This window comes from Buteo buteo, chromosome Z (assembly GCF_964188355.1).
Source record: "Buteo buteo chromosome Z, bButBut1.hap1.1, whole genome shotgun sequence".
Lineage (NCBI taxonomy): Eukaryota > Metazoa > Chordata > Aves > Accipitriformes > Accipitridae > Buteo > Buteo buteo.
In genome coordinates, this window is record NC_134204.1 from 76,774,959 (window position 1) to 76,890,840 (window position 115,882).

At 43.8% G+C, this 115,882-nt stretch overlaps 3 protein-coding genes across 9 annotated transcripts; 2 read left to right on the plus strand and 1 right to left on the minus strand.

Moving 5' to 3' along the window:
* The first annotated feature begins 2,415 nt into the window (after positions 1-2,415).
* On the plus strand, positions 2,416-79,129 carry KIAA1958 (KIAA1958 ortholog). 4 transcript variants are annotated; one of them, XR_012649151.1, is made up of 4 exons: positions 2,416-2,476; positions 34,642-35,909; positions 56,418-57,980; positions 78,809-79,129. XR_012649151.1 is itself a non-coding variant. In XM_075021715.1 (3 exons), the coding sequence occupies exons 2-3, from the start codon at positions 34,754-34,756 to the stop codon at positions 57,461-57,463; spliced, it is 2,202 nt and encodes a 733-aa protein (XP_074877816.1). In that variant the 5' UTR covers positions 2,416-2,476; positions 34,642-34,753; the 3' UTR covers positions 57,464-70,536. The 4 variants fall into 4 exon arrangements, 1 of the variants encoding a protein (XP_074877816.1); XR_012649150.1 differs by lacking the exon at positions 78,809-79,129 and adding an exon at positions 77,563-77,725; XR_012649149.1 differs by lacking the exon at positions 78,809-79,129 and adding an exon at positions 60,334-70,536.
* Positions 74,834-80,330, plus strand: LOC142027151 (uncharacterized protein KIAA1958-like). The gene is given in 4 exon segments (XM_075020837.1): positions 74,834-74,865; positions 77,618-77,735; positions 78,635-79,004; positions 79,007-80,330. Coding segments are annotated over 4 exon segments (1,128 nt in total). The 3' UTR covers positions 79,615-80,330.
* Positions 80,331-98,043: 17,713 nt separating this feature from the next.
* INIP (INTS3 and NABP interacting protein) lies at positions 98,044-112,575 on the minus strand. 4 transcript variants are annotated; one of them, XM_075020150.1, is made up of 6 exons: positions 112,478-112,575; positions 111,754-111,861; positions 111,158-111,244; positions 102,867-102,969; positions 100,218-100,308; positions 98,044-98,441 (listed from the first exon to the last, which is right to left on the minus strand). In XM_075020150.1, exons 3-6 carry the CDS (start codon positions 111,180-111,182, stop codon positions 98,346-98,348), a joined length of 315 nt encoding a protein of 104 aa, XP_074876251.1. In that variant the 5' UTR covers positions 111,183-111,244; positions 111,754-111,861; positions 112,478-112,575; the 3' UTR covers positions 98,044-98,345. The 4 variants fall into 4 exon arrangements, with proteins under 4 accessions (XP_074876251.1, XP_074876249.1, XP_074876252.1 ...); XM_075020148.1 differs by having other exon boundaries at positions 111,742-111,861; XM_075020151.1 differs by having other exon boundaries at positions 111,754-111,956.
* Between the last annotated feature and the right edge of the window lie 3,307 nt (positions 112,576-115,882).

Here is a 115,882-nt window from a genome sequence, read left to right on the forward strand (position 1 = left end):
TGAGAAGTGTTTTCAAACCCTCTTTTAAGTTAATGAGTGCAGACACAGCACTGACCTGGGGCTGCTCCTAACAATGAAGAAGTGAAGGAGTAGAAGGAGGCGGGGGGAGAAGGTGGGAGGAGGGCAGGTTTGTAGGCTACTTTGTCCTGTTGCCACGGAAGAGCGTGAAAGAAAAAGAGAAAGGCAAAGAAAAAATGCAAAGGAGTCGGCAGAAAGGAAGGAGGAGTCAGAAATGAGAATGAAGAAGCCATGTAAGTTAAGGCAGGTAGTGGCTTTCAAACTGTGTCTTGCGGACCGCTTCCAAGTGCTCTGCAAAGTCAACTGCAAAAAGCAAGTTCATGTGCAATTCACCAGTTTACACAGAAGTTTTGGACAGCAGAGTGAGCTCCTCCGCCGCAGAAAGGACACAATCAACAAGACTGAAGGCTGTCAGTGAAGAGCAAGCCCTTTACGTTGCCTGACTGCACATGACGTGCCTGGTTTTAAGGCCTCCAGAAATGCAGAGTATTCGTTAAAAGTCAGTTCTCCTCTTCAGAAATTCCTTATTGACATCATTTGTGAAAATGAACTATTTGGTCTCGAGAAGAGAGCTCAGCAGCTCCACTTTGGAGGCAAAGAGAGCACTGGTTTGAACCGTACAACCCATGCAGCCTCTGCCCAGGATGTGTCTTTGGTGGCCCAAGGAGTGCTGCGGGGGCATATGCTTGAAAAGCAGCCCAACCCAGCCCCCGGGAGGCTGTGGACACAGCAGAGTCTGGGGAAGTGGTGGTCTTGTCCTCAGTGTTGCCAGTGCTTTGACTCCAGGTCCCCGAACTAAAAGTGAGAAGATGTGGGAGCAGGGTGCCATGTGTTTGATCATCACGGATGGAGGCAGACTCTCCCTTTGCTCCCTGCAGTAATTACGTCTTCCATTTAGGGTTCTCCGTCTTTAGGAGTCTAACACTGAACCCTTAATTTTAAAGTATTAAAGACCTCTGCTGAGTTGCAGTGACATGACAGTGACGACTTACCGAAAATAACAAGAGCAGAAGGGATGGCAATCTTCCCCAGGCAAGGCTAACGCTGCTACCAAATTCCCCTGCTGCATCACAGGCAAACCCGGAAAGAGCATTGCTTTTGGCACAAATACACTTCCAGATTGCCTCCATTATACTCTTGCGTAAGCATTGTTGCCATCATAGCTAGCAGCATGTGTTAGCCCATTCAAGTTTTGCAAATGTTGGCATAAGGAAGATGAGGAAAGGAAACCTCTGGGGCATGAAGCAGCCGGCGCGGAAGGCTGATACTCTCCCAGCAGCAGCAGCCAGGCCTGTCTCCTTCTGGAGTGATGCAACAAGGCAGGGAAAAACGCCCAACTGAGGAGGTGAGCAGAGTTTGCTTTGGCATGTGCCTTGCTTATTGTGGGAGAACCAACCAACACCCAGAGAAAAAGCTGCAGGCACACGGTGAGCCCTCCCCTGATTAACCGCAAAAAAATCCTGTACGAGTAATGTTGCTGTTGAGGTCTGTAGCTGCAGAAAAAACGAGAAAGTTGCAGTTTTTACAACAGGTAAATTGCAATTTTTATTGCCATATACACCGACCTATGAGGGGTGCACACATATGCGTGCGAACGTATATACCCCACACGAAATGAACGCAGGGTGCTGTACCTACGATCTCACGCAAAAAAGTGAAATTGACGGTAGACTGTGCCCCTCTGCATCCGCCCGGAGCAACCGAGGAGCAGTGGTTTGGACGCGGCCACTCCGAGTCACTCGGCCGGTGTCACCCCGGCAGATCTCCGTGGGAATAACTCGAGTCACATTCTTTTCTGTCAGCCGAGCGTGCGCTCCTCGGTATCAGCGAGACAGCCCCGGTCTCAGGTGCGTTTCTCTCCTCCTCCTTCCAGGCAAACCCTCCCGCCCGTGGCAAGGCGGACAGGCCGACCCTATTCGCCCGGACCCACGCAGAGGTGCGCGCCGATCACGCCCCCCCCCCCCCCCGGTTTTTTTTTTCCTGCCTTGTCCCGTCCCGCGTGTCCCCCCCCCGGCCCGTCCAGCCTGCAGCCGCACTCCCCTCCCCGGCGGCCCGCCCCGGCGGCAGCGGCGGGGGGGGGTGGTGGTGGTGGTGTGGGGGGGGGGCCGGTGTGCGGGGCGGCGTGCGCGGGTGTGCCATTGCACACTTCCTGCGGTGAGTGTGACCAGGCGCCGGTTTCCGGTAGCTGACAGGAGCCGGAGGCCGTCGCTGCCTTCTCCGGCGCGGAGTGCCAGCGCGCAGGGCAGCGCACACGCACACACACACACACACAGACACGGGGGGGGGGGGAGCGGGGGGGCGGAGGAGGAGGAGGAGGAAGAGGGCGGAGGGACCAGAGCAGCACCCCCTCCCCAGCCCCCGAGCAATATCACAGTAATCCCCCCCCCCCCCCCCCATGCAATACAGGCGATATTGCACAGCCTCCCCGCCCCACGCTCCCGCGGACAGGCACCTGCAGGTACGTGACCCGCCCGGCTGCACCGTGTGTGTGTGTGTGCACGCGTGTGCGCGCGTGTGCGCGTGCCTGCGTGTGCGTGTGTGTGCGTGTGTGTGCGTGTGCGCGCATCCAGCGCTGCCCGCCGGGGGGGGCGGGCGATACTCCCCGTCCCTCTCTTTGTGCGCAGCGGAGGGCTCTCCGGGAAGGCTCGCCGGGCCGATACACAGCCCCCCCCCGACCCCCCACCCCACCTTTCCGCGGGGCAGTGTGCAGGGGAGGGGGTAGGTGTGCACCCCCGTGCAACGGGGAGGGGGAAGGGGGGGCGGGAGTGCCGAGGGGGTCGGGGTTTGGCACAACATAGAGCCCGGGGTGGCCCCCCCACCCCCCGTTGCATCCTCTTGCCAAAAGAAAAGCGACCCTTCCTGTACCGAGTGTACCCCCCTCCCCCCCGCAATGGGCTGAAATAGAGCTGGGAGGGGGCAGCCGGGGAGGGCTGTGTTTTGGGGACCCGGGGGTCTGGCAGCTGCACCGAGCGGGGGCCAGAGGGGCAGTGCCTGGCGGTGTGCTTTGCCCCCCCCTCCCGCCCGCCCTGAGGGGTTCAGCCCCCCGCCCCCTCCCGCAGGAGGGCAGGGGAAGGCCGGGGGTCCCTGTCGCCCCCAGCCCGAGCAGGCAGGGGGTGCGTGCTGGGAAAGGCAGCCCCTCGCAAACTTGGCTTGTCACGGAGACGAGGCAGGAGCAATAAGGGAAGCCAGAAAACTGTGAAACAAGCTTGGAAAAGATGGTTAAGTGCAAAGGACAAGAGTGAAAACGGTGGAGAGATATATTGAGCCTTCCGCAATTTAATTCCGGCTGTCAGAAAGAGAGCCGCTTTCCAGCCAAAGGAATAACTATGACACATACGTTAAAACTCACCTTCCATCTACAGTGTTAATGGTTATAAATATCCCCTGAACGCAGCTGGTTATTCAGTAGTACTAGATCTAGAGTAAAGCTGTTTCCATTCGAGTGAATGAAGATCTGTTATAGAAACAAAACAATACACCGGGTAAAAATGAGGTCCTCGCATATGCCTGGCTTTCAACATTTGAATTGTTAATCCGTGAAGTTTGCTTTTGCCTGCCTTCTCCGCCATTCCCCCGCTATCCTTCTCAGAAATACAACCTCTGCAAGTAGTGCTGCAACGCTAAAACTGCAATAGGTGCTAAAGCTTGACTGTGAACTGCCGGGGACGGTAATGTTTTTCCTTTTTTCTGTTGATTTGAAGAGAAATGGGACCAAGCTCTTAGCGTGCTTGTTAGCAGCAGTGACAATTTGCATAAATCCAATGATTACATCCCTTTGCTGCATTCTGGATGACAACTTTTCAGGTCAGGGACTCGGTTTGTTTTTCTTAACTTTTTTCTTCTTTAAACAGAGTAACCCCCAAAAGTCTTTTCAGGTGAGGAGTGGCCAGTTCCTGTTCCCCCCTCCACGGCTGCCTCTGTTCCCCTCCATGTAATTCAGAGCTCAGACCGACAGGACTGTACTCGTGTGGTACTGCAATTAACCTAATAACCCCAGCCTGCACCACGCTGGGGCTGCACACCTGCCCCACAGCACATGTGCATCGGTTCATACTGCTTCCAACTGACTGGCGTTACCAGGAGCTGAGTAAAATTGCCTTGGGGGCCTGATCTGCCAGTTGTCTCAGGCTGATTTTTCAAACGTCATTTCGGGCTTGGCTAAACCTATTTTTGCTGGCTTCTAAAGCCACATAAAAGTCAAAGTTGGAAGTCGTGCGGTTCATGCACTCACCTGCCGTCCTGTGCTGAGCCTGGCACAAGACCTGGCTAAGTGATACCTGCACCCCCTCTTCTCCCTCCGCCTCTGGCTTTCAGCAGAAAGCTATTTTTCAACATTCTGCTCAAGTTCATCAGCTCTTTGAAGTGCTTTATAGGTAAACTAACAAGCCAACCTGATAGTTGAAAAACCTTGCACGCAAATGAATAATAAAGAGGTAAGAACTGGCAAAAAGATACTGTGTGAACTAAGTATTAACAGGAGGTGTTCAGGGGATAATAGGTGATCTTACATGCAGTGTAAAGCTTGTTGTGAGAGAGATATGCAGAGGAGTTACTCTTTCTGGTGTTGCCAGTAACTCATCTCAAGAGTGTAACACAGGTCTTCTTTGTGTTCCACTAAAATAGCTAGGTTTCCAGGGGCTAACCCAAAACTTGTGGAAGAACTGTAACAGCTCAAGTACTTCTCTAGCCATTGTGAGCAAGCTGGTGTTTTGTTTTGTTTTGTTTTGTTTTTTAAGCAAATATATATTGATGTTCCTTCTGTACTGATACACCTGTGCACTGGTAGTCTCTGTATTACACCAGAAAGTTTCCTACAGCTGAACTTACTGAAAGTTTCAAAAGCACAGCACAATTCTGTTTCATACATGCAATGATAACGGGTTTATAGTCACTGAGTTCCCAGAGCGGTAGCAGTTCGCTTCGTCGGCAGTTCACACCTGGCAGTCACCAGGTCCACCTTCGTTACGTGGCCACCGAACCTCGCCTTGGTGCCCATTCGACCGGGCTGTCGCGTGTCCACCCACTCCAGCTCAGCGGAGGCTCTCGGAGTTTCAGCAGTGCCGTCTTTCAGTATTTCCAGTCTCCCAACCTTGTGCGTCTCTGCCTCCCTTCCCTGTTAGTTATAAAATGCAGACAGAAGAGGTCTGAAGGTCTTAAGTGTGGGCAGCCCTGTAATCCCACCCAGCCTTGGCACTCATTTCCACAGTGCCACTGTTGTTCCACGTCTGGGAGTGATAACCCATTCATGCAGAGCTCACAGAGGTGGTGTGAAAATTAACTACTGTTTGTAAGGCACTTCACAGAAACGTATATGGCAATTAGTCCTCTCAAGGATTGTTATGCATCTGGTAATTGAAGTGTGGCTAGCTGAACATAAGGCTCTGCTTTCAAAGGTTATTGCTGCACACCTTTCTGCAAAGTAAAATGGGGTGAGAGGAAGGTTAGTGACTTAAAGTAGTGCAAATTTTTATCAGCTTTTCTGGTTCCTTTTCTGTGAAAAGTACTCAAAAAGGAGTGTTAGTTTGAGTCAAATGTTCCTGTGATGGATCTGCATAACAGCTCAAAGGAACTTAAAAAGACTTATACCTTACTACTATTAACAACGAAGAAAGACCCGTGGAGCACGACTGCTTCATCTTCAGCTACTTGACCTTGGCTCAGATCTGTTGATTTATGAACTTTATTTACTGGCAGTGTTGGTGAATTCTCTTGCAAGACAGAAATTACAGCATGCCAGCCCTCTCGTTTCCGTGGTAACGAGTACAGCACACAGATTCCCTAATGAGACCTTTGGCTGGCCACTGATTGTCTGTGTTTTTCTGGTTTGGTAATTCTGGGCCCTGAAGTAAATAAAAGGTCTTGTTCATATGACTGTCTGAACTCAAGCAGTCAAAATGGAAACAGAAATAAAAGAACAGATGCCTTCAGCAGAGTGAGAATGTATTGTAATTTAGCCTCAGTCATACATACATGGATGGGATATAAGCAGATAACTTTCAGTATTGTGTTTTCTTCTGAGAAGGGTATGGTGAAAAGGACCCATCACAGGTCTTGGTTTAGTTTGAGCTTTGTGTACCTCTTCTGTGGCTGACTGATACATGTGCAAAGAAGTAAGTTATTTTGCATCATCTGGGGGCTATTCTCAATTAGAGGTGTTTTCCGCATTTTCTGGTCTGCCAGTTTTTATCACAGTCCTTGTATTGCTGGAGAGTTCCTTTATATTGCTCCATTCCCTTTTCTTACTTACTCTTTAGCAACAGGAAGGGTCTGAAAACTTTTGCTCACTTGACTGATGTTAGCTCAGAGACATCACATGAGTCCTGTTGGACCCAGGCATCCTAGGGTTTTAGTCCTGCGAAAAGTTACAGGAACAAAAGTTTTCCTGTAAGTGCAAAATCACAGGATTAGTTTAATGGTGTTCACAGAGTGAGCACTGTGACCTTCTGCAATTTCTTATTTCCACTGCAAGTGTTCACAGTAATTATTTTCTAAAACCAGTCATTGTACCTGAAATATTTTACTTAAATGGTTTTTAAATAATACCTAAGATAACTGGAAGAGGTAAGGGGAAGGAAGAGATGCCTCTCCCTTCTTCTCTCCAGCTTTGTTTATTTCATTAATTTTCCCACCCTTTTTTGTGCGGTCTGCCCTACTACTTTCCTTTGTGATCTTCAGTAAAGGGAGTGTCTTTGGTGAGTGTGGACAATCGGGCAAAACCCCCCTCCAAAATGTTTTTTAAAAATATATAGCAGTGGGCAAACATCCAGACGCCCATGTTGCTTAGCTTTGGCAACTGGACTAGATGAGAAGTAGTTTTCTTTTCTTGAATCACCAACACTATAGTTTGAAAGCTTTATTGATTAGTCCCTTCACCTATGAACGGCTGCATCTTGATGAAAGAGATAGACCAGAAAGGTATCCATGATATAATTATCCTCTGTAGCATTTTTATTCAAAGTATGTGTAAAGCTGGCAACAACTGAATTTAGTAATTTCAAATTTCAGTGGCTATCCTGTCATGGGTTAAGGCTGGAGGAAAGAAGAACCACTGATGGTCTCGTAGTTTGCACTGAAATTCTTTTTTGCCCTGCCAGAAGCAGCCTCTAAATGACCTGTGGTACTTCGCTGCCTATTAACCCATCCTGCCTTGGAGATTGCTGATTGGTGTGGCAAACAGAATAAAACTAACTAGAACAAGTGGCGGGTTGGAAATCTGTCTTCACGGGAAAGTTCCAGTGGAAAGCTGTGAAATGGCTAACAGCCAGACACCACGCTGTGTTTGGGCTCCTGATCGCTGATCGTCATCTCTAGTTTTCGAGTAGCAGCATTTTAAAGCAGTGTTTTCCCCTGTGTGGAGGTGTGCTGGCCTGCGAACAAGGGAGCTGCAGTTGTTAAAAGCTGTTGTTGGGTTCTGCTGTTTTGGCTGCCAGTGTCAAATGCCGTCCCCTGCCCCTGCACATACCCCCCAACAAAAAAGCAGAGTTTCTAATATGCCTCTGCTGAACCCAGCCATTTATTTTGTGGGCGTAAATTTCCACACTGTCAAGGGCTGTGGTTTACAAGCTGTTTTTGGTAATCACTTAACAGTTTGCCCAGTAGTGACCCAAAATAACTGCTTTTATAATTATGTGAAGGTGTATCATATATAAATATGAATAATGTGCAAAGATACAGTTACACTTATTTATAAATATATATGTAATGTACTTATATAATATTTGTACTACATATAGATAATAGAACTTATGTTGATATTGTGTTATTATGCATTCTATATTATTTAATATATTATAAGGTAATATATTAATATGGTATATATGTTGTTTATTATTACACATTATTATTATTATTATACATATTCTAGTCTATTCTGCAGTCAGATGAGAGAGAAAAGATAGGTCTCACAGAGAAGGTACCTGACTTACGGGGTGAGGGAGCTGTGGTTCTGCTGGGATCCGTCCTGCTCCCGCTCCTGTCCAGTGCTTTCCCAAATGATACAGTGGAAGGAATAATGCACTTGCCTCCGTATTGCACCTGCGCGGAGCACGGGGCCGGAAGGAGCCACAAAGACGTGGGAGCACAGAATCAGATTTCAAAATCATCTCAACAGGTTGGAGATCTGGGCTGGAGACGACAGGGTGTGAGGTGTAACACAGGGTTCTGCTCTGTGGTAGGATTAGGGAAATGCTGAAATTACAAGCTGGGTAGCAATTTAATGGCCAAATTATTTTTTTTTAGCAAAAAAAAAAATGCTCTGCAAAGGGGAAGGGAGTAACTTTGCTCTGTGGCAAAGGTAGGTAGGACAAGAAACAATAATTTTTGGTAGGAGGGAAAGTCAGGGCTAGGCATCAGAATGTGCTGTCTAAGAAGGCTCATGAAGCTCTGGGATAACCTGTGAGGATGCTGCCGTGGGAAGTCCTCACAACCAGGTTAAATGAGTGTCTGTCAGCAGGGAGAGAGGAACTGTGAGTCTGCTGAGGAGGAGCCCCAATTTGTAGTGATTTTTCTTTCATGATTAAACCCCTTGCCTGTAGGAAGTTTTTCTCTAGAACAAGAGTATAATGGTCATTTCCCAACAGGGCTGAAGAAAGACAACCAGAAACTCAATTTTTTTAATAGGAAAGGGGTGGTGGTGGTAGAGGAAGGGTGCCTATCTGAAGTGGTAAGTGACTGCAAAGCACAACCTCATAACGTAGAGCATCGTGACCTGGTGTGAAGTGTGAACAGGTGCACGGAGGGATGTCAGTGGCATGAAGAGGAGAACGCTGTGGGGAGATGGAAACGCATTTCAATTGGCGTATCTTCAGCTTTGTTCTTGTCACAGTACCGATATCTCCCTAGAAGTAGTCCTGGTGCAGGAAAGCGCTTGAACAGTTAGAAACCTCCTCCCTTTTTTGAACAGCATGCTAGTACAGTGTTTACACCTGAGCGGGGCTACAGTCAGGTGCTTCCGTGCGGTTGTGCACAGCGAGTTTCCAGAATGACAGCTGACATTAGGGAAAAATGAGCTTTTGGTATGCACTTGGCATTGCTGTGTTTTCTTAACTTCTCTGTTTGTCTCCTCTCCTTCAACCTGAAGCTGCGGACCGTAATTTCTATAATTCTTGTGTCTCTGCAGTCTCAGTAAAGAAGGGAGAGGATTTATTTATGTTCTTTGCTAAGTGTTTTCCTGAAGCTGTAGAGAAAACCCTTGTCGCCCCGTGATAGTTTGCAAAATCCACTGCAACACACCATAAGGAGCCAGCATATTTTAGCTGGTAGCAATCCAAATGTCATAGCTTAGAATTTGCAAAAGCTTGCAGGATGGAACAAAATTAATGAACTATTCTCAAAATGTAGAAGCTGACACTTTTTTTTAATCTGTGAGATTTTGATCCTTACCATTGAGCAAGTTTTGCACAGAAGATGTCGATGTACTCATTCAGTGAACATTTTCTGTTCTCCATCCTGTGCGTTGTCCCCCTACAGCAGTCCATAGTCATGCCAGGTCATGCTATGCTACACTGTGAGGTTAAATATCTACTCAGATTTTATTGTAACTGGAAGCTTTTTATAGTCTTCTTTTTTTGTGTTTAACTAGGAAAATGAGTATTTCATGTCTGAAATTTAGATTTCATACTGGGTTTTTTTTTAAGCTCTGTTAGGGGAAAAATCATGTCTGGCTTTTTTTTTTTTTTTTCTTTCTTTTTTAGTTAAAGTATATTTTAACCTTAGTATCTGTAACTAAAAAATCAAGGGTGCCTTTTAAAAAACTGAGCTCTCACAGGCTCAGCATTAAATTTTTTGCACCCAAGAGGCAAATGTTTATTGTGCAACCAGTAAACTGCAATTGAAACTGTTCTGTAAAGTGCTTGGCATGGTCTGTGCCAGATGTATGAATCCTAGTAATTTTAGCAGACTTGATGAGTGTTGATGACTTAATTTTAAACCATTCAGGTTTAACATTTCCATCTCTGATTTTCAAAAACACAGATAACTGTTGAGGAACTAAACCAGTTAAAAGGAAGTGTTGTCTTTATATGGAATGAATATTAAATACCTACCAGCAGGTTGATAATTTCCAAATTTTCTAGATTTCAAGTTACATTTCAATGTAGATTCTCCTTACAGTTTTAAAACTTGTGCCCCCAAGTCAAGACATGCAAAAAACCCTCATGCAAATAACTTTTGTCAAAAACCTCTTTCAGTTAAATCCTGTTTTCTCTACACAGCTTCACTTCATAGCAGGATATAGCTAAGAACCCTGTAATGGCTCATTTCACTGATCTGAATATTCTGAATTAAACAAGCAATGCAGGACTCCACCCACTTTGTCTGACCTGGTGCCTGGCATCAGCCTAAAAATTGGGCACAGTGCTGTTTGCTGAATAGGCAGTGTGATTTGATTGAAATACTGGTGACTGATAAAGAATTTTTGTCTGAGGAGAGCTGGGTCAGACATTTAGATTTTACAAATCTGTCTTGATTAGAGGGAGAGAAGATAGCTATTGTGGGGGTGAGTGAAGAAAGCCAGAAAATTATATATGCAATATATATAAATCCACAGTATGTAGATTTTTTTTTCCCTTGTCTTACCCTGGTCACGGTTACTTGCTTACCGTAAATACCCTAAGGTCTCAGTCTTATAACATATTAGACATTATGGTGCAATCCAGCAAAACACAGGTGAGTGATCCTCCCAGAAACAGAAGCACTAGTCAGTTAATGCTTGCAAATTTTAGTAGATCATTAAGTTCCATGTATTTTTTTTTCCTGTATTTTTGCCCAAATTGTCTGTGAATATGTTTTTCTTTCAGCTAGCTTTTTTGGCTGGTTAGATAATCTATTCTGAAATAATGAGACTGATTTCAGTATGGAAATGTACAGCAGCCCTTCTTAGTAATGCATTCACATGCATGAAAAAAACAGGCCGTCTGGCAGAGAGAAAAAATTAAACATTTGTAAATTTGGATTTACAATTTCTTTTGGATTGCAAGAGAATACATTATACTGAGCATCATAAATAAGTTGTGTTTTGGAACAGCTCTGCAAGATAGAGGAGCATTACTGGAATAAAGCATCAGGCAATTTATATGGAGGGTGGTTATCCACCCAGCCCTTTATTTGCAAGAAACATTCCACACTTTAATTGAGCTCTCTTCAATATGCTGCATCTGCTTTAATGCACTGTGTTTGCTGTATGCATTTGAACAGTCTCATAAGGATGGTTAAAATTTGCTTTGGTCTAGCCAGGAGTCAAGGAGAAATAGCGGCTTGGAGCCATATAGCAAAGATATGCACTATTAACCATTGCAATTTAATTTTTTGCATGTGTGTGTTAACATTCAATACTTTCCCGTTGGATAGTTAACGCTGTAAAGCTAAGTGACCTCTTTCCAGTCAGGCATCTCTAAAACTGTCTTCACCTCTGCTGACCTCCTAGATACTGATTAAACTGTTCAGCTGTGTTTGATTAGCTTAGTTTACAGACCATTTAACCGGTGCAAAAGTATTTACATCGGATAATACTGTGAAGATTAAGATGGGGGAAGTAAAAACCTGGAACCACTTCAGCAGGTTTTATGAAACAACGAGGTATGAATCCAGCATGTGTATGTGTACTTTAAAATCTCAGGGCTTGCCCTTTGGGCTCAGTGATTTATTTTTCTTGTGGAGGAGAAGTCACTCTTTCTCCTTCAGTGGAAGATGATGATTTTCCTCATTGCAGCAGTTGCTCTTGTGGCCCTACCCTGATGTTGGGGCCCTGCCCATGGCTGAGAGATTCACACTGGGCATGAGGAATATGCTTTTTAACAGGATGAGAGCAGAGCAGATTGCTCTGTGTTCTACTTCAATAGTACTGATGCACTACCACTGCCCTAGCACAATTAAAAAGCGCAAAGCCTGAGTGAACATATCTAGACCCAGCTGTTTGGTGTCTTTCCTTGGCTGCCTCCACCTGGCAAATTCCACTACTTGCCTACGCTGTACAGTGTTGGGAGACAGGTTTTCTTGTCCCCACTGGCACAGCTGGGGTAAATTTGTAATACATAATCTCCATTCTTTTCATCAAATGCCCCTTTTTCCGCTGCTGATGGCCACTGGGCAGTGATCTTCATTCACATGTTCCAAGGGAGTTGACAGTCTCTTTTCCTCTCTTGGATTTTTTTGGCAGACTGTAGCTTTTCAGAAGAAACTGGGATGGCCAGTGCATATTCCCTTTCCTGCTCCAGGTCATTCATCAGGAGGGACTTCATAGTGCCTCTCGGTGAGGAGATGGAGGAGCATCTGCGTGTGGCTTTTGAGACTCCCCTGTGGAGGAGGGACCTGGAGTCTTTGCTCAAGTGCAGTTTTGCCCTGACCCCCACAGATGTCATTGTCAGGGTCTTGGGACTGGGTTGGCAAGTCAGTAGGAAGGCTTGAAGGACACACCTGGTTGCCTTGTCGGTGCTGTACAAATCTTCCTGTCAAATTAAGGCAGCCTTTGGTAGCCTTGGGGAGGGCAATAAGTGGGGACATCCTCGCTGCTCAGAGGGACCAGGGCTTTTGTGTGGATGAACCTACTATTCCTCTGGGTTTTGTGGGGGGTGTCCATCTTGCAGAGTGCGCAGTTTGGAGGTGTGGTGAGTTTTCTGCAGTCTTGCATGGGCTTTTTGTCCAGGGCTGATATCCCAGGAAATATGCTTCTGGGGCTGGGTTAAGCAGAGGTCTGCAGCGCTGCCTGGTGTAAAAGCCTCCTCCCAGCCAGCCGGCGACTGGGACAGTTGGACCCAGGCCCCCATCACTTAATGCCAGAGCCCTCTGCCAGCGAGGTCCTTCTCATGCAGTGGGAAAGTCTGCTGTTGCCATTTCATACCGCTTTTACATGAATTAATACCTGCTCTCTAAGGCATGAGGTATCTTGTTGAAGCTTTATTGAAGGTCAAGTAAATTAAGTTGTATAGGTCATTTTCATCTGCTTCATTCACCTTTCCTCTCTATTTAATGACTGCTTTGAAAGACACTCACAGCCGTCAGGGGTCTAGCAGTTTTCCCTCATGACTGTTTTACAAGAGCGATCCTATCTGGTAGCATTTAAGTGCTGCACTACTTTTAATCATGCTCTGCCTGTGCAAGATACTTTCTCAAAAATAATAGAAGTGTATCACTTCTGCTGTATTTGTAATTATACTGTAAGAAAATCAGAAGGATATAGAAGTAAAACTTCTGCTGATATGACATGCTATTTGAGAAACAATGGCTTGGTTTTGTTGTGTGGGGGGTTTTTTTGCTGGTTTCAGGGGGCTGCCAGAAGAAGACAGCATTACAATTTTTCACATGGTTTGACCCATTAGATTGTTTGGTAGAAGGTATTTGAGTAGGCAGCAAATTGAATTGCTTTTACATTTTCAAGACACTTAAGATAGAAAATAGAAAAGACAGCACTAGATAAACATGCTGCATATATAATAATATTACTGCCAAGGAAATTTAATTCAGTCTTCAGTGATGGGTTTGGGCAGATGTGTTGCATTCAGCTAGAGATAAGGTAATGCATGCAGTGCAGTCTCAAGTAAGTAGGAACAGAATGAAACTGATATTTTGCATTAGTTGTGTATTATTTATTGTATCTGATAGAAGTGTACAGCAGACACCTGATACTACCACCATCTGCCTGGTATCAGATACCATGTCTGCATGTGGAAGGCGTAAGCTGGTGCTGTCTGGACTTTCTGTACAAGAGTTGCCTCAGAAAAGCTTTTATTTTATGAACAACTACTTTGCTAGTGCTTTTCTGGGTAATTTGCTTCCTTTGCTAAGGCTGTAGTTCGGTCATTAAAAAATCAAGATTTGCATTAGTAGTTGCCTGTTAGTGTGCAGTGGTCCCAGTGTTTTAACTCAAGACAGTGAAAAGCAGCAGTTGTGATCAACTGTTGTAAGAAACCGATATTCCTGTGCTCTGAGGGTAGGAGACTGCAGGCAGACAGTTTGGGGATGGTTCAGTATCAGAATATACTGTGAAGGGGAAGAAAGTCTCAAGTTTTGAGAAGGCACTTTGCCTGAGTGCTCTGAAGAGACAGATGTCAGTAATATCCTTAGATGGGGAATGAGAGAAGGAAGAAAACAACACAAGAAATGCAGGGAGATCTCCAGCTGTTGAAGTAGGAAATAAACTGATGAAAGAAACTACCTGGTGCACCAGATAACCTGATGGTTACATTCCTCGGTGCTGTTCAGGTGGGACATGAGGTAGGACTCTCACCTTGAGTTTGCCTCAAAAGCCACATAACTGAGAACAGCTGCTTCCAGAAAGAACTTACCGTATTTTGGCATAAATATCTCAAGGGAAAACCAAGTTTTGAATCAGATTCACTAGGTAGGAGACTACAGTTCCCTCTGAAATGGTGCAGTCAGCAATAGTCTGCCTTCATCCTGTCTGCTCTCAATCCAGCTGCTCCTGAAGACCTCAAGGAGGGCCACTTGGGCTGTCCACAGCATGCTACCCTTTCCACTAGAGAAATGTGCCTCCCATTTTACAGAAGGAGAAACTGAGTCAGGGAGACCTGGGCTAAAGGGTATTTTGTTGCTAAAGTGCATCATGTGCAGTCAGAGACCACTGAGCTCCTGACTGTGCTCCAGGACGAGAAACACCTCTGGGGCGATGAGCCAGGGTTGACTTGCTCTTCCCAAGGGTGCTGACAGCTGCAGTGATTTTCCTTCCTGCCTGCGAAGGGATGAGCTCGAGGATGAAAGAAGGACGTCGCAGTGTTGGGCTCAAGCTGTGCAATCCTGCTGCGTGGCCCGGAGTTTGGAAAGGTTTCTGTTTGAACAGACCACCTTCCCCAAGGCTGGATGCAAGAACAAGACCTCCGTTTCTTAGGGTTTTTTCCTAATCATATGGCTGGATTTTCAGCTAGCACAGCAGTGTCAGGTTTATAATTAAAGCAAACCAGCCTGTTCGCTGCTGCCACCCCATCGCTCCAAAATCAGAGTTGTTTCCAGAGCGCAAAACCAGTGATCCTATCCCTGAGGAAGGGGGACTGCGGGTCAGGTGGTCTAACAGGTCAGAGGGGCACAAAATGGGGAGAATAACCTCTACCCTCTCACCTGCACCACCGAGAACAGTTAGGTCCTTCCCCAAAGTCATGTGAAAATTACTTCTTTTGAGGGGTAAGTGTGTGCAAGAGGCTCAGTCAGCTACAGAGGTGGGCAACAATAATGAGCAATGTGTTTTGGTAAATGCATGGCTCCCCTGAGGGGTGTCATGTGCTGCAGCCCTGATGACACCTGCACATCTCCAGGTGGAGGGGAAAAGCGCTCAAGAAAAAAGGTTCAGGAATGGTTTGTGATCTTAACGAGCGCCTGAGCCACCATGGTTGGCTGCCAGGTGATGCCCAAGGTCAGGAGCAGGATGAGCTCCACTGGGTTGATGCTGCTGAGCTGTGTTGTGGAGGACACACATGCAATAACAAGGGATAAAGGAGGGAAGACATGAATGAACAGTTGCAAACCAACCTGCACCTGGACAGCTCCATGAGCTGTCCTGGCAGTTTAGCAGTAACCTGCTCCTGTTGCTTTCTTGGCTCTCACATCAGCAAGGGCTGGGAGTGTGGTAGAAGCGAGACACAAAATACCTTTCCCCACAGACAGGGTCAAAACAATAGGTTTTTCTGGTAAGGAGGGAACAATATTCAACAGTGTCTTTTGGGGATGATACCTTAGCCAGTGATACCTTGAGGGGAAAGGGACTACAGCTACGCAGCAAAAAGACAAAACATGGGGAATGGAAGAGCTTTCTGGTGCTGCCTGATGCTCATCAGGAAATGCAGCTTGCTGTGTGTGGTGCATGTGCACCTCGTGCGCTCCACTGCACCTGCAGCAGGCAAGCCACCAGGCTTGCCTGTGCAAAGCAATATGCCTGCATTTTGCTGACAGAAAGGGAAAGTTTTGTTGCTCTTCCTTATGGGATGCATTTGCTTGTTATGCTAGGGGAGCACAGAGTAACCTGGGCAGACAGACAGAATGACTGTGCATACCCTGGGGCAAGACACAGTGTTTGTTCTGACAAAATCCTGTTTTATTCTGGCTTGTTTTGTGTTCATAAAGGCCTCTGCAGTGCATGCTGGAGATTGAGTGGGCTGGGAGTGGGAAGTTGCAGTCTGCTGGGGAGAGCAGTTTTTCAGGAACTTTTGCTGCTGTAAATGAAACCTGTGGCCTGTCTTGTTGCCAGCTTCTTCTAAACCATTAATAGAGAACGTTGTCTAGAAACTGCCATAAAGGGCAATCCTTGATTTTCTGTGGTAAGGGTGGTTTGAGAAGATTTACAAGCATTGTGAATTTAAATTTACAGGCGTCTGTGCATGCACTGCTCACCAAGAGCGTTCCCAACTGCTCCGTCTCTGCTGCTTGGCACAGAGGGCAGACGCTGCTCCACCCTGACCAAAATCTGCCCCCCTCACCCCATTTCAAGACTCTGCAGAATATCGCACTAGTGAGATACATCTTGCAACCTTAGTGATAAAGGAGTTTAGTGTGGCGTGAAGGGAGGAGGTGCAAGGAAAATGAAGTGACTGCCCCTACTGTGTGCATAGCTCAGGATCTGGCATATGACTGGCAACTGGGAATCCCACTTGGCTGTGACATGCATGGCAGCAGCGTGTGCTGTGAAGGTGCAGGGGCTGCATGGAGCTGATGAAGTTGAGCCAGGCATGAAACCTTCACCTTACCTTCCACCAGTCCCTCTGCACAGGCCTAGACATCTCACATATTTCTCTGTGGCTTTATGCCTAATGGTAGATCTACGAGCATTGTTGGGGCAGTCAGATGCTATGAGGAGGGATTAAGAAAGCTACACGCATATGTAAGCCTTGCTGAAACTGGCAGTGAGTATTGAGTTAGTTGGGTAAAGAGTGATTTTCTCAATAGTAACTGTTAAAGTTGGTCTTTAACATTCTGTGGAAGCAGTTCTTAAAGCAGAGGCAGGTGACAGTGTTGCTCTGTTTCACTGAACAGTTTAGTCCAGTGATGACATTACCACTTGTGTTCTTCATGGATGTTCGTTTAAAATATATGCATGTTTTGGTTTGGGGGGGCTTTTTGCTGACATTCATTTCTAAAGTCAGTCTTTTCCTAATGTTAACTGCTGGTGCCAAAGACATTGTACATTACTGGAATTAAAAATATTCCATAGGTAGCAGAAGTGAGCTGGTTGTTTTTAAAGCATGAAACTAATAAATACAGAACGACACCAAAACAGGGAGCCCTGAAGGATTCCACTCTAGCTGAGCCCAACTTGGATGTTGCGCAGCTGTTGCTGTGGTTCAGATCTGCACCGTGTTCCAGTGATGAACACCCCAAGTTTGCAGCTGCCCAGGTGAGCAGGTCAGTCTCACCGAGCACTGCCTGCTTAGTGGTGAGGTAGTCCCTGGTGCTGTCTCCCTCTCTCACCCCTTGCCACTGGCCTGAATGGTCTCCACGCGTTGGAGGGCAACGGGAGAGAGCATTTCTTCTGCATGTGTTGTGTCTTCACAGGGTTGGCTCAAGTGTCCCTTCTAGTTGCTGGCACAGAACCAATACTGCCTGCCAAATGATGTATTTGTCCCGGATCCTGCTCCCCTTCCCCCTGCCCCACCCCACCCTTCTTGCTCTATCCATTGGATTGGACTCCAAATGTGAGCAACCAGAAGCCTTACCTTTAAATAACTTTTTTTTAATGGCTAGTTACCAAACACAGTGCTCTTAGCTATGAAATGTTTAACTTGCACAGCTGTGCTGCAGAGAGTGAAATCTTTTGACTGCCCTTTCCCTATCTGTCATCTTTCAAAAGTGTACAGCCAAGAGATTTTAATTTCTTGCCTTTTTGTCTTTGGCAGATTTATTCTCATGCTGCACAGCTGTTCTAAACACAAGCCTTTTAAAATGCTCTGCAAGGCTTTATTTTTTTTTCGTAAGTTTTAGAAGTATTCCTAGGTCCATTTGTTCTAATCTGGCAGACAGTAAGTACGTTAAATTTCCCCTGACATCCCTCAGTGTTTTGCTTGCTTTAGCAACCGTAGGGTTAGACTGCACTGTAGTGTGATGTTGGTGCAGCTTGAAATGAAACCTGATTTTAACAAAGGTGGCTGCTCCTCTGAGGGCCAAACTGAAGACCATACTTATGTTTTTAACTGATCTAAGAGTAGTGACACAAAAGATGTTTAAAGGGAGAACAGAGCTGTTCAGTTTTATCTCCTGCTGCTGCTGGGCTTTATGAAGCTGGTAATATGGAGCTTGCCCTTTGCAAATATAATTTGGGATGCTCAAACTTCTGAGGTGTCCTCTGTGTTTTGTAAAGCCTTTGAGTGCTTTGTTTCAGTGCCGTTGTTTTCATGGAGGTTGGCTGTTGTAATCTGTTTACAAACAGGCATGGTTACAGAAGTGCTGGTGTTTGTGCTCCATCTGAAGCAGCATTTCAGCACTTCCGTTTCCACTCCAGTGAAATGGAGTTAAATTTCAAAATGTGATTGCAGAGAGATCAGCTTGTTGTATTGTAGATGACATAAGGAAAAGCATGTATGTCTGTCCTGCAAGGCTACCTGTGTTCATCTGTTGAGTGGCAGCATTACCTTTTCTATTGCTACAGGAAAGTGTGGGTCAGAAATTCCTTCCAACCTTCTGTCTAGCCAGGACAGGGGTGTGTTGTGCCCCTGCAGCAGTCAGTGAAATGTGCCCATCCATTTGGCACACCAGCAAAGTCCCCACGCAGGGTGCTGCTTTGCGAAGGGCTGGTTTGCAGCATTGTTGTTGGCTTTGTACATGTAATGGGACTCCAGCTGGAGGTGCCAGTTCGCTCTGACCCTTCAATGTAATCTCAGTAGACAAATGCTATTGAAACGTTAGACTGAACTGGCAGCATCTGTAGGGTTAGGAAGCTGAACATAGCAGGCCACTGTCACTTTTGCAGTGATTTCAGTGATAATACTCAATCTGTGCTCCCATCCTTCTCTTTGGTGCCAGCATGCATGTTTTTACTTGCAATTGGGCAACTGGAAGTGTGGGGGGTGGAAGACAGGGACTGCCCTTCAAATCTGGTGGATCTTGTTTTCTCCTGCCTTGACATGGCACAGTGGCTCTTGAGATGCATGGAGGTGAAGGTGAAATGCTGTCAGTGCAAAGCAGGGGTGAAAATCAGCTCAAGGCTTAGATCTGGTGTAAGGCAGGCAGGAATTGTCCCTCTGGCTTCTTTCTCAGGTTGCTGCAGCACTGAATATGGATATTGCAATTTGCAGCTGGGTGAAAGGACATCTTGCCTTGGCAAAGTCAGAATAAGTGTTATCCAGAGAGGGGTACCAACAACATCACTGCTGTGTTTGGTGGTAGTAGCTTTCAGTGCTCCCTCCACCAACTCTACCTCACTGGTAACGGTTTGTGATTGGAAGAAGCCAGTCATGTTTGCAGACACGTCAAAAATGGTTCAAGGCATTAATACAAGAATACACAATACAGACTTTTTTTTGCTGTTTTGGACTCACTGGAGTAGTAAATAATCAGCAGCTCTGACTGGAGCCACTTTTTCTGAGAGAAGAGGAGGTGAAGCTGTCCAAAGAAGTCCTTTTGGAAGAACATCAGCAGAAATTCAAGAAGGCTGGTCAGGGCAGTTCAATACACTTAGCCCCTGTATTAATGTCAGCATGTTCTTTCTCACCCTTTCTCCTTTTTGTTTGGTTTCTAATTTCTAAATAAGAGCCTGTGTCATTCCTCAGTATAATTCCAAAATAGCCCTTCTAGGTTCTGCTTTATTCCTCCATACAAGACATGTCCAGGTGTCTGCTGAATCTGCATAAACAATTATGTGTAAGAGACCTCACTGACTTCAAATGTAAATACACTCCATGACACAGTTGGATGAATAGGTATCTAATATGTGCATGTCCTTGCAGAAAATGTTTACAAAAATTAGATTAGTAATTACGTATGTTAGAAAGCTGTTTTACCAAGACTGTGATCTTCAGTTATTCCTGGCATGTTTTCCAGTGTTTGTCATTAATTGCTAATAGGTTATTCATATCTGGAGAGAGTTAGAAGAAATTAGATGTTGGTATCAATGTCCCTGGAATGACTATAGGGTATGACACTTCAGCTTATATTTATGGGATAAAGGTTTCTTTTTTTTTGAATGGGCAGTGGCTGTATATTTTCTACTAACTCTATTCAAAGGCTGGAATAAATGCAACCACAAGAAGGGATTTGTTGGAAACACTATCAAGTTGATATTGTAAAATATCTTCTGGTATCTCTGAAACCTACTGTGTTTTAGGAAATATTTTGGTTTATTGTCTGTCTTTTAATTGGCAAGAGAAGAGAAAGTCTGGAGTACCACAGATGGAAAGATTTATATTTTTAAAGTGTTTTTTCTGTTATCTTTGGAGAGGCTAAGAAGTTTATCTGGATGCATTTCTTGAAGGAGGTTAGTGGTGTGCTTTTGAATCATGTACCTTAAAATAAATTACTATCCTGCTTGTAATTACTTTTATTCAGCTGATTTTAACTAGCATGCATTTCGTCTAGGGCCATTTCTCACTCTAATAATGAAATGAACCAGTATGAGAGGAAATGGGTAATTTTGGAAGGAATTTCCTCATCTATTTCCTGCAATAGATCCAGTACTAATGAAGAATAGCAAGAACAGACTTTAATGCAACAATGTAACAATATATGTATCAATATTTTAATGGGTTTTCTTACATACCCCCTTCCCTTTAACTGGTTGCATGATATATCGTCTTACTTCCATTTGCTCTACCAAACATTCAGCAGTGTAAGTAGCATGTTGTTCTGAACTCCAGTTGTCCGAAGGCCACATTTCTGGTTTTGACTCTCCAAGAGCAAGTAAGTGAGGGTTCTTGAGGCTCTTGAGAGTCCTCCATGATAGATAGAGCTCTTCTTCCAAAGTCGTCTTGTGTGCCAGCCGCCAGTGCCTCTATATGTAAAACATGAATATTCTGGGTTTTCTCTCTGTTTCTTCGTCATGCTCCATCCCTAAATCTCCACGTTGTACATGCCAAATCTTGCACTGATGTTAGTAACAACTGTGCTTGCTTGAGAACACAAATTTAGCTGTTTTGGCCAAAGCTTTGGAACTTGCCTGGCTAAAGCTTTGTCAGGTTTTTAGACACTCAGGGTCAGATTTTACAGAGGTTTACTTGCCTACAGAGACTCTGAAAGTCCCACCCAGTGCTTGTCCATCCTTTTGATTACATAAATGCCTCTAAGAACTGGGGCCTGGGTTGACTGAGACAGCCGTGATCAAAGGGACCTTCTCCATGTACATATGTTTAAGCCTCTGTAGCTGCATTCCCACTGAACTCACACTGGCAGGCTTTGGAATGCCACGCAGCACAGCCTAGGTAGGCCCAGGTCGATCTTTGTCCCCGAGATCTCTGCGTCTCACTGTGGCTCCCTCCCCGCTTTCTCCATCAAGAGCAGCAGCGGGTCAGGCTGCTTGCCCTGTGGAGTTGCCACCAACTCCTCACCTGTATGTAGGTACAGCATCATGAGGCTTCGATCTCTTTGGGCACTTTCAGGGAACCCATCTCAGTAATCTTAAAATGTCATCTGTTTTAAACCTTGGTTTAAATTTTAGGATAATCCGAATTGATCAATTATAGTATGTTAGAGGCACACAGCTAGAAATGTTTCCAGGGATAATAGAAAAATTGGCACATAGTTGGGTGCAGCATTTCTAATTTTTTCTTCCACTGGCTGTTGACTACAGGATTTCTGACTGGCTTACATTTGAATAAAAATCCTTGCTTTTACTGGCTCATCTCTAGGGCAGCTTTCATATACCTGTTTTTTCTACATCATGTCAAAGTCTTGTCTAGGAACTTTATTAGGGACTCAGCTGCATGTGATCTGTTATGCATAGTTGGATACAAGCCTGTTCAAGGAATAATCTGCTGTCTTTATGTTTCTTGTATTTTTTCAAGTCTGTTCTTTCTTGCAACTCTTTTCTCCAAGTTTTGTTTTCTTTTTTTTTTTTTTTTTTTTTGTAGATTTTAAAAAGGAACTGCAGGGCAGGACCTCAGTCTGATACCAGTAGTTTAATGATAAGGATAATTGTTGATACTTCAAAAAGTGCATTGTAAAGACAGTTTCAGAATGTTTTTCTTGCTGAGAATTAAGCCCTTGGAAAATCATTTAACATCCCAAACCATCTCTGTGTTTAAAAAAAAAAAAGGGAAAGCCTAAACCCTTACATTCTACTGTAGAAAGTGGAATTTCATCCTCACGCAGAAATGCTGAGTTCCTGTGATTGTTCTGATTTTCTGCAGAAAACACCCCTCTTGATTTGTGTGGATGGTTAATAGTGTGGTTTCACTGGCACTGTTTAGCCAAATAATGAATGTTTTCAGTATTACCATAGCTACACTATTCCAATTTCCCTTTGCTTAGAAAAGTCCTGAAGTGAGAGAAATCCTACAAATAAAAAACACAAACCAAATCTGGCACAGTAAAGTCATCAACAGAAGCTGCTTGCATTTGCTTGTGAGGAATAGCACAGTATCATTACGTTGTCTGGGCTGGAACTGAAGGCATTGGTTTTCCACCAAGAATATGGGAGAGTTTGGTCTTCATAATTTATGTGCAAGTCAACTTTAATATTCCTGTTTTCTTTTTAGTAAATTACATGCAGACTTTCTCTTAATACAATTTCTAGGAAAATGAAAGGCCAGGGAAAACATCTTGCCTTCAGGCTGTGGTGTTTCATTCTCCTCATTGTAATTCTAAAATTAGAGAGGCTACACACTTCATTGTAAACTCAGGAAATCATGTATTTTAAAGATTTTTCCAAACATGTGGTGCAATTTCTCCATTACAGAATGATTGTGAACTGCAAGGTGAGGCAAATGCTAGCATCTTTGATAGAGTGCGGTTTTATATTCAGATCATCCTGAGAAATGATATGAAGAAAGATGCAATTTTTGGAACAAATTTTCATAAATAACACAAAATAACCAAGCCACGATACATAAGCTCCCTGGTAGCACTTTAAAATCTTATTGTTGATACACTTTTCACAAATGATTTACCAGAAAATGTGTTCAGTCTTTAAAAATGTCCTTCACTAGTAAAATATGAGAGATGGCCAAGATTGACTGGAGGCTACAGTTAAAACTCCCTGCCATGTTTTACTAATCCGAATGCACAGGCATCTTCTCAAGTACTCCTCTGAGCTGTCCCATTGGTTGCATGGTATAGTGGTGTACATTGATTTCACCATCATATTTACGCTGACGTTGCTGTCAACAGTTATATTGACCAGGCTCGTGGAGGTGCTGCGAATACTGGGTCTTTACCCTGGCACTGTTTCAGCAGAGCTGTTTAATTATTAAGGTGTTGGCTGAATGCAGAGTTCCCCGTCACTGTCATTTCTGCCTCCTCCCCAGAGCACCTTTTATCCCAGAGGCTCCACTTTGAGTACTAGAGGTACCTGAGAGTCCCTCCTTGGTTACTGCAAGACCCAGTTCTGGAAAGCAGTGTTGCTGTTGTCACCCCCCCCATAGCTTGCTCTGTGTGAGGATGCCAGCTCCTCTGTGAAGCATAGCTTGCAGTCGTTAAAAGTGGGGGTAAGAGTTTCTAGCACTTAAGGAGAGGCTGGATTGAGAGAAATGGAGCAAGAGGTCTTACTCTTGTTTCCTGGAGGCTTGATCCCCATACTACCCTTCAGCCCTACTCTCAGGGCTACGGGGTGGCTTTGGGCTCTCGTGAACAGTGGGAAATTCCTGGGTAAAATCTGAGCCTGGACTCAAAACCAAACAGCTCCAAAAAGGCTGTTTTCCAGAGCTGTAACACACCTTTACAGCTGTGTTTGAGCACAGCCTGTATATTTACACATGGCTTGAAAAGCTCTGGAAAGAGCTTTAGAAAAAAACCAATGAGCAGGCACTGATGTATGTGGGGTTACGCACTCATGCTGAATTCCTCAGCAAATGTTGTTGGAGCCAGAGTATGGTAAATCACTTGTCCTGCTGGTTTTTGTTTTGTTTTCATTTTTTATATTAAATTTTGGTAGGCAAGATGTGAACTCAAAGCAAAAGAATCTGTCTTGCTACAGGGATCAAAAGACTGGTGACTTGGCTAAAAAAATGCCATTTGTCAGTGTTAATGATACAAGAATTATAGGAGGGTAGAGGCATATTTGAATCAGTTCTGGCTCCCCAAAGAAGAGAGATCAAAATTCACCCATCCAGGGAAGTGTCTGCAGTGACATTATTCCTTGGGCAAGTCCAAACTCATAAATAGACATTTGGGCCTGCTTCAGTGACCACTGAGCTCAATGGAGTCTTCACCTCAGTGGGTATTAGATCAAGCTTTCCTAAGCAAATTTGATGGTGGATAGCTTGGCTGCATCACAACAGCCGTTTCTTTCTGTGCAGCAGTGGTCCTACCTGTATTCAAGGAATGATCAACAGTGCAGCGATAAAATGTCAGAGCTGGAATCCTTCATTTTGACTTTGCTGTAGAAAGACACTTTATGAAAAGGATAGATTGGGTTTGAAGGTGTGGAAAAGTTCAGTGTCAGACCCATTACAACCTCAAAGGAAGTAGAGCCAAATTGAAACAAGTGGTAGTTGCACAGCTTTCCATGGGTTTATATCCAGGATGGATTCTGCCCTGATCCTCATTCTTGCTACATCTTCTCCACTGTTGCTAGCAGAGAAAGCCATGAGTGCAACTGAAAATTTTTGTTCTCTCCTTGCTTTTGCTCTGGAGAACTTTCCACCATTGTAGGAACGAATGTGGGAGTGAACAGTTGAGTAAATCATTGTTTCTTGTAGGATGATGGAGCATTTATGTTTTTAAAAGCAGGATTTGAGCTGGTCCAGCTGGTGTATTTTTATTTTGAAACTTCTATTCTATATAGAAGCATTCCTAACACATATGTGTGTTAGATCTTGTATTTATTTGGCCACTGCAGCAGGCAGCATTCTGAAATGTAAGTGTAAGTTTGTTAGTAGCTCAAAGAGAGGTGAGGCAGGGCTAGATTCATCCTAGCTGCAGGAGGAGTCTGATGTTTTAGCAGTTCAGTAATGCAGGACTTGACGTGTGGCTTCAGTTCAAGGACATTTAAAACTGATTGTGTTTTCCCTCCATCAAAACTCTGCCATATTTAAAAGTGCATTGAAAATTGCTATATGGGGAACAACCTTCTGAAAACTGGTTGGTGACATGATGAAGACTTGAAAGTTTATTTCTACTCCTTTTCCCTCTCTGGAGTTGGAATTTAAGGTATAGCCAGAAATAAATCCACATATGTGCACTGAGCACACAGTTGTGTTCATTCAGTGGTACATATATATGCAAAAAAAACCCTCCAACAAGCCCCAAACCGTTTTGCAAGGGGGTGCTTGTTCATTGATTTCTGACATGGAGATGCAACTTGAACTGGAGTGCTTAGGCAGAGATAGTGACTGCACAGAGATGAGACAGGCGAGCTAGATTTCACCAGTGACGCAAGCAGCCACAAATGCTGCCCAGCATTGCATGTTGGTGATGTGAAACACTGAATCTGAATGCAGCTCACGGACTGTAAGTAGAGGGGGAAATTATTTCCATGTTAGGTCCCTGCAGTTACCTTCAGCCTGTGCTGCTAACCTGGGGACAGACAGTGGTCATCCGATAGTTCATCTAAAAGTCTGTAAGTCCGCAGAACTGCTAGTGCTAAAATTTGCTTTCATTTGTCAGCCTGAAGAAACACAGCTTTCAAGCCAGGGAGAGTCCATTTTGTCCCTCAGGTCTTCACTGCAGACCACAGTGAGAAGTGTCTGTGTTAACAGAATTAGTTATATTTCATTGAGGCTTTGAGAGAAAGTTTCAGGGGTGCAGTTGCTAAATGCTGAATTGAATAAGCAGGATTTCTCCGTCTTCCATGTTTATGCTATTCAAGCACTGTAACTATGTTTACACTATTCAGTGCTTTCAAAATCCTCAAATCTTGTCTGGGTTCAGCTCAGTTGTAAGCAATGTGGAGAGTTAATATTTTACAGGATTACCTTAGTGCTACAGAGCTTCTGGGAAGACCATGGCAGAACATGTCCTTTATGGGATATGAAAGGATGACGCAAGGTCAAAAAAATGAAGTGTAGCACTGCCAAGTGCTTTGACTTCTCTGGAGCTGGAGATGCTCAGCAACTTTGCAGATACATTCATGAACTGTGGAAAGCTCACTTTCCTTTCTGACACGTTCCTTGGAAGGAAGATCCTTCCTCAGCAAGAGGAAGCAGTCCCATGCATTTCTGTACCATTCTCTGATGATCCTACTTACTTCAAACGAAGACAAACAAATCAGGCCTATGTTCCTGAGGACTGAAGCTCAGGAGTAGGAAGCACCAGCACAGGGAGTGGCGTGGTGGAGGACTCATGATAAGGACTTAACATGTGTGAGCAGTTATCAGGAGAGTCACAGTGAGCTGGGAGGAATGGAGTGACAACAGGTCAGTCTCAGGAAGCTTAAACTGAGACATTGGTGTTTGGATGAGAAGAGTTTCTTAGGTGACGAGATCCTGCTTAGATCGCTGAGATTTGCTGCACCATCTATGTTGCTCCCTTTTCACCTGTTTCTCCTCTTGGTGCTCCTTTGGTCCCTTTATGAGCCTTCAGCCATGCTGTGCAAGAGCAATGTAGCTCTTGTTTAGTGGGCACTGAGGAAAAAAAACAAAATTGGAAGCAGTGGTGCTTGTAGCGTTACATTTGGATTAAGGATCGAGCCCCCAAACTGTTCCTCAGTCTGTTCTGCTGTCAATGGATGGATCATTTAATTTTGTGAATGAGGCAGGCTCTTGGGAGGCTCATAGTCCTGTGGCAGTCTTCCATGTGAAAAGGCAAGGAAACCCCCAAACACTGTCCCCGCCAAATCCTTTTCTTTCTCAGCCAGCTGAAGCAGTTGCATCAGCAAACAGGTTTTGCCGCTTTCCTCTGGCTTGCTGTGATGATGGCTGCAGTTGAAGGCATGCCACATTTGGCAGGGAGAGCGTCTTCCCTCAAGACTAACCATCAGCTGAGGAGGAGCTGCGGTCTTGTGCACCAAGTGTGACAGACAACCATGAGATTTTTCTGAATGGAGACCAGCACTACTTGCCTAGAGAGATGTGTGGTTATTTTTTCTTCCTACTTCCCCCTGCACCCCCATCTCAGGAAAGCATTCTTGGTGCTGCTCCTTGGTGATAGGAATGGTAATTGTGGTTCATTGTGGGTGAAACCCTGTCCTGCTTATTCAATAGCAGAGCTCCTACTGGCTTCAGAAAGCCCAAGATAGAAGCACAGAGGCTCTGAGACACACAAAAGCAAAGGTACTTGCTACACATAAATGATTGAATCGATACAAAATTTGGGATGAGCCTAGAATTGTGGAGGTGGAAAATTAGCATGAAGATTTGGGGTTGTTCCTACTGTACATCCCTATTTATTTCTAAATCAGTTCTCACAGAGCTAAAAACATGAACAAATAGTATAAGCTCACATAATTTGGAAATAGTGATATTGTTAAGGTGAGAGGTTGTTTGTCCCTTGAAGACACCACCTGGAGACTGTACAAAAGTGACAAGGAAACAGTGACAAATGAGCATAGCTGGAGGAATTATCCTCTAGTTTAAGGATACATTGCCGAACTATCTCACAGACTTGCAGAACTTGCCAGAATTTGTGAGTGTTTCCTCTGTAATTTATACCCTTTTGTTTCCTGGAGAGGCATTCAATTAAAAACATGTTTTTGTAACTGAAGGGAGCCATGTACCATTTGTGTCAGAGATGGAGGTCTGCCTCTTTCCCCCACAGTGAAGTGGAAGACCTAGTTGATTCATACCTTGCCTATAAGATGTCATTATTTTCTGCATGCTTTCTTTCTTTCCCTCTCTGCTTCTTCTTGTCTCATAGTCTTTCTTTCAAGCAGAAAATAAATTCAGTAGTATTTGAGTTGACATAGAAGTTTTGTACTTCTGAAGTAAAAAATCAGAGAAAATGCACTGACTTGTTCCCAGCCCTTCCAGTTTGCTGGCCTATTTTGAATGAGTGGTTGTCCATCTCAGTCCTTTGACAAGTTGATGACATCCTTAGCAGTATCATTGAAGAAATCAAAATACCAGGGCAAGGAGGCTGTGCTTTAACTCCACTGTTAGTAGCAGTCCCCCCATAGGAGATAGCAAGGAAGGTAATTAGCAGTGGCATGATTTTGGGTGCTCTGTTGCATGGCTGGTGCCTCTGGCATTTGGAGAGCATTATCTGGGGGAGACATTAGCTCCTGCTGAGTCTACTTCAGCCTCTTACTTTGGGAAGGAGAAATACTGCCTGCAATCCTGGATTGATAGCTAGTGGAGCCTGTGGGACTGCAGCAGGACCTTTTGGGGACCACAGTACTGCTCTGCCTTCTCTGATGAATGGACACTTGGATTTCTGCTGTTGTTGACTTCAGTCCTTTAGCAATGTTAAACCTTTGGCTTAAGAACTGCTAATAATAAAAGAAGCCCTAATACTGTCCATTGGCTAAAATCTTGAATGAGGTAGATACTTACGCTTACACACATAGATACTTACACATGGTGGCCAAACCTTTAATTCACAGTGCTCTCAATCTGTTAGCTAGTAATTGTGTTTCCTTACTTCTAAGTATGAAAAAGATCCTGAAAATGAAGCAGTGCTTCCCCTTCAGATGTTGATGTAGTAACAGCCCAGTATGTTTGGCCAGGACAGAGAGGCTGAAAACAAAGAGGATGTAAAACATTCTGAGCTTCTTTTGCTAGTATGAGAAAGCAGAGCCCAACACACAAGAGTTTCGGACCTCTGAGTGTAAAAGCTGATAAAACATTGCTTCTCCATAAAAGCACTTAGAAGTCATGTTTCAGCTGCTGTAAGAATGGTTTGAAATTCGTGCTATGTAAAATGACTAAATGCAGGGGTTTTTACACCTGTCTTTTAATGTTTTAGGATTCAGATTTTATTTTTTATACAGCTGTGAGATTAGAAAGATTACTTTTTATTATTAACAAAAGTAATTTTTGCATTGTAATCTTACTTGAGAATCTTGGGTTTTTAGAAAACTTACAGTAGCATCAGCCTTGGGTTCATGTCCCCAGAGTTGGTTAATGTAGCCATGGCTATACTGTTCCATTGATTTGATCAGCGTGGAAGTTCCTGAAATGCTAATAATTAGTCGTGGTAATAGAATTTCAAACATACATTTGTGTGATGCAAGTTATGCTGTGTCGACTTGTCTAACATTACCCTGGGAAGGAAATCCATTGCTGACTGCCTGTGAGTCTGTGAGAGGACAGGATCCCAAAAAGGTTTCTTGCCTTCTTTACAACAAAATGCACCCGTCACCCTCCCTGAGCTGTAGGTCCACCAAACGCACGTTCCGGTGTGCAGATGCTGCTGGAGGACACCCACTTCACACTGCACACCTCTGCTTCATCCCATTTTTTTGCATTCAGCTCCTTCACTGCATCCTCACCTCTGCTGCCTCCTTTCTGGGGGAGCCACATCACAGACTTCCCCGTTTGTCCTGAAGAACCTCCCACGAGGTCCTAAGCAAAACTCCACTGCGACAGTCTGATGCACAAGGAGGCAAAGAAGAAGAGGTAATTGAGGTAGCCAGGTCTTTGCTCCCCACTGGTGTTTGTTCATTCTCTGCATGGGATAAAGGGAGGAGTTCGTGGTGGCCACAGCTACCAACTGCTGTTGCTCCTGGGACTTGCCTGCTGTCAGTGCTTCTTCTCTGGTCATAACAAAGGGCCTGTTCCTACTGCTGTGTGCAAAATTAGGAAGAATTTTGTCTGCACGAAACTAGCTAAGCCAAGTCCCATCCTAGAACATGGAAGAGGGATGCTGTTCAGAGGTTGCTATTTTTCATTACCCTTTGGTCTCCAAGTAGGTCTCCTATGGCAAAGCCCTGGTTCTGGATAAGAAAATGTTCCCTTTCCCAAATCAAATGATGTTCCTGTTAATGCATTAACGATTCTCAAGGAATGGTTTTGCAACAATAAGGCTTTCTGGCATAGCATTCTGTACACATTAGTCACTACAGCGACATGTTGTAAATGAGGTCGTAAAAGCTAAACAAGCCATAAAATCAGATTCTTAGTTTAGGGTCCAGATAGCTGCAGTGAATTTCCAGCACCTAGACATGCTTCACTCTGAATTAGATACTGCTAAGCTCTGAACTGCAGAAAAGTGCTGTGGAAGGTTATAGCTTTACCATCTGTAATGCAGCTAAAATACCAGTGTTATTCACACTGAAGATGTAGCTTGTTTTTGCCAGCTACTGTATGATTTCAGAGTATACATATTAGCAGGTTATTAAGCATGAGTCATCTTATCAAATCTTGCCAGTCTGAATGAAGGGCTTATATAATCTTTAAAATTTGATTTAACAAACAAGAGCAGACTGGCAGCCAGGAGCATGCTGTCTGACTGAGCAGGCAAGGTCCCTCTTCAGGAAACCGGGTAGATTATGATGGATTTGCTGTACTTTCTACAGGCTGAGTCCCTCCCTGTCAAAGTGCCCTTGTCAACTTCTGCTGCAGTTGGAGAACCGAAGACGCATTGTTTCTGAATAACTGATGTCTTTGGACTTTCAGCCCTGCACAAACCATCTACACTGTGGCAGTTGACCTGATCTTATTTGCCTGAGGGGAAAATGGTTCTTCAGCCAAACTGGGCTTTCTGTCCTCCCAAGATACGTCCCTGGTCGTGCAGCAACTGAGCAGTTCCATGCTTTCCAACAGGTTTGCACTGATGTAGCTTCGGCCTATAGCCCTGACTATATCTCTCCCTCCTTTCCCCTGTTCACTTTCCAGATTGTGCTCCTTGCTGTATGTGAGTATGGTGTTACTCCTCCAATCACTTGGTGTTTCTTCTGTGGCGGGGTGCGTTGTGAGTCCGTTTCTCTGAATATACCAGTCAGCAGCAATGTGGGTGCCCTGGGGGTTTTGACCCCTGTCCAGGTTGACAGTATATCTTTAAAAGGTTTAAAACAAATCACAAAATATAGCAAACAACTTTAGGTGTTTAAAAGCTGTATGTTTGAAAAGGGGATTCTTCTCCAGTGCCTAAAAGGCTTGCAAGGAGAGCACCTACTGCATTTATTATACTGTACAGAGGCACTGGTCATGCAAGGAGCTTTGTGTTACGGGTGAGGCTGTGAGGTCTGTACCATTGCTGGGGTTTTGTGTGGGCAATAATAGAAGCTGGAATTTGAGTTATTGTAGCAGTTGTTCTCTGTGCATGCACCGTGGCTTGAGCCACTGCAAACCCAAGATTGTATCTTACACTATTTTATCTGTGTTTCCTAATGATGTGCTTCTTCCTGGTCATCCATTATCCAGAACTTCCCTCCATGTCATGTTTAATTTCAAAGATGTTGGACAAATACCTAGAAGTTTGCAAAATATCTAGAAATTCCCATGCTGGGTCCATTCTTGATGGCACCAGTGAGGCACAGTGCCTGGGTGGTGAGGAGAGACCCATGGCAAGCCTCATGGAGGGAATCGTAGGCAGTACTTGTCCATTCTGTTTCCAGTTTTGGTTTGCACAGGTAACCCTTTGCCTGGTGAATGAAAGTGGGTGGGCAGGGATATGCAGGCTGCAAAACCATTGAAACCCAGCCTCCTCGCTTCCCTTGGCACAGAGCAAACATGATTATCTGCAGCTAGCTGGCAGGCGACTTTGAAGAGCAACTGAGTAGGCAGGTAGTAATGTGTGCTGATTTTAGGGAAAGCATTCTCCCGGGCCAGTTAGCCACTGTTCAGCTGTCTTTTCGAGATACAATGCAGTTCATTTTGCATCTAAAAATGCTTGTGTAAAAGAGGACAGGGAACAAAAAAAGGTGTAACATTGGCATGAATGCTGCATTTCAGTTGGGAAAAATGTAAAGGGTTTTTCTGCCTGTATAAAAATATAAGTGAGATGGGAACAACTGGAGCTTCAAGTCTTGCAGGTCATGTTCACAAAGCACAGGAGGGAGAACGTTAGGGAGAGCCTCCAAACAGGCCTGCAGAAATGAGCAGAAGTTCCCAGTTACTTTTAGCTGTCTGAGAAGGTCACCAGAGGTGACTTCTCTGTTACCAGGTGTACACAAAGAGACATGCTCAGGCTTTGCTATCATCTGGCAGTGCTGCAGTTTCTCTGGTATCCCTTCATTATTTTAATAAAAAAAGTTCCACTTAGTTGATTAATAATTTAAAAAATATATTTACCAAATTGAAATTGTATTGAGATGTGATCCCTTGTTTGAAAAAGTGACCTCTAGCAGGTAACAGCTGGCAAGATAGGAACCATGGATATCGTTAGAGGAATATAAATGTACATTTAATCTTTATTAATTTAGCTGAGCGGTAACCTCAAAACATTCTTGGCCCAGCCTGTGCCCAGCAACCATGACATTTTGAGTTGTTTGAGCTCTTATGTTACTGATCTTCTCCAGCAACTCAAATAACCTTCATTTTTAAAAGTAAGACAATAGTGGAAAGAAAGAGAGACTGTCCAGTTCTGTATTAATAATAGTGAGGACCCTGTGTGAGGGCTATGTGTTGGGGTACATCTGTGAAGTGCTGACTTTCTTACAGACCCCTGGGGTCCGAGTTACCTGGACCTGTTGAAGTCAGCTAGAACTTCACATTTGACTTTGATCTATTTCAGCCACAGTCCTTCAGGATCTTTACAGTAGGGGGTAATAATTTCCCACCTCAGAAATGGACTACTGAGGGGTCCAGTGTACTAGCAGTGGGACTGTGTGAAAACTGGTTTGTGCCATCTTTCTCAATGTGATCATCGCTCTAAGATTGTGCAGACATTTGACTAACTATATCTCATCTGGTTGTGGTAAAAAAAGTAAATATCGTTATTGCAGTAGTTAAGTAATGAAATGCCTGGGTAACAGGTAAATGGGCATTGACTGCAGCTTAAATCTCTAAGTGTGTGAAATACAGAACATTATAAGCAAAATAAAAGTTAAAAAATAATTTTTAACAGCAAGTGTTCCTGTGAACAACCTCCTATAGTAAAAGATGATTTAGAACTGATACGAGAGGCCGACAGGCATATACATATGAGCATTCCCACTGCAACCTTAATTTTTTGTCAGGGCCCTGAGGGCACCCATGGGCCCTAATAGCACTGCCCAGCCTGCCCTGGGACCCCCACCCATCCCCTGCCCATGGCCCAGGAGCCCCATTTCAGCTGAGCCTGGGTATGTCAGTCTAGTGCCCAATGCCTGGGGCTGGGGCTGCCCCAGCTGTTTGGCCCCCAGCCCCAGCAGTGCCCTGATGTTCGTCAAGCAGTGACCAAGGCCCATGCCATTAATTCCAGACATACCTTATAGCCATGCTTACGTACCATCAGAAGCTGACTACTCAGATTGTTGAATTTTGACACAAAAAAAGAAAGCCTCAGTCCAAGAAGTTTAGTGTAAACAATTTCAGTATTTTTAGGTGAGTTATGTTACAATTCCTTGCTCTTCTTTGTTACTGAAAGAATGGTTACTCTTTAAATTTACTTTTTTTTTTCTTTGCTTCTTTTCCCTGCTATTCACTTGAATGAAGCATCTCCTGCATCATGTTTCATTGTCTTTTTTTATGGTGATAAAAGAAATGCAGATCTGAGAAACAACCACAAGGTCTCCTGGAAAGTCCTAGTGCGGAAGTCGTGAGAAGTTGAGGGCTTGCAGTCTTGTGTGAGATGAGACCTTGCCTGAAAAGTAGCTGTACAACATGGGCAGCAAGCAGTTTCTGGCAGAAAAAGATGAACATGATAGGTTTTGTATTTTTATGTTTGACCTGAAATATTGTAGGATGCATGGCTTTGGCCCCAGAGGTCCGTGCCTTGTGCTGCAAATTTCTAAACAGTTCTGATGAAAATGGCAAGTGTTTGTCATGAACAGAATCATGATTTAGATCTAGGAAAATAGACAATATGACAAAAAAGCAAAACTCTCAGCGTTTAAGGAAGGTTATGACTTAAACCTTGCAGGTCCCTTAAGCTTCTAAGCCTCTCTTAAGCCTTTGATCAACTGGTGACTGTCAGTATAGCACAGCAAAGGGGGAACTTCTTTGTTTTTTCCTTGTATTGAAAACTAAAGTTTCTGGCCTTCATTTTGATGCCTCTCAAATTCAGCTGAAAAGGAGATATTTGATAGATTTGAGAAACCTGCATAAATGATATAAAATGTTATGAAGTTTCATCAGGTGGAGAGGGCATGTCTGAGTTGGTGCTTGATTGCTGCCCTGCTGTTCAAGATGAATTTTGTGGTTTAAGATTTTATTTAATTTTAATTTCCCAGGTATGAAGGCACAATCACCATCTTTTGGGCTACATTTGCATTTTGTCAGAGATTCAAGCTTCAAATCCCATTGCCACTGATACTAAACTGGCTTGTTTAAAAAGCCATTTTAACTTGTTTTAGCAGTGTATTGCAGGGATACTCCTTCCCCTGGGTTTAAAGGCAGATTTTTTGCAGGCAGAACGAGGAATGAGGCAGCTCAAAAGCAGGCGCTTCTTTGAGAAACGCATTTTGGAGCGCGCGAGATGAGAGGGAGACAGGTTTAGCTGCGCTTACAGATGTTTCATTTGCCTGTGCAAACGCGGTCTTGCTTTGGGAGTGCTGAAGAGCGGGGTTTTGCTCTCTGTTTGCAGGCGAGCAGCAAGCATGAGCTTGGCAGCGCGCGACCGTGAGCGCCGGGCCCCCGTGATCTGAACGGCGTCTTCAGCTGACTTCCCGGCGGTGAGGCACGGTCGGTCCCCTACCATGGAGGACTGCCTTCACACCTCCTCCGAAAACCTCTCCAAGCTGGTCAGCTGGGCCCACAGCCATGGGACCATCTGCAGCCTCATCCCCAACCTCAAGCACCTGCTCTCCGAGGGGGCCCACGGCAACCTGACGGCCATGTGGGGCTGTAGCGCCGGCCATGCCTACCACTGGCCCCTGGCCGCCACTTGCCGGGCCGGCTCCCAGGAGCGCGTCTGCTTCCAGGACAGCCGCAGCTTCAACTCGGACAGCCCCAGCATGCTGGGGGTGCCCTCAGAGGCGCAGGCCAGCCCCCTGGAGCGCTACCCAGGCCGGCCAGGGAAGGCCAAGCTGGACTGCACCCGCACGCGCGACTCCTGCGACTTCTCCTACTGCAGCGAGCCGTCGGAGCTGGGCGAGCCCGTGGAGGAGTACGAGGATGAGGCCACCCTCTTCGACATGGTCTGCGAGTCCTCCGTCACCGACGAGGACAGCGACTTCGAGCCGCACCCCCACCGGGCCCCCGCCGGCCCCCGCAAGCGGCCGGCCGCCAGCCTGCCCACCCCGGCCCAGGCCCAGCCCGCCGACGAGGGCGGCGGCGAGGTCCTCCTCAAGAAGATCAAGCAGGAGCTCCCCGAGGACTACTACATCGTGGCCAACGCCGAGCTGACGGCCGGCGCCGACGGGCCGGCCCTGGCCCTGACGCAGATGTCCAAGCCCAAGCCGCAGGCCCAGGCCGGGCCCTCCTGCCTGGGCCCCGCCAGGGCCCTGCCCCAGCCCGCCGCGGGCCCCGATCCCGACCCGCAGCGTCTCTCCGCCTCCCCCACCGGCCTGCCCCGGCTGGCCACGCAGAGGCCCCCCCGGGGCCCCCTGGCCTCCCCGGCACGGGGGGCGGGCGGTGGCCCCGCAGCCGCCCTCCAGGTGCCAGCCACCAGCTCCAACGCCACCGTCACCGCCGGCAAACCCATCAGCATCCCCCTCTCAGCCCTGCAGCTGCCCGGTCAGGAGGAGCCGCCAGCCACTGAGGAGACCCTCCCGCCCGCCCCGCAGCTGGCCCCGGGCGGCGAGGCGGCCGGCTCGCCCTCGGTGAGCGCCGAGCCTGAGGTCAGCTCCAGCCAGCAGCAGGCCCCCGCCGCCCCCGCCACCACCCCCGAGGCGGCAGCACAGTCGATGCCAGGTAGGACGCTGGGTGGGAGTTGAGGGACGGTGATGTTTTGGGGGTGGCCCCCCCAGGCACGGCTCGGTGAGGGGGCGGCCAGGGAGGAGGTGCTGGTTGTAGGAGGGTGTCCCGCCAGCTTGTAAGTCGGTAGGTAGAGAAGGTGCCCCCGGTCGGAAGAGGACATGGGGGACCTCAACTGGGTGAAGGCTAGGAGCACCCCCTGCGAGAAAGTGTTCCGCTGCCATAGGGAAAGCGTGCTTTTCGGACAGGTTTGTAGGTGCAGTTGTGTCATGGGAGAGGATGTGCAGCTGCCTCGCTGGGGTCACGGGGCGGGGAGGACATGAAACCGGGCCACGCACTCTTTTGATGAGCCAGAAAGAAGCGGTCTCAGCCAGGGGAGCCTAGAGTTGGGGGTCGGGTGCTGCCTTCACCCTGTCAGAAGAGTAATGTCTGACACGGAGAGGCAAAGGAGGGCACACAGAGAGTTCCTGGAGGGAGGTTTGACCTTCTATAAATCTTTATTAAATGGCTTACCTGACCCATAAATCAGAGCAGGCTGTAGAGATGAGAAGAACAACCACAACCTTAACCATGAAATTGATAACACTTAAACTTTAATCCAAGAGAAAAAAAACAATTTTTTTTCCCCCTCTTCTTAGTGGAAGTTCTCATATCCTGTGTCCTTCATATTTTTCATCTCCCACTGCTGCCAAAGTACCAAGAATTGGCACAAACAGATCAACATTATTGGATAAGGAGCATGTTGAAACAGTGTACTTTTCCTGAATGATTATCCCATGTGCAGAATAACTTAGTGTTGGCCGTAGGTCTTCTGGAGGGGGAGGAAATCTGTTTCTTGAGCAGACTCACCAGCTGCCTGTGGACCTGACTGCAGACAGTGCTGGCTTTGCTCTTCCAGCTGGTGCACAGTGCCATCCTGGGGGGAAGCGAGGGCAGGAGCCAGTTCTCCGCCTGCTCCCTTGGTGGTTCAACCTAGGAGTGTCTGGTCAGATAGAGCAGAGCCAGGCAGTGGAGGGGGGAAAAATTGCCTATATGCAGTCCATGTGGCAGCTACTGTAAGCGCTAAAAACAATGACTTTTAATGGCATGGATGATACTTCAACCTGGACACCCTGCAACCTGATTGAACGCTAGCAAATCTAGTAATTCGCAAGAGCCTGCAGATCTTGTTGCCAAATAAAACAGTGGGCAAAGTTAAATACCCAGTTTTGCTAAGTAAACCCCACTAAGCATTAGAAATTAGAAAGGATGATAACTGTCTCGGTTACAGCAAAGCAAATTCTTTTTTGGGACCTATTTCTGCATGGCTGCGTCTTTGAGATGTTACTTTGCAGTAGTCCTGTCATGTAGCATCCCTCGTGGAAATTCCCTTACAAAATTCTGACTGGTTTAGAACTGACTCTGCTCAGCTAAATACGAGAGATATGGGATGCCTGATGTCAATCCGAATTGTGTAGTAAACCTACTTATTCCACATTCCTCAGTTTATAAAGCGTATCACTGCTTTATATACTATAGCTAGTTTCTACCAACCTGCCCCTGCAACTGGCTCAATCTCAAACTTGAAAAAGCTGGGACAATGGAGTACAAACCTAGGCAGAATTTGACTATGTAGGTGTGTGTTATCTGGGAGAGGGATTTACTTTCAGCAGCTTCATTAGAAAACCCAAACCCTTTCAGAGTGCTTTTGCCAGGTCCTCAGAAGCCAAACTACTTCAGCAGTTGTCACTGTGTAGGGTTGAACCTTGCAAGAATGGATGCAGTGCCACATTTTCATATTTATATAGTTTCCAGAGCAGGATTGGTTTACCCACTGCGTAAATCAACCCTCAAAACCTTCTAGCGCTTCTTGCATTGACAGCAGTGTTACCTCAGTGTGCTGTCCAAACTCCAGTTCAGTCTGTTACGTTCTCACTACTTAAATTTCTTGTGTTGTTCTCAAAAAAGTGTTATGCAGTTCCTCTCCTCAGCCTGGTATAGTGTTGTTGTAATACTCAGAGGTAGCTGCATTTTAACTAGGGTAAAATGACTGACATATCACTAAAACTTGATATGTCAGTGAAGTAGTGAAATCTCCGATTTCCATAGAGCCTGCTCCTTTGAGAAGGAAATGCTGGCATTAATAAATCTTCAAGTTGCAGAAAAGTGGGCAATGTTGGCAAGTGAATTTATTACAGATGTGTAGTTCTGCACAGTAGATTCTTGCAGATAAAATGCAGAGGCCTGATTAAAGACTAGAGTATGGTGATTGCTCATGTACAGTGATGTCGTTAGGCTGTCTCTTAACGAAGAGCAATGTACTGGAAGTGGTGCATGATATATAAAATTCGTGTAATATTGAACTACAAGAGGATGTTTATCTATCCTATGTAAAAATGTTTCTGTCCTAAACAGACAGAAACAAGGATGAGTGTAATTCTTATGTGAAAAAAAGCAGGAAATAATTACACCAAGGAGCCTAGACCTTTTGTTAGTTTATAGACTCAGTGGATGCTTGCCAAACAAACAAAGGTACTTTTGAAAGTAAGCAGAGAATTTAAATTCTGCCTTGTCCCCTACAAAGTGTTGCTTAATTTTAAAATAATATATGAAGCCTTGCTCTTGGTCCCACTAGAACTGGTCATATGTTTATGGGGCCTTTGCAGGTCTAAGGCCTTTTATGATAAGTTAGGATTAAAGGGTGTGATCCAACCAGGAAGAAATATTAGAGTTTTAGCTTAAGTCACATACCCTTGCATTTGTTATCAGACACAGCTGATAGTTTCCATGCATGGTAATCTCATAGGTCATGAAAGTTTGAGTGAGATTCTCCTTGAAATCAAAAATCTTGATGATAGGTGTTAGCTTAGGCCAGTTTAAGCCACATTATACTTTTGAACTAGCTTCTCTTTCAAACATTTCTTTTTTTTCTCTTCTACTCTATTCAATTAAACCATGGCAACTGAATGTGTAAGCAGGGACTTTACAAAGGTCTTTTCATGTCTTAAAAGTGAAGTGGCATCCCAGTGAAGATTCAGTGAGCTTAGACACTGATTTCTGTTGGGTTCAGGTCTCCATCTAAGCACTGCAGAATATACTGAATTATTTTTGTTAAACTTCAGCCCTAATAACTAGACATTAATTTGTCAATTTTCAGATTGTTCTTTACCACTTTATTGGCAAAGCCTTCAAAAATATATGTAGGTACTATTTAGTCCTTTTTTTGTGTGTGGAAAATTGAGAGGACCTACATCTGATAGGAGAGAGATTTTTGCAGTGGCAGAGAGTAGAATTTCTGCAATTTCTACTTCCCACACAGCCTCTTTTGTCTTTTCCTTTTGCTAATACTTGGTCTGTTTTTATGTCCAAGAACGAGCAAGGGTAAGGTAGGTCTCATCAGTGAAGATGGAAGGTAAGAAACGTGATGCTTTAGGTTGCAATACATGCAGCCTATAGAAATTAGTGACATTTGGATGTCTGAAACCATGAATGAAAAAGATTTGGTATTATTGGAGAAGGATATGGAGGAAGACTATGGCTCAGAGGAGGATAGAGCTTATTGTGTAGGAGGGCAAGTTCTGATTCTCAGAGAGGTAGGACTTACTTTGTAAGCAGAATTGCTGAAGTATTTATAAAGAATACATATTTTCCATGTGAAGACTGGGGGTAAAGATGTGCTTTGGATTAACAATACAGTGCAGCAAGACATCTCTGGTCCAACACTAGTCCAACACTATAAATACAGGTGCAAAAAGTTCCATAAGGAGACCTAAAAAGACGTCAAATCTGTATGTACAAAATGTGCAGAACGCAAAGAGTAGTGAGTAGAGATGCAGAATAAAAAATTCTGTAAATGAAGTGACTAGGGTTGTTGCTTCTGTCAGAGATGTGGCAAATCATACTCTGTAGGTACCGTCACAATGCCATCATGCATATCCATCGTTGAACTTGCCGGGCTGCTGGGTGGTGTTTTACATGTACAGACGTTTGCAGAGTTTGGAAGGGAAACAGGTTGTCCACAGCACCAGTGCTTTCTTAGCATGCTGCACACCGTCCCTCTGCCGTGGGTATTGAACAGTATTGGCAGTTGAATGTGTGCCATCATGAATGGTCCCCTGGTCTGTGCTGAGGGCAGTACTTAGCCTTGCTAACTCTGATATCTCCACTCTGAGCCCCTCCCCGTTCTTTTCTTTTCTGTCAGGATCCCAGATCAGTGCCTGGTGATCAGCTTCACCTGGTGACTTGGGCAAAGATCTAGTTCTGGTCCTGTACTGTCATCATGGGAAGGTGCAAGCAGGGATTGCAGCCTTTCAGGACTGGCACCTAACGTGGGTTGACTCCTGCTCTGCTCTCAATGTGGACATCCCTGTTGGTTCCAGGTGTTCATATAATGTCTCTATCTGAACATGACCATTATAAAATGCAGTACATCTGCAGGTTGTCTGATGTTGATGTAGAGCTTTTAGGTGGAATATTTTAAAGTATTTTTCTGCAATCAAAAGAACTAGGACCTCCACCTTCCCCCGCCCTCTGCAATTGTGTGGGTTTAAATGAAGTGGGAGTTGAGGTCCTCGTGTGATCATAAGACTCATGGATTAGGAGCTGTTAGGTGAGCATCAAAATGTTACAAGACTTAGAAAAGAAAGAAGGCCCCCAACCTCATGAATTTCCAGTTTTGACTAGGTTTAGCTTAAACTCCTAAATCACTGTTTACACTGCAAGGAAAATAATTTGTCAGCTAGCACATTCCAAAGAAGTGCAAACAAGAAAAACTAATGCCTTTTTTGAGGTATATAAAGCATCAGCCATACATATAGAAAGGCCAAATTAATCCCTGCTGTAATTCTTCCAAGTCCAGTGGAGCTGTGCCAAGAATGAATGTGTAGCACAAGGCAAATAATCATGTCAAAAGAAAGTTACAAAACTTTACTTAAGCTCTCCCAAGAACACTCAGATAATTGCTGATTGGTCTCTGTATTTGTAATTTACATACAAAGATTGATGACTTTTGGCTAAAAGGACTGCTGAAGCCTGCCTCCAGGGACATATGCTGCTGAATGTGTTCAAGTGAACAAGTAAACATATGCAGGGATGAGACAGTCTCTTCCTCTTTGTGTTGGCCTGAAGAGTTCAGAGTCCACTGGTGACTCTTTAGGTCCCATAATTGATATCTGTTCTTGCTCTAGTAGCTGAACTAAAAATAATAATTGCTGAGATACATAATTAGAAAAAGCATAGTACTTTTTTTTTTTTTAAGTTGCAAGGGCCTGGCTAAAATTAGATCATTATAGTTTTAATTATCAGAAGAAGGAAGCTAGTGAGTTGATTAACCACCTCCTGCACTGCCACTGCCTTCTGATCTTACAGCACAGATTTGCCAGCTCATTCCCACCCTTAATTATCTGTGTCCAAATGCTGTTAAATTAGAAACTAATGTTTTGGAGGCTTTACTCTAGAAGTTCTGCTAATGAGGCTGATATTGCTTATCTTTACAATTTCGTAAGGGAGTTCTGTTTAAAAGCAGGACAGTATCATAAGAAGGACAAATTCAGCCTTGGCAAAGTAGTCATCTATTTGCTTTTGTCATCTGGGTACACAGCATGACAATCAAATTTAAAAAAAATGAAACCATAGTACTAACAATTCTAATAAAAGAGTATATTTTATGAAGCTGTTCCTACAAGAAGCATTTACCAAGCTATTAATTCTTGCAGGAGAACACTGAAATGAAGACTCATCAAGTATTAACTTCTTTAGATTTTTCACTATACTTAAGAAATACATTTATCAACATTTCAGGATTCCACATATATTTTCTTTATTAGAAATGCCTTGCAGACACAGAAGGCTCATGCCAGCCACTTTGCAACCTTGAAGACAAGCAGTGGACTTGTGTAGAGGGCAGTCATCTTGCTGTCCAAAATACTAAGTATTTATCAAAGCAGCTATGCACATAAGACATTAGGCTGCTGCTTTTCTTGATGTCAGTGCTTGTTTCCCCTGTTCACCATGGGCCTTCTCCTACTGGAACTACCTGCAGCACACAGAGACAGCTCCTGGCAGCAGCATTATTGGATATATATATACACATTTTGGAGGAAACTGTTATACACATTTTGGAGGAAACTGTGCATGAGTATTCACGCTGAAAGTAGGTTGGTGTGGGAGACATTTGGGTATGGGTTTTGAGTTGTATTCCTGCAATAAAAGCTGCATAGGCCTACTGATCCTCTGTTACAGGTGAGGAATGATAGTTTCCATGCAGTCTGTGGAAGTTGCTTGCCTGTAGCTAGGAGGGAGTTGAATCCCTACCCTCAGGAAGATCTACTACAGCCAGGCCCCAGCAGTTTTTAAGGATTAAGTCTGTAAAGCATGCCAAGTTCAGCTGCCAAACAGTCAGGAATATTCCCTGGGATTTTGAGTAGAGGAACTGCATCACTGACAATTATTGACATTTCATTTAAATACATATTTTTAGTTCAAGTTCCATATCACAAAGAGTATTAAGTAAGATGGTGTCATATTGGAAGAGAAACTGCCCACTTCAATGAATGGTTATGTTCTGGAGCATCACTGCTCATTTCAGACTTAGAAATGAACCCTCTGCCCCATTACCCCAACATGAAAGGCAGAAAAGCAAAAAATAAGAAGCACAAGTGAGAAGCAGAAAACAATAATTTTTGCAAGACTAACATGATCTCTGGTGCTACGCTCTCCCTTTCACTAAAGGCATCTTAAACAGACTACTGTTCTGTGCACAGTGCTGTGTTTTGTGATACTGATATATAAAGGAAGAAAATAAGGCCTCTGGTGGTTCCAGCTCTCCTGAAAACATATGGAAACAACAAAGGAAACTGCACAAACCTGTACTGAACATCACTTTATTTTTAGGAAATAGAAGATTATTTAACGTGGTGTTTTTGATCAGAGATCTGTTTTCTTTTTGTGGTCTTTGCAGTTGCTCTGTTTAATTTTGGAGCTATTTTCATCTTATGATTTGTGAGTCTCTAAGTAAGAAAAGAGAGACAAAGCAGGATAAGACTGGGATCTGCAGAGGAGATGCAGCACAGCAGCCAAGAAGACACTGACCCTGGAAAGGCCTCAGACATGCACTTTCCTTTTGCACTTTGGATGGGGTGCTGGGACAGAAAGGGAATAAAGGACTTGGCTTTAAAACGTCAGGATACTTTCTGAGAGTGTTTTTCCACTTTGGATGAGGCTGGTACTTCAGTAAATACATCTACAGAAGAACTATTTCACATATGTATTCAAGGTCTAAGCTTTTAATAGCAGCAGTAAACCTTGGGAAGAACTGTTTTCACCTGCCTCCATGATGGGAGCCTGCCATTTTTGCATAAGCAGTTCTGTGAAGCTAGCACACAGTGACTTCTCTTTTCTCCTGTTTTCCTCATAGCTAAATTACTTCCCTCTTAGTGAGTCTTGTTCTGTCATGTCGTCTTCTTTTTGTGCTTGCAGTGAACCTAGAACCTGCTTGAGCATGAAACAGATAATTAAAAATTTCTGAGTGTATTTTCTGTTGATTTAAGCAAGATAACAATTTTGAATACAGAAATTCTTGTCTGAATTTTTCCAGAAAGGAAAACAGAAGCATGATGGTAGCTATTTTATCATGGCTGGCACAGCACAGAGCAGTGCTTGCTAAAACATCCAGATCCTGGAAGCACTGAAACATGCTGAAATCCATCTTTCTTTGCTAAAGTATGCTTAAATGAAGCATATGCCCATGCTGTTTGCAGGAAGTGCTGAACCAGGCTATTAAATCAAAGCCTCAAGAGAGAGAAACCTAAATGCCTACTTTCCCTGATGAATCTTTCTTGCTGGGGCACTCCACGGACTGGTCACACAGAAGCTGCTTTCGACATTGGTTGTTCTGAACAGCTTGAACGTGGCTAGTGGCCTCTGTGGCACAAGTGGGCAGAGTGGTATTTTCATTTCCCAAATGAGCACACATTTGTCTGGAGCCAAGCAATGCTGCTCTGCAGAAATAGCAGGATGCTGCTGATCACATGAACTTCGTGTTAGAGGCAGCAGTTCCCAGGTCCTGGCTGCCACCGAATCCCGCAAACAGGGCTTCCTGCATGCATATTGCGTAAAAAGTGGTGCTGAGGACTTTGCTGAATCTGATGAAAGCTTTATGTTACATGCTTAATTATACATTGACCATTAAGTGCATTGGCTGCATCTTCCGTCTTACATATACCTGTTGCTCCCATTAACTTTAATTAAACAGTAAGTACACACAGAGAGAAATACTGTAGGTATTCCTGTTGATTAAACTCAGGATATCTTTAGACTGGTAGTGACACTGTGGTCTGTTGTTGCTTTTCATTAAATACATTTTCATGATGAAAACGTCACTTGAAACCATACAACTATGGATCAATAATACTTAATCGCTTGCTGATTTGTCTTTGGGGGAAAAAAAGAAAAAAGAAAAAAGCTGGCTGCCTGTTTGTTCAGAGAAGGAAAAAATTGATTCTGAGCTATTCTGACCCAGGTCACATCACCCCGGTGCAAAAACTGGATGTGCTGTAGTACTGAAATTATTTCAAGCGGGACATGCCTGTACCCAAAGATCAAGCCTGTGAAAGATAAGGATGTCCATCTCTGATGTTTGAATAGCTTGCTTTGATTTTCTGTTTACACCCGCCTCTCTCTTAACTGGGTATCTGCCTCATCTCAGCTTCACTAATGTCACTGGTCAGGGATAGCAGTATGAATGAGCCACAGAAGCATGGATGTTTTTCTATGGGAATAATTTGTTTTGTCCACAACTTGGAGCACTGTTCTGATTGTGGTGAGCTCTGTCCTTCAGTCAGGGAGGATGTGCCAGGTTATGGGGATTTTTTTTTTTTGTCATTGACTCTCTGGAAATGGAGCACTGCCAGTTGCTTGGGACTTGCTCTTTCTTACCGACTATACATCCAGGAAAACAAATTAACAGACAGGAAAACTATTCTTAGCATTACAGTGCAGCATTCATGCCTGTATGCTGATACATGCTTTGCTTTTTGCTCACGGATTTACTTCTCCTCTCCCTTGATTTCAGATAGCCCTCAGAAAACTTACAGTTTGACAAGTAACTTGGCCATTTACCATTTAGTTGTACAGTTGTTAAATACATCAGACTGTTTATTGTGCTAGTGCATAATAAAATAGCCATATATATGTATAACATACATCCATAATTATATGCATTAAACTATACCTCATGTCACCCCTTACATGGATTAGTTGGTGTCGGTTTTGTTACGAACTCATTCAGTAGCAGGGCAGCTAATTGTTCATATCCTATATAGAAGAACAGATTATTTTTATGGAAATAACAATACAGTCCCAACAGGTGAATTTTGACAACATAATTACAGAGGAGAAATAATAACAATATTCTGAGCAGCTAAGAGGTGTGTATGTGTGTGTATGCTCTCTGTGTGTGTACATAGTGAGAAAAACTTTGAAAGTCCTCAATTTACTTAAAGAGACTTTACTCAAGCAGAGCTGCAAAATGTGACTATCTATTAAATTAAACTATAATAAAGCAAATTTAAACATGTATTCAAGGACAGAAATAAACAAGTTGTGCCACCAACAACAGCCTGGTTCTTGATGAATGTGCGTTCCTTGTCTCTTCTTCTTCTCTCTGTGCAGAATTTGAGTTGTGCCATGAACAACAGCCTGGTTCTTGATGAATGTGCGTTCCTTGTCTCTTCTTCTCCCCTCTGTGCAGAATTTCCAGCTGCTCCTGTTCCTCTTGGGACTCCTTGTCCTGACAAATGCCTGGACATGCTGTGGCTAGTCTGGAACAAAGTGTGTGTGCTTTGGTCAGCCAGGGTGTGCGAGCAGCTGCCTAGCAGAGTATCTAGCGCCTGATTGAGGTCTGTGGCCTTTCCACAAGTTGGGATGTATTCATGTCTCAGCCCTCTGCTCAGCTGCTGAGTCTCCCCCAACCTTGTAGGGCCTTTACATCTTTGAACTTCCACCCCTTCCTAATGTGGTGAGAGTTGTGTTTGCAAAGGTTAAAGTGAAGTCAAAGTCATCGTTCTTTTCTGGAGTGCAAGGAGGAGAGGACTCTCAGCACAGGCTCAAAACAGAAAAGCAGGCTAAAAAAATACACCTTAGAAGCTGTTTTCACTTGAAGTGTTGCACTTCGTCTTCTCTGGAGAATTGTGTAAAGAGCTGGTCCTTAAGTTCTGCTCTCTGACCCAGTGAAGACAAAAGAAATACATGCATTAAAAGCGTGCATTGAAACTAGTTAGGCAAGGTTGTAAATTGTGAGCTCTTCATAGAGTTTGTGCCCTTCATAGCTTGCTTCACTCATACTGGAGAATATACAGTGCAGAAAGGTGAAAGCAAATTGGTCTGGTTGGGCAAAATTACCAACAGAGAATTTCAGAAAGAAAACTGCAAGCTCAGTAACAAGGCAATTCAAGTACTTTGCTAAATTAAAGATGGGGGTGGGAGAAAAGGTACTGAAATGCAGTTCTTTGGGATGCATGTGCTGTGATCTGTGTTATCAGCAGTCAATAGCACGAGCTCCCAACACATTGCCTGTTACACCTGCAGTAGATAGTTCAGCCAGAACAGAAAAGGGTACCTTTTGATTCACTACCAATGGCACTTTAATAAAATAGAGGGAGAAATGTCTGCAGTCTCTAATAAGCAATATATCAACCAAGTGCTGTCAGCCTGTGTAGAGAGCTCTACAGCATGATTTATTATGTTAATTACAGTCATGTGGGCCTCATGCTCTTAAGTCTGAAACTGCTCACATTCTCAGCTTGATTTAAGAATATGCTTTGGCTAAGGCTTAAAGTGCAGCTTATTATGATTAATGTAATAAAATATTTATTACATACTCCTTTTCTTTGTTTCACTGCTTGTTGCCCCAGTTAGACTGCCTCATTCTGAAACAGTGATATAAATTAGATTTCAGATTATGAGGATCCTCATCTGTTTTTAATCTCTTTCTTCAGTGGTGTTCTTTTTTTCACATCCCTTTGTTCTCATTCTCCCTTCTCTCCCCCTCGTCTTTATTTCCCTCCCGTATTTCCCAACGCTGCTTCTTGGTTGCTGTCTGGAGTGAATCAAAAGCAGGCAAACTTCATAGTCCTGGCTCATCCCTTTGAGACCTCTTACATTGCTTTCTCAGTTGTGCTTATTGAAGTTAGCTCTTAAATGCAATGACATTAAAACTGGTGGTAGGCTGTAGCTGAGAATACACTAAGCCTCTGGTGATGTGGAGCGGCATGTAAAGAGAAGACTAAACTGTAACGGGATACATGTTTGTTGTCCCATTTTTGATTGTTCTTCCACAGGGCTTGCAACTGCAGACAGGCGTAAAGTTCCACTGCGCCAAATTTTCCAAAATGCTGTATAAATTTGTACCTGTGATTTTGTGCAAACCAGCCCACTGGTTAAATCGCTGGCAGAGCAATCGGTGCTTGCGAGATCTGTTTACACATGTAAGTCTGGCTTTCTGTGTATGAGCATGTAAAGGTAGAAACCTTATGGCAAATGTAGCTTCTTGGTTTTCTTATGTAAGAAATGGGATTTTGCTGTGAGAATTTGTATTTTTCCCCCAATGCTTCATTAATTTTTGAATGATAAGCTTAATTCAACAAGGGAGGTGTTTCTTAGATCTTTACATTTTTTTCTCTCCTCATTTTGATTTTTTCTTCTTGTTTTTTCTCTTAGCAACTTTCAAATTGAGTCATCTTATTATAAATGTTATTCAGTTGTGCCTCCCTTCCACCTTCTAAACATATAGTGGCTTAGTCCAGTTGATTTCTACATTTCTACATAAGCATGAACTTAAATACAGGGTCCCCAATCCAGAATGCATTTAAAATATGCTTTGTTGAATTGGAAACTTATTTGTGAGAAAAACAGACATTCATCTGAGGTGTGTGTGCAACACTTTCTGGACTGGTGCCAGGCCCGCCAAATCCACTTGCAAAATGAGTGCATTGCTTCTGCTGTGCATCATCCAGCTTCCAGTTTGCAGGGTAGGTTAGACAATCACTGACATACTCCTTTAATTCCCTCTGCCACAGATCATGAAGTAAATAATATGCTCTGAAAAGGCAACATTTCACTGTGTTGCTAAAAAGTCCTGGGTAAAAAAGAATTCTGTTTTCCAGAGTTAAATATTTAACCTGAAGAAAATAATTAGCAAAAAGTGTCTCTTATCTTTAGCCTTAAACTGAAATTAGTACTTTGAGTTTTGTAAGTGGAGTTAGCCGTAAATTGGTGAGAAATTGTTAGAAGATTATATGGCTGAATGCAAAAATGCATGCTCAAGATAAAGCTGACATTTGCTTCACATTCTAGGTAGTGTTTTGCTACTTAGCAACTCCAGCAGCACTCGAATTTCACCAATCTCCTTGATTTTTTTAACCTGAGCTCTGCAAGAGGAGCAATTGTGTGTTAGAAGTGAAAACAGTTGAAGAAAGTTTAGTCAGTTATTTTGAAAGGAAAGGGGGTTCACATTTTTGAAAAGTTTTCTAACATTTTTAGGTTTGCAGTATAGAAAACTCCAAGCATGGCTTTTATATCCTCCACCTCTATGAAGAGTTGGGTCACTCAACCTCAGTCAATTACATCAGGGTCCAGAGAATTTGTTTTTATAAACCTCCTGTAAAGGTAATAGCTAATATGGAAATAAGACCTGGAGCTGGTTCCAGGCTTGGTTTTATAATCCAGGTGACTGACCTGGAACAGGGCAGCTAAAATGGCAGACTCCAGTCCAGCTGTGAGCTGAGTACATTTTGCCTGGACACCACCTAAGTACCATATATATATATATATGGGTTTCTCCAGGGCTCTTGCAAAATAACTTCTGCTTTTCTCCATGCTGTGCCCCAGGTAGCAGCTGTATTGTTCTGCTGTGAAGTGCTGCAGTGTTGGGCAAGCCTGGGAGAGCTGGAGTTGGTGTATTTGTTCCTGCCAAATGGAGGTGAGATCTGAGTAGATATGTACTGAGTAGCCCCACCGTCAGGGTACAGGGGGAATGCATCCCATTTTGCATTGCAGCACTTCATACCAGTGCATCACAGAACAGCTTCAAAAGAAGATAGGAAACTGTACAGTCTCATACCCAAGAAACGCTACTGTAAGTGCTCAGTGGCAGAAGTGAAATGTGAGGTAATACTAGCACGCAACACTCCTGTTTTCCACCAGCCCTGACAAAACCAAAACCAGACAACTAGATGAACTGGAGATCATATTTTGAACAAATGAAAGCATTTTTTATTTAGAAAGTGCATTTTTAGAACCTTTGTGTTGAAATAGCTCAGATGTTGCGTACAGTCAGGTGGAGAAGGAAGGGAGTCTTGTACAAACCGAAGTCCATAAAGCACTGCTGTTTTGTGCTGCTCATTAGTGATTGCTAGTACCCACTGCATAAAAGGTTGATCCAGTCAGTCATAGGAGGACATAAATTCTTAATCCCTTGTCATGGCTACAAATTTTCTGTCATCTGAGGATCATGCAGTAGTCCCTTTAATATTGATGTGAACTTTATTGTTGACTTTGCCAGTAGCCAAATTGCACCTCATATCTTTTCAGGCTGTTGTGGTGAGAAAGTAGTGAAAGTGAACTGAACACAAACTGAAAACCAGCACTAGTGTCTGAGCAAGCATCCGTTTGTCAGACCATTCTGTACCATTCTGCAAAAAATGTACAGATAACTAAAGTTTTTTTTAGTAACTCTTACTTCATGGAGATATCAATGTAAAAATATTTCCATGCTCACTTGCTTGTGATCTATGTCCTTTTTTCTTTGACAGAATCCAAAGCTTTTTAATTTTAGAATCATAAAATATTTCAATGATAATTTTGTTGGAGGAGGTTAACTGAATAGAAGCATAATTTGTTTTTGCCAGAAAACATAACATCTTTCATAAATGGATTTTAATTAATAAATTTCTATCATACTACAGATTTTACATGCTAATGAAAGCCTTTTCTGAAAATGTTAAACTACACAGAGTTTGACTTAATGTAGTGGAAGTACGGAACTTTAACTATTAAACAGAACTTAATAGCAGTATCAGATGGGTAGGGCAGAAATTCAAGAAAAAGTGCAGGAGCACTTTCTTCTACTTCAGTAATCTGCAGCTAACAAGTTGATCCTTTGATCCTGCAGAGCTGAAGCTGTTAGACGTCAGAACCTGATGAAAGTCTCCAGGCAGTCACAGGGTTTTCCCCCCTCTTTTGACTCTGACTCACCAAGCCTAAGCTTAAGTAAGTACAATTATTATGGCACAGGAAGCACACTTTATTTGGCCTTAGGACTTCCTAAAGAAATGGTTATTGTTGGATATGAAATACTTACATTAAAACATACTTATTTTTGACTTAAGTCTTTGACTACTGCGTGTGTGTAGGAGTTGCCCCAAGGAAGTTAGTCTGTAGCAGACAGTAAGAGTGCCAAAAATACCTTTCTCCCAGTGTTTAGCTCTCCCTGTCTCTTAATCTCAGAGTGTTTCTGTGAATGCTCAGAGGCTTTTCTGCCAGGGAGACCTCCTGCTCTTACCCTCACCCTTGCTCTTCAGTGGTGAGATGGGAGAATGGCTTTCACTTGGTTATTCCTGTGATACAGTGAAAACGAGCTGTCAGCTTTCTGAGTTTTGCATGCAGAAAGAGGACTGATATTCAGGGATGCTGTGGTACAACAGTGGCATTCAGCCACTCCTGATAGGGGAGCTGTAGCACTGCTTCCAGGAGGGCATGTTTGTCAGAGGGTCCCCTGGCCTTTCCCCACCATGACTTGACCATACCTCCCTTGCGCAACACATGACCTCTGCCCAGCGCGGTTGTTGACTTGAGAATGTTGTTTGCCTGCATATACCTTCTTGAAACAGGACGGGACAGGAAGAAAGAAAGATAAGGGCAGGCTGTGGTTTACATTAACTGTTTTAGTGGGCTGTGTATGGCTGTGGCCCATAAATTGGATATCACTGCTTTTCAATAATTGCAGAGCAGGGACAAGAGCCAACCTGCGAAGTGCTGGGGAGTGGAGAGAGAGCACTTAGCTCCAGCATGGAGATACATGGGACCTTGTGTGCAGCTAACTAGGCTTTTTCACCCGAAGGAAAGCTTTTTGGTGGATGCAGGTCTGCTGCAGAACCATTTTCCCAGTCAGAATACAAACTGGGCAGAGAAGACATTGGTTGGTGATGTGACTACCACCAAAAAACCCACCTTACTTTTAATGTACTTCTTCAGAGATCTCACTGCCTACTTAAAGCAGAGTTTAAGACTTTGCAATAATAGCTCAGGTTCATGACGCCCACTAATGTTACAAATCCTCTCTGAACATTAATAATCTGCATCTGTCTGTTGTGAAAGCAAGTGCCTTTACCCCCACCATATATAATTACAGAGGTTATGTCCTTTTCAGGGAGTCTGAGTGTGTGTATGTGTGTGAGCTGAAATAAAAACAACCCTGAGTTTGATAACTCCACCGATAATGTTAAGTCTTGGCTGTGTTAAGATCAGATTATGAGAAGATCAGAGGACAGCTGTTGCTCTGTGGGAGGGATCATCTCATGGCTGCAGGCTAGCCAGGAACAGTCAGCTCCCACTAGGTTGTCTGTTTAATCTCTTCCAGGTCACTTTATCTCTTTGGCTACATTTAAACTGGGACATCTAAACTACCTGGCACTTTTTCAAACTCTTAGTTGGGAGTTTACCCCAGATCCTACAGTAGGGTGGGTTTTACTGACTTTTTGGGGCATGTTCTGGTTTTCTTGGAAATGCAACTCCAATGTGGGACCAGATGGGAAACACGAGAGCTCCAACCAGGTCCTTTGTGCACTGATGCAGCTGAGGGGGCAGGATGTTAGAAAATGCATCTCCAGGTCAATTTATTTTTTATGTTTCTGCTCCTAGTCTGTAAAACATGGGTAACAGCACTACCAACTCTAAAGGTTGTGTTAATGAGAAGAAAAAGGCATTAAGGATAGCTTGGCTTATTAGATCAATGATGACAATAATTCTTGGTTGGTTGGTACAGACCATTTTAGTAGCCAAGACAAATGAGACCATATCATGAGAGTATCTGTCTTCCTAGAGCCTAACAACAGACACCTACAGAAGACTGTAAGAAAAGTGCAAACATATATGACACCTCCCCACTTTCCTATCCTCCACAAATTTGCAGCTCAGAGCCTTCCTGATACAGAGGTGTTCTCTTGTATTGAGGAGCACTTTGTGATTTTTTTCTGTACTTTTAGCCAATTTTGGAACCCATGCACACTGAAGAGTTGATGGTACTGTGAGGAGTGGAGGCCCATGAGCAAATAGGTTTATGTTTGCAATAGTCAAGTAGCTAATGTAGATCCCTACCTGTGTTTTCAGTAGTTTTCAGCAGGACCATAGAAAAATTAAAAAAAACAAAAAAAAGTAGGCCCTGGCCAAAAGAGCTGTTGGTCTCTACTCAACAAGATGCAGCAAAGTGAGACCAAGCAAGCATCTGAGAACTGTTACATCAGGAACACTACTGTTTTAGGACAAGAACATTCACTTTCAATACCCAGACCCAGAGATGAAGTCTTGTACCTCAGCAGTTCTCCAAGCTTGTCAGATCTTTACCATAAAATACACATTTTCAAAAATTCACTGTGATGACACTTGAGATGCCTTTTAGTCTTGAGTTTTAAAAGATTGAATTACTTTTATGTAGCCTTTCTTTGTCTGTTGGTCTGGGTGGATTTGTAAGGAACAAAATGACGTTACACCAGCCTAATCTTCCCTGACAAAGTTGCAAGGCCTTGTGGCCAGAGCAGAAGCAATCAGTGCCTAATATCCAGACTGTGGTAAGGTCTTTGATTCTGTTTCTGCTTATTTCCTGTAGGCAAAGTAGAGATGCGTAGAGTAGATGATTTTGTTGTAAGTATTTTACAAGGGTCATTTGCAGTCTGCACCCAGAGAATAATTTTTGTGGTCTCCTTGTCCTGTCAAAGGTTGTACAGAAAGGATGCAAGGTGTGCCTGGTTTTGGGGACTGTTTCATTAGTGATCCAAATGGCATAATTGTACTGGGTTTGGCTGGGATGGTGTTAACTTTCTTCATAGCCACCCATACCTTGCTGTGTTTCAGGTTTTTGACTGAAACAGTGTTAGTGACACACTGGTATTTTGGCTGTTGATGACCCAGACTTGCATAGTGTCAAGGCTTTTTCTTTTTCCCACTCTGTCTCCCCAGCAGCTAGGTCTAGGGTAGAAAAGAGGCTGGGAGGGAACACAACAGGGACAGCCAACCCAGACTAACCAAGGGGATATTCGCTGCCCTACAACATCATGCTCAGCAATAAAAATGGAAGGGAGAGGCTTTTGGGGGGAGGTGGTTGCTCAGAGACTGCCTAGGCATTGGTCAGCTTGTGGGAGGTGGTGAGTGATTGCCTTTGCATCACTTGTTGGTTGAGTTTCTTTTTCCTCTTTCCTTCAGTTATTAAACTGTCTTTATTTCGACTCTTGGGTTTTCTCACTTTTGCTCTTCTTATTCTCTTCCCTGTCCCGCTGGGTAGGGAGTGAGCAAGTGGCTGTGAGGTGCTTAGGTGCTGACCAGGGTCAACCACCACCATAATAGAGAATAAGATTATGAAATCAGTAGAAAACATAAAGTTTAGCAATATTAAAAGCATGCCTCAATACAATTTATGTCTCCATTGTAGTTGGAGATGGATTATGTGGTTTCTTTCAGCACTATGAAATCTCCTCAGTTAAATGAAGAACTAAGACTTTAATGATGTGAAGAATTATGTCTCCTTCCTCAGCTATCCTAGGCTGTGAAGAGCTGTCTTAGTTAAGTTAGGCTTCGCTGCGTTGCCTGCTTTTGCTGTGGATGAAGAACATATGCAGATCATGACAGGGGTTCAGCTGACAGCTGATGACTTTGGCTGTCTCAGACTCTGTCCTTTGGGTCTCACTGCCTCCCTGCATTCGTCCCATGCTGTGAGATATCTCTGACACTTGAGTGGTCTCATAGGAAGAGAATAATCCACTACCACTGCAGGCTGGACTCACAGTCAAAACTGACTCTCCTGATGTGGCTGGATGAGAAGTTGACCCTTTATCTTTAACATTTCCCACCTGCCTTGTGGAGTAACACACCACAGCACTGCAGGAATGCAGTGTTTCTAGGGTACTGTTCTGCTCATGCAACTTCAGGGGATCTTTAATTCAGCGTGGCTTTTATAACTGTTAGCTGCAGATACGGCGGTTTCCTTTGCAGATTAAGGAAAGATGCCATAACATAAATGACTGACTGGGTGTCACTGCTGTGTTGTGACAGGCTATCCTCTAAGTAGTGATTGATGACATGTATAAAACCGAGCCATTATATGTGCTGTTTATATTGAAACAGTACTTAAAATGTGGGCTGTCAGTCAAAGCACTGATTGCTTACACAGTACTATAATAAGTGGTGGTGGGTGCAGTGAACAAGGTACCAGAGTAAATGTTTGTTTTGGAGATTCAAACAGCGTTGTCTCTTTACTTCCAGCCTGCATCTAGCCATAATAAAAGGATCTATCCTATACATTGTCTAAAGCATGAGACTTCATGGCAGGCTGCTAGGAGCTCTTTGATGCTGACATCAATATTAAAACCAGTTTCTGAAACAGGCTGGTGACCTTTTCTTTTTCCCCTTAAGCACAGTTTGAGCAAACCTCAGTGCTCTGTGGCAGCATTTTTTTTGGCTGCAGAAGCCTCCAAAGGCTTCAGCTGTAGACCCTTGCTTCTCTGTGCTTTGCAGAGGGTTTGAGGACCCCTCTCAACAGGTTTCACTGAGTGCTATGGATGTGGAGGATGCCTTGCAGTGAAGACACAGGACCTGGTCCTGGGGGATATAAACTCAGCTCTGTTTCTGGCCTGCTGGCAAGTCCTGGGGAAGTCACTCTCCATGCGTCTGTCTGCAGCTGTGGTATGGACGTGATGGGATGAACTCTCTTTAGAGTCACTCTGTAGATGGGTGGAAGGGGAAGCTGCCCAGCTGTGCACTGATGTTTCTGCAGTGCATGAAACATTGCAGGTGAGTGAAGGAAGGAGATAGGGCTACCTTCCTTACCTAGCTGCCTCCCCTGTTAACAGGCTTGCAGGGCAGAGTGGGCATGAGGGGCAAGCATATGAGCACTGCTGCAAAACATGGGTGTGCCACATAGTCTGACATGAGTTTGGCCTGAATGACAGAGAGGCAGTGGGAACTTCACCTGGTCTGCTACCACTTTGTGGTGTGTATGTTGGATGGGAAACACCTGGTGAATGTTACTATGGCACTGCTGAAAGGACACCAAAATGTATGGGGTTTGCAATGACACAGAACAAAAAAGAACTTGCTTTTTTCCCCTCTTCTGTGTATTAAGTGGAAGAGAGAAAAAAAGAATGTTCTGTTGACAATTACAGAGAATAGTGAAATCATTGAATTTTTCCTTCTTTGCATTTGCTGTTCATTTTCTGAAACCATTAAGGTTTGTCACATTCATAATGACAGTTCCACCTACGTGGTTGTAAGCTGCATCCTTGTACAGGTGGATAGTTTGCATATGCCAAGAAAACAGTCCTTAAGTACACACATCACTTACATATAAAAAGCATTTCCTTTTTATGCTTATCTTATGATCAGCCCAGAAATCAGCCGTCAGTAACAACCATTGTAGCAGTAGCATCTGAATATGGTGGTTTAATATGTCACTGATTGTAAGGACCTTTGAGTATAGCCTTACAGAGCAATATAAAGTTTCCAGAATTTGATTTTTCTGCAGAATGAAAAGAAATGGTCACAACTGTACCTTCACTGTCAAGGTACAGCTTGATTATGTAGAGAGACTGTATAATCATGTTTTTCTTCCATATCTTCTGATGTTGACATATTAACTATTTTTTTTAATTCTTGTACATTTGTAAATTACACATTGCTCTGTAGTAGTTTTACGTGCCAACTCCTTTGTTAGGATGCTGCATTATTTTATACTGTACATTTCTGTCTATATTTATTTAGCTCTTTAAAAATGTGTCTGATTAAAGATAATTTTTACTGTCGAAAATACGATGCTTTAGTTATTTTTTGTAGAAAAAAATGGAACCAGTACAACCTCTGGTTTCACAAATGAAGTAATTCAGAATGGGGTTATTACTTGGATTGGGCCCTGCACACAGCATTGGGATCCACGGAAAAACCTTCTACCTTGCATTTGTTCTAAAAAGCAGATTGCTTCTAATCCCACTGTTTTCCACAAATCTCCATGCACAAAACTGTGCCCCAGTGTCATGAGGAGCTCACTTTGGTTTTGTGCCATACTCTAGTACATAATTTGTGAAACTGAAGTTGGCTTTTCAGACTTGTGACAGGTATGTAATGATGTTTTCCAGTGCTCTTTGTGAAATTAATTTTATTTTTTTTTCCTTTTTTTTGCTTCTTAAGTGAATTTGTTTTGGGGAAAAGCACATCGCACAAACTCACTGCTTCTGCTTTCTTTTGTCTTTCCCCTTCTCCTCCTTCCAGACCAGGATGAGAGAGCGGCAGAGCTCAGCAGAGAACAGAATGAGAAGACCATTCGCAGCACGCAGACGGCTCTCCGCAATTTCCGAGAGTTCCTCATCTCCAAATACCCCTCTGAGACCCGGGAGATCTACGTCATCCCCTGCAAAGAGCTTGATGCCTACCTTGCTTCCTTCTTTGTGGATGCCAGACAAAAGGATGGGTCTGAATACGAGCCAAATAGTCTGGCCAACTATCAGTGTGGGCTGGAGCGGTATCTCAAAGAGCACAGGTATGGGTACAGTATTACGAGGGATAAGGAGTTCAAGAGGTCCCAGGAAGCTCTAAAGCAAAAGCAGATAGAGCTGAGGTGTAAGGGAAAAGGAAACAAGCCACACAAATCCATGAAGCTCACCTTTGCTGATGAGCTTATCCTGCGCAAAAGAGGCTTGTTGAGCCGGTACAATCCCGAAGGGCTGCTGAATCTTGTCTGGCTGAACAACACTAAGGCATTTGGACACTGCACGGGTTTCCATGGGTCCACCCTCAAGTGGGGAGACATCCGGCTGCGGGTGACAGAGACCGGGTTGGAGTACCTGGAGTGGATGGGGCCAGACAACGGAGACGTCAATGCCAAGAGCAAGAGAGGTGGGACGGACTCCCGGGTGTATGCCACCCAGCATTCCCCACAGACCTGCCCCGTGCAAGACTACAAGGAGTACGCCCAGAGGCGGCCTCCAGCCATGCGCTATGAGGACGCACCTTTCTACCTGTCCATCAAACCTGTTGTCAACTTGGCCGCGCTTCACTGGTACAATTGCCAAGCCCTGGGGAAAAACAAGCTTGCCAAGATGGTAAAGACAATGTGCGAGAAAGGCAACATCCCCGGCCGGAAGACCAACTTCAGTGTCTACCAGAGCTGTAGCACCCTCTCAGAAGCACAGAGCAACCAGCTGGTGCTGATCTGCAATAACTTGAGCCAGCAAGCTGCCCAGTCCATGGCAAGCCACTCCAATACTGGCAACTTCATAGTGTCAGCATCCTATGACTCTTCTTCTGACACGGCTTGAAAGAGGGGTATCACCCGAACACTTTCTTCTTTTCATTTTTGTTTCAGCATTGAATTTGTGCCCAACAATACACATCAACTGTGATTGTACACTATTCCCCCATAGCCCTCTCTCCAGTGTTAATTCACTTTATAAAAATATATAAATATATAATATATTTTTCTTTTTACAAATAAGTCAATAGAAATAGTTTAGTATTACTAACATAGTATTTATAGTGTTAATACAAAAATGAAAGGTACTTATGGGTTATAATATAAATGCAGATTTTAAAAAGACAAAAATGGTTCTCAGGCAACACAAGATAGACTGGAAATACCATTTTTAACATGCACACATCAGTGAGTGTAAATCCCCAGGGAGGCTTACGTAGCAATTCTATTTTAAAGCATTTTTTTAACTTCTTATTTTAACATGACCTCCCAGAGTGGAGGAGACAAACTTATCACTGGCTGCTGCTTCTTACCTGCTGGCTTATTCTTGATCAGGAAGACCAAGAAATAAGAGATACATCAATGTAAGTTCATGAAACCATTTGCAACATTTTTCGTCTGTTTTTTATTTTGTTTCCTGAGGCTTATTTATGCTAGATGGGAAAAAAATCGTGAAGTCAGCTAAAGGCTATTTTTAACTTTTGTTTTTGTTGATTTTCTGTGATCAAAATGTTGCTGGTCTTTAGACTAAAAAGTATTGTTTTCAACAATATGCAAAAGTATAATGGCAAAACCACTGTCATACACATAATTTTAACTGTTTAAGCACGGGTTGTTGGTGTTTTGTCACTGTGTATATTTAATGTAAAATCTACTGACTTAGAGCCACTCTTTCAGTTTTCTGGGGAATGCAACAGTGCAGAAAAATCCACAATCTTATTCCAAACTGTACAGAAAAAAATGAATCAAATATGTCTTAAGCCATCATTTGAAATCCACAAAAAAATAGCATAGAGAGTGTAATGATAATTTCATATTTACTACAGAAAATGAAAAAGCTGGATAGTTTTAAGTGCTGGAAAACAAATTTAAGTCAGCTACACATAATCTTTTTCCATTGCAGACAGTGGGAAATGTGCATGTGAATCTGAAGGCAGAATTTGGTCCTTAAAGCCTTGAAATAATGAATGCTACTGTTCCAACATTTGACTTTGCAACATAATTGTTCTTCTTCTCTAAGTATGGAGAAAACACTAACAAAATCAGTATTTCAGTGAATGATTATACTTCATGACCTTTGAAATTATGTACGGTACTTCTCAAGTAATTCAGCTTAGTTTATGTTCCACTAGTATGTCCTAGGGCTGTGATGAGGCTTTAGATGAGTCTGCTGGGGTGATCTAATGCCCACTGAAGTCAATGAAAGAGTCAACCTCAGCTGACTTCCCATGGGTGTTGGATCAAACTGTTACTGAGGGGCTTTTTTGTTTTGAGTTTTTTTATTGTTGTGGTTTTTTATGCTTGTTTGTCTTTATTCCTTCACATTCCTGCATATCCTTCATATTCTTTAGATCTGCAACTGTGTAGTGACTTTAATCATCACTAATTCCAAAGAAAGGGTGAAACAAAGGTAGCAGACAGAAATAAAAATAACCCACCTGGCACCATTTCAAACCCATTTTCTTTGTTGCTAAGATAAAATGTTCCTGTGTGCGAGGAAGGTGGCAGAATGCCTGCACCTCGCTTAAGCCTTATTGAAGGTCTGTTTTGGGGATTGGGTAGGTAGCAGATGTACCCCTGGAAGGTCTCAGAGCAGAGATTTCCACTGTAACAAACATCTGTCCTCCCACAAAGCTTCCTGCAGGTGACACAGCCTGGCTGTGATCTCTTTGTGCTCCGCATGTAGCAAAGCTGGTACAAAATCAGGGTTTCCTGTGTGCCAGCTGTCCCAAGGTCTTGCATGCCATGGCAGTGTAACCACCAAATCTACAGCCTCTGAGTTACTGGCCGCTGTCTCTCAGGGCTGTAGGGTAGGCAGTGGGCTGGTGAGCACAGGCGGTCATTCATACTGCAGGGCTATGCTTTCGTGACTTGGTTTTGGGGCTTGAGACCAAATCATGACACTACTGAAGTGAGTGCAAGCTGTGTCCATTACTTTCAGTGCCATGGCAAATCTGACTTGTAGGCGAAGGAGAGGGAAGCACAAAAAGACTTTGGGTGCTGCCAGCAAGACGGCTGCCCAGCTTCCAGATGAGGCCATCCATCTGATTGCTGTTTGCATAGCCTTGCTTTTTCATGGCAGTGCTTTTAATGTGGTACAGTTAAAAATAGTTTTGCAAGGCCTGTGCCGCTCTCTGTGGGATTTCTTTGCTGTTTCTCACTGAGGACTCAACGCAGCTGCCCTTAGTATGTGCTGGTCTGTGGGGGGTCCCATGCCAAGGAGTCCCCTAGGGGTGCCAGGGCAGAGCTCAACCACAGAGCCAACCTCTAGGAAAGCCTTTGATCTCTGTTTCACCCCCACTGGCACTCATCTCAGTACTTCCCAGTGGTAGCTGTTGCAGGATCTGACCTACTTCCCCACCTTGCCTTTCCTGTATTGCAACACGAGGCTGGATATCAGCTGGCCTTTGTGGGGCAGCAGATCTCTGCTTCCCACCTCTCCTCCCCTGGCCAACCACCCCTCTGTGCTGGGAAGAGATGCCTTGATCTTGTAGGGAAAAGAAGCCACCACAAGGTGTGGCTGTCTCATGTCCCTCCTCAAGCCCCACATGGCAGGAAACCAGACCTTATAACCAAATTGCTTCTGACACTATTATCAGGCTCAGAGCTTGGGAATGGTTCACATCTTCTGTGGGTATGCCTTAGGCATGTTGCCTCAAAGTGGGCTATTTTGTGCGGGCTTTTTAGTGTGGTAATTCCTCAATTCTTGTCTCCAAGGAGGCAGATCACTGGCTGCGGATGTGCCATGCTGCAAGCAGGTCTCTGAAGCGCTGCTTCACATCAGTGCTGCAGTTCAGCCCCAGCACAGACGTCGGCTCCACTGGCAGGAGCCAAAAATGCTCAGAGTGACCCAGAAGAAAGAAGGCAGGCACTCTTGGGTTTTGAGCTGGGAGGTAATAAAAAGCATTTCCCATGATTTCTTGGCTCCACATACTGTCCCAGTTATTGTTTACCACAGTGTGAGGATGGTTTGTGCTCATGTCCACCCCATGCACTGGGTGAGGCAATGTCTCTGATACCTTTGGCTTAGGAGGGCACATCAGCAACTTTTGCATGTCTGGCTGGGGGATAAGCTGTGCAGTATGTGTGCTTACTGTGATAGCCTCAATATTATAGGGGTGGTTTTGTTCTGCTTTGCAACATCTCTAGTAACTCCGGCTTCCAGTTGGTGCTGATGGCAGATTGCCTGGCAAATTCTGACGGGGCAGCCCCAAATAGACTACTTGTTGAAGCAGTTAAACACATATGGCCAGAATATGATACCCAAATAGTATCATGCTCCAAAAATAAATTTAATAGCTTTGAAGGGCATTTAGCACAACGTATTACCCAGTCTTCATTTGTGGACAGTTGCAAGGAATTGAGTGCCCACAGCTTTATGAATTACCATTTGTATTAAGGCCCTGGGAGGGTTGTTGACCAACTGGGAGGAAGACTTCTGATGTAAACCACTCTCATGGTTTTGTCTCATGCTGGCGGGAGAGCAGATGTCCCTGTCACTGTGGCTTAGCTGACAGGTGACAACTCAATTGCTTGTAATTGTCTCCCAGTACTCCAACTGAGGGTGTCATACCTGCGCCACCAGCAAGTTGCAAGCTCACTGTGGTGGTGTACAGCTTCCCTAGTGCAAAGACATGGCAGTATGGCCAGGGGCTAGTACTGCCAACTCTTACGAGTCTTCCGCTCTGCCTAAGCAAAGGATTGGGGTCTCCTGCCATGGCTCTTGATACCGAGTACCTTTTACCGTGAAATCAAAAGGGCAGCTGGCAAAACACCGTACTGCTCCCGTCCAGCACGGCCTGTAAACTGGCGGTTGGGTGGAGTGGCTTACAGTTAGGCACTGCAGTGCTCCCAACTACATTGTACTCCGGTGTAGAAGTTGAGCTTTTGCCCCACAGTAAGGCTGTGATTTCCATGGGAGGCAGATAGGGGTAGCTGGCACCAAAATGGGGCTTGCTTTTCTCTTTTCCTTTTCCCTTCCTTTTTTCCTGCCACTCACCTTTCTTTCATCTGATGTCAGACCTCTTCAGTGAGTCCTTTCAACTCACTAGCCCAGCAGAAAATGCAGCAAAAAAAGGGGGCAGTCAGATAATTTTCTGCCAGATTACTGAGTTGAATCTGCTCACAAATTGAGGTGCAGAGCCAGTAGGGGAGACAGAGGAAGGTGTTCCCTTACCAGTATCACAGAGTCATTAGCATGGCTCAGCTACTGCAGCCTTGGAAACCCATGAAAAGCGTAATGCAGACTGAGACCCTTCTGAATCATTTGCAGACATATTGGTTGCCTTCAGAACCATCTACCAGCTTGCAGGAGATTTGCTCTGTGCTACCAAGAGCAAAATTTGGCCTTGAACTTAAGAAAAAGGCTGAGTACCAAAGCACAGGCCTGCACACAGTGCGAAGGAGTCTGCACCAATGTTAGCGCAGGCTTTCCCACGTGGCCTTCTCATGACACCAAACCAAGAGTCAGACATGGGGATTATACATGGATGTCACTGGACTGATCTGGATGCAGCTGTGCACAATACATGCACTTGGATCTGTTCACGTGATTGCACATTTAGCTGGGCAGAGCTGTGAGCACTTGGATGGCTTAAGCTCTGTTCTATTAGCGACTCATGCATGTATTTATGATATTGTGGGTTTGCACAATGTACATGTATTCATGCAGGTAGTTGGAACTGAAGTCTTTGATATCTGGGTGTTGTAAACTGCCTGTTTAGTTTTCAAATACAAGTTTATGCAACAAAATGTATTTTTAAGTGCAGGAGAATGAAATACTGTTGTAAAACTAAATTGTAAACTAAATTACAAGGGATATCTAAAATAACAGCACATACCTTGTTCATTTGCATAGTGCAATAATTCTATGATAGCAGCATCCAGACTATTGACATATAGGACAATCTAACAATGGAATCAGTGTCCCTGTTGCACATTCTCCTTCATGAAGAACATCAACACTTTTGAGCTGTTTTGTGTTTTTGTTTTTAGAAGCTGCTGTGCACTGGTATTCAGTCTACAGCATAGTTGCCCTCTTAGAAAGCTGTGTAGAGAATGAGATGCGAGCAACGTGTTGTACTGCTGCGCATGCTTGTCTCAGATGTTTGTGATGGGATCTTGTTCTGCTGCTTGAGCAAGCGATGCAGGGTGGGAAGATGGGGATCAGGAAGAGCAGGTGTTGTGTCACTCTAGAGCCTGGGCTGCCCTAAGGACTGAAACAGCCTTAAAAGAAACTGAGATTCCTCTTGCACTAGGTTTCCTCCCTGTCCAGCTCATATTCAACCATTCTTGTCACCATGTCTGAGTACATCCTGTAAGTGCATTGACTGACCTGACTAGCAGATGTGGTGCATGGGCTGATCATTCCTTCTGACAGTAAGCTGCAAGTGACTGTGATTGACTGACCGGTCTTCCCCATCCCCGACATCCCTGCTCCTCTCACCATCCCTGATCCTCTAATATTCCCCTCTCCCGGCGTCTACACCGTGGGGCAAGGGGAGCGCTTTGTGCAGGGCAGCTCTTGGCTGAGAGCTCCCTCCCTGCCTATCAAGTGACCTTGTGCTTTGGGGATAACATGCTCAGGGCGGACCACCTTGCGTCAGGTACGCGGGGTTTGTGGGATACTGCATGTGAGCACTCTGGAGGCTCGCATCTCTCATGCTGGAAGCGCTCTCCCTCTCTCTGCTGCTTTTTGTGAGAGAGCTTTCAAATCATGAAATGAGATTAAATTCACTGCTGTGTAGAGGACCAGGCCTACATCTGTATGCTGGTTGGTCTTCCATTGACATCCCTAAAATAGGACTGAGATGACTGGCCCTCAACACCTCGTGGTCTGGGCAACAGGGCATCGGGACCACCCTGACTCCCTGAACTCCCAGAGGCAGTGTGAATATGTGGGAAGGAGGAGAGCTTACAGGACACAGAAATGTCATTTGATTTGCCTGAAATGAGCCAATTCATGCCTCTGGGTTAGGGTAGAGAAGGACTCAGCTGTTCACTATGAAATGTGGCAGGAAGTGGGTCTGCACTTCTTAACAAGTGTTCTTTGCTAAATGTCAGTATGAAGAGATGGCTGCTTTGCTGACCTTGTTCTTAAGAGAGAGGATGTATTTTCTTTTCTTTCTGTGCTTTCATGTGTGTGCTGAATCTGCACTCTCAGTGCTGAGGAGGTGTGTGGAGAGAAGGCAGTCCTGCATAAAGTATGGCTATATTCCTAGCCAAAAAACTTGAACTATACCTTCTGGTGATGGTCCTCATGTGCTGAGCTGTGCCTTCATGGCCAGGGACAGTACCACATCAGCTGGTGTCTCCTGGCACATCTGTTGGCTTTGTGCATAGGCAGCATGGGAGTCACTGCAACACTCTCCAAAAACTGAGAGCCCGGGGATAGCTTGTCAAGGACACCCCTATCACCCACGTGTCTGCAAGCCAAGAAGGGGGAAGGCCCTAAGCACAACTGAATGATGGTGCTTTCCCCATGGACAGCATATGACGGGCACGTGAGGCTGCCCCATATCTCCTCAAGGGTTTTGGAAAGCTAAGGGCCACCAGGGACATCACTGCTCCGCCTCTTTCACAGCAGCATAATTTCAGCCGGCGATGGAGTGGACCTTCTGAGGACAAGTTGGGTTTCTCTGAGCCCCCGGCAAATTGTGTGGTTGCACTGCTTCCAGCTCCACTCGTGCAAACCAGGTGCCAGCCCACTCCTCCCCACTGCACCGTCTCTGGCTGAGGCCCTGTGATGCTCTGCTGAAGTCGTCCTCCAGCACCTCAGTGCTCCCCAAAAGCAGCAGAGAGGCATTTACAGCGGTGAAATGCTGGAAAGCTAAGAAGCCCCACAGCTTAGAGACACCTGTGAGCTTGTTGGAAAGTTTGACACTAGCCATTCACTGGAACATGTTCAAAGCAGTGGTGATGTCTAAAGCTTTAATTCCTAATCTGATGGGGGAAAAAAATCGGTTTGGCACGAAATTTGCTCGTTACATGAACTGATGGGTTTTTACATAGTCTCAGTCTCAAGCAAGGAATTTATTTCCTCTGTTTTCTCACTGAATTGGTTAATGTTAGTTGGTAATGCAGACAAAATTCTGTTTGTTTTATTGTACAAATGCCATTAAATGACTTGTCTGTGCATTGGAAATGGACTTACTGTTTCAAAGGGATTGGGATGCTTTTGCCTAATCTTTTATTCTTGTGCTCAGCATTCATTACACAGCAGTCACTAGTCACTAGTATCTGAAAAAATCAGTACCTTTTCAGATTTCAATTTGATCTTTTGTAATTAATAGAGGTTTCGTTCACAGTGTTTAAGAGACTGGTGAGGTAGGTGCTATCATTGAAATTCAGTGGGATAGAGTTTCGGTGGGCATCAGAAGAGGTGTTCAGCTCTTTCACAACGCTTCAGGAATCTGCCTTTGCATTTTTTGGTTACTACTGTTTTATGCAGTCCATAAGTGTCAAGAAAATAATGAAACAGCCAAGTGAGGGGAAAAGAATCAATAAAATGCAAAATGTTTTGGACAAAAATACTGTATTTTTCTTACACTAGAAAACTAAACTTTTAAAATTAATTTTACAGATATTATCTTTGCCACTTCAGCTGTTACTTTCGTGAACAAAGATGACTCTTTAACATTCCTCACGCTTAGAATTTGATCTGCTTTCTGAAGGCTGTAATCATGCCGAGACTGTTCTTACCATTATAGCATGTTCTCAGCTGGCCTAAATCATGTGTAGCCATAAGACCCCTGCCTCACACTGCTCCTGCTAGAATTCTTCCTTCTCTTCTACTATCATGTATTTAATACACTTACTATATGCCAAATTTCCAGCCTGAAAAGAAGCCAATGTAGGAGGCACACTTAAGCCTCTGTATCTTCAGCAGTGGATGCAAAGTATGGGTACAGAAGGCAAGGCAATAGTAACTGGCTTCAAACTGATTTTGATAACTTTTGTGTAGGATGGCAAATCTCCTAGTGACTCTGAGGCTGAAGGTGCACTGAACGATGACTGCAGCGTAAATCACTTTGTGGAGCCCTTTGTCTTCTGCATGGTGCTTATAGTTCAGATCTTGCAAGCTTTGCCTTCTGTGGGAGCTTTCTCTGTGAGCAGCTTGAAAGACTGGGTTCCTCTGCAGAAGGCTGGGTACCTGGATGTGAAATGTAGGTGCAGAAATACCCAGAGCATTCAGGGGTGTGCAGACAAAATGTGACATGAAAGGTCTTAATGGAGTCTGAAAGCAGTAAGGCGAAGAAATGTTGAGAACCTGGTTTTGCTCCTGTTAATGGCAGTGCCAGCAAGCCGGGTGGTGCTGCTGGAGAGGATTTGGTGCCAGTTCTGCAGACCACTGTGAGAAATGCGTGCCTGTGCCCCCTGCTTCCACCCAGCCCGGGCTGTTAACTGCACTTAGCTGTAAGCACATGACTAGCTGCACTGGGACAAATGGGTTTGGAGTATGCAGGAAAGGACATGACTTGGCCATAGCTGTGTTGACAGTGTTTGTTTTTGTCTCTGTGACCCGTCTATCTCAGGGTCATCTTGAGACCTGTCAGGGTAGACCATATATTCAAGATTGGAAGAAAAAGAAATGGCAGAATATGTAAGTGTGATGAAGATAGTGGAAAGGCAGTGGGAATACCTGGCAAACACAATGAAAGATTTTGTCTCTTTTTCTGAAGAAGGCAAGCATAATCCTTATCCTTTAATATCCTATTTTGTTTTACACTGGAATCAGAAAATCATTTCTATTTGTTTTAATTATCTGCTGGTTTTAACTCTGCCTTTGAAAAGCATTTTTGCTATGACAACCCTTGGTCTCATGGTGAGCAGTGCTAGGGAGAAACAGCTAAAGTAAGGCTTTTATCTTTCCCTCCATGCAATGTTTAATCTTTCTAATCTTTTAATGTGCATCTGTTTTCTCCCATTTTGTAAATTGACAAGATTAGCACTGTTTCTTCCAAAACAGCAATTGAAAAACATATTTTGCTTAAACATAACCAAATTTGCACCTAACAATATGAATTCTCCTAAGCAACCAGTTCATTCTCAGAGTTAAACCTCTCTCTAAGGCTAAATTCCACTCACTGACTTTAATGACAACTCAACTTTTTTAAGAACAGTTTGTAAAAAAGTAGATTTTGTTAATTCTTTTGTTTTGTTTTATAAGAGAAAGATTCACTGTCTTGCCAAATAATAATAATAATAATAATAATAATAATTTCTATGCATTGCGTGATTCAGTGATGTTGCTGTTGAAATTTTGCATGTTTTCTAAATGTTCTAGACATTTGTACGTTTATGTGGTACTTGTAAAAATGCTAACCATTGCTGCTATAATCACCGCCATTGTAGGTAACTGAAAAATGTACTACGAAGCTGTGCCAGTTAGCAGGTTTTTTTGTGTGTCATGATAAAACTCTGCATCTGCTGTTCATTTCCTGTTTAAAGCCAGTTTTAGTGCCTTCTGTAGAAGGAATCAATATGTTGTGGTAGACAGGAGGTGCCAAACTTCTAATATCTTGTTCTGCACAGATGATCACTTACCAGCTTGAAGCTTAAAAAAAAAAAGTAAAAAGAAAAAAAATTCTTGAACGCTCTCTTTAAAGTGTCTTCTCATTAATTTTCATTTGGGAATAAAACCCTTTAATAGAGCTGAAAAGAAGCCATCTTCCCCAGCTATACCTCCTGCAGCAGCAGTCTGCCAACTGTGAATGTGAGGGTTATGAGGGAATGCGTAGTACTCAAATGTTCCTGTTGGTAATGGATCCAGTGATTAGCCAAGCCTGTTCAAGTCATTGTGGAGCATGCTAAAATGCCGTTTAATGAAAGCAATCCTCTGATTACCATAAGAAACTGTTAGCTCTCATAACAGTTGGGAGCCTGCTCTTGTAAACAAGTGTCAGCCTGGTCAAGTGGTGGATTCCAGTCCCGGTTCCGCCTCCACTGAAGCCGCACATTGCTGCCAAATGAGAATTGGATGAAATTCAAGCCCAAGATTTTTGGTCTCATTCTTTCCAACTGCCTTCATGGCAGACAAGCCTTGTTTATCAAAAATCTGACATTGCATTGAGTTCCTTTTCCACCCTCTGCTTAGAATCTGGCAATATAGCAAATATGCACATGTGTACACATTCATTTTGATTTTGATAAGATTTGGACAGGCTGAAATCATGCCATACTGTAATCATACAACAGAAACAGGCAGGAGGGAAATGCAAGATGTTAATCTGTCTAGTGCATTTCCCAGCCAGGAGGCATGGTCAACTGTATCTAGGCTGGTCTTTAAAATAGTATTTTGTATGGAAAAAAGAAAAGACTAACCATCCGGTTTCCGTCTCTACTGAGAGATGAAAGCCTGTTACACGTCTTGAAAAGACTTTTCAAATCCGAATACCAAGTTGCCAGAAAAACTGTGTGATTGGGAAAATAGGAGTGCATTGAATTCATCCTACTGGTCTAAAGCCATGTCTGTTCCCTAGCAAGAAAATTTACAGCCCCTGTGATGTAAAATACTTCCAAAAAAGTTTATGCTAAAATTTTCAATGCAGCTCCTCTGTTTTTTGTGATATCTGGGCAATTTACAAAAAGCATTATTAAAGGAAACAGCCCAGAACACACTGAAAATCATCCCATGTAGTAGGTGGCAAGCCAGTTCCCCACAAATTGATGAATTTGAAAACCCCAGCTGAAGACCTAAACCTTCCACAAGTGATTAGGATGCTTAGAAGCCTTTTGCAGCACCTCAGTTCCCATCTCTTGGAGGGAATAGGGCTTGGGAGGAAATGTTAGGCCCCTTCATTGTCCTTTAAAAATTGGTGGCTTCTTCAGGCTCCTTCTGCCAGATCAGGAGCCAGCTGAGACCAGTTGCAATGTGTTTCTCCATTGTTTTTCTTGTCTAGTAGCCATTTACACATGAACACATGCTTCCACTAGTATGAGTGAAGAGTTTTTACTCCACAGAACTCCTGCTTATGCAGCCTTAATATTAAATATACAAGGCAGTGATAAACGGTTTTACTTCCTGCATTTCTGTTTATAGCTAGATCCGAGTCTTCATGGTCCCACCAATTGCAGTAATTGTCTTACCAACTGGTCTTCCTAGCTGCTTCTATGTGTTGGCCCAAGTTGCCAAAAAAATGCATCAGATTCCTGCAGCACAGCAGCTGTTTTCCCCCTATCTTCTCTTCCATTGTGAAGCTAGATACATCTGCATTATCTCCAGCTTAGATCTGAATCAGGAAAGCAACCAGTATCCTTTATTTAGCACTTTGCATGCTGGAAATGCAGTTATGGTTCTACAGGTGCAGACCTAGCATTAGGATTTAGCCTGCTGCCTGTGGCCTGTAAATCTCAAGTGGAATTTGTTGGTTTTTCACCATGGTTCACTGTTTTCAAGACAAACTGGCTGATACTAATGGTGTGCTGATTTAGATACCACCTTCCAGTTCCTGTGATGGCTTCAGTGTACATGTCAGTCCTGTAACTGCTCTTGTAATTGCATTTTGTCTGAAGTGCATTATATTGGAGGACAAGCTTGCTTTTTATTTTTTTTTAGAAAAAACCTGTGGCTTAGGCTGCGCTGCTGAAAGGAGCCAGGAGAGAATTATCCACCCAAACCCCAGTGGAGTTGGGGGACTTACTTAAGCTTTTTTTAGACCCCTGTGCAAGCACCAGCTGTAATCAGCTATTTGAGGCAGAGGTCTTAGCGTGAGCAGTGCTACGTATTTTCCACTCAAAATGCAGTTTTCTGTACACAGGACACCTTCTTAAACAGATCTCTTGCCCCTGCATTTGGGAGATTATATCTACAGTAGTTTATTAGGGAGAAGTAATATTTTGATGCATTTTAATATATTAAGCTTTGCAAATCTAGAATATCTGAGGGGAGGGGAGAGATTACTGGATTATTTTCTGAAAACGTGAGCAAAATTGTCAACTACAGTCCCTTTTCAGAGCTACCTGTTCAACTCCATTGTCCTCAAATTACCTTCTTTCTGGAGTTGCACAGCAACCTGACAATGAGCAAAAAGGCTTCGCTGCTGCAAATGAGGAAAGATTTCATAACCTACTTTGAGCCCCAGATCCCCAGCTGGGTTTCCAGGCCTCGTAATCTTTTTACTCATCAGCTGGATAAGTTTTGACCTGTGTGGATGCCCTATTGCTATTTCTGCAGCGTGTTTTTGAGAAGCAAACCTCATACAGGTTAAGGCCTTTCACAGGTGAAGGCCGATATGGTCAACAAAGTTGTCTGTCACTTGTGCCAGTTGAGAACTGTGGGGGGTTTTTTTGTGGTTTGGTTTGTGGGGTTTTTTTGTCCCTACTAGAAGACACTTCACTCTTCTTTAATTGGGATGGAGTAAACAAACATATGTTGTACTGCAGTCTGCCACACTTCAGTCAGATGTCTCCTTGAAAAATGCTCTTTTAGTGTTTGAGTACAAAAGTGCCCTCGATAAGAAGAAAGTAAAACCAAGAGGTCTTTTTTTTTTTGATGGTGTCTGAGTTTCATCCCTTGCTTACTTGTCCGATAATTAGGCTTTTGAAAAGAATGTTGTGTGCTAATTGGAGTATGACATTTACTTTTACTGATCTGCAAATTCCAGAGATATTTTGATCTTTATTGCACTTCAGCTCCATTTTATTCCCTTATGATAATCTTCAAGAAGTCTGGTTCTGCTGCGTTAGAGATTGATTTCACTGTCCGTACAATGTTTGCTACTATTGTAGTGTGACTTTTTATTTTCATTTTTTAAAATTTGTATTGGTACAGCCTTAAACTTACAGAATTAAAGACCATTTAAAAAATAATCAAGATAGTCATTGATGTCTGTGATAAGTGCATGCTTTATTGACAGTATTTTGTCTGTAATTAGGTGTAGCAACCAAGTCTCATGTGTTTAATAAACTGTTTTCTGCAAAGTTGACTGCTTTCTTAAATCAAGTGAAAACAATTTACTTGGCATTTCAAAGCACATCATTGTATAAAAAAAGCACAGCGTTCTCTCTCCTGCTTTTCAAGTGTGAATATCAGCATAACTGGAAAGTTCCCATGGACCTGTGATGCATTTCGATTAGCGGAGTGCAAATAGGCTCACCAAGAAATTGTTGCTGTCATACCCTCTTTAACTTCTGGGGTTGTGTTTCAGGAAAACATTTAAACAGTTGCTTAAGTCCTTCCCTGCTCGGGAATGTACTTAAAAGCAAGCTTGACTTGAACCATGTGCTCATTTAATCTCACTTCAGTAGGACTGAAAGACTACATCCTGAGAGCCTTTTTGGATTAAAGTCATTTTCCTGAACTTCATCTGGTTACATCAATTCCAAGGCACAGTTTGGCTTGAAATTACTTATTTTGCACTTAGAAATTTCAGCAGTAAGGTCTGCTCTCTGATAGTTTCGTTTTAATGTTCATCTAGAATAAAATTAAATGTGCATCCAAGGATATGCATCTTTTAAGACAGTTGCTTGTCAGGTCTGAATTTTCTCTGCTCAATAGTTTTTAAAATTAAAGGACCAGAAAACTAAAGCTAATAAAGCCCCTATATTGTGAAAGAGAAACATCCCAAATGGAAAAATCCCTTGAGAGCTCCAACGAAATTCCACCGAGCTGCTGTTCATGGGATGACAACTGTGTTGGAGAACATCACAGTGTCTCAGGTTCTGCCAAAGGAACATGAGAAAAAAGAAGGCGGCAATCCCTCAGGGAACTGCCACCTAGGGAACAGCAACGTGTTTGTGTTGGTGTTAGGACATCAGTGCAGGACAGTAAGAGCTAAGTGACACCATGGGTTAAGGATAGAGGAACAGGATTTTCACCAGGTGTTCTGGAACTGCATTTCCATCACCTGGTGGATTCTGCTAAGTAAATCGCCTTCTTGCTGCTTGGTGCTAGCACTGGGACAGTGTGTTGTTGCTCAGCACAGCAGCACATAAAAGGCATCGTGTCAAAGGTCCTGCTGTGGTCCCAGTGACAAGTGGAAATAAAAAACGGAGGCCTTTGGATGAAGGGCCAGAGAAGTGAGGTGTGGACAGGTGATGGCCAGGGGCTACTGGGTGCTTTCACTGTCTCTTGCAAATGCACAGTAAACCTGTTGGATTAAACTCTATAGCCTGTATTAAGCTGTCTTCACAGAGGTTGAAGTTAATGTGCTTTCCTTTGGTCTAAAAGTGAGTATTGCAGGTGGTGGTTAATGGTTAATGTGGCTAATGCAGGTTCAGCTAAGCAGATTGGTAAAGTTCTGGTAACTGAGCTGCTTTCACTTTTCCCTCAGTACATTGATTTAACCCAGATTGCCACTTTAAGAACTTCCATGCTTCCACAGTGGGTGGGATGGCTGCGTGTCCTCTGCTGCTGCTGCTGCTGCTGCTCCTCCTCCTCTCATACCCAAGGATAACCAGCAGCAGCATGCACATGTTGTGTGCCGTCTTGCAGGGTTCAAGGCTTCTGGGTAGCTAGGCAAACAGCGCTGAGGAATTTGGCTTAGGCAATCCAGAGTGCTTCCGTGGGATGAGCTCACAAACATGATGAAGTCTAGTTGCAGCTGAACATATCTGAACATTGTGCTCAAGACATTGCTTAAGAATATCATGACTGCAACTGTGTAGAAGTTGCTCAGGGACATTATGGCACGTTGCCTCTTCAGATCGGCTTTGGACATGGCAAAGTGGAGTCTGTAACTCGCTGGTGGTTTGCTTTGTAATATACACCAAAGACAAATGGAAATTGGCAGCTGTCCCTGGAAAGATGAGCAAGATTTCTTTTTAGAGTAGCCTTATGGCTTACTATAGCATTGATAGCATTGATGAGCTCTCAAAGAGAATAATTAGAAAGGAAAAAAAAAAGGTGGCTATGTATAAGAAGATATAGTTATTTGTATATGAACACTTTGTTCTAAGGGCCAAATTCCTACAGGTACCCAGAAGAGAATGCATACACAAGACTGGCAGCACAAGAAGTGCTTATTGCTGCTCCTCTGAAAGCTGTGAGGAAATGACACCTGGAAGAGCTTGAAGACAAAATCCTGCATGTAGCATGATTATTCACCTCAGAGCTCCTCGTGTACTTGCAAGTACATTTTTAGTTACTATTGTCTCCACACAAAATGGCAAACAGAACAGAACTGCAGAAAAACCTGCTTCAAATGTATGCCCAGGGAAAGGCAGGCACAAGCGTTGAGTGTTGAGATAGGATGCTGCTAGCCATGGAGCCATTAACCTTGTAATACAAGGTGATGCCATTCATCTGCATTTGGAAGGAGATTTCTGTGAGTCTGGGCCTTGGTGAGGGAACCACAGAAATGTTCTTGGAGAGTCAGGGTGGCCAGATGTTCTTGTGTGTAGAGGGTTACCTGAGGAAACTGTTGAGCAGACAAGCATTGCCCATCCTACAATGCCAGACAGCTAAGCTGTATCCTCTGCAATGCCATCTGCTATGGGGGTCGCCTCTCCACATCATCTGTGCCCTTCAGGCTTCTGGGTCTGGAGCCCCTTCTGGAAGAGGGACTGCTTTCATGGTTGTAAAATGTGGTCATCAAACTGCTCAGCAGACCAGAAATCAGTCAGGCCATGTTGGCACTGTATCAGACGCCTGGTTCCTGCAAGCCAGCAGGCAGCACAGGAGTGTCTCCCTGCTCACCTTGTGAGAGCCAGGTGGCCTCTAAACAGCATCTAAAATCCCTGCTCTTTCTGGACAACAGTGGTATCTGCCAGGAGCCTGTGATACATGTCAGCATCTTTGCAGACTGGACTAGCACAAAAATGAGTAAAGGCCAGTTAAAGGTGAGTAGAATCTGGGGACTTTAGGAACGTCCAGGTATGACAGAGATCTGATCTTTATTTAGGGTGGATGGGTGGGGGATTAATATGTTTGCTTCCACAGAGGGAGGATGAATACAGTCCTCTGGCTTTTCTGACATAGTGTCACTAAGACAATGACTGCTAATTTGCATCATGAACAGCAACAGGCTCTGTGTGAGGAACTGCCTTTGCTTTAGGGGAAGAATGCAGAGTTGTAAAGAGAAATCAGATCTGAGACCTCACCAGTTTTGATGGCATCTTACTAGCTCATCTGGCAGCCCTCCTCTTCTTCCCTCACCAAACACACACACAGTACAACTCCTGGCCTCATCGTGGAGCAGAGCATTAGGTGTCTAGACATTCACCATGTGCATTTCAACTTAAAAGGTCTGGCACGGAGCACCTACAAGCCATCAGATAATAGCATGGTTGTCTGCATAGATGTAAGGTGTGTGCATGTTTTGGCAAGCAATGACAAATATAACTGTTTTTTTTCCTGTACGATGTATCATTTCAGTGACAGAAATTTGGCAAGGGGACTTGTGCCTGTGCAGATGGCTGTTTTGTGTGATTTTGCAGGGTTTCTGCCACAAGTGTAGCATCAGATGAACCGAACAGAAAGATGACTTTTTCAAAGGAACCATCATTACTGAGGTGTTCAAGTGCTGTGTATTCACATACCTAGGCTGCATCCCCTGAAGTGTTGTTGAAAATAAGCCCTTGGGTAACCTCCAGGAAGAGGGAGGCAAACGGCATATGAGGGGTGAGCGAGCAGGACTCTGAGATTTAGGTGCACAATCTCCTCCATGTTTGTTACTCATGCCATACCTACAGCCGTACTGAGTCAGGACTTGCTTGCTTTCACAGGCAGCCCGTGAGTTACACACATAAAAATGCAGCCTCATGGGACTTGATCCAGAACCTGCAAATGTTGATGTGATTATAACCCAGAGCACCAGTGTTTGCAAGGCCCTTCTGGATATTGGATGTGTGTTCCTAGCTGTTTAATGCTTTGCCAAATTCTGTCTGACAGGTCCCAGTGAGAACTCCTGTCCATGCTTAGTAAGGGTCTAAGTTTTGTTAGCGTCTCCTGACAGTGTCCCAACAGCTCTATCAAGTACTCTGTGAGGTGTTCAGACATCATTTAAAGCTGTTAGAGCATCATACAGTTGCTGACAGGCAATGTTGGGCAAAGAGCTTTGTGGTTTGGTATGCAGCCACTTAAGTCAGCGATGAAGGCAGCATGGGAATACGCTTACCTTTAAACAGAGCCCATGCACTGGTGTGCTTTTGAACCAAGATCCCATCCTTTTCCAGGATTCTTCCACACTCTCCAAGAATGAAAGGAATAAACTGTTTTCTCCCAGACAAAAGAAAGCAAATATTCATTATGCTGATAAAAAAAGAAAGAGAAGCAAGGATGGTCTATTTCCTGCAGGAGTGGAAAATCAGGTAACTCTTGTTCCAGCCTTCTGATACAACACCCTTACAGATGGTAGCTAATACATGCTTGCCATCACAAAGTCATCATTTTATTTAATTTTTGTTATGCTAAGACTCCTTTGCTGCAAGTATTAGAGCTGCACACTGCTCACAGTAGCCATCACTTTCTGATCTGGCTATACTCTCAAGTCTTAGAGCAACTCATGCCAATTTTTGTAGTTTCTGAGTTTATGAGGACAAGGTGTCCAGTGGGAAGAAAAGGAAAAAACATTACAGACTTTAATGGGCATCACTGTGCATAAGGTATGAAGCATCCCTGAATGGCCATCTGCGTACCCTGTTCTGGTGCAGCACTTGACTCACTGTCCCAGTTCAGGACTGAAGTAGCACTAATAACAAGCAAGCTGTTACTGTTAGCACTATCAAGTGACAGAGCTCAGTTCAAACCAGATGCCCCAGTTTTGAAAATCTGGAATTTGGAGAAACCAGGAACTATGACTTAATTTCCTAGCACATGATAAACCCTGCTTTGGGAAGCCAGAAGCAATCTAAGTCTGTCTTCTGCTGTGGTTCAATAAATTGCCCAAGTGATACTGTCATTCAGGAAATGGCCACCATAATTTTCAAAGCGAGGCCTGTCAGAAGTTAATCCCTGTGGGTTTAATTGCAGTCTGAGAACTTCAGTGGGGCTGGTGCTGTTGTATCTTCCAGGGCAACTGACATTGTATGGTTAGGCTCTTGATTTTAGTATTCTGTTTCCCAAAGTGCTCTTGGTGCTCTCAGAGGTAGTCCCCGGGTGGGCCAGCAGTGTGAGCCCGTGGCAGCTCATGGGGTGGCAATTTCAGAAGCAGAGTAGCAAGCAACTTGTGGGAAAAATGTGATGTGGGGAGTGAATGTTACCAATCCATGGGCTGGGCAAACAAACCTCCTGGGAGGTGCAAAGCTTTATGGAGAACTGACTTAAGATTTGTTTATTGGTAGGGGGCAAACAGTGCCTGAACAGTCAATGCCAGAGGGTTGTAGCAAGGCCTGAGGGCACAAGAGGACAAACCCGTGTCGAGGAGAGCGCTGGCAACTGAACAGCTTGTCATTTCCATCAGCATCCTGGCCTTTCTTTAGCAGTTGTCTGCCTAATAACTCACTGCACAGATCTCATGAAGCCACAGACCTGAAGATCTTCCACCAAGTTCATGCCACCTGAATTTGTCACAACACGCCCCTTCAGCAGCACCATCCCTGGGCTAGCAGGAGAGCAAGGTGGCTGCCAGCCACCATAGGCAGGGGTCGTCAGCACAGACAGAGGAGGATCATTTGCCATGAGCAAAGTTTGTAAATGCAGCTCAGTTTAGAAAAAAATACTTGCAGCCTACCTTTCAGATGGAAAGAAGTCCTGTTTTTGTCCACTGACTAGTTGCAGTGTACAGAAGGAAGAGAGGGTTCCTCCAGTTTGTGAGACCTCTGCCCCTGGATGGGCTTGCATGACAATGTGCATTTTTCAGATGTGCCCTCTGCATAGCATGCTTTTTTCCACCAATCTTTCTTGGAGTCTTCAGGAGGGGACCCTGGGCTTTCAGGGGTCTGCAGACCACAGACTGAGGACTCCTGTTATAGAAGTGTCCAGAGCTCAGAGGATCAGACAACATGCTTACATCGTTAGCCTGTGCATGGTGCAACTATTCAGCATTGCAGTGGGTTCTTCAGTTGGGTTTATGCCGTTCCTTTATCTTTTATATACTATATTAACAGCAAAACCTGCAACAACAGAAACCTCTTTTTAAAATCACCTCTTTCTAGTATGCAGAGTTACACCTCTGGGGCTGCAGAATTGAAGGTTAGAAGGAGAACTCCAACATCTCCCTCCTCTTATGTGTACTACCTCTTCCTTTTTCCTGCCACGCTGAGATGATCATCGTGGGGATCCCTAGGTCAGTGCATGGATGTTCAGAGCAACCTTTCACAGCTAACGTGCATTGGGCTGCAAAATCCATTAGCTTCAGCCCTGTAAAAAGTAGACTTAAAGTATAGTGGATATAATAAAATTATAGTGGTATCATAAAAATGTATTACTCTTTCATAGAGGATATTAAGTGTCTGAACATCTATAAAAAGGTTCTCCATCAATCCTCTACTTTCAGTTCCTGCCTGTGGGGCTGAGGCTCTCCTTTTAAGAAATGCACACTACATGTCTTCACTTAACTCATGGTATTCATCAAGATGCACCTGCCTTTGGTCCACTGAAGCAACAGGGCCTGATCCTGTTGTGCCTAGCAGGGAGTAGAATGTGGGTGTGAGTGGAAAATCCTACTTGGTTAGCATTGCCTGTCCAACTTGCGCAGACACCATGGTGGTGTGATACACCAGCGGCACAGAGTCAGGCTGTATAGGAATAGGACGAGTTTTTGTCATCCTTCCACTGTTTCTGCAGCAAGGTTAAAGATGCTGTGTTACTCCCTCTCTATTACTGGCTCTGTGTGGCAGTAATTTTTAGCTTTGCAGCAGCCTTAGGGTGACTTCATGTTGGTACCCTTCCTGCCGCATCTGAGTTTTCAGCACACAAACTCGTGGAAAATGATCAGGGAAGTTCTGTGTGTCATCTTTCCTAAATTCCTCACATTTTGTGAAAAACACCAAGTTGCTCTTAGCCAGAAATGATGGCAGCATGTCACTAGGACAAGCTATTTTTACCCCCTTTTATTTGTTTTCTAGTGTATTCAACTAAGCTCAACAAGTTTCCCATCTTTAATTTTGATGATGCCCTCAGATACCTGTGTATCAGTGCCGTGAGCCCCAACACCACTGAGGCCACCCTCTATGCTCTCAACATGTGGAGATACTGGTGCATGACCAAAGGACTCAGAGATTACATGGACATCACTAAGGTCAGAAAACTTAGCAAAATACTGTTTTTTCAGTGGTGGGAGCCAGCCCTCTTGGTCAATGAAGTTATCATGAAGTTTGAAAGGAGATGGGATTTCAGCCTTCTTCACATCCTTGTGGTCTTGGGGACCTTCCAAGTTTCTCTTAATAAAGCTGTAACCTTTTCTAGTTCACACCATGTTGCCTTTATGGTTGAGCCAGTAGCTTGGAAACCCAGGGTGATACTAAAGATTTTCATGTACATGACACTTGTACACAACCTTGGCCTCATGCTGCCATGTGACAAGATTTCCTGCTGTTACCCTAAAGACACACTGTTTGCATGATTTCTGCTCCCAGAGCTAGCCAATGCAATTCAGACCGTTTGAGGACTTTTCTCCAAAAATGAACTCCCAGCAAAATAAGCGTGCACACCAAAAATAAAGACTGTGGCTAAGGGCCAAAGTACAAAAAAGCCCCACTTACATTTTTATAGCTAAGTTTCTCTGTTAGGTTGATCTAAGCCATTGGCAGGCTAAAGCAGCCTGACTGGCAGCCTGACTGCAATACTGACATCTCATGGCCAAAAGAAGTTACTGCTGCTTCTCCTTTTTCTCATCCTTTTCTTTCTCCTCCTCCTCCTCCTCCTCCTCCTCCTTTGCCTGAAAAGTTTCCATATGTACCATGTTACTGCAAAAGTATAGAGTACTACATCCAAGTAGTAGGTCACACATTTGCACCTCAGTGCGAGTGAAACCTTCATTCACTTCAAAAAAGCCAGGAATTTGGCTCCTTTCTCCTGAATATGGATTTCTACAGTTGGTGCAAAAGTGGTGCCAGCCAGTGAAATGCATCTGGTCTGCCTGAACATCCTTACACCATGGGGTTTCATTCCATCTCTTTTGCTTAGATAAACACGTAGCCTCTTCCCAAGACTCTAAGGGGCTGCCCAGAAACAACTTCTGGGGAAGCGTGGAGGCTGTGGCAGGTTTCTTCAGACAGAGCATGGAGAATCCTTAAACGTGTCTTCCCCATCTGTGATGCATTTCCTTCCGATACATACCTTGACACATCTTTCCACTTCCTCTTGTTCCAGATCCCAGCAGTGAAGCTCAATGAACTCCTGGAGGACTTTTACATCACCGTGAAGAAAACAGATGGGTCTGGCTTTCTAGCCATGTCCCTCCACGCTCTCTGACGAGGCCTGGACTGGATCCTCAAGAATGCAGGTGCTGGTTTCTCCGTCACCAGCAGCACCTTCAGCTCTTCCACCAGAAAGCTCAAGGAGAAGCTTAAGGTCTGAGCACGACTGGGATGTCTTGTGCCCGCTCTCGCAACGTTGTCTACTTCTCCCTTTCTGATGAGGAAGAGATGTGGAGGACAGGATGCCTGGGAGATGACAGCCCTGTAGCCCTGCTGTCTGTGGTGGTGAAATACAACAGCCAGTACCTGAACGTGCCAACCTTACAGGAGCATGTGGACTTAACGTTTGGTGACATTGAATTGCTCAAAGACTCCCAGAACAGGCCATTTTTTGCCAGAACAGATAGAGTGAAGCAAGAAAACAGGGTGAATGTAAACAGAGCACGTTACAGCCAGATCTACCATGAGCACTCGAAAGGGCACAAGCTCTGCCCATACTGCCTCCTCTACAAGTACTTGTACACACACCGACCCCCGTCACAGATGGAGGCCAAGTCTCCCTTCTACCTGACGGCCCAGAAGGAGGTCTGCGGCATGGGGAGCATCTGGTATGAGGAGCAGAGGATGGGGCTCTGCTCCCTCAGAGGTGTTGTCCCCAAGCTGGCAAAGAAAGTGAAGCTGGAGCACTGTGAAAATTTTACTTTTGTTTCCTTCACTCAGGCTTCCAGGAAGTTTGTCCCTCTTAGCTCCTGCCAGTAACTCTGTCCTCTGTCTGCTCTCACCAGCCAGTGTCCCAAGAAAGTGCTTCACACAGTAGCTTTAGTATGATGTGAAGAGGGTGAGCTGCTTTCAAACAAGAGCAAGAAGTGGAAAGACAGGACATTAAATTCTTCCTGAGGAGGACTGCACATGGTGCGGTCCCATTTGGGGGATGAATACAGCCTTGTTCTGAAAACTAGGGGGGCAGTGGTCTCCTTCATCACTGCCCAGTCTCCCAAGCAAAGAGGTGGTGGAGAGCTTTTTCCTCATTGGAGGCAGCAATGTGCATGTGTGTCATGGACTTTCCTCCTTAGCAAGCATAGCTAGGCAAAAGGAGACTGAGTTTTGGGGACCAAAAACTCTTGAAGCAGATGTGCCTATGCTTTCTTTCAGAGCTACTGTGCAAAAATTACTCTGTTCTGAACCACATTTTTTGATGGTTCACAGTCTTCTCCACTTGTCTGGTGTATTGGAAATATAGATATTTTTCAATACCTGGTCATTTACACTGGATCTGTAGGTACTGCTAGAAACTGCTATCAGCTTTACCAAATAAAAACAAACAGATGAAATTAATTACAGTATCCCCAAAGGACAGCATTTTCATTCAGTCATTTATAAATGGTGAGCACTTAACTCAAAAATCAGCAGTTTGGGGCTGTCCAGGTTTTGAGACATCCTAAAGGGGACTTTTATCAGAAGTAAAATGCTCAGCATCTTTTGAAAATGAAAGCACCCTAAGGCATCTCAAGTCTGGCATCCAAATGATGTAATTTTCAAAAATCAGTGGTCAGTTGTAAAAGTAAGTGCCTTAAACTTCTACCCCTACAGCTTGGTCCACTTCCTGTTGAGAGGAAACCTTCATTTCAGCTCGAGCTGTGGCAAGCCTTTAAGTCACAGAAAAGAAAACCTGGAAGACCTGAAACAGAGTTGGGCACATGCAATTTGGTGATGTGCAATCTGCTTCTATTCTAATGGAAAGAAATGGCAGTTCTTTTTCCACCAGGTTTCAGGGCTGTGAGAGGGTTGATGAGGTTTACCGAGCCTACTATACAGTCATTGATTTTCTAGTACTGTATAACACCTTGAAATCACAGCTTCAGTCCAATAGATACATGATTGCAAAGATAAAATAATGACATTTAGCTGTACTTTTTTTGAAAGACTGCTTCGCCTCCCCCAAATTGCTTGAATTATCTTTTTTTAAATGTTAGTTTGATTTGTAGGATCTCTATGTTGTAAAATATAATATTGCTCCTGTCCTTTAAATGCTTTTGAACAGCATTATTTTAAGAATGTAATTAGCTGGCTATTGAAACACAGAGTAGCATCAACTTTAGCAGGGTTAATATCTGTTAGGAAAAGCTGCTACCTACAACCCTCACAGGCTGTGGACATTATTTCCCACTGTCAGGGTGTTTTTTTAAGGTTCTGATGCTGTGAAGCCTTGGCAGCTTTTGCTGGAGGAGGCAGAGGATGCTCAAGATTTCCAGACAAGCTCATGTGATGGAAATAGGAGCTTCTTCCTGAACAGGGTTTCAGGTATGCATAGAGGAAAAATACTATTTGTCATAATTTTCTTTTGTTTCATGGACGATCATAAGGGGCATTCCGTGTTAAAAAAAAACATTCTGAGTCCTGCAGAGCAAATCACCAGCTAAGACTGAGGAAAAGCAGAAGCTGGGCTGGGATAGGGTTTGTCTTTGAAAGGAGCAGAAGTTGTTCTAACACAAACCATTTTGAAACCTGAGTGCACTCAGAAAATCAGACTCTTTGTTCGGTAACTAATCAAGGAAGCTATTCTTCAGAGGTGATGACCTGCTGGAGCTCCTCCTGCAGTCACTGCCACAGAGCAGTTCCCAGGCTGGGACCTTCTGGTGGCTGTTGGCAGTAAAAGCAGGCATGGTGAGGTCTCCTCAGGCACAAATAGGAGGTACGAAAGCCAGTGGCTGTTCCTCTAATCTCTAGAAGTTTTTTGCCCTTAATTTCTCTGCTCAGTTGAAGTGGCTGTATTTGGTGGGTCAGGAATGCTGTGGTGGGCTCCAGAGTCCTGGCGCCGTGGCAGCACAGGGTAGAGGGTTTCCTTGAGAAGACCTCAGCTCCCTTCTCTGCCCGTGTGCCCAGGGGAAACCTGGCGTTGCAGGAGAGGTGGGCACTTGCCTGGGTTTAGACCTCTGCAAAATGAACAGCTTGTTCCATACATTAGCGGAGGGAACATACAGAGCAGTAGAACTGTTTGCTTTAAGGCATGGTGATAGGGAGTGCTGTAGTTTCTCTCAATGATTGCAAGATTCTCCCTGTTGCCTCCAACAGTGTCAAGGAACTGGGACCAGTGGCTGTAATGAAACAGCATTCCTCTGCGCATGCGTATGTTGTTTGTAAGAGTCAATAAATATCCAAGGAAAGCATTTAGCTTATGTCCAGTATCCCAAGCGGGAGGATAGTTCCTTTTCCATGTTTTGCAAAGGACTGAATATTCTATATATGAAAACTAAGTAAATCCCCAGGGTTGGTAGGTATCATACAATTCAGACTGACTTTGAGTTACCCTGTTTGTTGTCCTGTTCTTGTTCTCCTGCAGTGGCATTTGATCCCATGGAGGAAATGCCTACAGTGCATCAGAGTACTATGAGGGGTTTTTTTAATAGTGATATAAAGTGAGTGGAAAAGAGAAAAAAAATGTTGGAGTACTTTTGTGAAGAAGAGTTGGTCTTGATTTTGTCTCACAGTATGTCTTATTCCTTTGTCTGATGTCCCTGAGTTTGACAATTCGATGTCTCTCTTCTCACTTACAAGCAGTGTTTGTTCTGAAATAAAAGCAGTATTGCATTTGTAAACTGTGGAAACATTATGCATTGAACTGTTACAGAAAGTACTTGGCTATGGGGAAGAACATGTGGTGTTTAACTGTCAATTCTTGTCACAAGGAATATTTGCCTATTAGCCAAACTTCTTCTTCAGTACTGTGCTGGTTTTGACTGGGATAGAGTTAATTTTCTTCGTGGTAGCTGGTATGGGGCTATGTTTTGGATTTGTGCTGGAAACAGTGTTGATAATTCAGGTGTGTTTTAGTTATTATTTAGTTAAACAGTGAGAAGGACTTGCTCCTATTGAAGATAGACCCTGCAGCATCCACAGGGCATGCCTGGCTCATCCCATGACCTAGATTGAGTACCCTTATGCATAGAAAAGCCAAAACATGAACTAACCAGGACTGCATTTCACCAGGTCAAAATTAGGGAAGCGAAGGGAGACAGAGAGCTGCAAATCCTACACTCACATCCCCACAAAGGAGTCTAAGGCACAGGAAAATATTACCTAGGAATAAACTCTGCTTGGAAGGATACTCAGGCCAGGAAACAGGGAAATACCTCAGCCTCAACCAGCAGCCCCAAGTCCAGATGTGGGAGGTCTGCAGGGCCACAATCAAGTATGGTGTGCTAATTATTGAATATTTTTCTGCTCTGAAGGAAAACCTTGCCTTGAACTCTACACCTCTCTGAGTAATTTGTTCCCTGATAGAAACAAGAGCTTTCATTATTGGTGATAATGCTAGGGTGATGTCCTGGTTTCAGCTGGGATAGAGTTAATTGTCTTCCTAGTAGCTGGTACAGTGCTATGTTTTGAGTTCAGTATGCAAAGAATGTTGATAACACTGATGTTTTCAGTTGTTGCTAAGTAGTGTTTAGACTCAAGTCAAGGATTTTTCAGCTTCTCATGCCCAGCCAGCGAGAAAGCTGGAGGGGCACAAGAAGTTGGCACAGGACACAGCCAGGGCAGCTGACCCAAACTGGCCAAAGGGGTTTTCCATACCATGGGATGTCCCATCTAGTATAGGAACTGGGGAGTGGGGGTGGGGGAATCGCCGCTTGGGGACTGGCTGGGTGTTGATCAGTGGGTGGTGAGCAATTGTACTGCGCATCATTTGTACATTACAATTCTTTTATTATTACTGTTGTCATTTTATTAGTGTTTTCATTATCATTATTAGTTTCTTCTTTTCTGTTCTATTAAATTGTTCTTATTTCAACCCATGAGTTTTACTTCTTTTCCCGATTTTCTCCCCATCCCACTGGGTGTGGGGGGAGTGAGTGAGCGGCTTCATGGTGCTTAGTTGCTGGCTGGGGTTAAACCACAACAGGTGAGAAAAGCAACTGGGCAACGGTGGAAGAAGAGGCAGGTGAACAGACAATTAATCAAGAAGTGCAGAGAGAAAACAGATGGCATTCGGGAAGAGATGTGAGTGCAGGAAGCAGAGCAGAGTATCACAGAGCATTCCCAGTGGTCCCATTCCCCATGGTTCTAGGAGTGAATGGAGGGTGGTCAGAAGAGCCCTTCCCAGAGACACCAAGTGAACAGGGGATAGAGAAAGTCCTACAGCTGCAGAGAAGGTCCCTACCTGGTGCCTGAGGGCTTTTAGTCATCCTCACGACAGCTGCAGCAGGGCCAGTCCCTGGGTGAGCCCCCCATTCCTTAGGGTCCTGCCAAGACCCTTCAGAACCTACCTGAAGGGGCCTGATCTGACATACGTCAGATGTACATCTGTAGATACGTACGGTGGGTAAGGTTGCTTTTGTTGAGCTCACTGATGAGGTCTGTGGGAAAATGGAGCCTGTCTGGGGAAAACCAGTGAGAGGAGATGTCATCAAGTCATGTCATGCTGGAGTGAGAGAAGTAAGGTTGAATCACAGTGGTTATTCTCAAAATAGAGCTTGTCATACCTACGTGAATGAAACCCAAATGAAACCGTATCAGTCATTGATCTCTCAGGAGCTTGGAGGATTCTGTCCCAGATCTGCCAGCCAAGGTCACAGGTGTGCTGGCAGTTGGAGAACAAGCTGTTACACATGATCTTACTGGAAGAAGTCCCACAGACAATTCTAGAGTATTTTCTGTGCTTTGGGGTTCTTTCTGCCTTCTGCTGCTGCCGGTATGGAAGGAGAGTCTACCTGGAATTAGTCCTGCACAATGTGGCTGGAGCTTTTTAATCTGGGGATTTTGAATAAAGCTGTTGCTTTTTAAAACTTACTCCCAGTTTGTCAGTGTGTGTTGGGAGCAGCTCAGGGTGAGGCCCAGCCAGCTGGGTATGAGTCCATGGGGCGGATTTCTGCTCTGCTTGGAAGATTAAACCTTAACCCTGCCCTATGAAGGTCTCCCACTTTGCTAGCAAAAAGTCACCCAACACCTCCAGCGTCTTGCTGAGATTCTCCTTGCTCTGTGTAGGGAGGACAGGACTTCACCCAATTTCCTGCAGTCTGGCTGTGATGCTGCAAAGTAGCCTTTTTCCCAAGGGTGAGATAGTCACTGAGTTGGCTCGAAGCCTGCTGAGCACCCTCCTTAAAAACAGCAGGGTCTGTCAGTCTGCTCCAGCACCTTCTGCTTTTTAGGGTTACCATCTGCATCACTGGGGTGCAGCTGCACCCATGAACAGAGAGAGCAGCTGTGGGCTGGGGAGGAGATTTCTGGGGACGAGGGTGGAGGAAGATGCTAACAGAGACTGGCGAGAACACCATGACATTTGAATGGCTCCTCTGGTATTATATGCTGGCTATTTTAAAAGTGTACAAACTGAGAGGCCAGCTCATGACTGCTTTTCAAAGCAGCGGCGTTTTCTGGGGGGCACTTGCCTGTGCTTTATGTTGTTAAAGGAGAACATCTCTGCTTTAAACGCAGATATTATAGAACAAAGCTGTGATGCCTGGGACAGTAGGTCTGAGGGGCAGGATTGCTATTTATGTGAGCAGAGGGTTCATTGTGAAGTTGAGCGATGCCATGTTGATTACTCTGTTGTTAATTCAAATACAGCAGAGTGGGTAGGACAGTGTCCCCACAGGGACAGTCTGTTGCGTCTGGCGTCATTTTGACGCAACACCCAAGCTGACTCAAGCTGGGGTCAGAGCTTGGAGGAACATGCCAGTCTTTCTTTTTCCTTTCCTACTTGGTCACCTTGTTTTTTTCATGAAGGATACACCTAAACTTAGAAACAGGCATTCATGTAGCACATGAACAGCTGTTGACCACAGCTGAGCAAAGCTTAAAATAGGGGACAAACAGGAGATGACAAACCTGTGTGCTGAAGCTGGCATCAGCTTCAGCAGCATGCTCTTGTTTATCACAAGCAATCGCAGCTTGTCAGAAACAAGGATTTACTAGAAAGAAGCAGTCCAAGACGCAGCTCAAGCATTTACCCTGCAGACCCAAGTCCTTCTGACAGTGTCACTGAAAGCTGTGCAAGGAGCCATCCTGCACCTTTGCTGGGTGCACCATGTCTCTGAGCCAGACGACTTGCTCCCTAGCATTTCCCAGCAGTCCTGGCCGCAGGGGAGAGCCACCCTTTGCTGTTCATGACTGCTTGGCACTGAAGGTCTCACAGGGCTCCTGAGCACCCTAACAGGGGCTGGCCCTGGGCTGAGGCTGCAGAGCCCCTCCAGCAAGCAACCCTGCTCCTGCAAGGAAGCAGCACATTCCCCTGCCCTGAGGCTACCATGGGCTGGGGCTCCTTTGCACTCTTCTCCCCTCTGAGCAAAGCAATCAAGTCCTTAATTTCCCACCTCTGCCACACAGGGACATTGCTGCCTGGTGGGCATCCCTCTGGGTAATGAGTGTTTGATCCGCCTCCCATCATGGCCTTGTGACTGGTATCTTCCTTATTGAGGCAGTGTCCTTTTTATGGCCTGATGGCACCCTGGAACATCTTGACTGATTTTGGCCGTACCTGTTCCTTCATACCTGTGCAAGTCATGGTGACAGTGCACCCTCTCCCCAACAGTGCTGGCATTCTTATTTTTGGATGAAACCTAACTGGCTGCCAAGTCACACTTGGCTGCCCAGTCAGGTACTGCCTTGTGATCTAGTAACATGAAGTCCATGTCAAAGTGTTGTAGCCTTTCTCATCAGCCACTTGATTATTTTCCAGCTGTTTGCCACCAGCCTATTATAGAGGTTATTGAGATCTAATGGTGACCTCTATAAAGATAGTTGTTACTGCAGACTGCTGCAATACTAAATGGAGGTCAGCCTGAGACATGAATGCATTCACTCTATCATACCATATGAAAACTTGCCTGGCTACTAGGTGTCATTTATTTAGTTATTATGTCTAGAGCTACAGCAGTTGTGAGGAAAACCAAATGACAGGACAAGCACATATTTTTTTCACATGCTTCTGGGGGATATTCACTTTTCCCATACCAATAGCATTGGCTTTTGTACTTGATATGGTTTGTACTTTTGACATTAACTTGCTCTAATAAAATCCTGAAATGTCCCTTGCCTACCTTAGACTTCTATAAAAATCCTATTACAGCAAAATTATTTTTATAGTTCAACACTGCCTTCTTTTGCTCTTGCTAATGCTTCTCTGTAAAACATGAAGAATTGCCACCTTGGAGCCTTTAAACTAAATCACAGTGAGAAGTAAGACTTCATCTTTGTAGTGCTGATCCTAGGGGACTGTTCAAATAGCTGGAGTCAATTTCTGAGACATCTCACATTTGACCTGTGCTCTGGAAGGTAGTGTCTTCACCCAGTCTGTTTCAGCCCTGATAGGGGCTTTAGCTGCTGGGCTTTTTCTCTGAGTCTTTCTGAACGCTGGAACAATGTGATATTCCATGATCGCTCACTGACCGAGACACTTGCAGGAGACCTGAATGTGCTCCATCCAGCTCCAAGAGCTGTATGGAAGCAGCCTACGGTCCATACAGAGAGCTTTGACATCAGAGACATTGTCCCCAAAGCCATAGCAGTAGGGCCCTGGTCTTAGCCACCTTCTGTGGTACCTGCAGGGGAACTGTGAGTTCAGCACTTAGGCACTCTGGCAGGACTGGGACTTCTGCTTGTTGACTGCTGAGGACCAAATGAAAACCACAGACCTAGGGCCACTGTAGGTAATAACCCAGTGAACAAATGCAAATGCACTCCTCCTTCCCTCCCCTGCTCTAGACTGGGACAACTAGTGACAGCAAAGAATACCCCACACCATATGTGCTGCTGATGCTCCATGGCAAATCCTGAGTGCTGTGTATGCGATGCACAGAGAGAAGACCTGTATAGGTTTAAGCTTGTAAAGGTTTCAGAGGAGGCCCATTTATGGGCCCATCTTATGGGTATAGGCTGAGGAGCAAGGGAAGCCCTGCACTTGGGAGGGAAAAATGTATATTTTTGCCTTAAGACATTTTGAATTTCAGATGCACTGTGTGTAGTTGCCTTCGTGCCAGGTGCTAACACTTGGAAGTGGGGCTCTTGGTCTGTTTTTGGTGTGATTCGGAGCTCTGTAGGCAGGTCTGAAGAAACTACCACACATCACTATGGGACTCATCTTCCCCTGGGATAGGTCCCAATGCTTTGAATAGAAACATACCCTACAACTCACATTGGGGATTTCATTCCCCAGTGGTGCATGAAGCAGCACTGTAGGATTATGTCTCCAGGAGATACAGATAAGTGCTGTTCAGCTCAGGGAGATTTTTTCAACAGGATATTAAAGACCAGAAGGGTAGCAGGGATAAATGCTGTGAGCAGCTGAAGTGCATCCTGCCTTGACACCTAGGCTTTGAATGATTTGACTACATCTGAGGAATGGTCTGGGACCACTCTTGGGCAAGTGAGAGTATTGCTAAGCTTCTTTGGAAACCGGTATCTCAAGTCAGGTATGGGGTGTCCAAAAGCATCATTACTGAGAGTCAAAACTACTTCAAAACAGTTTCTTGAGATATGAAAAAAGTACGCCATCTTTGGAGGCTTTTGCACTCTTGCTCTTCCAGAGTTGTGTCCCCTACAGAAACACTCTCAGCTCTCTTCCAGTGAAATTCCTCTTTCTACCTTTTTATCTAAGTTGTTTTTAAGTGTAGATGATTGATCCTCAGAAAGGGATATTAAAAAATATTTGGGGGAAAAAAGGAAATAAATAAAAAAAAAACCCTATAAGCTGTTTGAGGTGGTTTACCCTGCTGTTCAGATGTGCTCCAGGGCAGACTGTGATGAGAGAACAGTGGGGAGAGAAGCTTAAAGGTGTGTGATAAACAGCAGAGTTATGTGTGTTAAGTGAATATTTCACTACTGCAGTGACATAAATGTATACATTTGTAGAGCACTGTATGTGTTCTGCTTTACAATTAATCTAGAAAGCATGACTAAAAGCTTATCCTGCCACAGACATTAGAGAACCTATCAACTGTAAAAACATGCATGTGTTTCTACAATGCAAGATGGGGGGATGTGCAGTAATGAGGACATTGTGGGTGGGGGCTGTCCTTTCTTTTTAAGGTACTTTACCACTGAGATCTGCTAGGCCCAGAGAATAGGTGCAGTCTGATGACACTGGGCATCCTCAGCACATACTGAAGAGAAGGTAGTTGATGGGCCATTGGTATATGGAGATTTGGGTTCTCACCTGTTCTCTGCCAACACATAACTAGATGGCCTCAGCAAGGCACTTCCCCTTTCTGTGACTCAGTTTATGTTTCTGTTCCGTGAGGGAAACGACAGCTACTGCTTGATAATGTTCCTCCACAAACCTGGGGACAGAACAATATCAAGGAGGTGCTCTGCACTTGGAACAAAGACTTTCATTGCAAGGAGTGCTCTACTGCGAGATTATAGACGTTCCCACCTTTTCCCTGCCACATCAGAATAAAGCAGAGCACCATGGCATAATTGTCGATCATCATCTGACTACTAATGAGAGTAAAATCTTTCAACTGATCTACCTGCAACTGGAATCCCTAAGTCACCAAAGGATGATTCCTCCCTCATCTGAGTTTTGAATTCTTTTCACTTCCAAATCCAGACGCTGAACACAAAAGAATTAAAGACACAATTCCCACCTGTTTAGTGAAATACCAACATTATGAGATGCAGGAAAGCTAACATTTGCTGGTAAATAATGCATTATATGTCAAACTGGTAAGAACCACAGCAGTGATGCAGTGTTTTGCTTTGTTCCTTGTGAAAATGGTCTCAGTTTTGAAAAGCTGTCATATTTATGGCGGACTGCAAAGTGCATTTTGTAACTCACTGTAAATATTGTTTATGGGGATATTTCTGAAATCAATTTGGCTGTCAGATAGAAGGCTGTATAATTTACACTATACTGTATGTGCTAGGAAATCCCATAGGTATATTTTCTTCTGCCACTTGAAACCAATATTGTAGGAAATAGCTTACAGGAAAGAAAAACAGAGTCAGGGAGGGGGAAGAAGGCCAGGCATTGGCTTTCATTGCTGTAAGTAACAAATGCAACAAAGAGATCTATAATGACATATCTACATGGAATGCACAATGCACACTGAAAACACGTCGTGGAATAGGGAGGCAGTGAATTGTCGTCTGATGGAAATTTGTGTCCTGTGAGCTAGGGAAAAGCCCTGTATTAATTCCATTTGGTTGTCAACTGCAGAGAGGAGATGTAGCCTCCTCATCTCATTTCAGTTTGGCATTATGCTTGTCCTGACCATGCATAAAAATACTCCCTAGCATGGGATAGGTTGGTCAGCAAAATGCCTTTCTCAGCCTCTCTCTTTGGAACTGATCCTGTTTAGATAGACGATGAGTATTTACTGGCTTGGAGCAAAACTGGCCTCATCACCTTATGTGTCAGGCTCTCACCTGGCCTGTGGAAAACCCTGGGTCAAGTCCTTGTTCCAATGATTATTTCACCATTTATCCAAAGTGAAGGAGCTCCGTCAGAGGAGACTGTGAGCACACTGCCTTTGTAAGCATGAATCTGGGCGCTATCCTGTGGTATAGAGGTCAGGTTCATTCTCCAGGCCTTGGACGAAATGGCGCACATACTGCTCCTGGGTGGTGAACTTCTACCTCTGGGGTTTCTTGTTGCCTTCTCAGATGATCTGAGAAGGACCAGCACAGAATAAGAATATTTTGAAGTCCCAAGAGCTTCCTTGGAAAGGGAGAAGTATTCTTCACGCAGCTCTAATCATCATTTTGCATTTAAGGTGTTTAAGGTGACATTTGCCCTTCCCAGCAGAGTTTGCACAGCAGAGTTTGAGGCTGCCTCTGGAAACAAAGAGGGACTGAGAACTCTCCAGGGCTAAAAGGATGGAGGTGCTCCCACATGCAAAATGCAAACCTATGTTGGAAAACAGCACTGGCATCTCACCTTGGAGCCCCTAGGCCCACAAGAGAAACCTTCATCCAATCACCACTCACCCGCTTCGCCCCATTTTTGCAACCCTTACAATCCAGTGGCAAAAATAAGTTTCTGTGAATGCTGTGCCAATTGCCTTCCACAGGGCCAGAGCCTGGGGATGAGGCAGACTGCCTGCATGAGGGCTGCATACGCTCTCTGTGGGTAAGGGCAGGGAAAGCTTACCTCCCCTCACCTTAACCTGTCCCCCAGAGAGCTCTGGACTGAGATGGCTTGATGTGAGCTTTATCAGGTGGTGTTGGTGCTTACCTAATCTAAGTTCATCAAAATCAGGTAGCATCCCTCACTCATGTCAGCAGGCTGGGGCTCAGGCTGGAACTGGCCAGCATTTCTTTTGAATTGACTTGCCAAACTCTAGGCAATCAAATGTCACTTTCCAATAATAAACAGAACTGTTTAAGTGCTGCCAAAGACAACTTCCTCATCAATGAATCTGAGTACATTAGGGTAATGCTGAGCTACCCAATAGTGTCATGAACCTTTTTGCAGCTGAACACACTCTCCAGGTTCCCAAAAGTAACTTTCTGATCCCAGTCTTGCTTGCATCTGTCAAGAAATGTAACTACATCTTGTTCAGTACTGAAATAGAGTTTCATTAAAGCACATTTGCTATGGTATAACAAGGTAGCTGAGGTAAGGGATACTGCAAGGAAGGGAAGCTGATGAGAAGGAAGAAGTAGAGTTGGAGGAGCAACACAGCTGAGAGAGATGAATGTGTGTGGTAGAGGAAGAAATGGTAGCACTGACAGGTGTTACCCTAGGAAGTCTTAGGAAAATACTGAAAAGACTTCCAAAGGACCAAAAGAGTACAATAAACAGGTCAGCTAGAATCACAGACCTCATTAGCACAGAAAGGCTGAAAAGTAATAATCACAGGAACAAGAACCGCCATGTTTTCTATCTGCTTCAGGACTCAGTTACTGTATTGAGGTGTCTTCAGCCATGTGTTGAGGCAAGCAGTTTGCTGAGTAAGACCTAGAGAATATCACTGAGCTGGGGTTTTGGATAAGCAATCATTTATTAGATTTGAGACTTCCCACTCTCAGATGGCTGAATATCACCTGCTACCCCTAACACATGTGAACAGATGGCACTGTCAGAAAGCTCCACTGAATGGTGCTGGTGTCGTGCTCTCTTCTGATGTACTTACTGCAGCACCACTGCTAGAACCCTGATATGAGGACCAGGCCATCATACTGGCAGCACTCTCTGAAACCCCATCTCCCAGTTTATCATTGGAATAAGATACAAAGTAGTACAGGGGATATTACTATAAACGGGAATGATTGTTTTGCAATTGCCCTAGGAATGCTCAACTGAAAGGAAGACCAGTAACAGAGGTTGAACCAGCAGTATTTGCCACTATAAATTACTTCCTGCGCTTAGCAACCTGTCTCATGTCAGGACCTCACTGTGCCAGGTGATGAACAAACACATTGACAAAAGATGGTCTACCCAAAACAACAGGATAATCAGGCTTGTTTGCTGACAGAGCAAGCTGACTGGTTCACGATAGTAAATGTGAAAGTGGTTAGGCCTGAATCTGCCAAAAAACATTCTGTGTGTGTGTGTGTGTGAGAGACTGGGACATATATCCAGGCTTAGCTCAGAGGGTAACTTAGACTTTGAAAACCTTGAAGTCCAGGGGAGCAGGCTATACTCAGAATGGAGTAGCTTCAAGCCAAGCCAGCACCATACACCTTCATTTGGATGGGACAGAAACCATCTGGTTCTTAGAGGGGCTACCAGGGTCGCTGGCACTGCAGCGTGCACATCAGCCAGTTGTACACAGGTGAGTGCATGGGCATTTTGCTTCCCTTGGACTAACAAGCCATCTGCTAGGGCAGAGTTTGAAAACATATATATGACTCTTGGTGTGTCTCTTCTTGACAGGCTGTAATGATCCATGGCTGCAAACACGCAATCCTCCTGACCCCTGTGCCAGCTGTCAGCCAGCTGCGCACCGCTCTTGCTGGCAGAGAAACATGGAGACAGCAGCTTTGGCCTAGGCCCACATCTGGCCATCCCCACTTCCACAGGTGGCCACCCACTGACAGATGGAGAAGGTCTACAGTCATCCAGGCCGACAGACGCTCTAATGTACTTCTACTTAGGGCATGAAACGATGGCTAAACTCCAGCATAATGGTCACTGTTGCAAAGAAGAAAGTACACTTGCCTTGCTTCCAAACACTGAGTATAATACTGCTGTCTTTTTATCACCATCCTCCCTACCCAAAATCTCAAACATAAAAGGCCCAAACTCTGCTGTACTTTGTTGTCTTCATCATCTGAAAAAAACCCAAAACAAACCCAAGCACTAGCTGTCCGTGAAGCAAAGACAAACCAAAAATCAAAGAGCTCAGCACCTTCTAGGAGGCGGAGATGAGCCAGCTGCTGGTGTGGGATGCAGAGTGATAGTCTCCAGATGATGCCTCACACCAGCTCACTAATTAGGAGCTAATCCTGACAACTCCACAGGCTTTCTGTGTACCTGCAGGCATTGCAACCCCTTTACACTTTTCTCCATCTGCAAAACTGAAGATAACAGTAACTTACTTCGCCTCATGTAAGGATTCAGGTAATGCACTAAAAAAAAGCTTCTGAAGATGTAAAGATGTATGTCCATAAATCTAAATATATGTTTTACAATGAGACATCTTTCCCTACTGAAGGAAACTCACACTCTACCAACTGGTAATACACATATGCTAATGTACAGTGCAATGTATATGCATAGTGAAAGTGGCCTGCAAGCTTGTGACTTGACTTTTAAATGAACCAGTACAACTCCTGGGACAAAAGTAAGGTAGATTCTGAACAATTTTCAGACACAGTCTACAAAACCTGCATGCCAAAAGTAGCATCCACTGACACTAAAATATCCACATTAGAGGCCTTAATGAGAACTGTGCCACCACCTTTCATAATTCAATGCCTGAATGAACCTGGCAGAGCAGAGTAACTGAGAAAAGCCATTTCCTCACCAGTAGTTAAGTATCATTTTTCATAATGTCCCACTGCACTAATCAAGTTTTCTCCACTTAATGCATTGCACCTGCTTTCTTCCTCTCTGAAAAAACCTGTATTCAAGGAAGGAGTGTAAAAATCATTTCCCCAGGGAAGTATGTCACTTGATTCCTTCTACCAAGTTCAAGAACCAGGAAACAAGGAGAAGGTGTTGCCCTTGTTGTAAAAAGTCTGGGGCAAGCTCTGTGGTTCTAACAAATGCAGAAATTCACTGGAGGAAGCTTTTAACTCAATAGCATGTGAAATCCACTTCGCCAACTAGTCTTCAAAGTTACCGTTCACTACAAAAAGCCCCACACAGTGTATTTTAGCCCAAGAAGGATTCCCCACAGCCTCCAGAAGTGTTTCAGAACACATTTCAGAACACACCGATTGATTACCAGATTTTCCAGACACAAGGGTGTTACTAGCAGATGCTATAGGATTTTCCCTGTGTGTTAACAAAACATAAAACAGGCACGTAAAGCTCTGGATGGGACAACTCTTCCAGCTGGGTGCAGACAAACCTTCCCTCCCACCCGACCTCCTCCTTCTTTAGAGGCTTCTGTGCACACAGACCACACAGCAGACAGCTGCCTCCTTTTAGCTCTTCCCTTAGGATTCATGTGTCTTTCTGGTTACCACCTGTTCCCTAGGTCACAGGAATCAGCTTCGGTTTCAGCAAGTCCATAGCACAGCACAATGACCCTATCCTTCAAGAAAACTTGCTACTTCAGCTGGTTTGACAGGAGGAATCATCAGTGCCATAACTTTGATCAGCAGGAATCACGCAGCTGCTTTCTCAGGCATCCTCCTGATTTCCAACATACATTTAAGCAGATACAAGGTGTAAGAACATTCCCTGCATAAGATAACTATTCTTAGCAATACTTTTTCCTGGAGAATACACCAAGCCCTGTTTTAACTACCATAATGCTTAAGAGGATGTGTTGAGATAGTCACTGCCTGCTCACACATCTGTGGCTGCATGCCACACTATTCTAGGCTCATTGCCCTCCTTCAGCCCTTGTGGTCTGTCCATGAAACACTGCAAATGCAATGGTAAGTCAAGTCACAAAAAGCTGTGCACTCTAAGACACAGCTGTCTGCATTTCCTTCCACCAGTTCAAGCTCATGTTCCCTGTTACCTTGTTGATAATCGATACCTTCCTCTTCTTCTAAAGAGGATGGGAAAAGCCTGGTCTCTTCATGCATTTCTACAAGGTTAGGGTCAGAGCACTGACCTCTCTGCTGTGCAGCAAGACAATAAATGACCTCCAGCCTTTAAATGACACAGGTGGTCTAATAAAAGACTAGAGCCATCCAAACTGTCTACCGCAGACAGGACTCCTCAGCATGAACAGTGGTACGCAGCTGCATTCATACAACTTGCAAATTACAGCTGACTTTCCTGTGCTGACTGCACATGAGGGCAGAAGTAACATTTAGCTATTTTAACCAATTGAACACACCAAAGAAACTAGGAAGTTCCTGGCAAGTGACATCAGGGGGTGTAATTTCTTTCAAATAACGAGTTTCATTGGGTATTCTGTGTTCTGATGTAAAGTGCAAATATAACATCAGGTACTATTGGTTAGTTTCATACTAGTGCCTCTAAGAGTTCAGCAGAGTGAAAATAAGAAAAAATTGAGGCTAAAGCCCTGTAGAGGTCAGAGACCACGGGTAGTTCTACAGGTCAGGCTTCTTGGGTTAAAACTGAGCATTTTCCAGAGCCTATACTGGTGCAGAGATGGTGGGTGACTTTGGAAAATAAGGGTGTGGAGAGAAAACTTGTCTAGTGGAAGAAAAAGAGCACAGAGCTAAGAAGAAAGAAGCTGTAGTTCAGTTCTTTTAGAGCTTCAATTCAAGATCTTTGACTTCTTTACCGCACCTGTCTGATCTCACTATGTGTCAGCTCACCTCCCATCTATCTCATCTGTTTAGTGTAAGACCTACTCAGTACTGTGACCTGCTCTCACCCCACCATCCAGCTCTGATATGAACTCTACACCAACCACCTGTGTTGAGTGGAAAGGCTGATTACTACTGTAGCAAATGAAATAAAATGATTTTTGAGTGATTACATGTGTTAAGATACTTTTAGGTACACAGGTCAGCACTGTATTATAAGCCTTCTGCTTTTACGTGATCAAGTTAATGGTTACTGCCAAAAGTAAGACATCCCAGACACATCCTGGTTCAGGTATATCTAACTAATAATGATTTGATTTTGAACATGCAATTCCAATAGGAGAAAAGATTTTGCTGAAATTACTGTACAGGGATAGATTAATGGTTTTAATAATGATTAATAGCAGAAAAGAAAAAGCAAGAGTGGCAAGACAAATTGATGCATCTGACACTAATTGCTAGAGTCTGGTTTCTAAGATAGAAGCTTCCATATACAAAATTTGTATCTTTGATGGTTAATTACAACTACATATATCACCAAGTCCCTTATGATTACACAGACTGATTTGAGGCATTACAACTTAAAAATATGACAACAGCTGTGTCAGTTTTCCCCCTCTTTTGAATATCTCCATCTTGAGCCTAGACCCCGGCTTTCCAAAAGCATATCTTTCCATACCTGAGATGAAAACAACACAGCCAGCAAGTATAACTCCTTCAGTGGAGCAACTATAGCCTTCCAAAGGAGAAGGATCTTTACTGTTTCATTGCCTGTCTGTGCAGCAGCACTGAGAGATTCTATAGTTCAGTTCATTAGCACAGAGGCTCTGTTTTTAGAGAAAGCAGACATTCTTTTGCCACTTTTCTCAAGGGGAAAAAAACCCCCTCCATTAAAATGCCCAGCCTACTTTTTAAATTCAACTAAAATCTAAAATCCGAACTTTGCTATATCTGCTTTACTTACTTTGCCTTTGTATGTTTCCAAGTGTGGACTGATTCATAGCTGCCTCTCCTACACACAGAGATTTGCAGATCTTTTTCTTCAAAGCATCTAAGATACTCAGCTCACACTGCAGAATAATGAGTAGTCAGGACAGCTTCATGGTGAAGTTACTCTTTGTAATTAAAAAGAAAAAGCTACACAGAGCCAACCACTGAAAACAGAAATGACAGTACTCCCTTCTCCATTGCCCACAAAAACTGTCATTCCTGTGACTTACCACATCAGACCGCTCAAAAAAGCACACAATACAAATAGTTCATGTTACAATTGCACATCTTTAAGCTCTATCAGGCTTCTTCCACAAGATTCTCCTTCTTGAAAATGTCTCAGTATGCTACAGCTTCTGCAAGGGTCTGTACTCAGCTAAGGTATATGAGAGCTGTGGCATTTTCCTCATACCTGCACCAGTCTCTTGGCTCTCACTCTGTACTCATGAGGAATGGAATTGTTAACGGTGCTTACAGTTCAGTAGTGCTTACTGGGATCAGGCAATCCCCTGCAGATGGAAACAAGATACCCTAAATGTCACTAAGGAAATCTGTAGACTACAACCCTGGAAACTTCATGGGACAGAAAAGTTTCTGCAAAGGATGGAGCTGCTTCAAATGGGCATCAATTTAACAGATGCTTTCTGATTTCTGGTTCTCACTTAAGTTCTCTTGTTCTTTTTGTTTTCTAGAACTTGCCTCCATAGGTAAAACAATCAATGTACTAGTATAATTGTATTAGTAAAGCTGTGGAGATATAAGAACATCTATGTAAGGTCTATTTTTCACTCTAAGTTACTTTAACCTGGCAGCATGATCACAATTCAAAAATAATTTACCTTAAAAGATCAACAGATTTTCCTTCAGCCTGGAGCTTTAATTGGTTACTACTGATAAAAACAGCAAGAAAGAAAGCAAACAAAAATGAAACACACGAAGTATTGAAAGAGGTATGACTAGAAAAATGTGACCTTTCAAAATGAATTGTCCTTGTGGACAACACCTTCCATATGAAGCGTTCAGGGAACTTAAAAGACTTCTTTTATTTTGTCTGTTAAAAGACTGTTTGAAACAATTACTTTTTCCCCACTTTAATTCATTTTCATATTTCACAAAACAAAGTAAGAGGCAGGCACACTATATCTAAGGACTTGAGACTAGATGAGACTACAACAGCAAACAGTACACTAGCCATGTTCCTGCACATACAGGGAGGGGGAAAGGAAAAAAAAGACTGACTGATGCTTTTGATAAATTTGTGTCTTGTTTTGATGGACAAAAGTAACTTTTGTCTTTCATTAAAGTCAAATATAGTACCTGTACACAATAAAAAGAAACACAAATGCTGACAGAGTGTGCATCTCTTAATGACTCTGGTTTGGACATTTATTTAAAGGAAGCACAGAAACAGGGAAGAGCAAGCGCTATGCACCAAGGAAGTCTTAAGTCTGACTTTGACCTGACAGAAGAATGGAAATACAGGGTAAAAATTGCTGTTCAGCAACATTGCTTTTTCATTGTTATAGCTCACACTCTCAAAAAGCAACCACAAAAATCCAGAAGAAAACGGGTTTTAAGATAAGAAAAGAAATTAAAAGGTCAGACAGTTCCTGCTATGGACAAAAATCAGACCTTGCAGTTCTGAGAAACAACATTCCTCATTCTGCCTCAAGTCGAGGTAAGACAGGAAGAATAAGATTTCCAAATGCAGAGTCTTGAGTTATGAAGTATCCTGAGGAATGTGCATGTGCATGCTGGAAAAAGAAAAACATTTGTTAAAGCATAACTCCCTGCAGCACTGATATAATTTAAGACTTTATAGCTTCTGCAGCATTAATTATTTATTTCTCCCAGTCTGCTCCTCAGCTCTGATAGTCAAATTCAAAAACAGCATTTTAGATCAGCCACATCTGAATGGGGCCCAGCAAGGGAATTAACTTGGCCATTCCCTGCTGCTCCTTTTTCAGCAAATTCCATGGAGGTGGGGAGAGTGGTAAATGAACTCCTGATTGCCCTCCTTTGCCTAGACCCCATGCTTCCATTCTCATCTATAACCAACTTAGAGGTCTTGGTTTGTGACAGCTGCCACATATGACTGCCAGAAGTGTGCATCAGTAGTGTCACACAACCCAAGCCCACATGTACAAATGACATGTGACCAGACACACTCCTGTACAACATGGGTCACCATCATCCTGCCTATGTGACTTAGATATGCTTGTTCAACTGAGGAAGGCAGCTGCTGCTTATGGCTCCAGACAACCTTTTTAAAATCCTGTGTAGCCCTTCCCAGTTCAAAGACTGGACTCCAGTAAGCTAGACAGCCTGCATATTCCTTCCTTCCACCACTAGGGAAAAGCCCTACTAGATATCAAATTTTGCCTAAGCCAGCAGTGTGCCCTTGCAGTGATAAAGGCTACCAGCACAGTGGGCTGCATCAGCAAAGGAAGCTACCCGTGAGGCTGCATTTGAGATACTGTGTTCAGTTTGAGATACAAACTGGAGGAAGTCCAACAGAGACCTGAAGAGATGGCTGGAGGCTGGCCTGGAGCTCTCAACACCCAAGGATATGGTGAGAGGACTGAGCTTCTTGTAAGAAGAAAGCTAAGGGGAGATCTTATGCTGTTTTCAGATACCCAGTGACAGTATATAGAGAAGACAGTCAGACTCAGAGCCAAGAAAGGCTGTGAGAAGTCCATCCCTGGAGAGCTTCAAAACTTGATTGGACCATGCCCTGAACAATCTAATACAACACTGCTGTTAGTCATACTTTGAGCAGGGCACTGGACTAGAAACCTCCAGAGGATCCTTCCAGCCTACAATGTTCTGTGATCAACAGAGGACACCACCCAGAGCTCACTTCTGCTCCCATTCATTTTAGGGGAAGCAATGTGGGGCCTTTACTGGGTAGTAGAAACACAACAAGGCATAGGATACGTGAACAGCATTGCTAGTTTGCATCTCAACATTTTTCCCCTTCCTGTCCCCTATGCCAAATCATGCTGTCTAGAGAGCCAGGAAGGCAGGTGGCCAGGTACTGGCTTTCCTGCTCCATTTCCAATTTCAACACCAAAATCAACCTTGCCTGACATAAGCAAAACAGCAGCAAATAGAAGTCTGCGAATGTACAAGTAAGTTTTCCAAATCTTTCAACCTTGTTGTATGTAACTGCAGGGTATCTACCTGGCATCTACTCAGATTCAATCAAGCAAATCCATGTGGCTAGTTCTCCCTACACTTCATGAGACATTCAGAAGTATGATGAAACTGACTCTTGACTGAGATGTACAAAACAGCTATGATGATACTGTAGGCTACATTATTACAACCATATCAAGGGAGAATGAGTTGACAGATTTAAGCTTTCATCATAAGAGAAGAAGAAACTTCATTCGTGACAAATACAGAAATGTATGAAACCTAACCTCTGAAAGGGGCTTTTCATTCTCTCTAGGTGCAGGACTGCTCTCTGAAGGGATGCACATCTACAACAGAGCCAAGCTAAACTCTACCTGACTGTATCAGCTTACCTGCAGTGCAGCCTTCTGTTGTGCTGCAATGTGCTGTTGCTCAGCGTGATCACGGAAATCCTTGTTCAGCGGTGATCTTGCAAGTGCAATGCTGCAAAAAAGAACAAGATGGTATGACACATACCACAGAAAAAAACGTGTCCTTGCCATTCTAGCCATAGATTCCATGACTTCCACAGCTCACGATTTATTTGACTCTTGGCTTGACAATTATTAACTATTGTTTGAAATTACTATTTGTTAGCATAAGAGAGAAAAGGAAAATGAGTGAGCATGGCTGTATCATTTGACCTAGCATAAATAACCGATGCCAAACTAAACCAGAAGAGTCACAGTCCTGAAGTCTGTTGTGGATTTTGCTCATCGGTGGAGTCTCACTGAAGTCAGTGGAACCAGTGGGGTGCAATGTTAGACAATGTCAGCTGTTTTTAAAACATCAGCTTTGTGTTTTCACCGGTATTCAGTCACTCAGTGACTGTTCTAAACAACTGCAATAAACATAAGCACTAACAAGAGCTCAGCAGTCTTCAGTATAAGACCAGTTTTTTGGCAGGTGGGCAGCAGATCACTTGTTATGGTAAAGGAGCTTCCTATTGACATAACTGAAATAATGATCCTCTGATGATAGCTTAGATTACCTAAAATTGATTTTGCTCCTCTATCTCAGTGCAGCATAATTAGGTTTCAAATTAAAATTTCTAAATAGGTTTTGTTGGCTTTTATATCTTCAGACTTGTCCACCTTGTTAACCAAAAAAGAAGAAATAAAAAGCAAACTTTTTTTCCCAGCTCTATATAAGTAACATGATCAGCCATCCTCCAGGTAGAAATCGGTGAGGACTGCCATTAGAGCTGTATTGCAAGGCAATTCGCAACTACCTCTGAAATTGGCTCTGGAGATCGGTGCTGAAAGCCCAGCTCTCCTCAGTCAGAGACACAAAAGTATGAAGGACAATGAGGGATCCAAGCATACTCATCACCTGACCTTTCCCAGCAGCTTCAATGTTAACAGCTGGTGCAGTAAATCAGTTTTTCAAAAGCAGCCATACTCATGAAAAGACCTTTAGCCAAATCTATGCCTAAATGCACAATGAAAACTAGGTAACGATCCTCTGAACAGATTTTGTGACAAATATTAAGATAAGCTTCACTGCTGGAGAAAAGTATTACTGAGTTTATTTAAAACATAGTATTTTCAGTTATTTTGAAGGTATTTATTTTGCATTTAATTCTGTACCCTCTAACTTCTCAATATGGTTTCTGTAGATAATCTTAAAGCTTCATCATAAGCTGACACTTTTGAAGAGAGGTATTCTGTTCTTGGATAGAGGATACCCAAATGCCAAGGCCAGAAATTAATTAACTCATTCATCCTTACACTGGCCATGCCACTATTGTGCTTTAGGTACAACAAGCTCTCTTCTGTCAAGTTTGGATAATTTCTGTGATCTCATTTCTGACAACTCTGTGGTCCAAAACCTGTGGCACAACGCCCCTGCCACAGAACTGTCAGCTTCTCAAAAATCACATCAGCCGACCATGCCAAAGCAGAGAGTTTGACTGCTGCTTTGTAGGTTCCCACCCATCCCCACCTTCAAAATTAGTAAATTCTAATTCTGCTCAATAGCATATACTGTTATTTTTCCTTAAAGAAAAACGAAAGCAAACAAGCACTCCCTGAAACTCTGCCAGACTCCCAATAAGGTATGGAAACACTGTTGCCAGGAGTCACGGGTTGTACATAACAGTATGACACTTCTATTTCCTTCTCTAATCAATAATTTTGCTTGAATAATAACTGTACACAGAGTCACTCAGTGATCTAACTCTGCTGATTTCAAATATTCTGCATGCTTTTTGGCAGTATGAAGGAATTAAAGGTGACCTAGAATCTCCTTGAGAAAAGACACAGGCAGCACTCAAGACTATTCAGAGTATTTGACTCTTGTACAGATACTGCATGTAACACAACGTGTCTGTAATATGGCACCGCACTGACTTCATGCTAACCCAAAAATTCAACTATCTCAATTTCTCCATGTAAACCAGCATGTGATTTTCTAGTTACTGATTTGACAACAATCTAATATTTTTGTCTTAAATGGAAGAAATCCGTGACAGCTCTTAAATTCAGATTAGATAGGTGTAATAACCTTATGGTGTAGAATCATCCCTACAACACAGCATCTTTTACGAGAAGATCTGCAGTAACATAAACTGGCTTTGTCTTGCACACAGGGAATTTCAAAGATAACTCACTCCCTGCCATAACTGTTCTTCTCTAAACACACAGTACCCTGAACCTAATGGTCTGGTACTTCCATTCCTTAGAGCATTTTACCTTAATAATTAAATGCTTTCTCAGTGCCTGCTCCCTAATTCTTCTTTAAGGTAGACTTTAATACAGATGAGTAAGCGTATCTGCTTCTCCCCTTCTCAAATGGAAATTATGTAAGCCAAAATTCAGGGTCTGTAAACAATTTTAAATACTAGTATGTTCCTAAAGTGCAAGGTCTCACTGACTGGTTATTGAGGATGGTCAGAAAACACTTCTGATAAGTGTTTATGTAAGTTTACAGCTCACTTGCTATTTTTTTTTCCCCTTTGATGTAATCAGTGATGTCCAAACAGGTCTAAGAACATAAAATACCTGGCTCCAGGGTGATTTGTGGAAGACTGGTTTTGCATAAGTAACTTTCTCTTCTCCTTGTCTAGTTCTGCCAGGATTGCAACCCTATTTTTATTCTGGAAACCTGGTGGGAATGACAGAAAAATATTAGAGAGATTTACTTGATTTCTGTGGCCCAACTCTAACCTTGCGGAATTAAAAGTCTCTGTACAATATGACATTATGATGAATACACTAATCTTCGAAGCTTTGCACCCATCTGAAAGGCTATTACTAAATAGGTTTCATTTTTCCCTTTCTCATTTTGCAACATAAAATAGCTTCCTGAAGCTATCATACATATTAATACATTTTAAAATACAGGTTTCTATCTTAAGTTATGTCTTACCCCTTCCCAAGCCAGCTCTGGAGCTATAAACACGATACACGATCAAATACTCGCCTTTCAAAAAACAGGTAAACTTACCAGGTTCTAAATTTAAAACGCAGTCACTGAACGTACAATTCAATGATAATAATGGAGTAGTATACTCACAAGGCCTAATTTCTCATGCCAGTGAGCTCAAACTATAATACAAGTTTTATAGATGTAACAGGTAAGAATGAGACAACCACTAAGCTTGCACATGTGCTTATACACAAAATTGCAACCTTCTATTTAATCTATGCAGAAAAGTTTTGGGTTTAATATCCTGATGTCCTTACATATACACATTACTCTTATTCCGAGTATGACGACAATGCTGGAATAGAGAAACAAAATTAAACTGTCTGGACAAAATATGAGAATGTGGCCTTTATTTGCTTTGTACATCATTCTCCCAAAGGGACCTTGTATAGTCGAGAAGGGGTGAGGAATTGAGACAATGCCTAAAATAGCTGTCATTTCTGTATTTTCAAAGTTGCCTTCTAAATGAAAATGTGGCAAAACTGACACTGTACTTACACAGGACTCTTACATGGTAAAGGATCTCATTGTGGCCACCAAATGAACCAGATGCACAAGTCCCTGCTGTTGCCTAGTATGCTTGTACAGCACAATTGAGGACAACAGCTACAGAGCTGACTCTTACAGACAGATGTCTATGCCACTAAGGACACTCCTCATGACAAGAATATACCCTTTTAAAAATCTCTAATTAGCTTCTATTCTATAAATCAAGCCACTACACTGTCATATAAAAACAAGATGTAAAAGTCAAGTTATCTCCTTTATTTCCTTCATAGAAAAAGTGAAAGTTATTCCCATTGGAAACTGCTGTGTGTTGTGCCCTCATCCCTGTCCTGAGTGCTGTAGCTTAGTGCTACCACCACTAACAAATGGTAGCCCACAAGCTGTTTGGAAGACCAGACATGCTAACTCTTACAGGGAGTATTAGCATGTCAAGGTAAAATGATTTCAAATTTATTTTCAGTAGCTGCACTCAAAGTTCATTCCCTTTGAGAGATCTTCTGTTGCTGCTCAATTACATAATCCAATATTCCTTTCATCAGCATGGCTCAATAAAGGAGAAAATTATCCGGTTGGAACCTTCAACTCTAAGTAATAATTTGCATCTGTATTGCCTTGCTATCAAACCCTCACCTTTTTCTTTTACTATGCCTTACACATCCCTGAGCCTCAGTGCCTCAGAGTTCTCGAAAGGAGCAGTCATTCGATTACATTTTACTGTGGTTTTATGCAAGATCACCCATAATCATCTTTACATTTTTTAACAGATTTTTAAATTAAATTTAATTAATCTCTACTTTGCCGTCCGTTAAAGTCTCTTTCCCACATGGCACTAGTTCCACTTAAAACTGGAACCCACTTAAGTGGGCAGGATATGGATAGTGAAGTTGATAGCTATCCGCTGGCTGCGCCACTCAGTTGCAGAGGGAGTGAATGTGAGGCTTCCTGCATGAAGGATTAGAGAGGAATCCGATAACAAGGTCTACTGCAGGACACAGTCCTTGTTGCTTGTGTAAGAGTTGTTTGTGTTTTGTTAATATAGATTGTGGTTGGTGCAGATAGCACATTTTTTCTCTGTTGAATAAATCCCTAGATTTTTTAGAAAATTCTTTTGTATCCGTTGCGGGTGTACTACACCTTTGACACACGGTGTAGTAGTTTATAATTTTTTGTATAAGAAATAAGAAAGAGCTTTTTGCTTACTTGACATAATGGCTCTAAAAATGCCCTGGAAATCTGGGATGGGTACCAGTAGGTTGGCACCCCCAATTGAGAGACCAGGTTGGACCCTGGAACACCCTTTGGGACAAGTGGGAAACCTGTACTCAGGTATGCCCAGAACCATGGACTAATGAATTCCCCTATAGAGGTTTTAAAATATTGGGAAGGGATCATAGAAACATCACATATGAAGGGGAAGGACCCGCTTAAGCACGCTGGGCAGATGGGGGGTGCCCTCCTATTTGCTTATAAAGTACAATGGGGGCAAACACAGGAATTGGAGGCAAAAGTTGAACAGCTGGAGAATCAGTTGCGGGAGCTTAAAGCAACTACAATTGTACAACAACAAGCCCTCCTTAGTGAAACAAAACAGCGGGAGGAGTTGGTGCAGAAATGTGCCAATCTCGCTACCTGTTTCGCAGCATGAGCAGCCCACCAGAGGCAAAGGGCTCCCAAAAGCCAAAGGGTGGTCATCATGTCTGGGCAATTGTAACTGACCCCAGGTGGGATCTGGAGACATGGGACAGTAATATATGGGAAAGTGGTGATGATGATTCCACCAAGACGGATGGGGAAGAGGCAGCACCCCCGACCTCTGCAGTGCCTGAGTCAGGGAAGTGAGCCGCTCCCATTGTAAAACGAAAGGCGGTGGCTGGTCCTAATGGTGTATTTATCTGGCAGGATTAGATGGAAGATTATTCCCCTGAGGATATTAAAAACCTTTCAGAGAAATATAAACAGACGCCAGGAGAAAAACCACAGCATTGGTTGGTATGGCTTATGGAGGAAGGAGGCAACACAGTTTTGATAGACAGCATAGATGCAGCCAAATTCTTGGGGCTTACGACAGACCCGTATGTTCAATCAGCCTTATAGCAAATACCCTGGGAAGGAGAAAATATACCTTCGGTTACTTTAATAGCTGGATAATAGACATACCAGTGATGGAGCATGGCTCCAGCAGTGAAAAGTTGGGCTACACTGGCTTACGCTGTTCTGTAAGCATATTGATTCCAGTCTTCCACGTTTCTCTGTTCTTCAGGTATTGTACGCTATCTTTTTTTGAACGCCCTGCACTTGCAATGAGTTTGAAACATTAGAACACTGCTAAATATGTGCTCCAAGAGATACAAAGGCTGAGAGATCTTGCTAACAAGCTAAAATTCAACATTTCGGAGTTGCAGCTAGCTCTGACTTTACTTTCTTGTAAATTCTGGAGACAATGCCGTAATAGGATGAATGAAGTCCCTCTAAGAGGGGTCTGAGCTAAAGTGATCATGTCTGTATGCTCATTCTTTAGAGTTTTCAGCCAAAAAAACTTAATACTTGACATATTACTCAGTAGCCTTCTGCTAGTGCTTGTTCATACCAAACTGCATAAATCTAAATGTATGCTTGGGATTCAGATGATATGGTGATTGAGGCAAGAAAAAGGAGACCACTTTTTAATATAAGTTGCTGCTATTAAAAAATAAAGACCAAATATGCTTATATTTATCAGGAAGCAGATGGTATGATTCAGAAAGGCTTGAGGCATGTGTAAGAATAAAATTTTAAATGCTGTTTTTAAACTGATCAGAAACTGTGCAAGATTATCACTGTCTTCTATTTTAGTACGAGACTTGCTATAGTATCTTATGGCATAAACTCTAGAGGAATTCAGAAGAAACACAAGTATTCTTATTTCTTTTTCTTCTCCCTCTACTAAGAGCGTTTAAAAAAAATAATTAGTATTTTGGTCTAGAATTCAGACAGTACCCATCAGCAACCCGCTGTAGTGAAAGAGTCATTTGTTTAAGAGAATTTGTTAATGGCAAGTAGAAAAAACCCTGCTTGAGAAAATGGAGGAGGACATCCAACACGTACATGTTAGTGCTCCTCACCTGAGCAATGTGAGGTTCCTACAGGTATTTTAAACTTTTTTAAAATGCAAAGTAAAACCTGTTCATTTAAAAGTTAACAATGGAGGGGGTGGGACACGAGAAATCCATTTTAGAGAGAAAATCTGGCATCCTTACAAAACAATCAATCATATCTGGCAATACATAAGCAAGACTTCCATTTAGATTTTTCCCTGCCCAGGACCCCAAAGTGCTTCCATAAAGACCAACTTGAAACAGCTACGGAATTTTCCTACTTCAATTACAAAGTAATTTTTCATCTGTAGATTTGACACATCTGTTCCACTTTCTAGTAATAAAAATGCAGACATGAAAAAAAGCCATCCTTACAGATTCTCATCTGTAAAAGGAAGTGTAGGTTTTCAAACACAGCAACTTCTTAATAAAGCTTTAAGTTTACACTTCCCTTAACTGGGCTGAGTAGCACTACTATTTTGAGTTTGAACAGTTCATGACTACTGCAGTTCATTAATATTCTTCTCTGCTTTGCAGACACAAAAGCCCTGACACAAAAAGACCCGTTCAAGGCAGCTAGATAGATTAATGGCAGTGTCAGATGTCAAACTGAGCACCTGGATCTCTAAGGTAGCACATTCAGGACATTCAAAATACAAACCTGTTCTGACACATCTATTTCTGACATCAAGCACTGTATTATGTGTTCTGTGCAGGAGCTAAAAGTTTGCTTGTTGATGTTTTGCATGTGAAAGGCAGAAAACTAGAGAAAGCTGAAGCCTTGCCAACTGATACTGGTAGCTTTAAGAGCTCACAGCAAGTTTCACTCTCCAACTAATCTTAACACCTAATCTTACCACCCTACCTCACTGATATCTACGTCAGTTCTACTAGCTAACTCTGCATGGCAAGAAACAGTATTAGCTTTATCTACTTTAAGTTCTTGCTTTTCATCTCATATCTTTTCCCTGATCTGTTGGTTGCTTCAAATTCACAATATGTATAAGCTCTTTTTAATATGGACTATTTATCATTTGTCCATAAATGTGCAACAGCACAAAAGAGCCCACGGCCACTTTGTGTTCAAGATACACTTCTGCTTGGAAAAATGGTTTCGAAGCTGGATGTCTGCTCTAAGCTCTGCACATGAAAAAGCACTGTCACTACACACTGTTCCGCCTGCTCAATTCAGAAACCATTTCACAGGAATTTTGTTACTGAAGTGCATGCTTTCATAAATGCTAGCCTTCATGAAGTGAGGCAGCAACCTCTTCACAAGCAGAATCTAAAGACCTTATTAAACACACAATATTTGGGAAAAAGGACGCAGTAACTGTATTTTGATTTCCTCTTCTGCTTGTAACTACTGACATCACAAAACATCACCTAATAGTCTGCTGCCCATCAATACTTTTCAGTAACAATTTACATTCGGATATACTTTCATATACATTGTGTGACAACGAAACAAAAGGCATATTAGTAATTCAGTAAATGAACTTGAATTCCTAAAAGATATATATTAATATATTTCATCTGTCCCTCCAGAAGACAGCTACATGCATAGCTGAATGCAAGTCATTGACTGCTTTATGGCCACAAAGTTCTCCAGGGAAGAGATATGCTACAGCCCTCAAGTACTATGCTTGCACACAGATCAGACTCAGATGCAGAGCCGCAAAGTTTGTAGATGATGACATAAATCAAGGCAGAACAGCACAATCTTCCATTTTAACACAGACTCTGTGAACAGAATGCTATATCAGCTGCTCACTGTGTTACACGAATGCGCTCACATACCTTTAGGCCAAAAGGATAAACAACCGCCAGGACAGAAAGAGACCTTGTAGAATTGCTACAGCCTGAAGCTTAGAATTCTGTACGTATTTAAAGAGCTTGGTTCTTCCAACATACCAGAACTCTTCTTTTCAGAAAAGTTCAGTCCTGTCTGAAGCAGGACCTGTATTTGTTTCAGCTTTGAGGACCTAAAGGAGAGTTTCTTCCTGAACAGTCACATTTCTTTTATCTCAGAAGGCTTCCTCTACGAGAACTCACACACAGCATCTTTAATTTAGTAACATGCAAGGTATGCTCTGGCCTTGCTGTGCACAAGCAAAAGCATCACAAAAGCAGCCTTATTAATGCATGTTGCACAAGTACTGTGAAGTATTGCTGCAGAAGCAGTGTATCACCAAGCACCTGAAAGTAATTTCTGTAATTCAGAAGCTGATTTTCACCCCCCCCCTCACCCCCTCCCAGATGTACCACTCTGGTCTATGAGCTCATCTTGTGGACAATACACAGCATGCTAAAAGCTTTTCCATTTCTTTCAAACACAGTAATCAGTCTCATGCAATCAGTTCCACATGGTACTAACAGCCTGAAGTAAGGCTTTAATGTAATTCTATTTAGGTTTGCTGCATTCATATGTAGCTCCTCAGCTTTGAAATTCTAATTAAAAGACTACTTTCCTAAGAGGCCAATGAATTAAAGGAAGTCCAGTCCACAAAATCTTAACCGTTGTAGTCTGAATCTCCCAATTAACAGAAAACTCAGTTAACTCCTAGGAAAATACCTGGTACTCATTAAAGGGAAAGAAACAACTCGGTAGAAAAAATTACAAACACAGTCTACCTGTGTAGAAGGCTAATGTTTAATTCATCCTTACAGTTCTGAGTTAAGTGCTACCATTCATAAACCTTCCAGTGAGCGTTTCAGTAAATCCCTATTCCTTTTGTCCAAGAAGAGGGAAATGAAAGAATGAATTGCTTGAACGGTACCTATAGACGCCTTGAACTGTTGCTAATATTTACCCGTTCCTTTCCAATTTTCCTAGGTATATTATTTATAGGCTCATTTGGGTGATTAAACTTTATAGTGTTTCTTGCCTGCTTAGTGCAAAAATTTTCATATGATAATGAAACAGCTCCTTTATTGAGTCTCTAATGAGTATCTCAAAGTATAAAAGCAGATTCCAATGGTCTATTAAATTATAAGCCTCTGGAATGTGGAGGCAAGCAAGGGCTTTCTGGCAATAAAATCCAACCCCACTTCTCAGTAAATTCACATATTTAAGAAAAAGTAGCTTTTAAGTCTCTATGACAGTATTTTATTCCTTGCAAGGATGCTGACTTGGTATTCACACAATAAAGCAAGATTTACCATTACATACCAAAAACTTCTCAGAGTTAGAATTTGCAAAAAGACAACTATCTGCCATGTGCAGTACTCCTCTCTCAAGACTTCACAAAAGCTCAATAAGCATTCCAAAAACTACCTGCTTTTTGTCAGGTAGCAAGAAAAATCTGTCTTTTGGACCAACACATTTCTTCTGTATTTGTTTTGAAAGCAGAGAGCCATTGCAGAGGGAGTGGAGGGAACCACACAAGTGATCTAGCACCCCTTCAAAGCATCAGCACTTCAGAATTAATTACACCCAGCTTTGTAGGACTGCTTTCCTGGATAAGGACACTCACAAATGTGCATGAAGAAGTCTCTGGTTGCTGGGAAACTGAATTCTGAATTCATTTCTCATAACCAATAAGTGAAGAGCCATACCTGAGAAGCTTTTTTTCTCCTCAGCTCTTCCATAGAAAAGACAAGCCTCAGAGTTCCACTAAGATTTCCAGAAAGCACCTCTAGAGGGCGATTTAAGACCCTCCTTCAATTTACCGTGTGACCGATCCGCCCCCAGACTCTCAGCTCCTTCTAATGCACGTGCTTCGGCTAGATACATGGATCATTTCCACAGCTTGAACGATTTTACGGATGCAATTCAGATGAGTCATCATACAAAGAAACATTTCATCGGAGTTAGCATTATGATTTTATTTGGCTTTTCCTCCTAGGCCTGGCCACTTGCTATCTGTCTTTGCTGTTACTTCCCTGGGTCTTTCTGCTCCCATTGTGACATGGAATATACTCAACTTCTGGCTGTTCCCTGATGCTAAGCAACAGCTGCAAGTCATGTTCAACGCTAAGCGTTTTAAGTGTCATAAACACACTTCAGGAAATAACCACAGCACCACAGGCATGACAGGTACTTCATAACCTGAGTAAGAAGGAATGCACAGTAATTCAGAGCTCCCCTGCCATCAGTGGTCTTTTTCAATCATTCAATGTGTGTCTTCTCCCAGAAGGCTTGCTCACATTCTGCTACTTTCACCTCCACCTTCCTGCCTCTCTTTCCCTTTTTGCTTTCTGTAAATAAACTTACGGTTTTGGTGACTTCACTGACATTTTGTACATAGCCTTTCCCCTTGAATACTTCGATTAAAACTTACCTTGTCCTGAAGGATTTGCTGCCATCCTTCACTTTTCAGCCCTTGTTTTACTCAGCTGCAGTTCAAATCTTTTAACCCCACAAATATCTGCAAAACAGGCACAATACAAGATAAACATATTCCTTTAACGGAAAAGCTTGGATTTCATTCTGTTACAGGTTTTATAAATGTGGCAACTGTTACAAAGCATAAGCCAAATACAGCATGCGTATTGCTTAAAATATGTAACACTATTTATATTGTTCTGCTTGAAATTTTTAGCTTGAAATATCAGAAGTTGTGATCAATTCTTTTTCAGAGTCTAGTAACTTAAGAACAACCTTTAGAGTCATTCTGGAGCCATACACGCTTTTTCCTAACACAATTTCTTCCTGACAAAGTATGTCAGAGTGCGCTTAAGAATCACGTTAAAGCATTACACTCCTTCAATGCTAAAGCCCTGAAAGGCCTCAGTTCAGGCTCCAACTCAAGGAAACCGATTATTTGAGGAAAGCCAATTTAAATCCCAGCTACAAGGCCCGCCAAAGGCTACCATCCTCACAGCTGCAGCAAAACAAAAAGGGATGCCTGCTCCTCAGCCGTACATCGTACATCACCTCGGGCCTCGATCAGCTGCTGTTTCCATTAAGGTGCCAGGCTGTGACGTGCAGCGGCGAAGGGCTCCAGCTCAGCCGGGTGGAGGGGAGGGATGGGAGCACCGAATCCTGCGGGGAAACGCGAGTCACAAGTCTCGGTCAGATTTCGACAGGAGACCAGGAAACAGTTACACCCCGGAACTGCGGGTCCCTGAGCACCAACGCTAGCGCAACGAGAAAGTAAGTCGACAACGGTATTAATTAAGAGCAGCGACACGACCGGGCACGACACGCTTCTCCGAGAGCAACTTGCGGGCCGGGGAGAAGCGCCCGGGGAGGCCGGGTCCGCCCGATCGCCTCCGCCCGGCCGCTGACAGGCGGCGGGCCGGCGTAGGGCCGGGGCTGTCCCCTGGGCTAGGAGGCGGGGAGCGGGAGCGGCACGGCGGGGAGCGGGAGCGGCACGGCGGGGAGCGGGACGCCAGGCTCGCACCGACCGCGGGAGCGGGCTCTCCCGTCGCTGCCCGCCCCCGCCCGCCGGAATGGGCTCTCCCACCCGCATTCCGCCACCCCCACCCCTCCCCGCGCGTGTGGGCTCTCCCGCGCACCTTCTCCCCCCCCACACCCCCCGCCGCCTACAAGGGACGGACTCTCCCGCTCTCTCCGGGCCGGCGGGGACGGGACGCCCCGGCCCGGCCGGTCACCCGCCCTCCCGCTGCCCACCTGCCCGAGGGCTCCTGCCCCTTACCTTTCTCCCCCGCCCGGCCCTAGCCGCAGCCCGCCGGCCTCACGGCCATCCCGCCCAACCCCCCCCGCTCCCCAACTTGGCTCTCGCCACCCAGCCCCGCCCCGCCGCGCCGCAGCCACTGAGCTGGCGGCAGAGGCGCATGACGCACGCAGCGCGCGACGGCGCCGCCTAACTCCTTCCCGGGCGGCGGCCAAGCGCTTCACGTCGCGTCGCTTGACGGACGGGGGAGAGTGGCCAGTCCGCTGCAAGCGGGGGTGAGGCGGGCCCGCCCCCGCCCCGCTGCGGGGCCGCCCCTGGTCTCTAGGCAACGGGCAGGGCCGGCGGGCGCGGCCCGGCCCGGCATGGCGGCCCGGCCCGGCCCCGCTTTGAGGCGGATGTCTGCCCGGGCCGCCCTTGCCGGCCTGCCGTGCTGCGCGGGGCGGAGCCTGGCCGAAGGGGTCGGGGCCGGAGGAGACGGGCTGGTGCGTGGCGAGGCTCAGTTAGGCGCCAGTAAGTGTTCAGCTCAGGCTTTGAACTCCGGTCTCTGCTGCAGGGCTCCTGCAAGGGTCGTCGGCCTGGGTGCGGGGGGGTTCAGCAGCAAGCGTGAGGGTGACACTAAAGGGGACTTCAGGCACCAGCACAGTTAAATGGGGGGCGGGGGGGCGGGAAGTGGAGGGGAAAGGGTTGTTTAATTTCTTATCACAGCCACGGAGTTTGAGTTTGAACACAGCAGGAATGATTACTCGGCATGAATTGCAGAAGGGACTGTGCATTCATGTTACTAATGCATGGTTTGCTTTTGAAGTGTCAGGTAACAGCTGTATAAATGAGAGTGTGTTTTCTTAAGTGATGGAGACTGTTCTGGAGGGTAAGCCTCAGTCTTAAACTGCGGCGATCTGTGACTTTTGTTTTACGTCCTTGTGGTTAAAATATTTCGGTTTGTCTCACACCGAGCCGAGTAGTGATTTGAACTGTGGCCCTTAACAGCTGTGCCTCTGATCATACATGAGAAAAATCAATTCTTAAGAACTGCAATAAATATATAACGGGCTGCAAACAGATGGGGCCAACGCTGACCTCCAGCTAGCCAAGAAATCAGTCACATTGCCTACTTAAGTTTTATATGCAGGGTTGGTTTTTTTAAGGCAGTAAGCAATTTTTATGAAATAAAGCCTTTTTTTTTTTTAATAGAACCGAATTTAAAGATAAGTACAGAAAATCAGTTACTGTTTAATAAGTCTTAGTTCAAGGTGTCTCTAGTTAGATGTGCTTTTACTGCAGGACATTAAACTTTTTAATACTGAGATTTTGGTGGTTTATGTAACAGGCATTTCTGAGCAAATGACACTTATGGCAGGGGTGACCCTGGATCTGGTAGTCAAATGTTCTGTATGCTGCAGGGCATTTAATTTCATCTGCTTCCTCTTCCATCAAGTCTTAGAAATTCATAACCTCATCACTCTCCAGGCTTAAAGTGGAAAAAGGACTTATTAAAAACTGTTGGTTTAGTTACAGTCAAATTATTTATATTGGTAAGAATGTACACAGGGTGTACACAGTGCTAAATGCCACGCTAGTCCGTTAGCCTGGACAACCAAAAATATAAATAATTGTTGACGGCAATAAAAAAAATTTTTAAGATCTTCTGCTGCAGCCAGCTATACTAGATGATGTAGAAATAAATTACATTTTTGAGAGTGTGCAGAATGTATAAAAATCCTGTCAGTATAACAGTTGATTCATTTGATTTAAAATAGCGTGCATTAGTATTGTGCATACAAGTTCCGTGAGATAGGGGGTGTTCTGCTAACCAACTATGCTGGCTGTCCATGCATTTATACTTACTTTTCAAAGCCTCATTAACTGTGAAAATTGTAAAACTGAACAAATTTATGTCCAGAGACTTGTAACATCCAGATTTAAAATTTGGCTTCCTAGATCATTTGCCTGGTAAAAACAGTCTCTGTGTGTTTGTGTGTGTTAATGAAAATGCAAACCAGCACCTGAGCAACCAGCAAACATCTGACAATCTCGTGGAGTTTTCTGTTTGCTTTAAAGCTGTGTTAATACTGTGGAAGGCAAACATTGCTGCCTTTCCCACATAGCAGCGTTATTTTCAAGTCTTCTCTTTGCCTGAACAGCTGATTGAGCGCCGTCCCTCCGTCTGATGTTTTGGGTTTGGGTTTTTTTTCATTTTTGTGATTTCTCATTGTGCCTTGAGAACTGCCATATGTGCCATTTATTTTTTTCCTTCTAATTATTCTCTCTTGGATGATCTGCTGTCCATTTTACCTAGACATCTCGCTTGTAATCCTTAATTGCTGAGAAGCATCGCGAGTGAAGAGCAGTGCAGTGCCCAAGCTAATAATCCTGCCTGGTGCATTTCTCTGCATTGTCGTGCCAGGACTGAGGATATAAGTGATTCTGAAAAGCTGCAGTTTGAGACAGACAGGCTTAGCTGCTGGGCTCTCCTTTGACACAGCTAATGCTGTTAAGAAGAATTAAGTAGTGGACAGTGGTCCTTGGGTGGGCATCGAGGAAGGAAGGTAGAAAAGGAAGAAGTAGCAGGGCAAGGAGGAGGAGTCATCAGCAAAGAAACTCAGGTGCAGAAAGGTTGGCACTCATTAATTCTGCAGTTCTGTACAAGTGTGACAAAATTTGATCATAGTAGTAACTGAGCATCTCTGTGAAAATGTAGTCCTGCCTCAAGTTAAATGATATTTTGTCTTTGGGAGGAGTTTCATATCAGTAAATTAATTTCCTCTTTGGGTTGTAACAACAGGAAAGAATGTAGCCCTTGAAAGGAATGGAGTCTAATCTCTCATGCATCAGAATACTTTCATTTTCCCTGAAATTCCTCCTTCCTGTTCATCCTATTCAAATAAAAAATTATAAAATACAGCATGTATAGAGTGTCTATTGGAAATCATTACAAAACCTTGAGTTTAAAAAAAGGCTCTTCTTGAACATTGCCTCACACATCTGCCCATGCTGCTTCTTGAGCCAATAAAATGCTGGTTTTCAGGCAAGCTGTTCTCGTCATCTTGGTGTAGAGGGAGCTGTGTATCTCATTAAATAAACAAAAGCTGAGTGAAATTGGATGTGATACTGAGTGATCATAAACTGCAATGTTTCAGAACGGTCATGGGCAGTTCTGTTCACTACAGGCTGCTTGCAGTTGACAAAGCTGAGATAAAACAATGACTTACTCTTTCCCCCACCCCCCCCACCCCCCCAAGTGAAAATGGGCTCTGCAGTATGTCTCCTTGGCTTGAGCCAAGATCTTCCAGAACGCTGCTGTTATTTCCAACTGGCAGTGCTACTTAACACAGATCCATTCTAAACACTTCCTTTTCTTTCTGTATTTATTGTACATGTCACAAAAATACCCAAACCCATCCAACCAACCAACCAAATTAGAATGTT

What these genes read in the sequence shown, in the direction of transcription:
- KIAA1958 (XM_075021715.1), top strand. Translation starts at nt 34,754, where the DNA reads ATGGAGGACTGCCTTCACACCTCCTCCGAAAACCTCTCCAAGCTGGTC. An exon ending in GGCAGCACAGTCGATGCCAG is followed by an intron (nt 35,910 to 56,417) that starts GTAGGACGCTGG and finishes TCCTCCTTCCAG; the next exon opens with ACCAGGATGAGAGAGCGGCA.
- INIP (XM_075020150.1), bottom strand. Translation starts at nt 111,182, where the DNA reads ATGGCAGCAAATCCTTCAGGACAAG. An exon ending in AGCAAATCCTTCAGGACAAG is followed by an intron (nt 102,970 to 111,157) that starts GTAAGTTTTAAT and finishes CATTCCCACCAG; the next exon opens with GTTTCCAGAATAAAAATAGG. An exon ending in AACAGAAGGCTGCACTGCAG is followed by an intron (nt 98,442 to 100,217) that starts GTAAGCTGATAC and finishes TTCTTTTTCCAG; the next exon opens with CATGCACATGCACATTCCTC.